Source organism: Tachysurus vachellii, chromosome 22, assembly GCF_030014155.1.
Source record: "Tachysurus vachellii isolate PV-2020 chromosome 22, HZAU_Pvac_v1, whole genome shotgun sequence".
Lineage (NCBI taxonomy): Eukaryota > Metazoa > Chordata > Actinopteri > Siluriformes > Bagridae > Tachysurus > Tachysurus vachellii.
Window position 1 is genome coordinate 4,849,534 of NC_083481.1, and position 142,328 is coordinate 4,991,861.

The window sequence follows — 142,328 nt, forward strand, 5'->3', positions numbered from 1 at the left end:
GCGACAAAATTTTCTGCTTTTATTTTAAAGGTTATGGATTACAAGATTAAGCTAAACATATATATAGCACGACTATTTATTAAATATATACGCGTTGTGTTTATTAAAAATGTGTATATTTAAAGAATCAAAAACACATCTCCTTATTGTTTAGGCGTTTCCCCCCGTAAACAATAATAGTATAGCTTGTATTTGACGAATGCCGCTAGTCTTGGCTTAGCATTCAGGCTATCCTTTAACTTGTGTGTCAGAAGTTGTGCATTGAAATTGTTGAATTCATTTTTTGTTAAGTCGTTTAAGTGCCTCCTCTTTTTAACGTAAAAAGACGCCTTTTTTTTTTTGCTGAAGTTGGTTTTTTATCTGTTTCTTATTGAGAAATGCTGCGCGTGCGCTCGCTGTTCTGTATGTCCTCGAGAGGGTAAGTCATTTGACAGGGATAACGTTTACTCCTTATATCCAAATAAATGTTAAATATTCGTATCTAAACTAAAGTGACGTTATGCATTTCTTCTGTTATCTATAGTAGAATTTTGCGAAGCGATATGTAACCTGTCACGAGCCTCTGACGTGTTGCATAATGTCATGAACGTAAAAGGCTCCTGATTTATGCGCGTGCAGCACAAACAGCACGCGCATAAAACGAGAAATGGGTCAGAAAATGGGAAGAGCTTTCAAATCCCAGCAGAATAGTGCACGTGCACGTGGAAACCCCATTCCCTAAGTCTTTATATTCTTTATCTATGTTTTTTAAATTTGTTCCTAATTCCCTAAACGCAACAAGTGCATTTGTTTCTACTGATAGTATAAAGTACATGCAGCTGTGGTTGTATGATGTGACTTTACTGTACTGACAATCAGGTGATTAGACAATTTATGCATGTTTTCTAAAATGCATGTTGTGGTTAGTTAGTGGTTAATCTTAATTAGCTAGTTAGCCAGTTAATAGTATCAGGAAGTAGGACAAGTATGTAGTACTTTGCTCCCAGTTTGATGGGTGGTGATCTGAAGATGGTTTGGTTTTGTGCAGGTTATCAGACCAGACATTTTTGCCACAATTCAGCATAACATTGAGCAAAACCTTTAAGACTTGACTGCTGTGCTTTAATTAACATTAATTATTTTTGGCTTAAACAACTGGACAATGAATAAAATGATAATCAGAAAGGTGACAGTAAGCGTTTAGGTTCTTTAGGAGAAACCCACTGGTAAAGACAACTGTTCACTCTTATATAGCTAGCTCTTCCATGACATATGATGCCAGCCAACATGTCTGCTTGAACAGCTGCTCGTACTTTATCACGGGCACCCAGAGGAAAACACTACCTGCCCTCGTCCTTATACATGAGCTCACAGAAGGCCAAAGTTGGTTATCGTCCCTGCGATTGACCCTCTGGACCAGAGAGTTGTTCAGTATTTCTCTTTAGACATGCGACCGTCCGACATTTCCAGTGGTGTGAAAAAGTGTTTATCCTTTTCCTGATTAAATTTTTTGCATGTTTGTCACACTTTAATGTTTCAGATCATCTAACAAATTTAATATTAGTCAAAGATCTAATCCTGAAGGATGTGCGGCCATCTTTTCGTGACCTCAAGCTGAAGCGATTAAGACTTTGGTGTGGCCTAGTCATAGCCCTGACCTGAATCCTATTGAGATGCTGTGGCATGACCTTAAAGGCGGTTCACGCTCGAAAACCCTCCAATGTGGCTGAATTACAACAATTCTGCAAAGATGAGTGTACCAAATTTCCTCCACAGCGCTGTAACAGACTCATTGCAAAGTTATCGCAAACACTTGATTGCAGTTCTTGCTGCTAAGGGTGGCACAACCAGTTATTAGGTTTAGGGGCCCTTTTTCACACAGGGACATGTAGGTTTGCATTTTGTTTTCCCTTAATAATAAAAACCTTCATTTAAAAACTGCATGTTGTGTTTACTTGTGTTATCTTTGACTAATTTAAATTTGTTTGATGATCTGAAACATTAAAGTGTGACGTGCAAAAAATAAAAAATCAGGAAGGAGGCAAACACTTTTTTACACCACTGTATGTTGTGCCATTTTTTCTAACTGTAAGTTCATGTTAAAAAAAAAAGTCTGGAAACGTGACACAAAATCAACAATATTCCCTGCAGGTTTAAGACCTTCCCTTGTGCAGCTGTGGAGGTTAAGAATGAACCGATCTTGTCGTTCAAAGAGGGAAGCAAAGAAAGAGCACAGCTAGAGAAGGTGAATATTGCACACACAAGCCCTAATTACTCTGCAAAATCAAGGCACTTTCATGCATTTTAAAGAACAACTTGCACTATTTTTCCAGGCACTAAAAGACCTTAAAGGAAAGACGGAAGAGATTCCTTGTGTGATTGGAGACGAACAGATATGGACCAAAGATATCAGATACCAGCTATCTGTGAGTACATACAAGTTTATATAGAACACAATATAACAATTTCTCCTCAAGCCTCTAGTGTTAATGCCTACACTGTTCAGTAGAGTTGGATGTACGGTCATTTAGTTCAGGCATTTTTCTGTGCATAATTAAGCTATAACATTAGTGTTATCACAGTAATGATCATACATTATTATACCTTTCTTGTTTACAGCCATTTAATCATGCACACAAAGTGGCCAAGTTCTGTTATGCTGATAAGGTAAGGATGTTTTTTGAGTCACTTAAAATATTTGAAGTGCTGCAATTTGAGAATTCACAAAGATAATGTTTTCCTCTAATCAAAAAATTGACTGACAATTGTTAAAATTGTAGAAAAAGGGACGGAGATGCATGGATGTATTTTTTACTGTAAGGATGGGTTGAAAAGAATGGTCAAAAGAATAAATATAAAAAATATGCATTTTGATAGCTGGATGAACCAATTTGGATGGTGAAATATCCATTTATTCATCTGTCTATCTAAATACATATACATAATAAGCCCTGGGTTGGATTTGCATGTTTGAATGTCAGAGTGATTTGGACAGAAGGATTAATTAAATGGATGGACAGATTCAGGATGGATGGATTCTGCATTTTAACTCAGCAATGATGGCTAGTTTTAATAAATTTGCAATCTTAAGCAGTTAAGGACTTTTTTGGCCCATTTACTATTTACTTCCCTTTTCACCACAGGAGCTCCTGAACAAAGCTATCATGGCCTCTGTTGCAGCAAGGAGAGAATGGGACCTCAAACCAGTAGCAGACAGAGCCCAAATCTTCTTCAAGGCTGCTGATGAACTCAGTGGACCGAAGAGAGCAGAGGTTCTGGCCAAGACAATGATTGGCCAGGTAGAGTGAATAAGCAGAATGGAGTTATCCACACTGGCACTTTTACAGCCTGACTTGTGTTCTAAAAATGTGACGTTATTGCTGTTTTAGGGTAAGACCGTCGTGCAAGCTGAGATCGATGCTGCGGCTGAGCTCATTGACTTCTTCCGGTTTAACGCCAAGCACGCAGTAGAGCTGGAGCAGCAGCAGCCTCTGAACAGTGATGGCAGCACCAACACCATGCTGTACCGTGGGCTTGAGGTGGGCTAGTCTTTCAGAAACACCTCAAGTGCTATTCAGTTTGTACACAAACCAAAAAGTGCAGAAAATGCCGTGTTTATAGAATATCATGACTTTAATATTTAAAAATTGTTTCTTTTTTTCCAATTATAGAAAATATAAGATGCAATAAATAGGACTGTAAATATACCGTCCAGTCGCGTTGCAATTTAATTCACATCACTGGCTTTACGGTATTCAGTTTGAAAATTTTGAACAAAGTTTTTATGGGAAAACGTTTTTCTTAAAAAGTCTCATTTCTGAATCATAAAGTTTTGATCCATTTTGAACTAATGGATTGTGCAGATTGGGAACTTTTGGTTTTGTTTAGGTTTAAACATTGCAATTGTATTTGATGCATAATGAAGTTCACTGGACTTTTGTGAGCAAGTATGTACTTGTTATAGATGAATAGTGTACATCTGCAGTATCTCAGCATTAGAGCCCTTTGAGTTGATGCACAAGGGAGGTGCAATATTGACACAGTACTGTACTGATCTTTCCATTTTACTCATTTTGTAGGGGTTTGTAGCTGCTGTGGCTCCTTTTAATTTCACTGCCATTGGTGGAAACTTGGCTGGCACGCCAGCTATAATGGTGAGTTCATTGCATTTTAAGATTAAGCAAGAAATTGGTTTTCCTCTAGTCAAATCTTAAACCCATGAATCAAAGCTCATTTTTATTGTCTACTTAATTGTTGCTTAATTTATTGGAAGTTGTTGTGTGTTTGGTCAGGGTAACGTGGTGCTGTGGAAACCCAGTGATGCAGCTATGTCTGCCAGCTATGCGGTCTATAAGATTCTGCGTGAGTCTGGCTTGCCACCTAACATCATCCAGTTTGTTCCAGCTGACGGTCCAGTTTTTGGAGACACTGTCGCTTCTTCTGAGCATCTGGCTGGAATCAACTTCACCGGCAGTGTCCCGTATGCCCCGCGTTTTTTCTTCCCTCCGCAAAGTGATTTAGCCTACCACTTCACCAAGAGTTAACATTCTTTTAAAGGCAGTGACAGAACTGTGAAGTTGTGAAGTTTGTTGGATGGGTTGGGGTAATATTTTAAGTTAACAGGAATGAACATACAAATATATAGTGAGTTTAACATACACTGGCTTTTTATTTTCTCCAGAACATTTAAGCACTTGTGGAAACAAGTGGCACAGAATCTGGACATCTACAGAAACTTCCCTCGTGTTGCTGGAGGTCAGCGGCTTTAATCCTTTTTTTTTTTTGCGAAGTCTTTTTATTGCAAACAAAAATTTTCTTGGTTTTACAAGAAAAAGGAGTAACGTAAAAGAATTACAACAATAACAATAATAGAAACGAAGTAAAAAGAAAAAACAAACCCCCACCACCTGCCCACCCCGGGTCATGCCCTTTTTAATTATCGAATACAAGTCATTTGAAATTTACAAAAGAAAAGAAAACCTAATCCATCAAAACCTGAAGGCTTATGAAATATGAAACAAACGGTTGCCATTTATGAAGGCTTTAATCCATTTACTAACAAACTTATCCTGGAATTTTTGAAAATGTTTTTCACATGAAACGTTCCAAGTTTGTTTGTGTTATCACTTACATTATATCAACAACAAACCTTTCTTTACTCACTGTCTAAAACTCTAGCCCTAAAACTAAAGCTTATCGTGTTGCAGATAAACCAAAAAGTCCTCAGTCCTGAACAAGTTTTCGTGGAGTAAAACGTATTGACTATTACAAAATGCTGATACTGGAGAATAAATAAATGACTGTATTATTAGAACCTTGATTTGACTTAAAGTAAGCACTTCCGACAACCCGTCAGGACCGTGCATATGGAAAAGAATTTCAGCTTGTCCCTGTAGTGAGTTAACACACACTATATATATGCAGTTACATTTTGTTCTGAACCTACTGTTTTTGCTTTGTTCGATCCAGAATGTGGCGGGAAGAACTTTCATTTTGTGCACAAGTCAGCAGATATCGGCAGCGTGGTGACTGGAACCATTCGCTCAGCGTTCGAATACGGAGGGCAGAAATGCTCAGCTTGTTCCAGGATGTATGTCCCAGACTCACTCTGGCCTCAGATTAAAAAAGAGCTCCTGAATGTGCACAAACAGATCAAAGTCGGAGATGTGAGTAGAATCTTTTCAGTTTTCAGTTATAAATATCATCTCACACCTATACAGGATATTGTGTCAATTACACATAAACACAGATTACAGATTATAAATCTTACGTTTCACAGCCCGTTCAGGATTTTGGCACATTTTTCTCAGCAGTGATTGATGACAAGGTAAGAATGAACTTATTAATAATAATGCTATTATATCTTCTGTTCCTACAATTTACTTTTCCATTGTTGTTCTCTGCAAGTCCTTTGGCAGGATCAAAGGCTGGCTCCAATATGCCGAATCATCTCCCAATCTCACTGTGATTGCTGGCGGAAAATGTGACGACAAAAAAGGATACTTTGTGGAGCCGACGATTATTGAAACCAAAGACCCGCAGGATAAAATAATGAATGAGGTATTTATCTCATAATGCACCAGAGGAATAACACTGACTATAAGCAAGCAGCACACACACACAAACAGGATCAGACTGGTGCATGCATGGACTTTGGGTTGTTTGTATAAGCCAGTCTCTTCTACTGAGCTGTATCATGTGCTTAATTTCACAGGATGAAAATCTCACTTTACAAATCTGCAGAGCTACAACTAAGGAATCTATAAAGAATATATATCACTGAGCCTCATTTATCAAAAGCTTTTTTCAAAAAAGAACATTTACAAAAGCCTGAAAATCAAGGATTGCATCCTACTGAACTTTATTTGCATAAGCATACATGTAAAGTAAGCCTTTAATAATGTGCTCCACATCGTACAGCGAGTTCCTGTCATTTAGTGTACCATTTAAATTGGTAAATATATGAAAACTCAGTTCTTTTACATTCATGACTTGAAAGAAAGCAATCTATAGCAAATCTGTAAAATAAGACAAATCAGACAAATCCTTTCCTTCAGTAGGAGTCGGAGTATTCGCTCTGTGGCCTTTGTATTTGGTAATTTGTAGGTGTCTGGTAGCTGCTGTGCTGTGAAAACAGACCCTTCATGTAAACTAAATTCAGTGAGGTCATGAACATGTAACCAAGTCAAGATACAAATAAATCACTGATGCAGTGAAAATCACATAAAGAATAGATCGATTATACAAGGTGATGTATTTACACTAGCGATGGGCGATTGAAGAGATTTTGTTTTCAAGAACTTGAAGATACACTCATGAATAACACATTGTTGAATATTCAAAACATAACTATTAGGACACATCTAACAAACAAAGTGGTGTAATAGAGAAGGTAATGGAGTGGTACGTGTGCCTCACTTTTTGGGTTGCCAGAAAACTCATATTTGTATACCAGAACAAACTGAACCTTATACATAAGAGAGAATCATATGTACAGTGGCATAATTCAGACATGACTAAATAAGATTAAATAAATAATAAAGTATATAGTATATTATCTCACTTTCCATCTACATATACTGTACTATAAGAACAGCTGTTCATTACTGCACTTCGTCCTAGGGCTGGGCGATAAAACGATAATTATATGTATCGCGATAGACACGTGATCAATATCAATAAAAAATGTGTTCTATAAAATGTTAGATACTTTTTTATACTTTATTGGAAGAAAACTGAGGTTGCGAAGCAAGTTTGGTTGCATTAACAAAGGAAATCACTCTCTGGTAACCTAGCAACATAGGGAGTGACACGCTAACAGCCAATCATGTAACAGTATCATGTTTGGTTGCGCTATATCGTTGTCTCGTGCTGGTCAACTGGATTTCTCTTCAGTAACCGGCAACTGATGAGCAGAAAATGAGCCGCAGTGAGCTATGAAATTGTAAATAAAATAGGAAAAGTCAGCTCATCATAGCAGTATCTCTATATTTATATTTAACACTTTGCACTATTTTATTACACTTTATTAAGCATTTCTTACATTTTCTTTCATTTTGCACCTTAAATGTTTGAGATAATTGTTAAGTGCTCATTGTGACTTTAGACTTATGTTTACATTTTAATTATTTGAGTTTTCCTGGGGGCACGGTGGCTTAGTGGTTAGCACGTTCGCCTCACACCTCCAGGGTTGGGGGTTCGAATCCCGCCTCTGCCTTGTGTGTGTGGAGTTTGCATGTTCTCCCCGTGCCTCGGGGGTTTCCTCCGGGCACGGGGTTGATTGGCATCTCTGGAAAATTGTCCGTAGTGTGTGAGTACGTGAGTGAATGAGTGTGTGTGTGTGTGCCCTGCGATGGGTTGGCACTCCGTCCAGGGTGTATCCTGCCTTGATTGGCGATGACGCCTAAGATAGGCACAGGCTCAATATACTCTGTATATTGTGGTCATTATGTAATAGCAAACTTATGTCTGAAATCAAAATGAGAATCTGATTACTGTCTAATTTGATACATAGACAATTCTTTATTCCCTCTTAGGAGATTTTTGGACCAGTTTTGACTGTCTATGTCTATCCTGAGAACGACTACCGGAAAGTGCTGGAGTTGATTGATAACACGTCTCCATATGCACTAACAGGAGCCGTGTTCGCTCAAGATCAGTAAGTATTACCTAATTTTCAGATTTTTTTTTTTCTTAAATTAGCTTACATAAGTTATTTTCTGTCTAACAGGGTGTTACCATGTTGTTGCTAATTTTCATGTTTCTGAGAAATAGTAAATTAACTGCCAAGGTCTGGAAATACTTGTTTCAGGACTGTTTTGGATGAGGCAGCAAAAGCACTCAGAAACGCAGCAGGAAATTTCTACGTCAATGACAAATCGACAGGTTCCGTTGTGGCCCAACAGCCATTTGGGGGCTCCAGAGCATCAGGTGAATATATATATATATATAAACCCACATACCCAATGAATTAAGACTGGGTGAGCAAAATAGCCAACAGTATAATATCATAGTTTTCATATAAATTTACATGTTCATTGTATGTATTACACTAGGAAAAACATCCTCCATCCTTTAGCTAATTATTTTCTTTTCACTCAGGTACCAACGACAAGCCCGGCGGCCCGCACTACGTTCTCAGATGGACCTCACCGCAGGTTGTAAAGGAGACCCACGTTCCGCTTAGAGACTGGAAATACTCCTACATGGGCTGAGAACTTTCATGTTTCATCCACAAAATCGCACTTGTCTACAAACTACGTTAATAATGAAATAATGACTCTCCGTCTTGATTTAACATTTCTAATTACCGAAGTGGCCTTTTAAAGTGTCTCTGTTTCCACAACAGAGGCTTTATGGAACAGTGTCTCCTTGTGATGATCCTCTGGGCTGAACAGAAAAAAACTACTGTCACAACCCTTAAATATGTGAAAAGAGTTAGGAAAACTACATAAAAGCTGCCTCTGGTAGTTTCCCAGCCAACAGGCACATCATCAGCCGATACTGCAAGTTTTAATAGTGTTGATGAAAGCGAGAGGATCCGAATTGCACTGATAATTTCTGTTACTGTCATTTGGTTTCATTTTTGTGTTTCAGTATGGAATCAGATCTGAATTGTACTTTTTTGCTTACCTATATCTTCAAAAATTCTCACATGGGAGTTTACCAAACTTCAATGTATAAAATTGTTACAGTAGTGTAAATACAGAGCTAGTTAATTTACCCTGACATTGTCTACCTTTTTTTTCTGAATCTAAAATGAGTTATATGGTGTAAGTGATTAAGTAAATAATACAAGCTTCTAAAAACCTAATTAAAAACAGAACAATATAATGCTGCTTATTAGTGAGTGCTCACTGGAAGTAAGGGAATTAACAGCAGTTATGGATTGTAATTGAACGTCCTGTAGTAAAAATGTTGTAATTAAGTCAACTCAGTATCCTACAGATCATGTGATGTTATTAGTGAAACAAGGGAATCCTGAGCTGTGACTCAATAAAGAAATAATTGTCTCCTCAAACTGCTATTAAGCGCTTTATAATTGCTCCAGTGTAAGATAAGTGCTGCCATCTAGTGTACTGTGCCAGTTATTTCTTCATCATTAGAAATAGTAAACATTTTTTTTCATTTAGCATTTGCCAAAGTATACAATTGAATTTAAAAAAAAATCGTAGAATAAAAATATCTAATACATGATGGAAAAATCAAATCAGCTGCATGTTAATAATCAGTTTTATTTGAACACGACTGGTTCTCTTTCTGAGATCTAACAACTCATTTTTTATGTGTAACATGGTGATAATCAGTCGCATAGTGTCAGAGAATTTTCCATATAGGATGTTGTTTCAAGATGCCATGAGACCCCACGAGAACCTATTTATTGGAAGTCTAACTCATTGTCATTCAGTAGCTGCTTTATCCCAGGAACATCAAGTTTGAAACGGAAATGCATTGTAGATGGGATGCCAGTCCATCACAGGACATCATACACACATTTTCACACTCTAATTCACATCTGGGGCAGTTTAGAGTAGCCAATCCATAGAGTTCTTTGTTCAGCCCTGAACCATTGTTTGCATCTCTGTGGGTTTTGCCTCCAGAAATCACATGTGTGTGTATGTGTGGTGACCTAAGATGGACTGGTATGCCAACTATGGTGCACTTCTAGAGAAAGCAGTTCCTTTAGTTAATGAAGAATGAATGAATCAATTTGCTAGTAATGCACCTCCTGTTGTTCTTGTCTGTCTGCCACACTTCACAGTGTAAAGCGACGGTACGGTCACAGGTTCTTAGCGCCTTAAGGGGTTTATGAGCAGAAACACTTCATGTCACTCTGTTAGCCTTTAAGGCTGCAAGGGATTTATTGAAAAAGAGCTCAACAGATCATAGTATGTCCCTTCCTTTTTTATCATGGGTATTAAATCCTAAACAATTGTTGGATTTTTTTGTTCATCAATTATCAGAAGCAACCTGATAATGATGGATAATGAAACCTACATTGATATTTACTTTACTTTCCTCTATTTCCTTTTTCTCTACTTAAAATAAGGTAGGTGGTCATATACAAGACCCTAAATGACTCACTAACTTCAAAGCATCCCCACTTCAGACCCGTAACACACACCTCGGACACTTTACCGTGGCTCTAAGACACACTTATTAACACACTGTAAAATGAGGGATGTGCTGGCCTGGGAACGAGTGCTGTCAGAGAATCCCTCACACATACTTAAGGTTTCAGGGTCTGTAATTAGATCAGCTGTTCAGTCAGTGGGAAAAAATAATAGGGTCTCAGTTTGGCCAAAATGTTTAAAAAAGCTCTGAAGGACCGACAACTGAGACAATCCACAGTGTCATGTTTAGAAGGTATGACAAACCTGATCTTATGCTTGGATCCAGATGAACAATGTTGACGTACAGAGTTCATACTACTACGCAGTTCCTTATGAGAAATGTGCTTATACATCAGGTTGAACATTGTTATTGTGATTATAGAAGTTGTGTTATTCCAGTGTTAGTATTATTTGATGAGATTCAATAAATTACTGACAGATTAAAAGGAAAAAGGTATGTAGAAGAAAAGTATATGACTGTTTACCCACCACCGTTAGAAGTCTTATTATGTGACTTAAATGTAGAGGTAATAATTTGCTATAACAGTGGTGTGTGTGGCCTGTGAGTTAGACCGGAAAGGTATAAATGAATCCAGAAGCTGAAACAAACATTAATATCCAGGTTAATTTTTTATTGTCTTGTTGTTGACATACTTTGGCACTTCTATCAATATGATAGATCAAATCCATGTAATGATAATAAGCATCATCAGTAACGTATTTACAGGCAATAATCGCAGGAATACAAACACATATCCGATGCAATATTGGAATTACAATACCAGACAGTTTATATTTTCCAGGTCCATTTTATGGGCCTAGTGTCTACTCATATAGACCTTAGACTCATCCACACCTTTGCTCTTTTATACATGACTTCTTCTTCTTTCATTCATTCATCTTCTACCGCTTATCCGAACTACCTCGGGTCACGGGGAGCCTGTGCCTATCTCAGGCGTCATTGGGCATCAAGGCAGGATACACCCTGGACGGAGTGCCAACCCATCGCAGGGCACACACACACTCTCATTCACTCACGCAATCACACACTAGGGACAATTTTCCAGAGATGCCAATCAACCTACCATGCATGTCTTTGGACCGGGGGAGGAAACCGGAGTACCCGGAGGAAACCCCCGAGGCACGGGGAGAACATGCAAACTCCACACACACAAGGTGGAGGCGGGAATCGAACCCCGACCCTGGAGGTGTGAGGCAAACGTGCTAACCACTAAGCCACCGTGCCCCCTACTTCTTCTTCTTCTACTTATTATTATTATTTTATTTTACAATTTGTAAAGAATAATGATCTTCACACAGATGAAGGTATATGCACTAAAACAGCTGCTGTTTACATAAACACAGAAGTACTCTATGCACCTTGAACACGCCTCAATAAATGTCTTTTTTTTTTGTTATTGTTAGGAATTACCAAGGTCTCCAAACTGCCCCAGTGCATTCAGGGATTCCTTTAAGAGCATGCAAATTCACACTGATACTTTCAGATGCTTTGGGATGCATTGCATGAGCCTGACCGCTCATCATGTGCATGTTGAGGAAGCACGCGCTCTCCTCCAAGCAGCGCGTGAAGCCGTCAGTGAAGAACCGGTCTGGAGATGCGCGTGCCAACGACTTGCTGTTATTCAAGTAAACAACCGCCTTTTCTAAAACGTCCGCTTTTTCCAGCCTGCATCTGGGATCCAGGTCGTCCTTAAGCAGCACTTTCAAACGCTCGATCCCAGTGTTGATGCGATCTCTGCGCAGTTTCTCCACCGCTGGCTTTCTAAACTGTTTAAAATAACACGAGACGCGACACGTTAACGGACAAGCTCGTGCAAAAATCTGTCGAGGAGTTATTATTTATATTATACTAATGCATTTGGTAATACTCACTCTGGGTTTGTCGTTTTTCTCCTGAGAAGTTGTGCGCGTGCCAGGAGCCATTGCTGTTCAGGGCTGCCTGTCGGTCGCGTGCGCTTGGTTCACGTGCCAAAAAACATCCCTACTTTTATACAGACTGTTTTCGCGCGCCTTCTCTGTTTATGCTCGTGCTGTCATGCTGCCACGAGAGCCAATCGGAGACGCCGTGGTGACGTTCAGCTCTTTTTTTACTGGTCAGATCTGCGGCGCTCGTGCCGAGTTAGACAAAACGTCAAAACAGTGACTTTGTTAAATCTACCTCAGAAAACGCGGGAAAAAACATTACAACATGTATGTAATAAACACACACACACACACACACACATATATATATGTGTGTGTGTTTGTGTTACATACATGTTAATCAATAGGTTTATTTCCCAAACTGAATTTTTACAAAATACACAAACACACACACAACACACACACACACGTTTATGTATATATATTTATACATACATACACGTTTATATATATATATATACATACATACATACATATATATATATATATATATATATATATATATATATATATATATATATATATATATATATATATATATATATAGTGTGTGTGTGTCTGTGTATTTTGTGTGTGTCAATTTTGTCAACAAACACACAAAATACAAAATTGTGTGTGTATGACGGATCATGACATAAGTATCAGATAATGCAATGGTCACAAGTGGACAAAAAAGAGTTTTTATTGCACTTAAAGAGAAGGCATGGAAATGCAGTTCATTAAAAAATTATAACACGAGAAATTTGACTTGATAAACATGGTCATTTCACATTTCCAATACAATGGCCATACACTCTTAACGTGCTATTTATTATGACTATATTTTTACAGATAGTGTCTTTGAAAATAATATCCATAAGTTCACATTCATTCTCCTACTTCTTAAGCAGGTGCTGTCTATTTTAGAGGTGGGTAATTTTTTAATAAGGTATAGTCACAAAATTCATAGATTTTTCAAGATCTATCTATGCAATGCTTGGAATAGATATGGCAGTTAAGATGGCTAAGATGCATAAATAAATCAACCTTACTTTTAAGCATGGAGATAATTAATAAAAATTAAACCTAATTTAATTATGGAATTATGCATAATGGCATACTTGGACTGCATCATGGATATAACATTAGCCTGCATTAACCCCAAACCTTATTGTATTTAACTGGTGTTTCCGTATTACGTACAATGTTTCCTCAAATTAAGCTCAAGTTTCACAATTGAACTATTAGTTTTTAAAACTCTATTTGAAAATCCATAATATACTGTTAACCTTTAAGTCAGCCTGCAGTATAGTGCTCATCTTTGGAATCTTTTGGGAAAGTAGAAAACATCATAAACCAACGTGTAAAAGTGCAGAGTGCAGATGTTTGAGCACACTTCATATTAGTGAAAGAGCAAAGAGCATGTGTTGACTAATACTTTAATTTACCATGCGATAACAAATTTATTTAGGCCTTTTCATTCAATTTTATGCCTTACTGTATTAATAAAATAGATATGGATTCAACCTATAATATAGCTTACAGCAAATAAAATAAAAATAATTTTGTGCTATGAATATGAATATAAAGAATTATAATAGGATTACATTTTTATAGCTTTACTTGCATGCAGTTGTACAAAATCCATCCATATAAGACTTGTTTATTCAAAGTCATAGAAATATTTCAAGGTTGTAACCTATGACAAGTCTTATGATTACAATATGTTTCAACACTGAAAAACTAATATAACAGGAGCACCTGCTGAAGTGCATAACTGTGTTATTGCATCACTCCATTTAACAGCACTCATGCTTTGAATCATCTGTGTGTGCGGGTGGTGTGGGCTGTTATGGAGGGCTTAACCCCAAATCCTTTCCCACACTCACTTCCAGCTCCCGCCAAAAGTAACTTGCAAAGGCCCAATACATGGGTGCCTCCTTCCAAAACCAGGCTTTGACGGTGTGTCCCCTGCCTGACACACTCTCACCCCCACACAGGGAGCGAGAGAGGCAGATGCTGAGCGTGCTCCTCAGTATGTTAGATGGGAAAGCCCTGACCTCCCCTCAGCATGGTGGAATTTCAGCCTTGATGTGAGGAAACACTCAATGGCATTCCAGTGTCACATGACCTGGCATTCAGGCGAACCATGAAAAGCCACTTGGAGCGCAAAACTGTGGCATTGTCACATACCTTCTGCCCCATTAGGAAAGTGGCAGCAGTTGATGGTGTGTTTGTGGTCATTAAACAAAAAGAGAGGGAAACGGGAAGCACTGTGAAAGAAAATCCTGAATCCTGATGGAAAAAAAAAACTGAATCTGTGCTTTTCCAAAATAGAAAGTCTCATGCTTATTCTTATTTATAGACCTAACTATTACAGCTCATGCCATGTAATGTTCAACAGGTGAATCTGCATTTTTTGTGATAACAGAAGTAAGATAAATAGGAGCTATTTGCATAGACAGGTGCATGGTTCTTGGCTGTATACATTGCTTCAGGGATGTGTGTATGTGTTGTGGTTATGGGTTCCTGCACTTTGATGAGATCTGTCAACAGGAGGTCTACCTGTAGCCCTCCCTTTCTAAGGTGTGCGTGGGAGAGTGGGAGGCTTTGTATGTGTTAGCAGAAGTCCAGATGGTCTATTGAGACTGTGGAATAATGGAGCACACTGGATCAGTGGAGGCAGGGTGGAGCCGTTGCTGAATGGAGCCAAAGTGTGGGAAACACACACAGGTCGAAGCTCTCACACATTCCTTGCTGGAGAGTGCTGCATTGGCCAAACTTTAGATACTTGGGCAGCTGGGTGCACAGCCATAGAGACACTATATGCCTGGATATGTGGTGTATTATGGGGCTTTTCTTTAATGGAAAAAAGGTCCACATTCTTTTAGTGGCATCATCTGTCATTGTGAGTCATTGTTAAGAAATGTGTAGCTTGAGGGGTGAAAATGAGCCACTAAATGAAGTACATACAAATTTCCCTCCAAAACCACCAAAGAGCATATGGTGTTTATAGACATTTGCATGGTTGTTTGAACACTAACAATGTTAATTATCTAATTTTAAGCTACCTGTCCAGTTAGGGTTTTTACTTTTTGATGTCAAATAACTAAAAAAAATAAGAAAATCAAACTAATTGTGAATAAATTTTGCTTAATATCAAATTGACATGGTTAAGACTTTGATGATGACGAGTTCAAGAAAATTGTACATTTTCTCATCTTGGTACTTTAATGCACTGAAACTGTTCAAGATGAAGAGAAGTTTATGTTTAAATCCTCAGTTTGAATTAGCTGTAATGCAGATGTTTATGCACATGTCTATGTAGTGATAGAGAAGGGGGAAGGAAGAGTGCGGGAATGGAGGGAGCAGATGAAGTCCACTGAGAACATGCACGCGTCCGACAAACCCGTGCTACCTCCTAGCTAAGCAGCAGGTTCAAAGGGTGTGTGCGCGTGGGCGGGTGGTGGCGGTTCGAGGAGGGGTGACTCTATTGACTGGAGGACGTGTGAGCAAGATCCTGCCTGACTTTCCCACACTGTCTGTCCATTTATAACCCGAAATTCACGGGTGGAGGGAGGGTGCCCAGAACAATAGAAGTGTGCCGTCTTCCAGGGCATGGGATAATTGTGCTTAATTGACATTTGCTGTGAATGCATTCCTCTTAGTTTTTTTTATGTGTGGCTATGAGAACCCAGCAAAAATGTTCTACAAAAGAACTCTTAACATTACCTATTTCTGATACAATACATACATTTAAAAAAAAAAAAAAAAAAAAAAGCTCATTAGCACCGAGGCATTTCAAATAACCAGGTTGTGATTATTTTCCTTCCTATCTTGAATATCAGTTCAATTTAAAATGTGTGTGAGCCAGATAAGCAGTGTAAAGTTTTATCTTTATGCCAGTGGCCCTTGGGAAATTATCAGACTTTCATGCCCAGATGTAGACAGCTTATCATTCAAAGGGAAGGTTCCCAGGTAATAAAAGTCTAACAACCTGTCTTGTGTCTGTGCTACTGATCTAGAAGGCCGTCCCCACTGTGGGAGCCATGAGGCCGGTTAACCATGGAATAATTGATGCCTCTTCTATTGTTGAAGACGCCTCTCCCACTGGCCTCTGAGTGTGGGAAACCTAATCCTGCCGGGGACTCATGCCTTTGTAATGCTAATGCACTCCTATAAATAGGCAGAGAGGGATCCTCACTCCAGACCACATCTGACTCGCTCTCCTCAGAGAAGCATAAGCTCTCCTTCTAAAACGATGGCTCCTACCTGCATGCCTTCTGCTGACTACTCAAAGCTTTCCAACAAGGAAAAACACAAAGTAAGTATCCCTAATGATGTATATTTAACACCTTAACTTTATCGCTTTTGAAATGTCTTCTTTTTTTTTTACAAAGTGAAGAAGTTGCTAACAAAATTTCTCTTTCCTTTTTTTCAGCTGAGAAAACCAGTGGTGGAAAAAATGCGCCGTGATCGCATCAACAGCTGCATCGAGCAGCTTAAGGTGATTCTGGAGAAAGAATTCCACCAGCAAGACCCAAACACCAAGCTGGAGAAAGCTGACATTCTGGAGATGACAGTCGTCTTTCTGAAGCAGCAGCTGCAAAGCCAGATCTCAGCACCTCAGAAAGCACACTGTGACGGTTACTCTCAGTGCTGGAGGGAGACCGTGAACTTCTTGTCTGCAAACTCCAAACTTGACATCACACTTCAACATCTCAACCGCTGTCAAGAAGCTCAGAGAGCACCGAATGATTTCCCAGTGTCTCCACGTTCCTCCCAGATCCACCAGGCTCCAGTCAAGCAGGAGATCAGCGTGAACAGGCCTGTGTGGAGGCCGTGGTAGAGACACTGAATACTGAGACTCTCATGTTAACCAGATGGTAGTTTCACCATCTCTTAAAATGTAGGAGATTTATATTTCCACATATTTCCAATCTGGATTTTGAAACTTTCTTCTTACTGAGAAGCACTTAATGCGTATATTCTTCATATTGAAGACTGTTAGAAATTGAACTTTATAAGTTTGCTGTGTCAATTTTTTTTTTAATACGTAAAGTCTTGATGTCTTTACTATTGCATCTTAGAATAAGCATTTAATGACTTGTTGGATTATGTTGTTGTAATCCTTGATTCGATTTTGTCCTTTTATAAAGGCAGCAGAGAAATTGTACATTTTCTCATCTTGGTACTTTAATGCACCAAAATGTATAGTTGACACTGTGTGTCTGGTGTTGTTTGTTTAATAAAGACAATTTACAAAAATTAACTTATGACTTTCTTCTCAGTTCTTTTATATTCCACACTGTCACAGAATGTACACTTCAAATCTTAATTTAATGAACATTTCAGACACTTTCGATCCATAAAATTTAAAACCGAGACTTCAAATAATGTGCTTGAATATTTTGTAATAATGTGCATAAAATATATACAGATTTCGTAGTAATTTGTTTACTTTCCATCTGTTGCTGCTTCTTATGCAAATAAGCTAATGACGCCTGTTGTGTGCACAAAAGTGATGAAAGTTGGGTACACATCTCAGACATGAACCTTAAAAGCACAGAGTTTCACATTTAAGTTTAAGTATGTTTTACTGTACTTTAGTACTGTAGGCATCCCAATGCAATACACTTTTATCTTATATACAATTCAGTTTACATAACATCTTTATTCATATATTTGGCAAAACCTGATGATCACATACCTGACACAATAGATTTTCTATATACAACAGCAAAAATAATATTTCATACATAATATTATTTAATAATTTAACAATTATTATTAATAATGATTTCTTTTTTGAGTTTTCAGCATAATTCTGCTTAATAATAATTCTTAATAAAACTTCCTATTTTCATGCTTCAATTTCATTGTCGGTTTAAACTCCCAAACCAAGTCACTGAATCTGATTTGGATCTGATTCTGACTTTTAAGTTTCACTTGGTATCTTCATGTGTTGATTAACTCTTAATCTATGAAATCTAATGAAATCTCCCATGGGTGGTCGTATCATCCCTTTCCCATGATAACAATAATACAGGCCATAACTGATAGTTAGAATGAAGCTATTCTGTTTCATAAACAGGTTTGACAATGAAGACTGATTGCACACAAAGGCGATGCTCCATTTACAATACGTTTCTCGGCGTCTAACAGCATGGGTCTGAGACACTCTGAGCTTTCCCACACTCAATCGTCCAATCAGAGGCTTGTGCACAACACTTGATAACATCAATGGCTTAAGCCTGAGGGCAAACCTGAGCTGGAAAAGAGAGGGAGGGGGGATGCCAGGAAGCGGAGTGTGTCTCTCATTGGGGGTTAGGACATAGAAAAGTGTGTGTGTGTGTGTGTGTGTTTTGGAAAGGGGTTGTTACTGTCTCTTAATTCAACTGACAACTTGACAGAGACCAAAGGCTTCCCACAACAGTAAAGGCACATGCCACATACTTTAGTCGCACTTGTGTAAAACAATTCCCATGTGAAGGTGTAAGAGCGAGAATTTAAGAATATAATGTATGCACACCAGGCCAATGTATAGAATCATACTGTTTTTTTGTAGCTATTACAGGATTGTAAGAAACCTAATAACATTGTGAGCATTTTGTGTATATTCTAAATGTAAATACTCACACACATGATTCGACTTAAACTTGATTTAATTGACATTATTTCTGATTGTTATTAAGCTACAGAGTTAGCTTTAGATTAAACCCACACTAGTGAGCACTCAATTAGATATATATAATAATTAAGATATATATCATAATCTTCACCACTGTAGTATCATACAATATTGATAATATTAAGATCACAGACTGCTTGGTTACATCACTTATTTCTGAAAGTACCCAGAGACCATGTTGAAAACCACAGGTCTACCCTGTAGTAGTGAATGTATACTGCATGTATTGGCTTTTCTGCCTTCTAATCCCCCTAATTCACACCTTGTTAGACTGAAGACTTGTGTGTTCACACCTGTAACAGTGTGAAAAGTGTGCCAGTGTTCTTAGTTACTATCTATCTATCTATCTATCTATCTATCTATCTATCTATCTATCTATCTATCTATCTATCTATCTATCTATCTATCTATCAAATCCTTATCTTAATCTTAATCTTACACAGATGCTGACACTGATTGTGATTCCTTTTCTCCTTTTCTCCATGACTATACAACACTAAGCAGATTTTAATGTGTATATATAATCATTATCAATATTCAATTCAATTCCATTTTATTTTATTTGTATAGCAATTTTAACAATGTGCATTGTATCAAAGCAGCTTTACAGAAAATATGCAATATGGAAATTCTGCATTAAAGAATCAAAGCATGCATATACTGTACAGTATATACAATAAATCTATATGGCAGCCAATTGTGAAACACAGATCATACACTACTATATATACTAACTTATATATTCAATCACTATGAAATAATCTCTTCAACAAGTTAACATGCCTACATTTTAACATGCCTACAGGTCTCTCCCAGGAGGTGGATGTGCATCAGAGGTGGTGGAGTGACAGAATTCACACCACCATGCCTAATGGATAATTTAGCGCGGCACACTTCCTTTGTGTCTGCGCTGAAAAGCGAGACTGTGTCAGGAGTGTGGGAAATCCTGCGAGAAACTGGCCCCACACATGTGCCGAAAAACTCAGCCCATATCCATTGAGCTCACCAGCTGTCTGATGAAACCATAGCTGACAGCACACACTGACTATCAGGGCTCTAGTGTATAAACAGGGACATTAAGTCTGTCTTTCTCACAGTCTTGTGAGCTCATGTTTTCTGTATGTGTATATACATGTGTGTACATGCTCTAATCCTAGGTAACAACAGATGGGAAACCATTTATGAATTAATCGGAGTAGGAGACAAATACTTATATTAATATTTTTTGTAAAATATACTCATATATACTTTAAATCAAAACATATGAAAGAAATGGACAAACAACAGCATTCTTTAAAAGTGTTTGGTGAGTAGCAGCTCTTCAGCTCTTCATTAGGCCTGTAATTGGTACTCCACTTTCAAAGGCTAATTGAATAGGCTTTGATTTTTTAATATCTTTAAGTCATGATGCAAAATATCTTTACTACAGGAGTAATCAGAAGCAATTTAATACTATGTATAGAGCTTTTCCAAGAATACTAGGCTATACAATATAATAATAATACAATAATAACTGCCACTTCGATGTCAAATGCAATGCTGAAAATCTAACCAAAGAAAATCTTAATACATTTATTTCAGTGGTAATTCTTTGCAATGAGACCTTTCAATGCAAGCCAAGTTTTACTGCTTTCCGTGAGACAGAAATGTAAATGATCTTGGCCATTGAAGTAAAACCAAGTGTAAATGGCTGTGCATTAATTACATTACTTTACAAATGGACCAGTTGAACTGCTTCTAATGTAACCATGTGCAACAGCCAACAACCAACTGTTTGGTTACTAATGATATGTAAAGCCTAGTAAATTAATGAACAAACCAAGACAAGGAATACATTTACGAATTTATTCAAAGTCACATTTAAGGCAATGAGTAAAAAATGCTCATGCTCAAGACTTATATTACAAAAAGTTAACAAATAGAGTTAGAATAATTTAATAAATAAAACTTCACTGGAGTTAAGACAAATCAGAAGATATGTAACTCTTCAATATGAAGATAATGACATGGTTAATTGATAATCTTGTCTAATCCATAGGACGGACATTACAATAAACATACACTGATCAAAACCCAACATGAGATAATGACCTGAATCTCTGGAATGGAAAATACACTCCGACTTTGCGATGGTAAAACTACCATCTGGTTAACATGAGAGTCTCAGTGATCAGTGTCTCTACCACGGCCTCCACACAGGCCTGTTCACGCTGATCTCCTGCTTGACTGGAGCCTGGTGGATCTGGGAGGAACGTGGAGACACTGGGAAATCTTTCGGTGCTCTCTGAGCTTCTTGACAGCGGTTGAGATGTTGAAGTGTGACATCAAGTTTGGAGTTGGCAGACAGGAAGTTCACGGTCTCCCTCCAGCACTGAGAGTAACCGTCACAGTGTGCTTTCTGAGGTGCTGAGATCTGGCTTTGCAGCTGCTGCTTCAGAAAGACGACTGTCATCTCCAGAATGTCAGCTTTCTCCAGCTTGGTGTTTGGGTCTTGCTGGTGGAATTCTTTCTCCAGAATCACCTTAAGCTGCTCGATGCAGCTGTTTATGCGATCACGGCGCATTTTTTCCACCACTGGTTTTCTCAGCTGAAAAAAGGAAAGAGAAATTTTGTTAGCAACTTCTTCACTTTGTAAAAAAAAAGAAGACATTTCAAAAGCGATAAAGTTAAGGTGTTAAATATAGAGCATTAGAGATACTTACTTTGTGTTTTTCCTTGTTGGAAAGCTTTGAGTAGTCAGCAGAAGGCATGCAGGTAGGAGCCATCGTTTTAGAAGGAGAGCTTATGCTTCTCTGAGGAGAGCAAGTCAGATGTGGTCTGGAGTGAGGATCCCTCTCTGCCTATTTATAGGAGTGCATTAGCATTACAAAGGCATGAGTCCCCGGCAGGATTAGGTTTCCCACACTCAGAGGCCAGTGGGAGAGGCGTTGGTGACAAATCAAATCAAGACATTCAGGCTTCCATTAGTCAATCAATATTTAGTGAATATATATTATGCTATATATCACCATCTAAAACTGTAGGAAGTAAGTTATATATTTAAGATTGAAAATTATACTCACATTCTTAAAGCGATGTAAACAAATGTTTTATTAGATATTCTCAGTAGAAATAATAGATGTACGTTATGTTCATGAAAATGTGTTTCGTAAAATACGTTCAATAAACGAAATATTTTATGTTTTATGAAATTTAGTAATACTTTAGACAAATTTTGGTTATTAGGATACACAGAACACTGTAACTGTGTGTGTGTGTGTGTGTGTGTGTGTGTGTGTGTGTGTGTGTGTGTGTGTTTAAATAAATATATTGTGCTATTAATAGTAAAGAAACATTAATAAAATCTCTGTAAATAATAAATAATTCCTTTTCCAGAGCAATTTTCAGATTAATTTTCAGGTGAGTCAGGTGTAATTTAATCATGCCTTTAGCAGCACGTGAGGCTGATTCAGTACGGCACGTGCATGAATCCTGTGTTATTAACTCCGTTTAAAACTTGACAAGGTTGCAGAAAATGCCCTATGCATGAAAGAATGAGAACGAGAGACACGAGTCGGGTTTCAAAGCAAAGACAAGGCCATTACAAGTCGCAGGATCAAAGAAGACATGACGTGAAGTGAAGCGTGGCAAAGAGACTTTACTGCCTCGCGCCTACATGGCGAACTTGTGACGGCGTCTAAGCAGGTGTTACAGGCACACGTTTAACACCTTATAGCGGCCCGTGTCGGTTTCCCATCGTGGGAGAGGAAGTAGCTCCAACACAAGACAAACCGGGGCAGCACTGCTGTGTTTTTGTTCTTCTTTAATTATCCGTCGGCGTGGGAAGAAACCGAGTCTCGTTTTTTTTTCTGGGGTCGTTGTTTTGGCTATAAATACAGACTCACGTGCGCGCAGTGTCTGATTTTTGTCTGTACACTTTTGTGAAAGAAATGCAAAACGTGGATCTAGCACGCGCGAGGACAGACAATAAAGTAAGTAGAGAAGAAAAATCTGCAATGATATTTCTGGAAAAAAAGATACATACATTTTTTTATTTTATTTATTTTATTTTTTTTGCTAAATAAATAAATCAGGGGTAAGAACATGTGCATGCAATTAATTTTGCGCCGTAAATCTGCAAAAGATAAGCAGCATGCTGTTCTTCCTCGTGCAACAATTTTAAATTTTAATGCTGGAAACAAAACTTTAATATACAATGTACAAAATACACTCCTTTTTTATATTCTACTTATTTTATTGTGGGTCCTGTTTTGGAATTTGTAATATTGCAGTGCAATTTAAAAATAAATACAGCTAATGCACCAAGTTTTCATGTAACACATTTTTTTTTTACATAAAATTATGTGCTGAGAAACCTTTAGAAATTTAACACGTGCATAAATACAGATATGTTATTTGCACATTTTTCATGTTTTTTTTATTTTTCAATGATTACACATTGTTTACTTGAGTTCAATGTGAGCAAATGTAGAAAACAATAAGATTTTCCATGTTTTTCCCCCACATGTTTGTTTCTTACATAATCACATGTGTTTAAGTAAAAGGTGCTCTAATTTTTTACCCCCACTTTTCCGTCATAGCTTCATAAAGTCCTGGCAGAGAAAATGCAGCGAGATCGAATCACCAGCAGCATCGAGCATCTAAGGATGATTTTCTATCCGATCATGCAGATAACTGAAGAGCACGCTGTCAAACTGGAAAAAGCAGACATTTTAGAGATGGCCATCACGTTGCTTAGACAGAAAGCATGTTCGCGTGCAAATTCAAGTTTTGTATGTGGCTTTTCTCAGTGTTTGCACGAAATGCTGCGCCATGTGTCTTTGCATGCTCATCTGCCACCCAAAGACAGAGAAGAAATCAAGCGTTTCTATGTGCTGCAGAGGACAAGCTTAAGACTGTTTTCAAATCATGGCCATTTTGCTCAAAGATCACCGAAACGAACAGCATCCAGGAACCGAGTGGCACTGTGGAGACCATGGAAGAAAAACTGACTCCGTGCACAGTCTAGCCTCCTATTTATCACTTAATTTCTCATAGCAATTTAGTGCTTTTGTTGTAGTTGTTTTGCTATTTTGTGCAACATTTGCATGTACTAGTACCACTTTAGTTGTATTTGTTACCTAATTTGTCTACAGTGTATGCAACAAGTTCTCAACCCCAGTCCTTGTGTACCTCCTGCACATATTAATGATCTCTCTGCTCCCAAAACACCCACTTCAACTTCATCATTCAATTTCCAGCCCTTTCTGAGGTGAATCTGTTTATGTTTAAGCATGAAAATATGCAGAATTTTTGGTAATCCAAGACCAGATTAAGGAACCTGTGCTGCAAGCAAAGTGTCCGTTTTTTATTTCTCGGATGTTATTATTGTCTTTTGTGAAGGCGTGTGCAATAATTCAGACCTCAACTATTGAATTCAGCATGGATCTCTTTTCTTTGGTGTCATGTTGTAATTGAAATCACTTAATAAACATCCCCTGTATTTAAGTTTTAAGTAATTTTTTTTCTTGAACTTACTTTTTTAAATTAAAACAGATAAGGTTGTATTATATGGTTATAAGTTACATTAAATTAAATATTAAACGAAAATTCGTGAAACTATTTCCTCCGAATTACATAAAAAGAATAAATTATAAGAGTTGAGAGTTCTTGGCCTTGACTTAATGGGAATTAAGTAAATTAAAATATACATTTCCTTCTAAGTACATTTAGTGTTATTTATGCTAAAGCATGTTACTTAGAAATTACTGAATTTCTAATAGTATAGTTATGTAATCTGGACCCATTGGCAGTTCCTGATACCACTGGACTGATTGGTGAATATTGATCAATTAGTTTGGTTTATGTTCCCGGCAAAAGTTTAGAATATTGCTGTTATTTCGAAGCACATTCAAAATCCTTTACAAAGTTCTATTCACATTCAATTATTTATTCTCTTTCCTCAGTAACAAGCAGTACAAACAATGTTGTACACACAAATACATTGATGCAATGCCATCTACTTCAAATGTTGAGATCAGTTACACCACATCATTACAAAAATACAAACCTTTATAAAAGGTTTACATTTCTTTTCACTGGGCAAAAGTAGAACCACACTGGTTATCTTAAAAAAGTGAAAGAAAAGAAAAATTACTCATAGAGTAAAAAAATTACTATAAATCACCATTTGTGTGCAAAGTAGATTCCCAGGTGGGGAGAAAGATGCCATAATTTCTTAAAACAGAATTGGATATTAATATAAAGCAAATAATCTTGCAATTAATAGATTAAGTAGATTAACCACACTGTGGTTTTATATATATATATATATATATATATATATATATATATATATATATATATATATATATATATATATATATATATATATAAACTAGTGAATAAGGCACTAAGAGTATATATCAACATAAATCGAATGTTTAACAGATTCCCAGATGAATGCCACCATTTCTTATAACAGAAATGTATATTATGTACAGAAAACAGTTTTAACTACTCAGTTATACTCTTACTAAACAAAAGTCCACATAGACTTGTGTTTTCAGCTTTGAGTCTTGATCTTGTCTTTACCAGGGCCTCCAGAGGGAGCTCTTAACTGATGTCTTCTCTTTGCTGATGATCTGCTGCTCTGTAGAGCTCAACTGAGGCAGAACACTTTCCCTCCTGTTCTCATCTGAAGATGGCTGCAGGTTCTGGAAGTGGTTCAGCAGTTTTCTCTGGCTCTGTGTCTTCACCTCATCTTTGGACAGGAAGTGGACAATGTCATGGACACATCTGGAGAAGCCTTGATTGACAGCTGCTGAGCTCGAGGAGAATGCAGGCTGCTGCTTTTGTTGTCGCCTCAGGAAGCTGACTGTCATCTCCAGGATATCTCCTTTATCCAGTTTGGAGTCGGGCTGCTGGTTGAGGAACTCTGCAGCCAGGAGAGACTTCAGCTGCTCAATGCTGCTGTTGATACGATCTCTGCGCATCTTCTCCACCATTGGCTTCCTCAGCTTGACATAACAAAGAGAGAACATTTAGTCGTCTTGAACTATAAAGAGTTAGTGAGTAGAAAACAGGTCATTATAAACATTGAAATGAAGCAGGTTCTCAATTTACCTTGTTGTTCAGAGGTAGCTGCTCGTTTGAGATGTTCAGTGCTGAAGTGACGGTTGGTGCCATGGCTGTGTCTCTGTGCTGTAGATCTCTCTGTGTAGAGCGAGTCTGATTTGTACTGGCTGCATCTCCTCTATTTATACTCCCAAATCTCCATATGAATGTGTGGGTCTTGGGCTTGTTGGAGTTTCTCACAGTTTGGAGCCAATGGGAGAGCTTGGACACACAATGAGGAATGTAGAGCTGCCACATGCTCAGTGTTCTTCTAGCAGAGGACAATATCCATGTCTCAGGGGAGCAGGTGAAGGGGTGGGGTGATGGAGATGGACTCATAGAGAACACTGTGTGAATCTGGGAAAGTGGTGACCCTGTAAAGAGAGCAGATCTGTTGCCTGATGTTGGGATCAACGTCACTGGCAGAGCACACGCTCATCATTACTGCTCACACGTGCCACCTTGTATTATCTAATCACTTTATTTGCTATGACACTGTATGTAAATATTAAGATAGCTTGTATGGTGGACATTTTACAAACCTATAAATACACAAAATAAAAAGGTGCAATTGTATAAAGGTAGAATTGTTTATAGGGTGAAGATATTTAACATTTATGGAATGAGTCTCCAGTGTCAGCACTTTGTAAAAGTTGGACAAAAAAAATAACAAAGTTTACAACATATGCTTTTCAGATTCTCAGTGTTAATAAAGTAATACAATTTCTCTGTTTTTTTATCGCATATTCGTATTGAATTCAGCTGTGAAGTGAAAAAGAGGCTGATAAGAGAAAAATTGTGTATAGATGCTACAACGTAAGTGACATCAACCCACTTGTCATACAGATGTTCTACAATATTATCTCTTGATGATAAGTATAACTTGAGAAAAAGTATGATCTGACATTTATTAATGAATAAAAAGTTTGTCATTGTTGACAAATTGATGTAGAAGTGGAACAGAACACATTAGAGAGTGCTGTTTTAGGAAAATAATAACCACACAACCACCAACACATCATTAGTTATGCCCCTCTTACATCACACTCTGTAGTATTGTATTTCTTATGTATATAATAAATTAATTTTAAATGTATACTACATTCTCTAGCACCGATAAAGATGCAATTGTGATCTTTGTGATCAAGTTTTGCTTTTGAAATGATTTTTAAAGATGTCATTTGTAGTAAAGGTTTTCCAAAAAAAAAAATAATAATAATAAAAAAGTCTCAAGTCGAGAGGTCTCTGTATGGTACACATTCCACATACTCTGGAACAGACACACACACACTCACACACACACACAGCTGTTCATCAGTAGTAAGCTGAGTACACTACAGTAACACACCCCTCATCTGCTCTGAGCTGGTGGGAGTAGCAGAGGCACACGGCTTCCCACACTTCAGCATTCAACACATTAAATCCCTCGCACAATAGAAGTGTGTCCGCTCTCACAGGAACGATCAGCCACCAGAGTGAGGGACTGGAACCATATGCACTGTAACTAAACTCCCAAATCCTTGCATATTCCTTCAAACTTAAAAATTCTGTAAGACAGCCTTTTTTAATATGTAAGAAAAACCTCTATTAATGCATGTGGCATCCAATACTTGTGTAATTCATTCTTCTGCTGTAACCTGATATACAAAATACTAATACATGATTCATTTATTGATTACAAAAAATATGCACACCTACCTTCAGACCTTATCACTAATCATAGTGTGGGAACTTGGGAAAATCTGAATGCTCATGCCCCTAGTCATTTTCCCACAGTGGAATAAGTGTGACCCCGGTGCCAGATGGCATAGAAGAGAACGTCCCACCTGTCCACTGAAGTGTCCCATCAGAGTCCTACTAGCCAATGACCTATCAGCAGACTATTGTTTAATTTCAGATGCTCTCATTGGCTGAACCCAGACAAACTTCAGTATAAATACAAGCACTTTCGGGCGTCTAAATTACTATCCAGATTTGACCTGAACCCCAACAGGGCCTGTTCTCTTAGAAGAACTGAAGCTAGCATCAAACATGCCTGCCTACATGGACATCACGCATCAGGACAACATTCATTATGCCAGGTATTTTTAAACAGATTCTGTTTTTACACTAAAAGAGGAATAAATAAATAAATAAATAAATAAATAAATAAGCATCAGGATGGCATTTCAGAAAAATCATGATGTCTGCTTAAATTTAAACGTAAACACCATCAGCAATATGTATTGAATTATTTCAGAAGTTGATTGAAAATAAAAAATACATCAATGTCTACAGTTTTTATCAGTTTCTAGTTACATTTAATGTAATATTGTCCTGTAATATAAGTTCCTAAAAGTTTTGAGCTGGAAATACCACACTGTTTAAACAAATCTGAATATGAATTCAGCATTCATCAGAGATATTATATATAATCAATATTTTTTATAACACTTACCAGAATGCCTCACCTGAGCAGTACAACTATTTTTTATAACATTATTATTATAGTACACAATCCTACCAGTATATCATCACACCACATTTTGTAGATTTAAGACAGTTTGTTGATGGTTACACCATTTTTTGCAGGTGTAAACTCCACAGCTTGGAAAGGAAGTATTTCAGCAAGGTGGAGAAACTGAAGTCATCACTGGAAGAACACCTTCACAACGGCATCCCCACTTCTGATCTTCTGGAAAAGACAGTGTCGTTCTTCACAATGAAGAAAGCCTTGGTTTTCCATAACGGCTACTCCAGGTGTACTAGGGACATTCTCCGGCTTTGCCCGTCCCCAACTGAAGATGTAACGCCACTGTTTTTTGAACAGTAGAGCAATGAGGATGTCAGCACTTAAGTCTTCTTCAGAGACACTTTGAGCTACCTCAACTCCAGATGAAATGGCACTTTCACTCTGGATGACCCTGAGCCTATAATTTTGAATAATACCTTGCCTGTGGAGATTACAAACATAAAATATTCCACAAATACAGTATATGTAATATAGTTAAATGAGTACAGGATGCAGTTTGTGCATTCGGCTACATTATAAAATTATATTCTTTTGCTCTCATTGAGAGATGGTACTCAGTTATATTTACGATGAAATAATGAGCATGTTTTCTACTAGAGGACATGATTCACTCGAAAAAATGTTGACTTAATTTGTAAAGATACAATGTATCATTTCATTGACAATATTTTGTTGAATTATTTTTATCACTTGATTGTTGTCTGCATATTTGTCCTTATGAAATAAATATGTTTTCATTGTTATTCATTTTCCTTGTGTGAATATAATGGAGAAAATTTCACAATAATTATTCTTATTTTATATTGTGGAGTGAAACAAAATGTTCTCACATATATATATGAGAACATTATATAAATAATTATGGACCGTTATAATAATTTAGCAGAAGCTGTTGACAGCAATTCTCAATGGGACAAAATCAGGATAACAGCTCAATGACTGCTCTTTCTACGTTCTTTCTATTTCTTTATTTTTAGAATATTATACCGTTTTTGGTTCTAAATTTTTTAGTAGTAATTTAGATTAAAAAACATAGTTCAGAAAGGAAAAAGACGAGAGCACACAAATTTCAAAAGACAAGAGCATGCCAAAAATGATGAAGTTTAAAAGATAATTCCACTGTAACAGAATAACAGCAGAATTATGGTACAGAATTAAATGAAAAAAAGAACAATTGCACCATCCAATAATAATAATAATAATAATAATAATAATAATACATACATACATACATATATACTTGCAAATTATAATAATTATAATGTTTATTTAAAATATGTACAAAATATGAAACTCTTAACTAAAATGTTCATAAGATGAAGTGTATGTTAATATACATTAATAAAGCTCTCTAAGTAACCATGTTTTTTTGTTAGCTATATTAATCCATGAACTGTGTGGACTGTTTGTATGAAAGTAATAACTGAATACAACACAGCAAATCTACATCTAACTGTAGTTTGATAGATATGTTGTTTCTGTAAATCCATGTCAGATGGGGAATTTTCTGTGTTTAAGGAAGGTCAAGATGGTTATCTAAAAGCTTCAGTCCTGGGGGTGTGGGGACCAGCTGTGTGTAGGGCTGATTAACATTTAAGTAGGCACACGTCTATTGTTCACTGGAGCCTTTTTACTGAGGAGAGTGTGGGAAAGCTCAGGAAAGCCGAGTCCCAGTTTTACTAGTCATTAACATTAATTCCAGGGGCCACAGGCATGCTGTTGTATTGATGTGAACACTTTGTAATAAATGTCCAAAATTTGTCACTTTAAAATATCAATTTTACTTAAGTCTGCTATATAACTACAAATTATTAACACAAGATATTTTTCCTATCACATTTATTTATACATTTACTACGGTTAGTATTAGAATGAAAAATAAATAAATAAATAAAAAGAAAGAAAGAAAGAAAGAAAGATAATAATTAGAGAATGTCAGAAAGTTCTAACCAATAGGAATCTTTCCCTCCAGATGGTGATTGACGTTAAGCTTCAGCTACAATACAACAGTGTTTAGTCATCAGTACTGATCCTTTTCAGGTCTCTAAAGCTTTTGTCCTGCATTGATCTCAGCACAGAGGACTGAGTGTGAGAAAGTCGACGAGCTCTAAACTCACAAAAACCAACCTGGACAGGTGTTTTGAGAAAACATGTTGAGTATGCTGTGGAAAGTGTATTAAAATGAATGGGACATAATGAATAGTACAGTATGGACATACACACACACACACACACACACACACCAAAAGTACCAAATTATGAATGTTTACTATTATAAAATTACACACATTTTAGACTATGATAAAATAAGTACTTAACTGTCTGCAATTGATATGAAGAATATAAAATTATATTATATAAAATTATTTATATTATATATAATTATATAGGCTAAGCGTTAAACTGTTAAACACTTTTAATATTTTTAAATAAAGGGTCAGTGATAGTGAAATGTAATTCAATATCAATCAACACGTGTGATCAGTAATGTGAGCGTGTGCTCTGTAAGTGACATTGATCAGGCAGCAGATCTGCTCACTTTACAGGGTCACCACTTTCCCAGATTCACACAGTGTTCTCAATGAGTCCATCTCCATCACCCCACCCCTTCACCTGCTCCCCTGAGACATGGATATTGTCCTCTGCTAGAAGAACACAGAGCATGTGGCAGCCCTACAGTCCTCATTGTGTGTCCAAGCTCTCCCATTGGCTCCAAACTGTGAGAAACTCCAACAAGCCCAAGACCCACACATTCATATGGAGATTTGGGAGTATAAATAGAGGAGATGCAGCCAGTACAAATCAGACTCACTCTACACAGAGAGATCTACAGCACAGAGACACAGCCATGGCACCAACCATCACTTCAGCAATGAACATCTCAAACGAGCAGCTACCTCTAAACAACAAGGTAAATTAAGAACCTGCTTCATTTCAATGTTTATAATGACCTGCTTTCTACTCAATTACTTTTTATAGTTCAAGACGACTAAATGTTCTCTCTTTGTTATTTCCAGCTGAGGAAGCCGATGGTGGAGAAGATGCGCAGAGATCGTATCAACAGCAGCATTGAGCAGCTGAAGTCTCTCCTGGCTGCAGAGTTCCTCAACCAGCAGCCTGACTCCAAAATGGATAAAGGAGATATCCTGGAGATGACAGTCAGCTTCCTGAGACGACAGCAGCAGCAGCCTGCATTCTCCTCTACCTCAGCAGCTGTCAATCAAGGCTTCTCCAGATGTGTCCATGACATTGTCCACTTCCTGTCCAAAGATGAGGTGAAGACACAGAGCCAGAGAAAACTGCTGAACCACTTCCAGAACCTGCAGCCATCTTCAGATGAGAACAGGAGGGAAAGTGTTCTGGCTCAGTTGAGCTCTACAGAGCAGCAGATCATCAGCAAAGAGAAGACATCAGTTAAGAGCTTCCTCTGGAGGCCCTGGTAAAGACAAGATCAAGACTCAAAGCTTAAAACACAAGTCTATGTGGACTTTTTATGTTTTTATTTCAAGTTCTGTGTGAACATGATTATATTGTTAAAATGTAACATCTTATTGTTGTCTTATGGCAATAGATTTATACCTATGTCTAGAAGTCTAAGACTTGTACTTACCTTTCTACTTTGAGAAAGAGTCTTTGTGAAGATGCTGGTAGAATCCAGTTAGGAGCAACATCAAGATCTACAGTCTTGACAATGCATGTTTATGTTAGACATAAATGATATTGATAAACTGTTTTCAGTTTTTAGAAAAAATCTGACTGTATTGTTCTCTATAAGAATTTTTATCATCGTTTTTATTATTTTTTTAATTATATTTGATCATGTTTGATCACATTTTACAGAATTGGTCACCAATTATTGTGTGAAATTCACATGCTATGTACATTGTGGTTAAATACACTACATTTATATAGTGAACTATAAAGTATATAAGCATTAAATGCCTTCTGTGAAGGTGATCACATTCTGATTAATACAGAATTATTACGCTTTAAATTTCAGTTGATTTGAAATGTGTTTAAGTTCATCAATATGTTACATGTTGATTATTCATCTTTTTTTCTCATTTGCCTTGAGAAGTTTTATGTTTTTACCTTAACCAAGGTTTATTTTGTACCTTTTGTGTGGTACCGTTAATGATGAAACATACATTTTACCCTTGACAGTATCTGTCGAGACACTTTATGTTTAATTCCTATTTATTATTTCTTTTGAGAAATATTATTTTTATTATTTAACAGATTTTAGCTGTTGGAAAGGTTTTGTGTGTCTTTTGTAAAGACAAGCTGTTTAAACTCTGCTCTATTATGAGCACCGTGTGTTGAAGAATTCTTCAAGTAACTGTTGTGATATATTATCACACATTATCTTGCCTTACCTCGAACACAAAAGTGCCCCAGAAAGAAAAAATAAATAAAAACATGTCTAAAGTACTTTCTTCTGTGTGATGAGTTTTGTCGTGTCATATCTAATACTTTACATCGGATGTTTGGATGTCTTTGATGGTCAGAGCTTAAAACAACAAATAGATAAGAATCTAAGAGTCTGTGATCATTAATGTCCTGAACTCCACCAGCTGCTGAGTATTTTGATGCACACTGTGAAAGCAGAGACACTAATAGAAAAGAGGGTGAACTTCATCACACAATTTTAATGATACACTATAATTAGCATAATCATGGACCTGTAAACACAAATAGTGTTTCTTACACACTCACAAAGAGAATGTGTATTTTAGATAATGATACAGATGGAAAAAACAGTTATAATAATGTTACTGATGATTATGATAAGAATAATTATGTTCAACACAAAGATAGATCAGAGATGTTTGCTGTAGTTAAATATATTGACCTCATATATAAACATAAATGACAACATTAATCCATTTTAAGCCTCAATTATAAAGATCTTTACTGAAGACATTTTGAGCGCTTCTCACATATTCTTGAGATTATTATTATTATTATATATATTTTTCTGTAGTGTGATTTTGGTGGCAGAGGTTTAATGCATGATTATTAAAAATAACATCTACATTTTAAATTAATATCCTAATTAAAAATTGAGTGTAAACAACAGAGCATCTCTTGTGCTCACTGTGTTCAGTTTTCAGAATAATCTTTATGTATTGATATTTTTAATTTATTAATCTTCTGCTTCCCAATTATTTTATTAAAATGAGCACATCTACCGTTTGATTGTTCATTAAATGTAACTTGTAGGAACGTTTTAGTAAAATAAATTACATTACAAGGCACAAACCTATTATACACATTTTTTTTTATCATTTGTTTTGTGTACAGTGTTGCAAAATTTCACTCTGTTGGTGTAATACATAGAATTAAAATGTGTGGCACTAGATTCATTTGACACAAGAGACAATTGTAAATTATAGGAAAATTCCAATAAAAATGTGAAAATTAACGTTGGATAATAAGAAAATGTCTATCAAGAAAGGAAATATGAAACTAACAAAATATCACGTAAAAATGAGTAATAAAATGTGAATATTAACATGAAATCTCAGCCAATAAGGATCTTTCCCTCCAGATTGTGAGTGACGTCAGACTCGGTGTGTTTAGTCATCAGTAAAAGTTCATTCAGGACTCTGAAGCTTTTGTACTCCATTGATCTCAGCACAGAGGACTCAGTGTGGGAAACTCAGACAAGCTCTAAACTCACAGTGACCGACAAAGACACGACACAAGACACATCTGTTACATCTGGAGTCCTGATAGTGATAGACAAAAAGACTCAGAATGCAAGTTTATGCATAAAATATATCAGTTTCAGTATTTTTATAAACAAATACCATCCAGTAAAATAATTTTCAGTGTAAATTTAAAATAAATAAAGTCAACAAGATGAACTACAACAACAGTGAAATTAATTTCCCTAAAACACTTATTAATGGATAAAAATGTACAGTCATTGTTCTATTATGAGTGGATTCCTTACATAATATAATTTTAAAAAACAATGCAGATTATCAATTACTCAATTTCTGATATTAAAAAAAAATCAAAATTTAAAATGTTATTGGTGGAAGACTCATCTTTGAAAAAAAATCAAACCAAAATATTTTCGTTGTTAAAAAATGAATGAAAAAAAATGTATCTATAAATAAAATTATCCACAAATGTGAAGATGATAAAACTTGCAAACATCTGTTTCCTGATGATTTTTAGGATATCATCAAAAGATGTTCAGCTTTATGTACCAAATGAAATAAATTAGTCTAGTTTTGAAATATGAAATTTGAGATAAATTTAGAAATAAAGATTTCTAAAGTGTCCTGTTCCTAAAACCTGTTGATACGGAATGACAGGAAAAATGTAACACCTTGTAATGAAAGTAATATATTATGTCTGTGCAAGAAGAAAGGTAGAGCCCTCAGGGGCAATAGAGGAGAAAATGCCCCTTCTATTCCAAAGATTAGCCTGAAAGGTAAATTAGCATGTGAACAGGCACACTTCTATTGTTTCTGACTCAGTCTTTCAATAGGCAGAGTGTGGGAAAGCTCAGGAGAGAAGAGTCACAGTCTACCGTCATTAACATCCTAAACTCCACCACCCACTGGATATTTGGGTTCACACAAGGGAGTAGACACACTTATGGATATGAAGGTGAATTTTACCACACAGCTTTCCTGGTGACATCATAAACACTGTATAAAGATATGGAGTGCATTAGAAAGTATGAAGAAGAGGTAAAGATAATGTAGACAGTGATGCAGCATCAAGTAAAAATAATATTACTGTAAAGCTCATCATTGTAGTTAGCATCACGGTTTAACACAAAACTTGTAGTAACTTGTATCAACAACCAGTATTTTTAGATGCATGTAAATCAAACATCTAAAATAATCTAAATAAAAAAATAACACAGCATATATCTGATTATATCCTTTTGAAATGTGTCGTCTCCACACGTGTCAGCTGTAATGATGAGCGTGTGCTCTGTCAGTGATGCTGATTCCAACATCAGGCAGCAGATCTGCTCACTTTACAGGGTCACCACTTTTCAAGATTCACACAGTGTTCTCTATGAGTCCATCTCCATCACCCCACCCCTCCACCTGCTCCCCTGAGACATAGATATTGTCCTCTGCTAGAAGAACACTGAGCATGTGGCAGCTCTACATTCCTCATTGTGTGTCCAAGCTCTCCCATTGGCTCTAAACTGTGAGAAACTCCAACAAGCCCAAGACCCACACATTCATATGGAGATTTGGGAGTATAAATAGAGGAGATGCAGCCAGTACAAATCAGACTCACTCTACACAGAGAGATCTACAGCACAGAGACACAGCCATGGCACCAACCATCACTTCAGCAATGAACATCTCAAACGAGCAGCTACCTCTGAACAACAAGGTAAATTAAGAACCTTCTTCATTTCAATGTTTATAATGACCTGCTTTCTACTCAATAACTCTTTATAGTTCAAGACGACTAAATGTTATCTCTTTGTTATTTCCAGCTGAGGAAGCCGATGGTGGAGAAGATGCGCAGAGATCGTATCAACAGCAGCATTGAGCAGCTGAAGTCTCTCCTGGCTCCAGAGTTCCTCAACCAGCAGCCTGACTCCAAACTGGATAAAGGAGATATCCTGGAGATGACAGTCAGCTTCCTGAGACGACATAAGCATCAGCCTGCATTCTCCTCCAGCTCAGCAGCTGTCAATCAAGGCTTCTCCAGATGTGTCCATGACATTGTCCACTTCCTGTCCAAAGATGAGGTGAGATCACAGAGCCAGAGAAAACTGCTGAACCACTTCCAGAACCTGCAGCCATCTTCAGATGAGAACAGGAGGGAAAGTGTTCTGGCTCAGCTGAGCTCTACAGAGCAGCAGATCATCAGCAAAGAGAAGACATCAGTTAAGAGCTCCCTCTGGAGGCCCTGGTAAAGACAAGATCAAGACTCAAAGCTTAAAACACAAGTCTATTGGACCTTTTATGTTTTTATTTTGAACTTTTTGTGAACAGATTTGTATTGATAAAATTTAACATCTTATTGTTGTCTTATGGCAATAGACTTATAGCTTTCTACTTCAAGAAAGTTTCTTGATAAAGATGCTGGTAGAATAAAGTTAGGAGCAACATCAAGATCTATAATCTTGACAATGCACGTTCATGTTAAACATGAATAATACGCATGAATCAATGTCTGTTACAGTGCTTTTTTCATTTTAGTAAAAAACATATCTATATCGAACTAACAATTTTTTTTTAAATATAATTTTTATGCTTTTTTTAGCCTTTCCTTGTAGAGGTTTCCAATTTGTAAAAATGTACACTTATTTGTTGCCTTATGCCAATATTCTTATAACTTTCATTTTTGAGAAAGATTCATATGTTGTAATGTTTTCTAAACATAAAATTCCAGTAATTTTGACATTTTGTGTCTATGTTAGACACAAACAGATTAACTGAATTTGGTTCAAATTCATTTACTTTTATCTGAGGTTTCCATTTTAGGAAAGATTTAATTATTACATCGGTTTGTTCTCATCTCAGTTCTATGTTAGACTTGAATTTTGGGTTATTTTATGGTTATGTATGGCAAAGTTCTAAGTGTATGCGCATATGATCACTTCGTTGAGAATCTTTCCATTAATTGGATGGACAGCACATTTACTTGGTACATTCTGACTGATTACGCAGTGTACTGTATAATGCAATCAGGAGGTATATGTATCTTATATGCTTTCAAAGAAAGTAATGCCATTTTGATTTCATATAAACTTTACAGTGTTTCAGTATGTTAATGGCATGATAAGTGTACCTTTTTTATGTCATTAATTCTTAGACAACATGCATTTTGTCATTCACAGTATTTGTGTTCAGATTTTTTAAATTTCACCTGTTGGAAGTTTCTTTATTGTCTTTTGTAAAGACTGATTTAAACTCTACTCTATTATGAGGGCTATGTATCTTGAAGATTGCTTCAAGTAAATGTTGTGTTATGTTATCACAAATGTTCTTGTCTGTGAGAATATTAATAAGATGTTATATTATTTAAGTGCAAAGAAAAAATAAAAATGTGGAAATTACCTATGTTTTTGAAGTTTATTAAGCCATGAAATTATGGTAAAGAAACAAAAATAAGGCAAAACGCTTCCAAGCAACATATTCAGAACGATTTTAATTGATCAAATAGAAATTTTGGAGAAAAAAGTCACGAGGAATGTGATATTTTAATTTCAAAGTGCATGATATAGTAAATCACCTGTGATTATAGAACAATATAGACAATTTAAAACATATTTTTTTCTATCTTTGAGCACTCTGTAAACGTTGGTCTTATAGATAATTCACATATTGTGAAATCATTTGATCCTCATTCACATTGAGCATATAATGTATGTATTTGGTGCGTTTATGAAGAAATGTGGAATTAAGACACATAATGTGAGGTGGCAGACAGTCAGACAATTTGATTATTGCCTAATAGAAAATGTTTGAAAAGTGTGCGGGGAAAACAGACACACACACACACACACACACACACACACACACACACACAAACACAGGGGATGATAAAGCTCAGTTTTCACTAACTCAATAGTGAATCAAATCATTTGATTCACTCATTTCACAAATAAGGGTCAAATAATTCAAATTGTCTTTAGTACACTGGAAAAACTTCAGAAATTGTGACTATTATTTGTTACATAACTAGATATAGTTTAATAAAATCTTAGTGCACTCTACTTTACTAATGAACAGAAACGTTATTTTATAGTTCTTTTGTGTCCATGATGTTACCAAGCCTGCATGTTTGATATGGGCTTTCTAGTTTTAAATTTTGTATTTTACAGCTTTTCTGATGCTATTTTTTTTCCTGGAAATTCCACTGTAGTTGTACCCTAAAAACTGACCTGTATTTGAATTTGCTTACCAGAATCTGTTCTTCTTGCCATATAGAAACAACTTAAATAACTGATAAATTACCAAACACCAATGCACTTCAAATGTGTGTTTATAAATGATATAGTAGTATTATTCATTAATAAACAAGCTACTGTATGTGTTTGTAAATTAGTGTGATATAAGCAGAGTATTAGATGAGTAAGTTTTATTTCTTACAAAGTTTTCCAATGTGACTTGACCACACTTGTGAAGAAATCTGTCAGGATCTGTTTACCCACAGACTTATTAGCATCTGAATGGACACACTTCTATTGTCCAGTGTTTCATCTCAATGGGAAAAGTGTGGGAAAGCTCGGGAGAGCAGAATCACACTCCTTAATGATGTCAGCATGCCAAACCCACCATGGCTTTATATTTCTGATTGAGATAAAGGGAAAATGACTAAAATATACTTTGGATTAATATATATTTTTATGTCACATCATTATGAAAAAGAATAGATAACACAGCATTACTGATTATTTAATTAAAATTTTTTTTTCCCATTTGGATTTTATATATAGCCAGCATATTAAGGAATTATAGCTGAAACATTTATAGCAACATGTTTAGACTTTTCCCTCCAGATGGTGAGTGATGCCACTTTGCAATCCACCACGTCATGTTTAGTCATCAGTAAAAGTTCATTCAGGTCTCTAAAGCTTTTGTACTCAGCATTGATCTCAGCACAGAGGACTGAGTGTGGGAAACTCTGATAAACTCACTCTGACTGACAAAGACACGACACGAGACACATCTATTACATCTGGACTGCTGAGCTACAGTTAACTGTAAGTTAATTCATAAAGATTGAATATTTTCAAAAATACTTTTTAGCTGCACTATACTGTACGTTAAAGCTAATCAGGTCTATTAGAAAACATGGGGAAAAGTCATGAAACTCTGGATGAAAGTATTTAGTAGTATGAAGACCATTTGATCAATATATAATAAAATACATTTCTAATAACAGTGTACTAAATATATGTACTAATTCTTGGTGTTATATGTCAGTTTTTAACCATTTCTATCATTCCAGGCTTAAAACTGTTCTCTAATAAAAGATGATGAGAAAATTAGAGGTGTGATCTGTGACCACACATGTGTGATCAGTAATGATGAGCGTGTGCTCTGTCAGTGACGTTGATCCCAACATCAGGCAGCAGATCTGCTCTCTTTACAGGGTCACCACTTTCCCAGATTCACACAGTGTTCTCTTTGAGTCCATCTCCATCACCCCACCCCTCCACCTGCTCCCCTGAGACATGGATATTGTCCTCTGCTAGAAGAACACAGAGCATGTGGCAGCTCTACATTCCTCATTGTGTGTCCAAGCTCTCCCATTGGCTCTAAACTGTGAGAAACTCCAACAAGCCCAAGATCCAACCATTCATATGGAGATTTGGGAGTATAAATAGAGGAGATGCAGCCAGTACAAATCAGACTCACTCTACACAGAGAGATCTACAGCACAGAGATACAGCCATGGCACCAACCATCACTTCAGCAATGAACATCTCAAACGAGCAGCTACCTCTGAACAACAAGGTAAATTAAGAACCTTCTTCATTTCAATGTTTATAATGACCTGCTTTCTACTCAATAACTCTTTATAGTTCAAGATGACTAAATGTTCTCTCTTTGTTATTTTCAGCTGAGGAAGCTGATGGTGGAGAAGATGCGCAGAGATCGTATCAACAGCAGCATTGAGCAGCTGAAGTCTCTCCTGGCTCCAGAGTTCCTCAACCAGCAGCCTGACTCCAAATTGGATAAAGGAGATATCCTGGAGATGACAGTCAGCTTCCTGAGACGACAGCAGCAGCCTGCATTCTCCTCCAGCTCAGCAGCTGTCAATCAAGGCTTCTCCAGATGTATCCATGAGGTTGTCCACTTCCTGTCTAAAGAAGAGGTGAGGACACAGAGCCAGAGAAAACTGCTGAACCACTTCCAGAACCTGCAGCCATCTTTAGATGAGAACAGGAGGGAAAGTGTTCTGGCTCAGCTGAGCTCTACAGAACAGCAGATCATCAGCAAAGAGAAGACATCAGTTAAGAGCTCCCTCTGGAGGCCCTGGTAAAGACAAGATCAAGACTCAAAGCTGAAAACACAAGTCTATGTGGACTTTTTATGTTTTTATTTCAAGTTCTGTGTGAACAGAATTATATTGTTAAAATTTAACATCTTATTGTTGTCTTATGACAATAGACTTATACCTTTCTACTTCAAGAAAGATTCACAAGATTCTCAATGAAGATGCTGGTAGAATCCAGTAACAAGTAACTTAAAGAGTTACAGTCATGACAATGCATATTTATGTTAAACATGAATAATACAGATAAACTGTTTTTAATTCATGAAATCTCCTTTATAGTGCTATTTCCATTTTAGGGAAAAGCATTGTTCTATATTGAACTAAATTTTATATTATCCTAGTATAATTGATCAGATTTGATCACATTTTTGGGAATTGGTCACCAATTCTAGTGGAAAATACAGTACTATGTACCTTGTATGTTTACATGGTAAACAAAAAAGATATAAGCATTTAATGCCTTCTATGAAGGTAATCATATTCTGATTTCAACAGGTTCTTAGCTTTAAAAAATGATTTTCTATGAAATAAAATTTTAGTATCAGTTTATATTATGATTATTTAACTTTAATTAAGGTTTATATTGTATCTATTGTATGGTACTGTATGAAAATTAAACTTTGTCGTTGACAGTATCTGTTGGGACACTTAAGTTCTTTTTTTTTTTTAAATATAATCTTTATAATTAACAGATTTTAGCTGTTGGAAATGTTTTGTTAGCCTTTTGTAAAGACAAGCTGATTAAACTCTGCTCTATTATGAGTGCCATGTGTCTTGAAGAACTCTTTAAGTGAACGTTGTGATATATTATCACTTGTTTTTTTGTTTAACTATGAGAAAATCATTTGCACATTATGAACTAATAAAAAATTCTGAAAAGTGAACAATTATGCCTAAGTCATTCCCTCATTTTCTCAATCGTGTCACACTTTGGAACCAAAATATTGAATCTGATAATATGAAATATGAATGAATTGATATTAAATGATATTAAAAACATTAATAGTATATTCATTAATGAAGCATTACATTGACCATCAAATAGCAAATTCGTATAACTTTACATTATTAGACTTTTGTTAAAGGTTCATTGAACATTCAGCCACTAATATGGAATAAGATCAGGACAAAAAAAACATGCTGTTGAACACTGTTAAAAACATTTTCTTGAACAAAGATTTTAACATTTGTAAAAATCAACAGCTTTCCTACTCTATATAAATTTCTAATCCTACGCTTTAGTATTACTGTTATGCATAATACAGACTTTTCAGTGGAGTTGTAAAGAAACCTGTCAGGATCTGTTTACCCACAGATTCATTAGCATCCGTATAGACACACTTCTATTGTCTAGCGCTTCATCTCAGTGGGAAAAGTGTGTGTGTGGGTGGGTGGGTGGGTGGGGGGTGTTTTTCACATTTTACTCACATGATCATGTACAATGTATGTGATTTTTCTATAAGGGTTTCTAAATGAAGTGCTATCAAGTTATGATATCAAGTATAGTCTGTAAACCTGGAAAGATTTTATTGCGACACGTTCAGACTTGCCTCCAGATGGTGAGTGACGTCAGACTCTGTGTGTTTTGTCATCAGTAAAAGTTCATTCAGGACCCTGAAGCTTTTGTACTCCATTGATCTCAGCACAGAGGACTCAGTGTGGGAAACTCAGACAAGCTCTAAACTCACACTGACTGACAAAGACACGACACGAGACACATCTGTTATGTCCAAACTGCTGGTTTAAGACCTGCTACCCTTAACTTAGTAATAACTCAAATACTTTACATAATAATTACTAATTAATAATAATGTATTGTGTCTTGTATTGTGTATATAATAATGTATTATGACACATCAGATTTCAGCAATGTCTATTTTTAGATGTCTATTTTATACAAAAGGCTACAATTTTACCTCTTATTAAGTCTAATTTTTAAATTTCACATATTTGATATCATTTTATCAAACCTTCAATACTAATAGATAATTCAATAGATTCAATACTAATAGATAATGACAAAATAGTTTGAGGTGTAGCATCTAACTCCATTTCAACAATGAAATGCTTTGACATCACAATTTAACCAATAGCAGTGTTTCCCTCCGAATATTGAATGACGATGTGCTTCATTATAAACACACAAGCAACGTTTAAATATCACTAATTATGCATTCTGGATTCATTAAAACGTATTTATAATGCATCTGCATTTTAAGTTTTTAAAATGTTAAATGGTTATGGTGTTGAATTCTTGATTCTGATTGGTCAGGAGGGGTTGATCTTTTTTTATAATACTGTAGCATCAACTATAATTCAAATCACAGGTTTATAGTATATTAAAGGTGCGATAGTCAATTTTTAATTTCTTTTTTGCACAAATTTTCTTGAAGATATGTAAAACATGGTAAACTAAAAAGGTTTAACCCAGGTTTGTATTAAAACAGCGCTCTGAAGTGCTTGTTTGTTTTTGAATGAGCCTCCATGTTTGTTACATAACTACGCAAACAATTTTCCACCACTTTTCATTAAGCTCCTTTGTAAATTGTTTGCGTAGTTATGTAACAAAAATGGAGGCTCAATCAAAAACAAACAAGCACTTCAGAGCAAAGGTCAATTTTCCAAACAGCTAAGAATACCTGTTTGGAAAATTGACCTTGGCTCTGAAGTGCTTGTTTGTTTTTGAATGAGCCTCCAATTTACCAATGTCACCTAATAAACCTTTAATTTCCCATACAATGACTTGGATTGTTCTTAGACATGGTCATATCTATATTAACACCTACTTCACAGAGTATTTATTTAATTTAAAATGACCTATTTAAAAACGTGTTGAAAAACCCGTAATTGTCGACATGTTGAAGTTTTCTTTTTGGATTTTCAGGTTGATAGTGTCTCAGTAACACGAGAAGGTGTATTTTGTTTTTGTCTTATTAACTTCAAGATAGACAAAAACGAGAGGGAAGCTGGTGACAGAAAAATTAATTCTAGCTGAAACAAAAATGATACCAGGAAGAACCTGTTTCACAGATGTTCTACAAGATTAACTCTAACAGAAAATTGATAAAAATATACTATAAGAAAACGATTCTAACCTGAATTCACAACAGTAACTCAACATTAACAGTATATACTACATCTTTGATTATTTTCCTAAATGAGCACAACCTGACAAGTGTTTTATTTTTATTTAATTATTATTTAAAAAGATAAATATAATATAAAAATAAAGATAATTTCCTTGTGCATGATGGAAAATCATGAAGGAAATTTAAAATAATAGAATTTTGCATAATTGTAAAAATTCATCTATGAACATTAATCTTGCAGTTCAACAATTTCTGAAGTTAGACTGTTCTTTTATTACATTATTTAAGTGTCTTTCACCACAAGTCAGTGAGAGCCACTCCTCTAAATGACAAACAGCCCCTGAGGGTCTTTTCCACAATACCCATTAGCATGTGAATAGGCACACTTCTATTGTTTCTGAGCTTGTCTTTCAATAGTCAGAGTGTGGGAAAGCTCAGGAAGGAAGAGTCACAGTCTATCCGAAGCTCCACCAGCCACTGGGATATTTTGGGTGTACACAGGGGAGTAGACACGCTTATGGATATGAAGGTGAACTTTAACACACAGTTTGTTGATATCATTAGCATAATCTGGTATTGGTATCTAAATCAGCACGTCATAAAGTGCCTCACTTGGAAATAGGCACACTTCTAGCTATTTTAAATAATGATCCAGTCACAAGGGAAATAGTACTTAAGGAATTTTTAATAATTATGATGGTTGATTATTTACTAATAAATCATCCATAGATGATGTGTCAGGAGGTAATGAAGAAAATCATTAGTACAGTTGATGACTGTATTGTTTCCACATAATACGGTGATATTATTTATTGATTATTATTGTATATTGGATCATCTTGACCCAGGCTTAAACAAGAACTTGTGAAAGGTTTATGCATAGCTTTTTTCTACATCTTTGAATTCATAATTTTATATTAATAAATACCACAAGACATTTGTTGAATCTGTTGAAGTAGGTGTGTTGTCACACGTGTGATCAGTAATGATGAGCGTGTGCTTTGTCAGTGACGTTGATCCCAAAATCAGGCAGCAGATCTGCTCTCTAAACAAGGTCACCACTTTCCCAGATTCACACAGTGATCTCTATGAGTCCATCTCCATCACCCCACCCCTCCACCTGCTCCTCTGAGACATGGATATTGTCCTCTGCTAGAAGAAAACTGAGCATGTGGCCGCCCTACATTCCTCACTGTGTGTTCAGTGGCATTATATGATTGCAATGCTTTTCACATATTGCTTGACAATACTACAGAATACAAACATGGCAAATGAGATGTGTTTAATATTACAAATACTTTTTTAAATCTCCTGGAAAGTGTAAGAATATTGTGACTGTATAGTATAATAGTGGTAACTAATAGTTGAACCATCTATGTTCATGGTTTCTTCTCATTTTTTTTGTTCTTAAAGTATAGCTCAGGAGCTGTCCAGGCTTAAGCTCCATCTTTCACCTTTTTTGCCTCGTAAGGTATAGCTTAGAAACCATCCATGGCCTTTTTATGCGTCAAGGTAAGAGCAGGGACACCTGCACAAGAATCATTAAACACTCATCTCTATGCAGGGCCGGCCCTGCGCATAGGCAGAATAGGCAAATGCTAAAAAAAAACAAAAACACTAGGGGCGCCCGTGCGCCCAAATTATTATTTTTATTAATATATATATATTTTTTTTATATTAATATATGTATATATATTTTATTACCTGAGAAGTATTTTATTTATATATTTATTATATATATTTTATTGCTGTAAGAAAGGCAAGGAAAGCAAGGTCTCCGTAATATAGTTTTTTATATAGTTATAGTTATAGATATAGTTATAGTTATTTTTGTGTTTCCAAAATATTTTCAAAATAAAGAAAAACAGGACAAAGTTGTGCAGTTTGTTTCTGTGTAAGTTTATGAACAAAATGATCGGAACACAATTGTCTGTGATTCCAGGGGCACCACGTGAAATATTGCCTAGGGCAGCAAATTGGCCAGGGCCGGCCCTGTCTCTATGGTCTATACCAACAAAGTCATTTTTCTTCACCTGCAGTAGCAACATGATTATGTATAGCCTTAGTACTATCTAAAACACATCTGTTTAACTCGGCATTTACTGAATGAGCACTGTGCTGCTTCACACTGACTGCACTTTTTATCCAAATCACTTTTACTCCTGTTTTATTCTTTTTAACATATTTTAAACTGTTTTTATCAAAATCACATTTATTTATTTATTTTTTTAATTGTTCTTTGTTTTTATTATGATTTTATCGTGTGTCTCTTTTTACACTCACTCACTCTCACTCATTTTCTACCGCTTATCCGACTCTTTTTACATAATTTTTTTTTCTCCCTTATAAACTGTTTTCTAATTTCTATGTAAAGTACTTTGAATGACCTCTGTGTATGAAATGTGCTATACAAATAAACTTGCCTTGCCTTGCCTTGCCTATCACTGTTGAGCCATGTTGACCAATCTTGCTTTAAAAGATCAGTCACAGTATTAATGTAGATAGGTCTGTTTCTTCTCCTTAAAGTGAGTTTAAAGTTTTATTTTGTGTCATTAGGTGACACAAAATAAAACTTTAAACTCACTTTAAGGAGAAGAAACAGACCTATCTACATTAATACTGTGACTGATCTTTTAAAGCAAGATTGGTCAACATGGGTCACATTTTGGTGTGACAAACTCTTCTGCAGTTCATCAAACTCAGCAAAAGGCATTTGGGTCGTCTATTAAACCCATTAATAGACGACCCAAATGCCTTTTGCTGAGTTTTTATGTATAGGGAGATCTCCATGGACTGGCTTTGGAATTTTCAGAAAAAAAGTGAGTATATATTTAAAGGTATTATGTAATTATATATAGCGTAAAGCTAACGGCCCTCTTTTGGAATGGATTCACTGTCCAAAATACAACAGACAATCTCCTGTGATTACTTGTTCATTTTTTGTTTATTTTTTTCTAATATTCTATAAAATATATTTTTAAAGATACAGTTCACTTGAGTATCATCTAATCTAATTCCAACATAAAGCTCAGAATACTAAAACAAACACTTTTATGGAGGTAACCATGTGAAATAGACACAATACAATAAACACTGCCATATGAGCTTTTTATACAAATCAAAAGGTTAATTTATTTAACTGAAAACTTTACACATTAAAAAGAAGCTGAAGAATAATTTCCGTATCAGTAAATTAACAACAAAATGATCAGAAAAATCAATGTGATATAATGTGATATAATGTGATAAAAAATCAGTGAGATATGTAAAAACATGAAATATTCAATTGTTCTATTCGTTTCTCATGATGTTTCTTAAAAAATCATTTGCCAATCAAAAAAATGTGCATCTGCACCAAGCCAATTTCTGAAGCTGGAGCATTTACTGGCTTTTTCCAGATTCATTCACAACTATTTTTGCATCAGTGTAAGTGACACCTTTGTAGGTTCCACTGGTTTTAAACTCCAGCACACTGCCATTGTAGCAAGTAATCTGGACTGTTCCAGTGTAGGGGAGATCAACAGTAGCCCGACCAATAGTGATGTCCACATCCATTGTTTTCCTTGAAGGAACTTTAACAGGAAATGAGAACAGCTCAGTTTTCTCCTCAGTGTTCTCTAAACCATATGAGCTCTCGGTTCCCACTGTGAGACTAAATCCAGCTGTAACTTCCACAACCTTTGGAACTCCTGCCCTCACTTCCATACTAAACGAGGCTTCCATCTTGTTGGTAAGAGACCAGGATGACTTTCTGGTGACTGTTTTGGTGGTTTCTATTTTATATTCTTGAGTTTCAGTAGTATTATTGTGGTATGCTGTGGATTTGATTTCCTCAACAGCCACATTAGGTATCACACTGTGAAGTGTGGGATACTGAACATTTGTTAGCTTTGTAGACTTGATGGTGTTGATGAATTTAAAGCATAAGCTATCAATATCTGCACCATCACGTCCTCCGATTCCCATGCAGATCCCAGAACCCACATCGATTGGATATTCTTTTTTCAGACCCCAGTCTGTCATGTGTGCAAAGAACTCTCGGGACTTATTTGTCTTGAATTTGATGCCACCCAGACGTGTTCCAGCTCCATTTCCCCAAAGTGAGAGGGACTTGAATTGCTCGCCATCTTCAAAGGTAAATTCTGAATACCTCCCATCAGAGGTACCAAATTGCCTGGACTGGCCATCAGTTAGCCAAACCTTGATGCCTCTTATCTGCCAGCCACCAGCCCACACCCAGATCTGTTTTAGTGTGGCTCCATTTCCAATACCATTAAAATCAAATCCACCTCCTCCTTGCCCTCCAATCATAAGGACTGGTGCCAAGTATGACATGATTATGCACTTAGTGTGTACCTTCAAATGACAAAAACATATTAGGTTTAATATGTTAAAATAAACATTAGACATTTCAGTGTCAGTAAAACACATACCATACACTATTACTACAGCCAATGGTTCATTAATATTTATAGGGTAACATTTTACATCAAGGTCCTTTAAACAATATTATTTAACACGTTAAAGTTGTATTAATATGATATCTATTATTGATGATTGATGATCAATGATTGTAACATCAGTGAGTAAATTGAAGCCCATAATGAATAGTTTTTAACTGGCAAAATACAAAACAGAGGCTGAAGCAAGATCCAGCATTTAGACCTTCGACCAGTCTAAGAAATCTAACAACCTCCTACCCAAGAAAAACCTCCCAAAAAAAAAAAACAAGCAAACAAAAAAAAGCAATAAAAATAACTCATGAGGTGAATAAGATTATTTAAAAGAATCATAATGCAATACATTCATTCACATAATAACATTTATAATCTCTATTCCTTCTGTAAAGATTAAAAATAATTCCAACATAAATGATTTCAACATAAAGAATAAATTCAATAAAATATGATCAAGAATAGCAGCCATACGTACAAAAAATGTTGTCTGTGGCAGGTAGAAAGAGTTGACTTCCTTATAAGAGTTTTGACAAGAATGCAAGTTTAATGGGTGCATCAGAAGGGCTGCATCAGAAGTGTTATTTATACTAGATAAAAAGGGTGGGGTTGAATTTTGGAAAGTTTGTTCACTGGAACATGTCAAACATTTACTTGAATAAATTATTAACAGCTCCGACTGGTGTCTGTAATATAAATGCTGCAACAATAGAAACATGCTTCTACTCCTGCTTTTGCTTTAGCTGCTTCAACCACTGGGAGAAGAAAATAATAATTGTCGGTTTAGGAATAGGAACCAAAAAAAAAACGATTAATAATATCAGAATGCTAAACCCTACTGGCTCTTAATGATTCAATTTAATGAAACAGAACACATTTTTGCTTGACATGCTGGACCGTGTCACATTAAACAACCATGTATTTTGGTTATTATTTGTATTAAGGGATGTATCCATCCATTAAAAATGACTAATTGTTGAAGATTATTTTTGCAAGTGGTTTTCTTTTCTTTATAAAAACACAACACAACAGAACAACACTAAGTATTATGTGTGTGATTTTCAGATACTTATAGAGATAGAAATAGTATAATATACTATAATGACAAGGATAATGCTAGCAACATGTTAAGACTTTTCCCTCCAGATGGTCAGTGACATCACGTTTCAATTCACCAGTCAATTCACCAGTGTTGAGTCACCAGTTAAGGTCCTGTCAGGTCTCCCCATTGATCTCAGTACAGAGGACTCAGTGTGTGAACCTCACACTGATTGACAAAGCCATGACACGAGACACAACTGTTGCATTTGGACTGTTTCCTTACAAAAAATATTATATAAAATTATATTACTCAAATATGGACTTACCTGTATTATATATTGCAACACATCAATTCATATCAATAATATTGGTAAAACCTCTAAACGTTTATTCAAATTTCCACTATGATAAACTGTGGAGATACTTGGCTTGATGTCCTCTACTTAAATTTGTGTATTATATTTGTTTTAGGTAATAATCCAGGCTAAATGGATCAGCTTATTCAAGCTTTGACTACACACGTGTGATACGTAATGATGAGCGTGTGCTCTGTCAGTGACGTTGATACCAATATCAGGCAGAAGATCTGCTCTCTTTACAGGGTCACCACTTTCCCAGATTCACACAGTGATCTATACGAGTCCCGCTCTATCACCCCACCCCTCCACCTGCTCCCCTGAGACATGGATATTGTCCTCTGCTAGAAGAACACTGAGCATGTGGCAGCCCTACAGTCCTCATTGTGTGTCCAAGCTCTCCCATTGGCTCCAAACTGTGAGAAACTCCAACAAGCCCAAGACCCACACATTCATATGGAGATTTGGGAGTATAAATAGAGGAGATGCAGCCAGTACAAATCAGACTCACTCTACACAGAGAGATCTACAGCACAGAGACACAGCCATGGCACCAACCATCACTTCAGCAATGAACATCTCATATGAGCAGCTACCTCTGAACAACAAGGTAAATTGAGAACCTGCTTCATTTCAATGTTTATAATGACCTGCTTTCTACTCAATAACTCTTTATAATTGAAGATGACTAAATGTTATCTCTTTGTTATTTCCAGCTGAGGAAGCCGATGGTGGAGAAGATGCACAGAGATCGTATCAACAGCAGCATTGAGCAGCTGAAGTCTCTCCTGGCTCCAGAGTTCCTCAACCAGCAGCCTGACTCCAAACTGGATAAAGGAGATATCCTGGAGATGACAGTCAGCTTCCTGAAATGACATAAGCATCGGCCTGCATTCTCCTCCAGCTCAGCAGCTGTCAATCAAGGCTTCTCCAGATGTGTCCATGACATTGTCCACTTGCTGTCCAAAGATGAGGTGAAGACACAGAGCCAGAGAAAACTGCTGAACCACTTCCAGAACCTGCAGCCATCTTCAGATGAGATCAGGAGGGAAAGTGTTCTGGCTCAGCTGAGCTCTACAGAGCAGCAGATCATCAGCAAAGAGAAGACATCAGTTAAGAGCTCCCTCTGGAGGCCCTGGTAAAGACAAGATCAAGACTCAAAGCTGAAAGCACAAGTCTATGTGGACTTGAGGATTAAATAACTGAATCTAATTATCATCTTTTGGTGATAGACCTATATCTTTCTACTTTGTGAAAGATTATTAATAGAGATGCTGATAGAATCCTGTCAGGATCTATAGTATTGACAATGCATGTTTATGCTAAACTTAAATAATACTGATAAATTGTTTTTAATTATGAAACGTCCTTTAGTATTTGTGATTTCCATTTTAGGAAAAAATACTGTATGTATTAATATATATTAGCACTAACAATTTTATCTTTGTGATTTCACAAAACTATGATTTTTATTTTTAATCATGTTTGATTACATTTTACAGAATTGGTGCCCAATTATTGTGTGAAATTCACATGCTATGTACATTGTGGTTAAATACACTACATTTATATAGTGAACTATAAAGTATATAAGCATTAAATACCTTCTGTGAAGGTGATCACATTCTGATTAATACAGAATTATTACACTTTAAATTTCAGTTTATTTGAAATGTGTTTAAGTTCATCAATATGTCACATGTTTATTATTCATCTTTTTTCTCATTTGCCTTGAGAAGTTTTATGTTTTTACCTTAACCAAGGTTTATTTTGTACCTTTTGTGTGGTGCTGTTAATGATGAAACATACATTTTACCCTTGACAGTATCTGTTGAGACACTTTATGTTTAATTCCTATTTATTATTTCTTTTGAGAAATATTATTTTTATTATTTAACAGATTTTAGCTGTTGGAAAAGTTTTGTGTGTCTTTTGTAAAGACAAGCTGTTTAAACTCTCTCTATTATGAGCACAGTGTGTTGAAGAATTCTTCAAGTAACTGTTGTGATATATTATCACATATTATCTTGCCTTACCTCAAGTGCCCCAGAAAAAAAAAATAATAAAAACATGTCTATAGTACTTTCTTCTGTGTGATGAGTTTTGTCGTGTCATATCTAATACTTTACATCGGATGTTTGGATGTCTTTGATGGTCAGAGAGTAAAACAACAAATAGATAAGAATCAGAGTCTGTGATCATTAATGTCCTGAACTCCACCAGCTGCTGAATATTTTGATGCACACTGTGAAAGCAGAGACACTAATAGAAATGAGGGTTAAATTCATCCCACAATTTTAATGATACACTATAATTAGCATAATCATGGACCTGTAAACACAAACAGTGTTTCCTACACACTCACAAAGAGAATGTGTATTTTAGATAATGATATAGATAGAAGCAAACAGTTATAATAATGTTACTGGTGATTATGATAAGAATAATGATGTTCAACACAAAGATAGATCAGAGATGTTTGTTGCAGTTAAATATATTGACCTCATATATAAACATAAATGATAACATTAATCCATTTTAGGCCTCAATTATAAAGATCTTTACTGAAGACATTTTGAGCGCTTCTTACATTTTCTTGAGTTTATTATTATTATTAATTTGTTTTTGTATTGGGGGCACGGTGTCTTAGTGGTTAGCACGTTCGCCTCACACCTCCAGGGTTGTGGGTTTGATTCCCGCCTCCACCTTGTGTGTGTGGAGTTTGCATGTTCTCCCCGTGCCTCGGGGGTTTCCTCCGGGTACTCCGGTTTCCTCCCCCGGTCCAAAGACATGCATGGTAGGTTGATTGGCATCTCTGGAAAATTGTCCGTAGTGTGTGATTGCGTGAGTGAATGAGAGTGTGTGTGTGTGCCCTGCGATGGGTTGGCACTCCTTCCAGGGTGTATCCTGCCTTGATGCCCGATGACGCCTGAGATAGGCACAGGCTCCCCGTGACCCAAGGTAGTTCGGATAAGTGGTAGAAAGTGAGAGAGAGTGAGAGTGAGAGTGTTTTTGTATTGTGATTTTGGTGGCAGAGATTTAATGCATAATTATTAAAATTAATATCTACATTTTTAATTTATATTCTAATTAAATTTGCATATGTAAACAGAACAGAGCATCTCTTTTGCTCACTGTGTTCAGTTTTCTGCTGTCTGTTTTTTTGTTAAGATAAACACTTCCACTGTAGGATTTTCTCATTAAGTGTAACGTGTAGGAAAATTTATTAAAAGAAATTAGATTATATTCGACAGACAAATTCATACGACAATTGTTTAATCTTTAAGCTTAAAGTTTTTAAGAATTATTTTGTATACAGTCTTAGACACTCACTCAGATGTTTCAATAATTATAAAAATAATGCATAGGTTAATTTGACAAAATTAACATATTTATAAATATTAATAAAATTTAATTCAAAATGTAGAGATTAATGAGGGATAATGAAAATCCCTCATTATATTAATTATTATATTAATTATTATATTAAATATTAATTAATTATTATATTAAAACATTACATTAAAGAAAAATAACGTGAATATTAACATGAAATCTCAGCGAATACGGATCTTTCCCTCCAGACGGTGAGTGACGTCAGACTCGTGTGTTTAGTCATCAGTAAAAGTTCATTCAGGACTCTGAAGCTTTTGTACTCCATTGATCTCAGCACAGAGGACTCAGTGTGGGAAACTCAGACAAGCTCTAAACTCACAGTGACCGACAAAGACACGACACAAGACACATCTGTTACATCTGGAGTCCTGATAGTGATAGACAAAAAGACTCAAGTTTATGCATAAAATATATCAGTTTCAGTATTTTTATAAACAAATACCATCCAGTAAAATTACTTTCAGTGAAAATTTAAAATAAATCAAGCCAACAAAATGAACTACAACAACAGTGAAATTCATTTCCCTAAAACACTTATTAATGGATAAAAATGTACAGTCATTGTTCTATTATGAGTGAATTCCTTACATAATGTAATGAAAAAAACAATGTTGGGAAAAAAAAAATCAAACCAAATGATTTTTATTAAAAGATGAATGAAAAAAATTATCTGTAAAAAATACACAAATGTGAAGATGATAAAACTGACAAACATCTGTTTCCTGAGGATTTTTAGGAAGTCATCAAAAGATGTTCATCTTTATGTACCAAATGAAATTAATTAGTCTAGTTTTGAAATATGAAATCTGAGATAAAGATACAAATAAAGATTTCTAAAGTGTCATGTTCCTAAAACCTGTTGATACGGAATGACAGCAAAAATGTAACACCTTGTAATGAAAGTAATATATTATGTCTGTGCAAGAAGAAGGGTAGAGCCCTCAGGGGCAATAGAGGAGAAAATGCCCCTTCTATTCTAAAGATTAGCCTGAAAGGTAAATTAGCATGTGAACAGGCACACTTCTATTGTTTCTGACTCAGTCTTTCAATAGTCAGAGTGTGGGAAAGCTCAGGAGAGAAGAGTCACAGTCTACCGTCATTAACATCCTAAACTCCACCACCCACTGGATATTTGGGTTCACACAAGGGAGTAGACACACTTATGGATATGAAGGTGAATTTTACCACACAGCTTTGCTGGTGACATCATAAACACTGTATAAAGATATGGAGTGCATTAGAAAGTATGAAGAAGAGGTAAAGATAATGTAGACAGTGATGCAGCATCAAGTAAAGATAATATTACTGTAAAGCTCATCATTGTTGTTAGCATCACAGTTTAACACAAAACTTGTAGTAACTTGTATCAACAACCAGTATTTTTAGATATATGTAAATTGAACATCAAAAAGAATCTAAATAAAAAAATAACAGTATATATCTGATAATATGCTTTTAAAATGTGTCATCTCCATAGGTGTGATGATGAGCGTGTGCTCTGTCAGTGACGTTGATCCCAACATCAGGCAGCAGACCTGCTCTCTTTACAGGGTCACCACTTTCCAAGATTCACACAGTGATCTCTACGAGTCCATCTCCATCACCCCACCCCTCCACCTGCTCCCCTGAGACATGAATATTGTCCTCTGCTAGAAGAACACAGAGCATGTGGCAGCCCTACATTCCTCATTGTGTGTCCAAGCTCTCCCATTGGCTCCAAACTGTGAGAAACTCCAACAAGCCCAAGACCCACACATTCATATGGAGATTTGGGAGTATAAATAGAGGAGATGCAGCCAGTACAAATCAGACTCACTCTACACAGAGAGATCTACAGCACAGAGACACAGCCATGGCACCAACCATCACTTCAACAATGAACATCTCAAACGAGCAGCTACCTCTAAACAACAAGGTAAATTAAGAACCTGCTTCATTTCAATGTTTATAATGACCTGCTTTCTACTCAATAACTCTTTATAGTTCAAGAGGACTAAATGTTCTCTCTTTGTTATTTCCAGCTGAGGAAGCCGATGGTGGAGAAGATGCACAGAGATCGTATCAACAGCAGCATTGAGCAGTTGAAGTCTCTCCTGGCTCCAGAGTTCCTCAACCAGCAGCCTGACTCCAAACTGGAGATATCCTGGAGATGACAGTCAGCTTCCTGAGACAACAGCAGCAGCAGCCTGCATTCTCCTCCAGCTCAGCAGCTGTCAATCAAGGCTTCTCCAGATGTGTCCATGACATTGTCCACTTCCTGTCCAAAGATGAGGTGAAGACACAGAGCCAGAGAAAACTGCTGAACCACTTCCAGAACCTGCAGCCATCTTCAGACGAGAACAGGAGGGAAAGTGTTCTGGCTCAGCTGAGCTCTACAGAGCAGCAGATCATCAGCAAAGAGAAGACATCAGTTAAGAGCTTCCTCTGGAGGCCCTGGTAAAGACAAGATCAAGACTCAAAGCTTAAAACACAAGTCTATGTGGACTTTTTATTTTTTTATTTCAAGTTCTGTGTGAACATGATTATATTGTTAAAATATAACATCTTATTGTTGTCTTATGGCAATAGACTTATACCTATGTCTATAAGTCTAGGACTTATACTTACCTTTCTACTTTGAGAAAGAGTCTTTGTGAAGATGCTGTTAGAATCCAGTTAGGAGCAACATCAAGATCCACAGTCTTGACAATGCATGTTTATGTTAGACATAAATGATATTGATAAACTGTTTTCAGTTTTTAGAAAAAAATGAATTGTTCTCTATATAAGAACTAAGAATTTCTATCATCTTTTTTTTTTGTATTTGATCATGTTGGATCATATTTTACAGAATTGGTGCCCAATTATTTTGTGAAATGTACATTGTGGTTAAATACACTACATTTATATAGTGAACTATAAAGTATATAACCATTAAACACCTTCTGTGAAGGTGATCACATTCTGATTAATACAGAATTATTATGCTTTAAATTTCAGTTTATTTGAAATGTGTTTAAGTTCATCAATATGTTACATGTTGATTATTCATCTTTTTTCTCATTTGCTTTGAGACGTTTTAGATGTTTTTACCTTAACGAAGGTTTATTTTGTACCTTTTGTGTGGTACCGTTAATGATGAAACATACATTTTACCCTTGACAGTATCTGTTGAGACACTTTATGTTTAATTCCTATTTATTATTTCTTTTGAGAAATATTATTTTTATTATTTAACAGATTTTAGCTGTTGGAAAGGTTTTGTGTGTCTTTTGTAAAGACAAGCTGTTTAAACTCTGCTCTATTATGAGCACCGTGTGTTGAAGAATTCTTCAAGTAACTGTTGTGATATATTATCACACATTATCTTGCCTTACCTCGAACACAAAAGTGCCCCAGAAAGAAAAAATAATAAAAACATGTCTAAAGTACTTTCTTCTTTGTGATGAGTTTTGTCATTAAACCATAATGTTCAAGTTCAACTTTATTTGTATAGCACATTTACAAACAGCCACACAGCTGACCAAAGTGCTTCACAGTGCGTTTGACATTGCACATACACTTAAAAATATACACATACACAATAAAATAGTTCAAGAAACTAAAATAAGAATTATTTTAAAAAATAAATAAATAGATAGATAAACAAACAAACAAATAAAGAAATAAAGAAATAAAGAAATAAAGAAATAAAGAAATAAAATAAAATAAATAAAATAAAATAACCAGTTTAAAATAAAGTGATATAAATATAAACCATAAGATATAAACAGACATAAACCCCTAGGCAATCATGAACAGGCTAGAGAAAATAAGTGGGTCTTTAGCATGGACTTAAAACTAGAAATGGTGTGAGCCATCCTAATCTCTAGTGGCAGGGAGTTCCATATTCTAGGACCGGCCACAGAAAAGGCACGCTCTCCTCTACGCTTGAGCCGTACACGAGGGACCACCAACATGGCCTGGTCAGATGAACGAAGACTTCTAATAGGAAAGTAGGGATGAAGAAGTTCAGATAAGTAGAGAAGAGCGATATTATGGAGAGACTTATAGACAAAGAGTAAAATCTTAAAATCTATTCTCTGAGAATAGATAATACAGAATAAATGTGGAGAGTACGTGAAATACATAAGGGAAATATGTAGTAATGATGATTAAAATCTGCATGTTAGCTGATGACAGTTAACAGATTTTAGCTGTTGAAAATAGTTTCCGTGTTTTTTTGTAAGGACAAGCTGTTTAAACTCTGCTCTATTATGAGCACCGTGTGTGTTGAAGGACTTTTAAAGGGAAAGTTGTGATATAACATTTTTTTAACTATAAGTATGTTGTTCACATATACTTAACTAATAAAGCAATTAAGTCTAAATGACACTTTAGTTTTTCTCAGTGCAATGCTCATGCAAAAACACTGTATCTCATTACATAATTCTTTTGAACAATCATTTTAACATTTGTTCAAACCCACAGCTTTCCTGCTCATTATAGAGAAAGTTCTGTATTTTGTCTAAGTATCAAGTCCACATTGCCTAAGCTTTAATGTTCCTTTTATGCATAATACAGACTTTTCAGCACACTTGTAAAGAAACCTGTCAGGATCTGTTTACCCACAGATTCATTAGCATCTGAATGGACACACTTCTATTGTCCAGCTCTTCATCTCAATGGGAAAAGTGTGGGAAAGCTCGAGAGAGCAGAATCACACTGTGTACATGCATTACGCAAATTTTGATAAGTCACCTGACATTTTATTGATGTTTTTTGAAGGTTTCCTCGCTTTTTTGTCCAAAATTAACTAAGGTTAACGTTCTTAAAAACATTTTAAGAGATTATATAAAATTTTTTATGATGGAATGGACTTTTACACATTTCTTTTCACAAGCGATCACATTTTACTCACATGATCATGTACAATGTGTGATTTTTTTATAAGGGTTTCTAAATTAAGTGCTATCAATTTAGTATAGTCTGTAAACCAGGAAAGATTTTATAGCGACACGTTCAGACTTGCCTCCAGATGGTGAGTGACGTCAGACTCTGTGTGTTTTGTCATCAGTAAAGGTTCATGCAGAACCCTGAAGCTTTTGTACTCCATTGATCTCAGCACAGAGGACTCAGTGTGGGAAACTCAGACAAGCTCTAAACTCACACTGACTGACAAAGACACGACACGAGACACATCTGTTATGTCCAAACTGCTGGTTTAAAACCTGCTACCCTTAACTTAGTAATAACTCAAATACTTTATGTAATAATTACATGTATTGTATCTTGAAACACATCAGATTTCAGCAAAGAATTTAGTAGTACTATATAGTGCTTTGGTATAATATATGGAGCTTTATCATATTGCATTAGAGATGGTAAGATTGGACAAACATTGGTCAGCAGAAAAATGCAATTCAAGCATTGTGGATGGAGCTGGACATAATTCATCCATTTTATTGTAAAGTGTGACGTTCACTCTGTTTTTTCAATCCTCAAATAATATTTGCTGTAAATTACCTAGCATGTTTCAGATTTTTTTACTTTTAGTAATTTTATTAATTAATCTGAAGGAGTCTTTAAAAGCTCATTCCTGACTGAAAAATAGAACTTTTGAGAGTATTGTTCTTAAGCCTTGGTGGCCAGTACAGGATATTACAAGTAAATTTACACGTTATGAAATAATTCAGAGATAATGTTAGACACCAGCTAGGACTGATACAAAATAAAGAATGCTAGAAATGTAATATATGTACTGGTACATTCTTTTGCATATAATATGAGATTGTCTCTTGGTCTAATCTTTCTGGCTAAAAATTTTGTAACAGTGGAGCAATACTTAAAGCCGCCTGTGCTGAAATGTCCACAATTTTGTCTATCAGGGGACAAGAGAAAATAACTAAAGTTAAAGTTTTGCTCCAGCAGGCTTTACTACTGTGGCTGAATAATACTGATTCTTTAATATTAAAGAATCAGTATCAATATTTTTTATTTATAATACTGATCATGAATTCCTGATTGAAAACTGACCCCTAATCAATAATATCAATAATAATTGAAGGTGTAACATCTTTCCCTCCAGACAGTAAGTGATGTTGAGGTCCTTTAATAAAACCACAAGCAGTGTTTAATCGAACTAATGATCTATTCAGGACTAAAGCTTTTGCACTACATTGATCTCAGCACATAGGATTCAGTGTGGGAAACTCAGACACACTTGTTCTTCATGTCAGCAAACATACAAGCCATGAAGTACTTCTGTTACACAAAGATCCCAATCAGATACAGAATAAAGGACACATTGTTTTATTTTCACATCAGAATATAGTGCTATATAAAGTACATATTACTTTACATTTTTAAAACTCGCAAAATCGCACAATAGGCCTGATGAATTCTGATTTCTGATTGATTAGAAAATATTGAGCATTTTCATTATCAGACATTCTCGCAGTAGTGTCATACATTATACAGAAATATTAACACACACCCTTTTATAGAGGATTAATAAAGATCATTGATGGACCCAAAATGTGAGCAAACATTAAAACTCAGAATCTGTTTCAAAAATTGGTTCAACTTATTCCTCAATTTAGACTGTTCCCTTATTTAGGGTATTTAAGTGTCTTTCACCCTGTCACTCCACTAAATGATAAACAGCCCCTGAGGGTCTTATCCACAATACCCATTAGCATGTGAATAGGCACACTTCTATTGTTTCTGAGCTTGTCTTTCAATAGTCAGAGTGTGGGAAAGCTCAGGAAGGAAGAGTCACAGTCTATCCGAAGCTCCACCAGCCACAGGGAAATTTTGGGTGTACACAGGGGAGTAGACACGCTTATGGATATGAGGGTGAACTTTAACACACAGTTTGTTGACATCATTAGCATAATTTGGTATTGGTATCTAAATCAGCACGTCATAAAGAGCCTCACTTGGGAATAGGCACACTTCTAGCTATTTTAAATAATGATCCAGTCACAGGGGAAATAGTACTTAAGGAATTTTAATAATGATGGTTGATTATTTACTAATAAATCATCCATAGATGATGTGTCAGCAGGTAATGAAGAAAATCATTAGTACAGTTGATGACTGTATTGTTTCCATATAATATAGTGATATTATTAGTGATTTATTGATTATTATTGTATATTGAATCATCTTGACCCAGGCTTAAACAATGACTTGTGAATGTTGATACATAGCTGATGAGCTGTATTTTCCTTTTTCTACATCGTTATATATATGTTAAGAATTGTATACTAATAAACACCAAAAGACATTTGTTGAAGCTGTTGAAGTACAGTAGGTGTGGTGTCACACATGTGAGCACTAATGATGATGTCAGAATGTCAGTGACATTGATCCCAACATCAGGCAGCATATCTGCTCTCTTTACAGGGTCACAACTTTCCCAGATTCACACAGTGATCTCTATGAGTCTATCTCCATGACCCCACCCCTCCACCTGCTGCCTGAGACATGGATATTGTCCTCTGCTAGAAGAACACAGAGCATGTGGCAGCTCTACATTCCGCATTGTGTGTCCAAGCTCTCCCATTTGCTCCAAACTGTGAGAAACTCCAACAAGCCCAAGACCCACACATTCATATGGAGATTTGGGAGTATAAATAGAGGAGATGCAGCCAGTACAAATCAGACTCACTCTACACAGAGAGATCTACAGCACAGAGACACAGCCATGGCACCAACCATCACTTCAGCACTGAACATCTCAAATGAGAAGCTACCTCTGAACAACAAGGTAAATTAAGAACCTACTTCATTTCAATGTTTATAATGACCTGCTTTCTACTCAATAACTCTTTATGGTTCAAGATGACTAATTGTTCTATCTTTGTTATTTCCAGCTGAGGAAGCCGATGGTGGAGAAGATGCGCAGAGATCGTATCAACCAACAGCCTGACTCTAAACTGGAGAAAGGAGATATTGTGGAGATGACAGTCAGCTTCCTGAGATGTGAACAGCAACAGCAGCAGCCTGCATTCTTCTCCAGCTCAGCAGTTGCCAATCAAGGCTTCTCCAGATGTGTCCGTAACGTTGTCCACTTGTTGTCCAAAGAAGAGGTGAGGACACAGAGCCAGAGAAAACTGCTGAACCACTTCCAGAACCTGCAGCCATCTTCAGATGAGATCAGGAGGGAAAGTGTTCTGGCTCAGCTGAGCTCTACAGAGCAGCAGATCATCAGCAAAGAGAAGACATCAGTTAAGAGCTCCCTCTGGAGGCCCTGGTAAAGACAAGATCAAGACTCAAAGCTGAAGTCTATCTGGACTTTTTAGTTTTCTTTCAGGTTCTGTGTGGACTTGCATTATAACTGAGTTGTTAAAACTTAACATCTTATTATTGTCTCATTGCTATAGACCTATTCCTTTCTACTTTGAGAAAGATATTTTAATTGAAGATGTTGGAAGAATCCAGTTGGGGCAACATCAAGATCTACACTCTTGCATATGAGAAAAGGAGGGAAAGTGTTCTGGCTCAGCTGAACTCTATAGAAGAGCAGAACATTAGCAAAATGAAGAGTTCAGTGAAGAGCTCCCTTTTGAGGCCCTGGTAGAGTCTAGACTCTAGAGGACTTTAATAGATTCTTTATAGAATTAAGTGTAGCAATTAAGCATCATCTTCTTATAAGTAGATTTTCTTAGAAAATCATATTTTCCTTCTGGGAAGGAATGTAAGGACACTGGTTGAGAAACCAGACCTTTATACTGGATACATGAATATCAGGCTTTAGTCAGATATCAAACATGTTTAAATTGACTGTATTGACTTAATTTACCTGTAAACAAGAAATTTTTACATAATGACTTTGTCTATATTAGACATTTTATATATCATCTGTGTGGATGTATTTATTCATCATTGGTCACAATTCATACATAACGAGCATTTCCTTTGATTCATAAAGAAGTTTTCATACTGAGAAATATTTTAATTTATTTAAAGAAATAAATTGTTGATTTTAGCTTATTATATGGTCTCTGTCTGTTTGTTCAACAAGCCATTAATATAAAAAAATTTCACTTATTTATTTAATATTTTGGTATGGGATTTTGGTACCTTTTATCTTGATACTTTCCATTCCTAATTTTGTTATTACACATAGGATTCCTTACTTTCCTAAATTCATTGTTTATTTATTTATTTATTTATTTATTTTGAGAGCTACATCTCACATTGACTAACAAATACAAGAAATAAGACAAATGAACTTCCTATTTAACATAAGAGTGTAAAATACACTCTACATACTCAATAAGTCAAGAAATAAAGAAAGACAATTTGTGCTGTTTATAGGAGGTTAAACATTGAGCATCCCAAAGTGAATTATTTTTCTTTAACAACAAATCTTGAAGTGTTTTACTCCTCTTATACCACACTTTATCAACAATTACTATTGACACTCCAAATTTAATCTGTTTATAATTACATAAACATACCTAATCTTTGACCGGTATCTTACAATTATGTATCTTAAAGTAAATGTTTCCATAAAGTGTATATTTCTTTGTGTCAGGAGAAACTTGGACAGTTCCCTGCCATACCACTAGGGGTTGGGGGTGGCAGGTGTTTCATCCTAGCCTGTTTTTGTTTTGTGTTGTTTCATGTGTTGCACAATGCCCTTCCTTTTGTTCTACTTTCCTGCCAGGTTCTGCCCTATATGTATCTCCCTTGTTGTACCTGTCTTTGTCAGTCATTGTTTTCTGTTAGTGTTGTAAAGTGTGACGTCGGTGTGAATCCAGGTATCCATGTGGTAATGTTTTCATTGCTTATGCTTTTTTTGTGTTGTATCTTGTTCAAGTCTTGTTGTAGAGTTAGTTTTGATTGAAATTAATAAAGCGGTGCTTCAGTTTTATCCTGCATGTGAGTCTGATTCTCTGTAAGGCAAGTTAATTGAGACCATAGAGATCGGGGTTTCGATCCCCACTTTAACTTTCTCCAGACTGTTACAGTCAGCTAAAGAGAACTGAATCAGGTACAGTTTCTGTGTTTTTTTATTCATCAGATGTCAAGACTTAAATACTACACAGTGTATGAATAGACACGCACTTATTGCTCATTCATAATCTCTTAATGCAATTAATCCAACTGGAAGTTAAACAAGACAGAAATTTTCAGTGATTGTTTTATTTCGCCATATCATGAGTAAAGTACATTCAATTATTATTTTTAAAACTTTTACCTTCACAGAAGGAAATAGTCAGAACAGAAAATATACCATCCAGAAAGAATAATTATTCACTATGAAGTACAACAGGCTTCAGAACATCAAAAATGACATTTATAGCTTAATTTTTTGACAAGCTTATATTTAGGAAATTAAAGCCTTTATAAAAGGCAAAACTAAATATCTGTACCAGATATAGAAAATGGATGTCAGACATTATTGACTGATATTGTCATTCCAAACATTAGAAATGAATTAATTCTTGAGTATACAAAGCATTAAAAATAAATGCATACAAAAAAATGAGTCTTTGTCAGGTCTTGTTGATGCATAGGAAATCATGTGACATAAAAAATATTATTCAAGAAACATGGAGGATTTACATGGAGTAAATTTTACCCAACAGAAAAATACATATTATTCTCACGTTAGCAGACCAATGTGGTCAACGGTTGTTAACAGAGACAAGTTCTATCCATAAGGATTACCAGGGCCTCCAGAGGGAGCTCTTAACTGAAGTCGTCTCTTTGCTGATGATCTGCTGTTCTGTAGAGCTCAGCTGAGCCAGAACACTTTCCCTCCTGTTATCGTCTGAAGATGGCTGCAGGTTCTGGAAGTGGTTCAGCAGTTTTCTCTGGCTCTGTGTCTTCACCTCATCTTTGGACAGGAAGTGGACAATGTCATGGATACATCTGGAGAAGCCTTGATTGACAGCTGCTGAGCTGGAGGAGAATGCAGGCTGATGCTTATGTCGTTTCAGGAAGCTGACTGTCATCTCCAGGATATCTCCTTTCTCCATTTTGGAGTCAGGCTGCTGGTTGAGGAACTCTGGAGCCAGGAGAGACTTCAGCTGCTCAATGCTGCTGTTGATACGATCTCTGCGCATCTTCTCCACCATCAGCTTTCTCAGCTGGGAATAACAAAGAGAGAACATTTAGTCGTCTTGAACTATAAAGAGTTATTGAGTAAAGCAGGTCATTATAAACATTGAAATGAAGCAGGTTCTTAATTTACCTTGTTGTTCAGAGGTAGCTGCTCATTTGAGATGTTCATTGCTGAAGTGATGGTTTGTGCCATGGCTGTGTCTCTGTGCTGTAGATCTCTCTGTATAGAGTGAGTCTGATTTGTACTGGCTGCATCTCCTCTATTTATACTCCCAAATCTCCATTTGAATGTGTGGGTCTTGGGCTTGTTGGAGTTTCTCACAGTTTGGAGCCAATGGGAGAGCTTGGACACACAATGAGGAATGTAGGGCTGCCACATGCTCAGTGTTCTTCTAGCAGAGGACAATATCCATGTCTCAGGGGAGCAGGTGAAGGGGTGGGGTGATGGAGATGGACTCATAGAGAACACTGTGTGAATCTGGGAAAGTGGTGACCCTGTAAAGAGAGCAGATCTGCTGCCTGATTTTGGGATCATCATCGCCGCTCACACGTGCACAACTTTAATTATCACTTTGTCACCTGTTTTTGATGCACTTTCAGCAGAGAATATTTCCATTAATTTTGGTAATATTGTTTGTAAATATGAAAATACACCTACCAAACGCCTTCTGCACACTTTTATGTTATTTATAATTGTTTTGCTCCTGAATATGAATTACTTTACTTAGAGTATAGAGCTTGTCAGAGTTTCCCACACTCAGTCCTCTGTGCCGAAATCAATGGAGTAGAAAAGCTTTAGAGACCTGAATAAGTCTTTACTGATGACTAAACATGGAGTGGTGGATTGTAAAGTGACATCACTCACCATCTGGAAGGAAAAGTCTTAACATTACCTTTTTCCTGCCATATTAATGTACTTCTATTAGGTATACATTGCATGCTTATAATTTTTAAAGTTCTTTTATAATAAACTTGATTTAAAGAAAAAATAAATTAATTAAATATACGTACATTTTTTATTATCAGATAGACATTGTTTGAATTTGAAGCTGCTGAACCAGGGGTCCGATTTATTCATTTGTCAGACAGTTAGGGGCCAGCCAGGTTTAGCATTCTGACACCATTAAGGAGTGTGATTCTGCTCTCCTGAGCTCTCCCACACTTTTTCCATTGAGATAAAGCGCTAGACAATAGAAGTGTGTCCATTCAGATACTAATGACACTCTGGGGAACAAGATCCTGACAGGTTTCCTCACAAGTGTGCTGAAAGGCCATAAACACTGCATCTTATTCGTGGAGTCACTATTTTTCCAACATTCTGAATAAATTGAGTAAACAATTGTCGTATGGACTAAAATAATTCCACCATTATAGCAATCCACACAATCAGTTCTCTTTATTAATATAAACTAGAAAATCATATTACAGCTCCCACCATCATGTCACCCAATTTCTGTTTGCTTTAGAATTTAATATCTTTTCTTTTAACAAGTTTTTAAACCTCTTAATGGTGCAGTACCTGAGCACATCTCTGAATAGAGATTTTTCCTTCATTTTGTTTGCCACATTGCTGTTATGCTATTTTGATCTCATTGTATATTTTAATACGCTATATTTGCATATTCATGTTTTTCTAATGTTATTACTTATTTCACTATTATTATTTGCCCAGTTTGTGTGCAGATTCCAGCAATCTTCTTGTTGGGAGTTAATAGTACCTTTTAGGAGCTGATCCTGGACACATTAATTCCAAATATAATTTTTCAACAATATGATATGCAGCTTTACACTCTGCCCATTAAAAGACATTAACATGCAGATTTTAATTGTCATTACTACATATTTCCCTTATGTATTTCATGTACTGTCCACATTCATTCTGTATTATGGTTTAATGACAAACTCATCACAAAGAAGAAAGTACTTTAGACATATTTTTATTTATTTTTTCTTTCTGGGGCACTTTTGTGTTCGAGGTAAGGCAAGATAATATGTGATAATATATCACAACAGTTACTTGAAGAATTCTTCATCACACGGTGCTCACAATAGAGCAGAGTTTAAACAGCTTGTCTTTACAAAAGACACACAAAACTTTTCCAACAGCTAAAATCTGTTAAATAATAAAAATAATATTTCTCAAAAGAAATAATAAATGGGAATTAAACATAAAGAGTCTCAACAGATACTGTCAAGGGTAAAATGTATGTTTCATCATTAACAGCACCACACAAAAGGTACAAAATAAACCTTGGTTAAGGTAAAAACATAAAACTTCTCAAGGCAAATGAGAAAAAAGATGAATAATCAACATGTAACATATTGATGAACTTAAACACATTTCAAATCAACTGAAATTTAAAGTGTAATAATTCTGTATTAATCAGAATGTGATCACCTTCACAGAAGGCATTTAATGCTTATATACTTTATAGTTCACTATATAAATGTAGTGTATTTAACCACAATGTACATAGCATGTGTATTTCACACAATAATTGGGCACCAATTCTGTAAAATGTAATCAAACATGATCAAAAATAAAAATCATAGTTTTGTGAAATCACAAAGATAAAATTGTTAGTGCTAATATATAATAATACATACAGTATTTTTTCCTAAAATGGAAATCACAAATAGTAAAGGACGTTTCATAATTAAAAACAATTTATCAGTATTATTTAAGTTTAGCATAAACATGCATTGTCAATACTTCAGATCCTGACAGGATTCTATCAGCATCTCCATTAATAATCTTTCACAAAGTAGAAAGATATAGGTCTATCACCAAAGGATGATAATTAGATTCAGTTATTTAATCCTCAAGTCCACATAGACTTGTGCTTTCAGCTTTGAGTCTTGATCTTGTCTTTACCAGGGCCTCCAGAGGGAGCTCTTAACTGATGTCTTCTCTTTGCTGATGATCTGCTGCTCTGTAGAGCTCAGCTGAGCCAGAACACTTTCCCTCCTGTTCTCATCTGAAGATGGCTGCAGGTTCTGGAAGTGGTTCAGCAGTTTTCTCTGGCTCTGTGTCTTCACCTCATCTTTGGACAGCAAGTGGACAATGTCATGGACACATCTAGAGAAGCCTTGATTGACAGCTGCTGAGCTGGTGGAGAATACAGGCCGATGCTTATGTCCTTTCAGTAAGCTGACTGTCATCTCCAGGATATCTCCTTTATCCAGTTTGGAGTCAGGCTGCTGGTTGAGGAACTCTGGAGCCAGGAGAGACTTCAGCTGCTCAATGCTGCTGTTGATACGATCTCTGCGCATCTTCTCCACCATCGGCTTCCTCAGCTGGAAATAACAAAGAGAGAACAATTAGTCATCTTGAACCATAAAGAGTTATTGAGTAGAAAGCAGGTCATTATAAACATTGAAATGAAGCAGGTTCTTAATTTACCTTGTTGTTCAGAGGTAGCTGCTCGTTTGAGATGTTCAGTGCTGAAGTGATGGTTGGTGCCATGGCTGTGTCTCTGTGCTGTAGATCTCTCTGTGTAGAGTGAGTCTGATTTGTACTGGCAGCATCTCCTCTATTTATACTCCCAAATCTCCATATGAATGTGTGGGTCTTGGGCTTGTTGGAGTTTCTCACAGTTTGGAGCCAATGGGAGAGCTTGGACACACAATGAGGAATGTAGGGCTGCCACATGCTCAGTGTTCTTCTAGCAGAGGACAATATTCATGTCTCAGGGGAGCAGCTGAAGGGGTGGGGTGATGGAGATGGACTCATAGAGATGACTGTGTGAATCTTGGAAAGTGGTGACCCTGTAAAGAGAGCAGGTCTGCTGCCTGATGTTGGGATTAACGTCACTGACAGAGCACACGCTCATCATCACACCTATGGAGATGACACGTTTTAAAAGCATATTATCAGATATATGCTGTTATTTTTTTATTTAGATTCTTTTTGATGTTCAATTTACATACATCTAAAAATACTGGTTGTTGATACAAGTTACTACAAGTTTTGTGTTAAACTGTGATGCTAACAACAATGATGAGCTTTACAGTAATATTATTTTTACTTGATGCTGCATCACTGTCTACATTATCTTTACCTCTTCTTCATACTTTCTAATGCAGTCCATATCTTTATACAGTGTTTATGATGTCACCAGGAAAGCTGTGTGGTAAAATTCACCTTCATAAGTGTGTCTACTCCCTTGTGTGAACCCAAATATCCAGTGGGTGGTGGAGTTTAGGATGTTAATGACGGTAGACTGTGACTCTTCTCTCCTGAGCTTTCCCACACTCTGACTATTGAAAGACTGAGTCAGAAACAATAGAAGTGTGCCTGTTCACATGCTAATTTACCTTTCAGGCTAATCTTTAGAATAGAAGGTGCATTTTCTCCTCTATTGCCCCTGAGGGCTCTACCCTTCTTCTTGCACAGACATAATATATTACTTTCATTACAAGGTGTTACATTTTTGCTGTCATTCCGTATCAACAGGTTTTAGGAACATGACACTTTAGAAATCTTTATTTGTATCTTTATCTCAGATTTCATATTTCAAAACTAGACTAATTAATTTCATTTGGTACATAAAGATGAACATCTTTTGATGACTTCCTAAAAATCCTCAGGAAACAGATGTTTGTCAGTTTTATCATCTGCACATTTGTGTATTTTTTATAGATATTTTTTAAGTCATTTTTTAATAAAAAATCTTTTGGTTTGATTTTTTCCGACATTGTTCTTTTTTTTCATTACATTATGTAAGGAATCTACTCTTAATAGAACAATGACTGTACATTTTTATCCATTAATAAGTGTTTTAGGGAAATGAATTTCACTGTTGTTGTAGTTCATTTTGTTGACTTGATTTATTTTAAATTTACACTGAAAATAATTTTACTGGATGGTATTTGTTTATAAAAATACTGAAACTGAAATATTTTATGCATAAACTTGCATTCTGAGTCTTTTTGTCTATCACTATCAGGACTCCAGATGTAACAGATGTGTCTTGTGTCATGTCTTTGTCGGTCACTGTGAGTTTAGAGCTTGTCTGAGTTTCCCACACTGAGTCCTCTGTGCTGAGATCAATGGAGTACAAAAGCTTCAGAGTCCTGAATGAACTTTTACTGATGACTAAACACAATGAGTCTGACGTCACTCACCATCTGGAGGGAAAGATCCTTATTGGCTGAGATTTCGTGTTAATATTCACATTTTATTTCTATTTTAATGTAATGTTTTAATATAATTTATTTTCATTATCCCTCATTAATCTCTACATTTTGAATTGAATTTTATTAATATTTATAAATATGTTCATTTTGTCAAATTAACCTATGCATTATTTTTATAATTATTGAAACATCTGAGTGAGGTTTGAAGACTGCATACAAAATAATTCTTGAAAAATATCTGCAAACTTTAACCTTAATGATTCAGCAATTGTCGTATGAATTTGTTTGTAGAATCTAATCTAATTTATTTTACTAAATGTTCCTACACTTTACACTTAATGACAAATCCTACAGTAGAAGTGTTTATTTTAACCTGAGCTTAAAAGAAGCTGACATCGAGCAAAATTTACAGTCAGCAAAAAAGCTACTCTGTTCTGTTTACACTTGCAATTTTAATTTGAATATTAATTAAAATTGTAGATGTTATTTTTAATAATCATGCATTAAACCTCTGCCAACAAAATCACAATACAAAAACAAATTAATAATAACAATAATCTCAAGAATATGTAAGAAGCGCTCAAAATGTCTTCAGTAAAGATCTTTATAATTGAGGCCTAAAATGGATTAATGTTATCATTTATGTTTATATATGAGGTCAATATATTTAACTACAGCAAACATCTCTGATCTATCTTTGTGTTGAACATCATTATTCTTATCATAATCATCAATAACATTATTATAACTGTTTGCTTCTATCTATATCATTATCTAAAATACACATTCTCTTTGTGAGTGTGTAAGAAACACTGTTTGTGTTTACAGGTCCATGATTATGCTAATTATAGTGTATCAATAAAATTGTGGGATGAATTTAACCCTCATTTCTATTAGTGTCTCTGCTTTCACTGTGTGCATCAAAATATTCAGCAGCTGGTGGAGTTCAGGACATTAATGATCACAGACTCTGATTCTTATCTATTTGTTGTTTTACTCTCTGACCATCAAAAACATCCAAACATCCGATGTAAAGTATTAGATATGACACGACAAAACTCATCACACAGAAGAAAGTACTATAGACATGTTTTTATTTATTTTTTTCTTTCTGGGGCACTTTTGTGTTCGAGGTAAGGCAAGATAATGTGTGATAATATATCACAACAGTTACTTGAAGAATTCTTCATCACACGGTGCTCACAATAGAGCAGAGTTTAAACAGCTTGTCTTTACAAAAGACACACAAAACCTTTCCAACAGCTAAAATCTGTTAAATAATAAAAATAATATTTCTCAAAAGAAATAATAAATGGGAATTAAACATAAAGAGTCTCAACAGATACTGTCAAGGGTAAAATGTATGTTTCATCATTAACGGCACCACACAAAAGGTACAAAATAAACCTTGGTTAAGGTAAAAACATAAAACTTCTCAAGGCAAATGAGAAAAAAGATGAATAATCAACATGTGACATATTGATGAATTTAAACACATTTCAAATCAACTGAAATTTAAAGCGTAATAATTCTGTATTAATCAGAATGTGATCACCTTCACAGAAGGCATTTAATGCTTATATACGTTATAGTTCACTATATAAATGTAGTGTATTTAACCACAATGTACATAGCATGTGAATTTCACACAATAATTGGGCACCAATTCTGTAAAATGTAATCAAACATGATCAAATATAATCAAAGTTTTGTGAAATCACAAAGATAATAAAATTGTTAGTGCTAATATATAATAATACATACAGTATTTTTTCCTAAAATGGAAATCACAAATAGTAAAGGACGTTTCATAATTAAAAACAATTTATCAGTATTATTTAAGTTTAGCATAAACATGCATTGTCAATACTTCAGATCCTGACAGGATTCTATCAGCATCTCTATTAATAATCTTTCACAAAATAGAAAGTTATAGGTCTATCACCAAAAGATGATAATTAGATTCAGTTATATAATCCTCAAATCCACATAGACTTGTGTTTTCAGCTTTGAGTCTTGATCTTGTCTTTACCAGGGCCTCCAGAGGGAGCTCTTAACTGATGTCTTCTCTTTGCTGATGATCTGCTGCTCTGTAGAGCTCAGCTGAGCCAGAACACTTTCCCTCCTGTTCTCATCTGAAGATGGCTGCAGGTTCTGGAAGTGGTTCAGCAGTTTTCTCTGGCTCTGTGTCTTCACCTCATCTTTGGACAGGAAGTGGACAATGTCATGGACACATCTGGAGAAGCCTTGATTGACAGCTGCTGAGCTGGAGGAAAATGCAGGCTGCTGCTGCTGCTGTCGTCTCAGGAAGCTGACTGTCATCTCCAGGATATCTCCTTTATCCAGTTTGGAGTCAGGCTGCTGGTTGAGGAACTCTGGAGCCAGGAGAGACTTTAACTGCTCAATGCTGCTGTTGATACGATCTCTACGCATCTTCTCCACCATCGGCTTCCTCAGCTGGAAATAACAAAGAGAGAACATTTAGTCGTCTTGAACTATAAAGAGTTATTTAGTAGAAAGCAGGTCATTATAAACATGAAGCAGGTTCTTAATTTACCTTGTTGTTCAGAGGTAGCTGCTCATTTGAGATGTTCAGTGCTGAAGTGATGGCTGGTGCCATGGCTGTGTCTCTGTGCTGTAGATCTCTCTGTGTAGAGTGAGTCTGATTTGTACTGGCTGCATCTCCTCTATTTATACTCCCAAATCTCCATATGAATGTGTGGGTCTTGGGCTTGTTGGAGTTTCTCACAGTTTGGAGCCAATGGGAGAGCTTGGACACACAATGAGGACTGTAGGGCTGCCACATGCTCAGTGTTCTTCTAGCAGATGACAATATCCATGTCTCAGGGGAGCAGGTGGAGGGGTGGAGTGATGGAGATTGACTTGTAGAGATCACTGTGTGAATCTGGGAAAGTGGTGACCCTTTAAAAAGAGCAGATCTGCTGCCTGATGTTGGGATCAACTTCACTGACATTCTGACATCATCATTACTGATCACAGGTGACACCACACCTACTTCAACGGCTTCAAGAAATGTCTTCTGGTGTTTATTAGTATACAATTCTTAATATATATAACGATGTAGAAAAAAGAAGAATACAGCTCATCAGCTATGTTTAAACATTCACAACTCGTTGTTTAAGCCTGGGTCAAGATGATTCAATACACAATAATAATCAATAAATAATATCACCGTATTAAGTGGAAACAATACAGTCATCAACTGTACTAATGATTTTCTTCATTACCTCCTGACACATCATCTATGGATGATTTATTAGTAAATGATCAACCATCATAATTATTAAAAATTCCTTAAGTACTATTTCCCTTGTGACTGGATCATTATTTAAAATAGCTAGAAGTGTGCCTATTCCCAAGTGAGGCACTTTATGACGTGCTGATTTCGATACCAATACCAAATTATGCTAATGATGTCAACAAACTGTGTGTTAAAGTTCACCCTCATATCCATAAGCGTGTCTACTCCCCTGTGTACACCCAAAATTTCCCTGTGGCTGGTGGAGCTTCGGATAGACTGTGACTCTTCCTTCCTGAGCTTTCCCACACTCTGACTATTGAAAGACAAGCTCAGAAACAATAGAAGTGTGCCTATTCACATGCTAATGGGTATTGTGGAAAAGACCCTCAGGGGCTGTTTATCATTTAGTGGAGTGACAGGGTGAAAGACACTTAAATACCCTAAATAAGGGAACAGTCTAAATTGAGGAATAAGTTGAACCAATTTTTGAAACAGATTCTGAGTTTTAATGTTTGCTCACATTTTGGGTCCATCAATGATCTTTATTAATCCTTTATAAAAGGGTGTTTGTTAATATTTCTGTATAATGTATGACACTACTATGAGAACGTCTGATAATGAAAATGCTCAATATTTTCTAGTCAATCAGAAATCAGAATTCATCAGGCCTATGGTCCGATTTTGCGAGTTTTAAAAGTTCATGTAAAGTAATATGCACTTTATATAGCACTATATTCTGATGTGAAAATAAAACAATGTCTCTTTTATTCTGTATCTGATTGAGATCTTTGTGTAAAAGAAGTACTTCATGGCTTGTATGTTTGCTAACACGAAGAACAAGTGTGTCTGAGTTTCCCACACTGAATCCTATGTGCTGAGATGAATGTAGTGCAAAAGCTTTAGTCCTGAATAGATCATTAGTTCGATTAAACACTGCTTGTGGTTTTATTAAAGGAGTTTAGGGGTCAGTTTTCAATCAGGAATTCATGATCAGTATTATAAATAAAAAAATATTGATACTGATTCTTTAATATTAATATTAATAATTCTAATAATTCTAATTCTAATTCTAATTAATAATTCTTTAATTAATTAATATTATTCAGCCACAGTAGTAAAGCCTGCTGGAGCAAAACTTAAACTTTAGTTATTTTCTCTTGTCCCCTGATAGACAAAATTGTGGACATTTCAGCACAGGCGGCTTTAAGTATTGCTCCACTGTTACAAAATTTTTAGCAAGAAAGATTAGACCAAGAGACAATCTCATATTATATGCAAAAGAATGTACCAGTACATATATTACAATTCTAGCATTCTTTATTTTGTATCAGTCCTAGCTGGTGTCTAACATTATCTCTGAATTATTTCATAACGTGTAAATTTACTTGTAATATCCTGTACTGGCTAACAAGGCTTAAGAACAATACTCTCAAAAGTTCTATTTTTCAGTCAGGAATGAGCTATTAAAGACTCCTTCTTCTAACAAATCATGAATTATGTTTAAAAACTTCCATTTGCATCATTTCCAATACACTGTTTCCTATTTTAATTGAAGGAGTTTATCAAATTAATTAATAAAATTACTAACAGTAAAAAAAAAAGCTGAAACATTCTAGATAATTTACAGCAATTGTTATTTGACCAATGTTTGTCCAATCCAGTGTTGTATAAAGTACTAGAAAGCAATACTTGAGTAAAAGTACAAGTATCGTACTAGAAAAAGACTTTTGTAGAAGTGAAAGTTACCTTTTAGAATATTACTCAAGTAAAAGTCTTAAAGTACCTATATACTGTACTTAAGTATCAAAAGTCATTTTCTGATATTTAATGTACTTAAGTATTTGAAGTAAAAAGAAAAATTTCAGTGATTTTCAGTAGGCATAAGAGCAGGGGCGGTTCTAGGATTTTATCTTTAGGGGGTTTAGCCCTCAGTGAGAATTAAAACAAGAAGAGTTTTATATTATATATTATATGACTACATAGTAAGCCAAAAGTTATGGATTATTAAATGGCAAAAGTGGACACCACAATTTTATGCATGATGTAATGATGCCAGTCTTGAATCAAATCAGTTCATGTATGTGTGCATTCTCTACAAACAGTGTGTCCAATGAATGCAGTCATTAATAAAAAAATATACACAAAACAAAGACCAAATCAATAAATGTTATTTTTATTTAATATTGATTGGATTGTTTGCATTAATATTTTGTTTGTGCTATCAACTCTGGTAATAAGAATAGTGAAATTTCACTGCTTTTGGTTGCCGTCTTTGCGGTTTTCCGTTGATTAACGTTATATATAAATGCCTCCAGCTCTGACTGCGCGTGCACGCTGCGCGTTCCTGTGCTTCTGCGTAGAGCATGCGGGTGTTCGTAATGCAATCTAGGAGCAGTGATTCGCCAAACCTCCCTTATTGCAGTCGCACACATTTCTTCTGATTTTATTTTGTAGGAACGAGTAACAAGGATGCTTAGTGGAAATATAGTGGAGTAAAAGTATACATTTTATCTAGGAAATGTAGTGGAGTAAAAGTGAAAGTTGACATAAATTTAAATAGCGAAGTAAAGTACAGATACGTGAAATTTCTACTTAAGTACAGTAACGAAGTATTTGTACTCCGTTACATTACAACACTGGTCCAATCTGACCATCTCTAATGCAATATGATAAAGCTCCATATATTATACCAAAGCACTATATAGTACTACCAAATTCTTTGCTGAAATTTGATGTGTTTGATGACACAATACATGTAATTATTATATAAAGTATTTGAGTTATTACTAAGTTAAGGATATCAGGTATTAAACCAACAGTTTGGACATAACAGATGTGTCTCGTGTCGTGTCTTTGTCAGTCAGTGTGAGTTTAGAGCTTGTCTGAGTTTTCCACACTGAGTCCTCTGTTTTAAGATCAATGGAGTACAAAAGCTTCAGGGTTCTGCATGAAAATTTACTGATGACAAAACACACAGTCTGACGTCACTCACCATCTGGAGGCAAGTCTGAACGTGTCGCTATAAAATCTTTCCAGGTTTTCAGAGTATGCTAACTTGATTGCACTTCATTTAGAAAACCTTAAAGAAAAATCACACATTGTACATGATCATGTGAGTAAAATGTGATCGCTTGTAAAAAAAAAAAAAAATGTATTCCATCTTAAAAAATTTAATTTCATCACTTAAATTGTTTTTAAGAACTTTAGTCCATTTTGGGTAAAAAAAAAAAAAAAAAGCGAGGAAACCTAAAAAAACATCAATAAAATGTCAGGTGACCGATTAAACATGCGTAATGAATGTACACAGTGTGATTCTGCTCTCTCGAGCTTTCCCACACTTTTCCCATTGAGATGAAGAGCTGGACAATAGAAGTGTGTCCATTCAGATGCTAATGAATCTGTGAGTAAACAGATCCTGACAGGTTTCTTTAAAAGTGTGCTGAAAAGTCTGTATTATGCATAAAAGGAACATTAAAGCTTAGGCAATGTGGACTTGATACTTAGACAAAATCCAGAACTTTCTCTATAATGAGTAGGAAAGCTGTGGGTTTGAACAAATGTTAAAATGATTGTTCAAAAGAATTATGTAATGAGATACAGTGTTTTTGCATGAGCATTGCACTGAGAAAAACAAAAGAGCCATTTAGCCTTAATTGCTTTATTAGTTAAGTATATGTGAACAACATACTTATAGTTAAAAAAATGTTATATCACAACTTTCACGTTAAAAGTCCTTCAACACACACGGTGCTCATAATAGAGCAGAGTTTAAACAGCTTGTCCTTACAAAAAACACGGAAACTATTTTAAACAGCTAAAATCTGTTAACTGTCATCAGCTAACATGCAGATTTAAAGTATTATTACTACATATTTCCCTTATAATAATAACAATAATAATACATTTTATTTATAGGCACCTTTCAGGGCACTCAAGGACACCGTATAATTGAGTGGTGAAAATAAAATCAATACACCAATACAATAAACAACAATTATTTACATTTAAATAGTTTAAAATTGATCAGAGAAAGCTCATTTAAACAAGTGAGATTTATGAGATGATTTAAAAGTCAGACAGTCACTTTCTCGTATGGACTGTGGAAGAGAATTCCAGCGATTAGGAGCAGCACAACTAAATGCCCTAGACCCCATAGTGGCTAAAAGAACAGAAGGTACAAGTGAAACAGACGAAGAAGATCTGAGAGTACGATTCGGGATGTAAATATGCAGAAGATCAGAGAGATATTGTGGTGCACAATTAGAGCTTTAAAAGTAAGAAGTAAAGTCTTATAGTCTACTCGAAATTTAACAGGAAGCCAGTGAAGGTGGTAAAGAACTGGAGTGATATGCTCAATGGAGGAGGTTCTAGTAATTATACGGGCAGCTGAATTCTGGACTAATTGAAGTTTGTGAAGGAGTTTGTTAGGTAGCCCAAAGAGAAGAGAGTTACAGTAATCAACACGCAAGGTAAGTAGAGCATGTACAAGAACAGCTGCAGAGTTTGGGGAGAGAAATGGACGAAGGCGGCTGATGTTCCATAGATGGAGATACGCAGACCGAGTAATATTGTTCACATGCTTTTTGAAAGATAAAGTACTATCAAGGACCACTCCCAGACTTTTAACCTGGGTAGATGGGGAGATTACAGAGTTGTCAACAGTAAGTGAGAAACTGTTGGATTTAGACAAGTTAGATTTGGTACCAACAAGGAGAACTTCTGGTTTGTCAATATTCAACTTGAGAAAGTTATGTGAAATCCAGGATTTAATCTCTTCTAAGCAGCCCAAAAGAGAGGAGGAAAGAAGGGTAGAATTTGGCTTAGAGGACAAACAAAGCTGGGTGTCGTCACCATAGCAATGAAAACTAATGCCATATTTCCTAAAAATGTTGCCAAGGGGTAGTAAATAAATAATAAATAAAACAGGGCCCAAAACAGAGCCTTGAGGGACTCCAGCTGTAACAGGTGAAACATATGATCTAAAATTTTTAAGTGTGCCCAGAGAGTTAAGATCTGAACCAACTAAGAGGGATACCGGTAATTCCTACAGAGAGTAATCTATCTAAGAGAACTTGACGAGCAATTCTATCAAAGCCCGCTGTTAAATGGAGTAGAATAAGTGTAGTTAAAAGTCCAGAATTGGCTGACATCAGCAGATCATTAACAACCTTTACCATGGCAGTCTCTGTACTATGCAAAGTCCACATTCAAAATCCAGATTGAAATTTTTCAAACAGGCTATTTTATAAGAGATGGAAATGAACCTGAGATGCAACTACTTTTTCCAAAATGTTTGAGAGAAAGGGCAAGTTGGAAATTGGGCAAAAATTAGCAAAATTATATGTACTTCATGTACTGTCCACATTTATTCTGTATTATGGTTTAATGACGAAACTCATCACAAACAAGAAAGTACTTTAGACATGTTTTTATATTTTTCCTTTCTGGGGCACTTTTGTGTTCGAGTTAAGGCAAGATAATATGTGATAATATATCACAACAGTTACTTGAAGAATTCTTCAACACACACTGTGCTCATAATAGAGCAGAGTTTAAATAGCTTGTCTTTACAAAAAACACACACAAAAATCTGTTAAATAATAAAAATAATATTTCTCAAAAGAAATAACAAATGGGAATTAAACATAAAGAGTCTCAACAGATACTGTCAAGGGTAAAATGTATGTTTCATCATTAACGGCACCACACAAAAGGTACAAAATAAACCTTGGTTAAGATAAAAACATAAAACGTCTCAAAGCAAATGAGAAAAAAGATGAATAATCAACATGTAACATATTGATGAACTTAAACACATTTCAAATCAACTGAAATTTAAAGTGTAATAATTCTGTATTAATCAGAATGTGATCACCTTCACAGAAGGCATATAATGCTTATATACTTTATAGTTCACTATATAAATGTAGTGTATTTAACCACAATGTACATAGCATGTGTATTTCACACTATAAGTGATGACCAATTTTGTAAAATATGATCCAACACGATCAAATATAATTAAAAAAAAATTTTTAAATGATGATAGAAATTCTTAGTTCTTATAAAGAACCATACATTTGTTTTTCCTAAAAACTGAAAACAGTTTATCAATATTATTCATATTTAACATAAACATGCATCTTGCATCATGCAGACTGTAGATCTTGATGTTTCTCCTAACTGGATTCTAACAGCATTACAAAGACTCTTTCTCAAAGTAGAAAGGTAAGTATAAAATCTTAGACTTCTAGACGTAGTTAAAAGTCTATTGACATAAGACAACAATAAGATGTTAAATTTTAACAATATAATTCTGTTCACACAGAACTTGAAATAAAAACATAAAAAGTCCACATAGATTTGTGTTTTCAGCTTTGAGTCTTGATCTTGTCTTTACCAGGGCCTCCAGAGGGAGCTCTTAACTGAAGTCGTCTCTTTGCTGATGATCTGCTGTTCTGTAGAGCTCAGCTGAGCCAGAACACTTTCCCTCCTGTTCTCGTCTGAAGATGGCTGCAGGTTCTGGAAGTGGTTCAGCAGTTTTCTCTCGCTCTGTGTCTTCACCTCATCTTTGGACAGGAAGTGGACAATGTCATGGACACATCTGGAGAAGCCTTGATTGACAGCTGCTGAGCTGGAGGAGAATGCAGTCTGCTGCTGCTGTTGTCTCAGGAAGCTGACTGTCATCTCCAGGATATCTCCTTTATCTGGTTTGGAGTCAGGCTGCTGGTTGAGGAACTCTGGAGCCAGGAGAGACTTCAGCTGCTCAATGCTGCTGTTGATACGATCTCTACGCATCTTCTCCACCATCGGCTTCCTCAGCTGGAAATAACAAAGAGAGAACATTTAGTCGTCTTGAACTATAAAGAGTTATTGAGTAAAAAGCAGGTCATTATTAACATTGAAATGAAGCAGGTTCTTAATTTACCTTGTTGTTCAGAGGTAGCTGCTCATTTGAGATGTTCATTGCTGAAGTGATGGTTGGTGCCATGGCTGTGTCTCTGTGCTGTAGATCTCTCTGTGTAGAGTGAGTCTGATTTGTACTGGCTGCATCTCCTCTATTTATACTCCCAAATCTCCATATGAATGTGTGGGTTTCAGGCTTGTTGGATTTTCTCACAGTTTGGAGCCAATGGGAGAGCTTGGACACACAATGAGGACTGTAGGGCTGCCACATGCTCAGTGTTCTTCTAGCAGAGGACAATATTCATGTCTCAGGGGAGCAGGTGGAGGGGTGGGGTGATGGAGATAGACTCCTAGAGATCACTGTGTGAATCTGGGAAAGTGGTGACCCTGTAAAGAGAACAGATCTGCTGCCTGATGTTGGGATTGACGTCACTGACAGAGCACACGCTCATCATCACTGATCACACGTGTGTAGTCACAGCTTGAATAAGCTGATCCATTTAGCCTGTATTATAAAAATAACCTGAAACAAATATAATGCATGGATTTCAATACAGGACTAGCCAAGTATCTCCACCCTTTATCATAGTGGAAATTTTGATAAAATAGAGGTTTAGAGGTTTTACCAATATTATTGATATGAATTGAAGTGTTGCAATATATAATACAGCTAAGAATTCCATATATGAGTGATATTATTTTATATAATATTATTTGTAAGCAAGCAGTCCAGATGCAACAGTTGTGTCTCGTGTCATGGCTTTGTCAATCAGTGTGAGTGTAGAGCTTGTCTGAGTTTCCCACACTGAGTCCTCTGTACTGAGATCAATGGAGGCTAAAGCTTTAGAGAACTGACTGGACCTTAACTGGTGACTCAACACCGACTGGTGAATTGAAACGTGATGTCACTGACCATCTGGAGGGAAAAGTCTTAACATGTTGCTAGCATTATCCTTGTCATTATAGTATATTATGCTATCTCTATCTCTATAAGTATCTGAAAATCACACACTCATAATACTGAATGTCGTTGTGTTGTGTTGTGTTTTTTTTTTTTTTTTTTTATGAAGAGAAGAAAACCAGTTTTACAAATAGTCTTAAACAAATAGTCCTGTTTAATGGATGGATACATGTCTAAATACACTTAATAACCAAAATACATGGTTGTGACACGGTCCAGCATGACAAGCAAAAATGTGTTCTGTTTCATTTATTGAATCATTAAGGGCCAGTGAGGTTTATCATTCTGGTGTCATTAATGATTCTGCTCTCCTGAATAATGGACGATAGAAGTGTGTGTGTCCAATCAGATGCTAATGATTCTGTGGGTAACCAGATCCTAACACACTTCACGTGTGTCCTAAATAGTCACAGTTACACAAGAGTTAAACACTGAAGTACATAACAGATTTACAACTAATGTCAAAATGCAATACTGGAAAAGGTTGCATAGTATTTCTCATTTGTGTCAACAGCATATCTATAACAGTAATGCAACCATGTATTTAGGTTATATTCTAATTAGAAACCTTTGAGGCATCATTTAAATTATGAGCAATGATTCAAGGGACATTTGCTTTAGCACAAATTCTTTGTTTTATACATTTTTTAGTGTTTTTAGAATGTTTGATTTGTGTTTAATACCAACAGAAGCAGAATACCATCAGAAAATATGAATCTTTCACATGCTATTGCTTTCGTGTTTATCACACTCACCTGGTCACTCAATGTATATTGCATATTCTGGAAATAAGTGAAAAATCTAAGTGAGTGTGTCTAAAGTCTTTGCATTGTTTCATTTTCAGTCTCACCTCATAAGTGGAAGCTTCAGAAGACTTTTCAAAAATAAACACCCATAACAGTAAAAGTCCATACCCCAACACTAAGTAACTAATTTTTTTTATTCTGCTCTTAATTGCTACATAAAAACAGGCTTAATTAATTGCTAAAAAATCAGGCTTCAGAAAAATACAAATAAAAAAAACATTTTTGTATGATATAACATTTTATATGTATGTTTTATATTTTTAGGTTCTAAGAAAGCCTTGTGTCCTTTGTTAGGTAGGTCCACATGAAATGATGCATGAAACATAATAAATGTTTTGGGCCGTATCAACAATTATTTTATTATAGTGCTATTATAGAGAAGTTGTCAAATTCATCCTAGACTTGTCTTGTCTAGTGTTGTCTTGTTTTGTTGTAAATTTAGTGGGTTGGCCTAAAACCACCTTTCGGCTGATAAGAGGCAATATAACTACACCAGGTTACGTATGTAACCCGGTTCCCTGAGAAGGGAACGAGATGCTGCATCAGTGCTGACGCTATGGGAACGCTTCAGTGTGCTGGAGATCAGTAAATCAAGTCATTAAATGCTCCAGCTTCGGAAACTGGCTTGGTGATTGGTTGAATTTTTTAAAGAAATATTGTAAGACATTTAAAATCTCAGGTGATATTTGTGCATGTTTATTATGATTATAGCTAGCTTTAAGTTTTTTTCTTACTGTTTCATCTATTTCACCTGCTTTAGAGATGAATCTAGTGCTTTTGATTTTATCTGTAAAGAGTTCAATGAATAAAATTGACCTCTCCTTCTGAGTTTGAATAAAAATCTGCATGTGCCAAATTGTGGTATTTGTGTGTGACCTCATTAGTTACATCATTAATTACCAAATGTGTTGAATTAAATGTTCCACTGATCAAGTTGATGGTACACTAGCGAACTGTATCAATGTGTCTAACATACAGGGGATATCCTAAAAACAAAATGTTATAAAATATGGGGGAAAATATTATATAAAAATATTAATTAAGTAAGTAATTAATTGATTAATTTATAATTTAACAAATAATTGCTTTTATTATTATAATAATTATTAATAGTAGTAGTAGTAGTTGTAGTAGTAGTAGTAGTAGTAGTAGTAGTAGTATCATTAGTATTATTTCTTTATTTATTTGTTTATTTATTTACTATTACTATAACTATTACTTTCACTGTTATTATTTATTTATTTATTTATTTATTTATTTATTTATTTATTTATTTATTTTTATTGGTGGGACCCAACATATCTAAACAGTAGTCCTCATAGCACATTCAAGCTACATGCAACAAACTCACAAAAGGCATTTAGGCTGCTTTTGGGTCAGTGGTCTCTCAAACCCATTAATCAGACAAACCACAGTATATCGAACACAGGTGTAGCTTCTGCTTCACTGGAATTAAAGCCTGTACCCAGACTGGCCCATTCTGGATAAGACTGGTTTCCTGCAGTGGATTTAAACAGGAATACATGAATAAATGTGGACAGTAAAATAAGTATTTAAAGGAAATAAGTATAATGATCATTAAAATCTGCGGGTATCAGATTTTATCCTTATATCCTTATCATTATTTCCCAGGGGAGAAGAATCACAGTCAAACTGCATGTCTTATTAAGAAATGTGAAATTTAAATGGCTAGACATAAAAAATATATATATAAGCTAGACATACAAAATTAAATAATAATGATAATAATAATAATAATAATAATAATAATTATTATAATAATAATAATAACAACAACAATAATTATTGTTGTTGTTGTTATTATTATTATTATTATTATATAATAAGTAATTAAATAAGTGATAAAAATAAAATATATAATGAAATGTTAAAAAAATATATTTATTGTAATTATTAAAATAGTATAAAAGCAATGTGCCAATACAAGTTCAAAATATTTCATATTAAGAAATATGAAGAAGATTAAAACCAGATTATCTTAATTCATGATTTGAAATTGAGATATTAGAAGCATCTATTATATATTAGAAGCACTGTTTGTGATGCCAGAAATGTTGTGGCAAACTTGGCTTCTGAATTTGAATAAAAGTTAAATTCACAGAGACAAGGTTGACTTTAAAGTAATAGGTTTATTCTCATCATGGCTGTGGCGAAGAACTCCAATGACCAAAGTGTTACATTCATTTATATAATTCACCCCACAGGGCTAGTGTTATTGGTTACAGGTAAACTGCATATTGGTTCATGCATATTGGTTAAACAAAGAAAAATAAACATGAATTATTATATATGATTACATAATTATCAGGAAAGGTAATACATATATTGTGAAAGTCAACTTTACATCAGGTGTCTTAAATCAGTCCTGAGTCTACCTTTTTGCCTTAGTTCTGGCCCTCAAAGTCATCTCCCTGCTTTCTATCACAACATCACTAAATCACACACAGAAGCAGATATACACTTCTGGTAACACAATTAAATGTGGAGGATTACAAAAAGATACTAAATCAATAACTCATAGATAAATGATTAGCATATTGATATGGGTATGGAATTAATCAATTTCCATAATAAAAAATGAATACAGAATGTTGATATAGTTCTTGTGGAACCTGTTGCCACCATTAAAAGTCATATGATTAATCAATTAGTCAGTAATTACATTTTATACTAACACTTCTGAAAAGTACAAGGGAAGAATACTGTAAGTTTTCTTGCTGCAGATCACACCTACTTTCTTTAGAGGTGTCAGGTAACTGGTGGTTCAGTGTCATGTTAGCATTCACAATTGATTAGAATAATAGTTAGTTAGTTAGTTAGTTAGTTAGTTAGTTAGTTAGCTAGAGTGATAGATAGCTGCTATCAGCTTGTTGGTTTGATTGATCAAAATAATGTTTATTTTATTGATAACACATCTTGCGGTTTATCCTTATTTTACCATATGTACCTTGGAATTAAGTACCTTGGTAAGGTACTTTGGTACATGGCTTCTTTAAAAATAAATGTATTACATGTCTTATACATAATGGTTGTGTATTATTATGAATTATCTGTTGTTATACTTATGAACAAAATCTCCATGGACTAGCTTTGGGCTTATCTAAATAAAGGAGGTTGGTACAATCCCACCATATCTTTACAAAAAATTAACTGAGATTTGTTCTATTTTTTCAATATATATTGATTATACAAATCAATAGATTTGTGTCTGTGCCAAGCTCTTTCAGATGATACAGAATTTACATGTTTTTTCCTGATTCTATCACCGTAATTTTTGCATCAGTGTAAGTGACACCTTTGTAGGTTCCACTGGTTTTAAACTCCAGCACACTGCCATTGTAGCAGGTAACCTGGACTGTTCCAGTGTAGGGGAGATCAAATGCAGCTCGGCCAATAGTGATGTCCACATCTATGGTTTTCCCTGGAGGAACTTTAACAGGAAATGAGAACAGCTCAGTTTTCTCCACAGTGTTCTCTAAACCATATGAGCTCTCAGTTCCCACTGTGAGACTGAATCCACTTGAAATTTCCACAAGCCCTGGAACTCCTGCCTGAACTTCCAGGTGAAACGAGGCTTCCAGCTTGTTGCTAACAGACCAGGATGACGTTTTGGTGATTTTTTTGGAGGTTTCTATTGTATATTCTTGAGATTCAGTAGAATTATTATGGTACGTCATGGATTTGATTTCCTCAACAGCAACATTAGGTAACAAACTGTGAAGTGTGGGATAATGAACATTTGTTAGCTTGGTAGACTTGATGGTGTTGATGAATTTAAAGCATAGGCAATCAATATCTGCACCAGCGCGACCTCCGATTCCCATGCAGATCCCAGAACCCACATCAATTGGATATTCTGTTTTCAGCCCCCAGTCTGACATTTTTGGAAAGAACTCTCGGGACTTATTTGTCTTGATTTTGATGGCACCCAGACGTGTTCCAGCTCCATTTCCCCAAAGTGAAAGGGAGGAGAAATGTTCTCCATCTTCAAATTCAAACTGTGAAAGCCTCCCTCCAGGTTCACCAAATTGCATGGACCGGCCATCAGTCAGCCAAACCTTGACGGCTTTTATCTGCCAGCCACCAGCCCACACCCAGATCTGTTTTAGTGTGGCTCCATTTGCAATACCATCAAAATCAAATTCACTTCCTCCTTGCCCTCCAATTGTATAGGTTGGTGCCAAGTATGACATGATTATGCACTTAGTATGTACCTTAAAAAGAGAAACACATATTTAGGTTTATACTTATATACATATAGTATGTCATAGTATACTTTATATAAGTCACTGCTTTATGTCAAGCAAGTCAAGTCAAGTCGTAGCTTGAGTCAAGCAAGTCACTGGCAAGTCATACAGATGTTTGATAATTTAACTAAATGTATATATTAAACAAAGTTAAATTTACAGTATTTATGGACTATGAGAGTTTTATTTGCAACAAAAATTATTATATGCATTTATTTTTAAAAGGTGTCCACCTACAGGTGAGTTGTAAATACAATAAAAATCTAAAAATGAATAAAAATCAAAACTACAAAGAATAAGATGTAAACGTAACTGAAATAATGCCAACATAAAAGCATGAAAAGTTTCAATATGCCTCAAACATGGCAGAAGACCATGGAAAAGTATATATAAAAAAGTACAATGGTTACTTTGCAACCAAATGGCATTTTTTAGCCTTTTAATGGGACATGAACACATTCTTAAATTAGATCCTTCCTTTTTAACAACAGAATAGAAGCGCTGGAAACCTATTGTTTTTGTTAGGATTTTTATTATTATTATTAGGGTTCAAGCGCGAAGCGCTGGAAACCTATTGTTTTTGTTAGGATTTTTATTATTATTATTATTATTATTATTATTATTATTATTATTATTCCGCCATAGGAACGGTCGTGCAGCCCAAACCGTAAGGCCTAGAGAGCTCAAACTTGGTCAGATGGTAGTACTGGTCACAGTTACTCAGGGCCAAAATCTCAGCGGAATCGGACAATCTGGGGCGCTTCAGCGCCCCAAAACGCGTTTGTGCCCATAGGTCCAAAAACCCAATTTTGTGCTGACTCGTAAGGCAAAGTCTCAGAATCAGAATCTGAATCAGAATGGTCTTTATTGCCAAGTATGTTTTCATACTTCGTTTTGCTTCGCACGAGGATTGTAGACTCACCGATATGACTTTGTTTATTTGTCACTTTGTGTATGTGAAAATCCTTTAAGGCCTTAAACTCCCTAAAGGCCTTAAACGCTTGAACCCGGGAAATGCTGCTTGCAGCTTTAATTATTATTAGGGTTCAAGCGCGAAGCGCTGGAAACCTATTGTTTTTGTTAGGATTTTTATTATTATTATTATTATTATTATTATTATTATTATTATTATTATTATTATTATTATTATTATTCCGCCCTAGAAACGGTCGTGCAGCCCAAACCGTAAGGCCTAGAGAGCTCAAACTTGGTCAGATGGTAGTACTGGTCACAGTTACTCAGGGCCAAAATCTCAGCGGAATCGGACAATTTGGGGCGCTTCAGCGCCCCAAAACGTGTTTGTCCCCATAACCCCTAAACCCCTAAAACCCCTATGTCCAAATCTCAAGTGCTTTATATCATTGGAATCCTTGGCTCATGACTTAAAAAACGTATATCTCCGATTTCATCTATGCCATTCAATTTTTTTGCTATAGCGCATTTTGTCCGAAACCTACTTTTGCTAACTAGTCCTAGGTTTTTCGCCTGATTGAGACCAATCCAGTGCAGTAATATTCTCTGGAGTCTCAAAGACAATAATTCTCGAAAAAAAGTCAAAATTTTGATTCAGGGTTTTTAAGGGGCCCCAAAAAGTTTGGACTGTGAGGAGCCAGTTTTACTAAAATGTCAATAACTCAAGAATTAAATGAGCTATCAACACCAAACTTGGGACACATGTGAAAGAGGTCAAACTGAGGTCACAGTTCAAAAACCGTGGCGATTGGCCACTTCCTGGCGCTATAACGGAAAAATCACTAAAAACAGCCATTTTTTAAAAAATAGCTCTCTAGCGCCCCCAACAGTCCAAAAACCCAATTTTGTGCTGACTTGTAAGGCAAAGATTCTGATTCTGGTTCTGACTCGGAGTGGGTGGGGCCTAACCCGGAAGTAGGCGGGGCTTGTCTTGAACTGGGCGGGGCTTTAACCAGTAATAATTAATTTGTAATAATTATAACACTAGCTTACATATATTGTCATGTCAATCCAAAGGCCTTAAATGCTTGAACCCGGGAAATGCTGCTTGCAGCTTTAATTATTATTATTATTATTATTATTATTATTATTATTATTATTATTATTATTCCACCCTAGAAACGGTCGTGCAGCCCAAACCGTAAGGCCTAGAGAGCTCAAACTTGGTCAGATGGTAGTACTGGTCACAGTTACTCAGGGCCAAGGTCTCAGCGGAATCGGACAATTTCGGACAAAAATCGGACGCTTCAGCGCCCCTCAACGCGTTTGTACCCATAACTCCTAAACCATATGTCCAAATCTCAAGTGCTTTATATCATTGGAATCCTTGGCTCATGACTTAAAAAACGTATATCTCCGATTTCATTCCCCCCTTGAAAAGTTTTTCGCTATAGCGCATTTTGTCCGAAACCTACTTTTGCTAACTAGTCCTAGGTTTTTCGCCTGATCGAGACCAATCCAGTGCAGTAATATTCTCTGGAGTCTCATTGTCAATAATGTTTGAAAAAAAGTCGAAATTTTGATTCAGGGTCCTTAAGGGGCCCCAAAACGTTTGGACTGTGAGGAGCCAGTTTTACTAAAATGTCAATAACTCAAGAACTAAATGAGCTATCAACACCAACTTGGGACACATGTGAAAGAGGTCAAACTGAGGTCACAGTTCAAAAACCGTGGCCATTGGCCACTTGGTGGTGCTATAATGGAAAAATCACTAAAAACAGCCATTTTTTAAAAAAACAGTCCAAAAACCCAATTTTGTGCTGACTTGTAAGGCAAAGATTCTGATTCTGATTCTCGGAGTGGGTGTGGCTTGTCTTGAAATGGGCGGGGCTTTAACCAGTAATAATTAATTTGTAATATTTATAACACTAGCTTACTACCTTTATGTTTTTATGAAATACAGCAAAAACGTGTCAGACACACAGTGTCTGGTTACTGGTTAGAGACAGCTGAAGGTTTAAAAAAAGAAAAAAAAATCTCCGACAGGCAGAGACGCAATGCGAGTCGCATTCTACCAAGCAAGCACCACGTCTGAACGAACCCATGTTTACCAGAACTCTACTGGTTAGTAAGTACGTATTATTAACGTTACAACCCGAAGTAAAAAGCTGAAGAAACCCTAAACGTTAACGGAAAAGACCCCGAGTGACTGAGTGAGAGACAGAGAGCTGTTCTGTGTGTGACTGTGAGTGAGCAGAGCGAGACACAGCAACACAATACATCTGTATGTGTGTAGGGGAGGGGCGCTGTGACTAGCCTATCACTGTAGGGGAGGGGCGCTGTGACTAGCCTATCACTGTAGGGGAGGGGCGCTGTGACTAGCCTATCACAGAACGCTGACACAATCAGCTACCCAATGATGATTTTCATACAATCCGAGCACAGATATGGACTCGTATTACTCGTATAATACTCGTACTCGGCAGAAGTGCTTTATCCGTACCGGATACTCGTTTCAGCCGAGTATCCTGCTCATCTCTAATGGATATGACTTTGTTTATTTTAGGGGAAACTGGACAGGTGAGTACTTCACATGACATATGTTGTGGCACCCTCTGTAGCATGACATATGTAGCATGACATGACATATATTGTCATGTCAATCCAAAGGCCTTAAATGCTTGAACCCGGGAAATGCTGCTTGCAGCTTTAATTATTATTATTATTATTATTATTCCGCCCTAGAAACATTCGTGCAGCCCAAACCGTAAGGCCTAGAGAGCTCAAACTTGGTCAGATGGTAGTACTGGTCACAGTTACTCAGGGCCAAGGTCTCAGCGAAATCGGCCGATCTGGGGCGCTTCAGCGCCCCTCAACGCGTTTGTGCCCATAACTCCTAAACCGTATGTCCAAATCTCAAGTGCTTTATATCATTGGAATCCTTGGTTCATGACTTAAAAAATGTATATCTCCGATTTCATTCCTCCCCGAAAATTTTTTCGCTATAGCGCATTTTGTCCAAAACCTACTTTTGTGAACTAGTCCTAGGTTTTTCGCCTGATCGAGACCAATCCAGTGCAGTAATATTCTCTGGAGTCTCATTGTCAATCATTATCGAAAAAAAGTCAAAATTCTGATTCAGGGTCCTTAAGGGGCCCCAAAACGTTTGGACTGTGAGGAGCCAGTTTTACTAAAATGTCAATAACTCAAGAACTAAATGAGCTAACAACACCAAACTTGGGAGACAACCAACGCCACCAACAGTCCAAAAACCCTCTTAAGGCAAAAATTCTTAAGATTCTGATTCTCTCCCCCAAGCACATTCAGCTTCAATTAAAGGGCTCTATTGTTGTTCATTCGCTTTTAGTATGTCAGACTGTTCATGTATCCCAATTTCTTAGTTATTTTGTGTATGTGACTTGCGGGTCAAATACACTTGCGGGTCAAATACACATTTTGTGTATGTGACTTGGGAAAACGTCAAAGCTTCTTTAGTTGATTTAACACAAGGTAAATCAACTAAAGAAGCTTTGACGTTTTCTCTGTGATAAATACCAACACCACCATAGTTTTCTTCTTTTAGTTTACCAAAAACATCCTCTGTTGTATCATAAGCAAAACTTCGTGGTTTATCATGAAAATAGTATCCAGTAAGACTGATATCATTCTCAAAATAGTTTGGCTTTAGCCATGTCTCTGTTACATAAATTATATCTGCTGCTTGTTTGGACATGTGAAAGAGGTCAAACTGAGGTTACAGTTCAAAAACCGCGGCGATTGTTTGTTCTTGTTCTCTCTCTCTCTCTCTTTGCTCCACTATGCATCTTTTCAGATCCCTACCATTGGACATCAAGATAATTGACAGGAGATGTCAATCTTCATTATCCTGTGTGACATCACAGTCCGCACACAGTTGCAACATGTTGCCATAGCAACATGGAAAACTCTGATTCTAGAGTTTACCATGTTGCTATGACAACATGGTAAACTCTGATTTCCGAACACAGTTTGAATGCTTGAACCCGGGAAATGCTGCTTGCAGCTTTAATTATATTTATGTTTATATATATATATATATATATATATATATATATATATATATATATATATATATGTGTGTGTGTGTGTGTGTGTGTGTGTGTGCATCCCCATAAACGATCCATACGCTTTTCACTCAAAGCCTAACACTGAAGACCAATTATAAGTGCTATTGCAAAACAGCTGACATTTCCACATAAACAGTGACCAACCATTTACACTACATTGCGCTTGCAAAAAATTTAATTTGGTAGAACTTTGTCATTCAATTGTGAGCGATGTGGTCGCATTCTGCTGTTCTTCTCTTCTCATCTTGCACAAAATCCCGGTACCCGAACTTAATTATTTTTGGTGTAGCGCCTTACATGTTTCGTCACGACTGTTAAGGTTTATTAGTTAGTGCGCGCGCTCCCTCTGCTTGCCGGCTGCGTCACGTGGTTAGATTACAGAAAAAACAGATTTAAAACTAAATAGACAAAAAAGATAAAACAAAAACGAAAAACAAGTTATGTCGAGTCATTTAACTCAAGTCCGAGTCAAGTCTCAAGTCATGAATGTCAAGTCAAAGTCAAGTCAAGTCTTTTTTAATATTTGTCAAGCAAGTCTCAAGTCTCAAATTTGCACTTAAGTCTGACTCGAGTCAAGTCATATGACTCGAGTCCCCCATCTCTGGTTTATAACATTATTGAGTAAAATAATAATCATAGATGCTTTCTTAACTGTCCAAATTCAGAACTGAGGCTGAAGCAAGATCCTGTGTTTAGATTTTAGATCAGTGAATAGGGAAAAAATAGGATCATGTTATAATTTTTTTACTAATTCATGTAAACATACTTTTAGTCATGAATTATACAAATTAAAGCAGAAGTATTTTATTATTAAAAACAAACAAACATAAACAATGCAAATATCTGTTTTTGCTTATGGTAATATTTTATATTCCTATTTCCTAATGCTATAGTTCATGGTTTAGTACTGGTTATTATTAAAATAAATGATGTTATTTTAATGCATTAATGCATACTGTCAGAATTAATACATGCAATAATACAACATCGAAATTCTCAAATCTTGCTCTATATATATATATATATATATATATATATATATATATATATATATATATATATATATATATATGTGTGTGTGTGTGTGTGTGTGTATATATATATATATATATATATATATATATATATATATATATATATATATGCATAAAATACAAAATGATTTCAATGCTGTCATCGTCAATAAGATATAATATGATTTAGAACAGCAGTCACACTTACAAGAAAGTTGTCAGAGGCAGGTAGCAAGGAAGGATGAAGATTATTTGATGTAACAGGATGTGCATGCTTCCTTATTTATACTAGTTAAAGAAGGAGGGGTTGAATTCCTCACTCATCACTTAATATGACCCCACATAAGAAAGGCTTTTCCCCAGAGCCAGAAAATATTGAACTTAGAACTTAGGGAAAACTCGAACAATGGCTTTTATTCGGTTTATCGTCTGTGGATCTTTTTAATGCTTTTTTGAGGGTTATATGAAGTGCGCACAAACATAGCTCTAAAGTATTCTGCTCTCTCTTCTCTCCCCTCTTTATCCTTTACGTCTCACACAGAGGTGGTGGAATAAACATCCCCTAGGGGTCCAGACATTTATTTGTGTGTTTAAAAAATAAATAAATAAAATTTGGGTAACCATGGACACTCAACCTTTTCCTCACATGTTGCTTATGTGACTCGCTCATGTCAGATCATTTACATTTACAGCATTTAGCAGATGCCCTTATCCAGAGCGACTTACATTTTTATACAACTGAGCAATTGAGGGTTAAGGGCCTTGCTCAGGGGCCCAGCAGTGGCAGCTTGGTGGACGTAGGAATCAAACTCACAACCTTCTGATTGGTACAGTAGCCCAATACCTTAACCACTAGGCTACCACATCCCCCATACCAGATCCTTCTCTACAACATTAGAAGGATTCAGGCATTTTGGTCCACACAGGCTGCTCAGATACTTGTTCAGTCTCTTGCCATCTAAAGACTGGTCTAATGCAACTCACTGCTGGCAGGTCTACCTATGACCCCTCCACTGACTTCAGATTCAAACAGATTTTTAGGCTCATGGTATCTTAAGTCTGTAACCTAGTGAACCAGAGTTAATGTATTCAATGATAGAAACTTAAAAGGACTTTGCATGTCGCGCTGGATAAGGACATCTGCCATATGCTGTAAATGTAAATGCAATGATTGGCATTGTCACATTCTGTACCTGAGAGCTGTCCTGAGAAAAATGGGACTCACAACAATCCAATTACTTTATATATGTAATTGGATGAATGAGAGTGTGGGTGTGCTCTGCGATGGGTTGGCACTCCGTCCAGGGTGTATCCTGCCCTAATGCCCGATGACGCCTGAGATAGGCACAGGCTCCCCGTGACCCGAGAAGTCAGATAAGCGGTAGAAAATGAGAAAATGAATGATTGAATGAATGAATGTAATTGGATGGGTTAAAGATAAAAACCACAGGGAAAGATAAAGCAAGAGAGAGAGAGAGAGAGAGAGAGAGAGAGAGAGGTGTAAATGTGGCCTTTTTCACTGTGCTGTTTACTTAAGATACCAAAAAATATGCTGTAAACATTAATAAATTAATAAAATGTAAAGTACAAAATTTAAAACCAAACCTAAATTAGTTAAGTGTTTGTTTCTTGTACTTGCTCTTGATATTCATCAGGAGTCAAAAAGAAAGAAAAAGTAATACCTATAAATAATGCTGTCCCTCGTGCTATAAGCTCTCGGTGCAAGAGGTGAAGTACAGAACAATAGAAAAGGAGTTTATGGCCATCGCACCTGCTATTGGGACGAGCCTTCACCTTCGGTTCATATCACACCCCACTTTTAAGCCTTTGTTTTGAGTTTTCTCAAGCCGATCTCCAGATTCTTCATTTCCCATAGAATCAGGGAGTGTGTTTCACACCCATCTGTACATACAGAAAAATATTATGAAAAGATACAGTTATGACTGAATTCATATTCACATTTATTTGTATAGAGCTTTAACAATGGACATTGTCTCAAAGCTGATTAAATTCATTTTTTAATCTAATTTAAATCTATATTCAATACTTCCAGGCTCTTAGTAAAAGCCTTCATTTAGTTGTGTCTCATGCAATGATCTAAGTAAATGTATTTAATGCAACATTCATGAACACACACACACTCACACACACACACACACATACACAAACATACACACACGCACACACACACACACACAAACATACACACACAGATACACACAAACACACACAAACATACACACATACACACAAACACACACAAACATACACACACATGCACACACATGTACACACACAAACATACACACACAAACATACATATGCACAAACGCACATACACATACACACACACAAACATACACACATACACACAAAAACACACACACAAACATACACACTTACAAACACACACATACACGCACAATTATACACACACAAACATACACAAACTTACACACACAAACGCACACACACAGACACTCACAGACACACACACAGACACACACACACAAACATACACACATACACAAACATAAACACACACACGCACAAACATACACACACAAACATACACACATGCACACACATACACACACATTTACACAAACATGCACACATACAAACACATACACATAAAAATACACACACACGCAAACATACACACGTACACAAAAACACACACAAACATACACAAACATTCACACACACAAACATACACACTTACAAACAAATACATGCATACACACACAATTATACACACACACAAACATACACACATACATACACAAACATACACACAAACATACACACAAACACACACACAAACACACACAAACATTCAAACACACAATCATACACTTTTACAAACAAACACATGCATACACACACAATTAAACACACACAAGCATACACAAACATATATACACACAAACATGCACACACAAACACCCAAACATACACACACAAACATACACACACGCACACACACACACACAGACACACAAACACACAAACATACACATACACACACACAAATATACACACACAAAAATACACACACAAACATACACATACACACACATACACACAAACAAACATACACACAAACACAAACATTCACAAACATACACACACACTCAAACATACACACACAAACACGCACACATACACACAAACATACACACAAACACACATAAACATTCAAACACACAATCATACACTCTTACAAACAAACACATGCATACACACACAATTAAACACACACAAACATACACAAACATATACACACACAAACATGCACACACACAAACATGCACACACAAACACCCAAACATACACACACAAACATACACACAAACACAAACGTACACACACACTCAAACATACACACACAAACGCACACATATACACACATGCACACACAAAAACATACACACACATACACACAAACACATACACACACACATATATGCGCTCAGCACTGTATAACTGTTTGTAAAAGTCACTCCCTAGTTTCCTTATTTCTGCAGGGTCTGATTTGATGGTTCCATCTGGATGATGAAGATGGCACATTGTCTTCCGTTAAACACTTTTTTTTTCTCAAGATTAAAAGAAGGTACTGGCAGCATCCTTATCTTGAATGGAGCTGTATCTTGTTCTTATCAATGCCCCTTTAGCTTGTTCCTGTAACAAGAAGCTGAATTCTTGTCTCTTTTAAGTTCATCTCCCTGATGAACACCCATCTCAACATCCAGAAAAATATTATAAAATAATACAGTTATGACTGAATTCATGTTCAAATTTATTTGTATAGAGCTTTAAACAATGGACATTGTCTCAAGGCAGCTTTACAGAACATAAAAATAAAACAAAAAGTTAATATAAAGATAAATATAATACAAAAATGTATCTTTAATCATATTAGAATATTTAATAAAAGATTAATATTAGACTTATATTTAAATGGGTTTGTATTTATCCCTAATAAACAAGACTGAGGTGACTGAGGTGACTGTGGTGAGGAAAAAATCTCTTAGATGGAAGAGGAAGAAACCTTGAGAGGAACCAGACTCAAAAGTGATCCTCATCCTCATTTGTGTGAATGTCTAAAGTATCAAACTCGCCTAAATAATTTATTAAGGTATACATCAAAATGTGATGCCTTAAAAATATTACAAAGAGTAAAACAAGCACACAATCACCTTTCATGACGACAACTTTGTGTCTTTTTTTTCATGTCTGTACACCACATTTACATGATGTCCTTTCTAAAGCTCTATACAGTCAGGTGGAGTTTTGCAACCTAGAGCTCCTAAGCAACTTAAAGTTCAGTGTAACATTTGAGTTGTTTCTAAAGTCAACTGACTTTTCTGAGTTTGAGGCCTTAGTCATAACTGATTATTTTTTATTTACATTTTTTAGATTAAATTCTAATTTAGAAATAAAATTTAATTTGAATCTATGTTCAATATTATCTTCATTATTTTGTGTCACATGCAAGGATCTATAATACAAAATGTAAATGTAATTAATGCTACATTTATGCACACACACACATACACACACATTCACACAAACACACACACACCACACACACACACACACACACACACACACACAAACACACACACACACTCACAAACCCAGGCATTCTTTCAAAGTGGCAAATTTAAGCCCATCATCTTTATGTAGTATAAATAAGGGATTGTGCAAATTTATATATAATAATTGCAATATATTTATTAATCTGATCCAACCAATCTGCTCTTCTTGATCAATATGTATTATTTAATTTAGGATTTACTGTAGAATAGTGATATATATATATATATATATATATATATATATATATATATATATATATATATATATATATATATATATATATATATATAATAGTATTATAGATGTTACTGTATGCATTAAAGGTTCACTTGAATAACAAAATTTACTCATTTATAAAACACAAAAAAGTGAACAGAAACATAAGCAAATACTAATATAAGTTTTTTGTTGTTTTTGATTTTAATTAATTATTGGATCTTTTGTTTGTTTGCTTGTTTGTTTGTTACTCACTGATTTTAGTACCAATGTTTGCTGAACATTCATTGATCATAAATCATCAAATAGTAAACCAGAAATATTGTGGACAAAATTAGCTTCTAAATATGAATAAAATTTACAGAGACAATGTTGATTTTAAAGTAATTGGTTTATTCTCATCATGGCTGTGGAGAAGAACTCCAATGACCAAAGTGTTACATTCATTTATATAATTCACCCCACAGGGCTAGTGTTATTGGTTACAGGTAAACAAACAACTTCATGCATATTGGTTAAACAAAGAAAAATAAACATGAATGATTATATATGATTACATAATTATCAGGAAAGGTAATACATATATGGTGAAAGTCAACTTTACATCAGGTGTCTTAAATCAGTCCTGATAGAGAGAGTCTACCTTTTTGCCTTATTTCTGGCCCTCAAAGTCATCTCCCTGCTTTCTATCACAACATCACTAAATCACACACAGAAGCAGATATACACTTCTGGTAATACAATTAAATGTGGAGGATTACAAAAAGATACTAAATCAATAACTCATAGATAAATGATTAGCATATTGATATGGGTATGGAATGAAATTAATTTCCATAATACAAAACGCTTATACTAACACTATTGAAAAGTACAAAGGTAGAGAATACTGTAAGTTAAAGGTATGAGTTAAGACAGTGCCGAAGCAGAGTGAAGTAATTATACTGACATACGTGTCCTTTAGTGACATGTTTTCGGATTGTGTAGGAAACCCTTTCATAATCCCACTAAAGGATGTGTCCTAGTTTGCACGGGTTAGTATTGAAAACACAAGATCAACAATTAGAGTTGCTCTTACCTTGAACGCAGATATCCTTCGAAGTCCCTCGGTCTTCTAACAAAGGTTCTGCTCCAAGTTCTTCTACCTATTCTATTGTTTGAACCTTTAGATGAAGGAGTCAGACTTAGACCTTTTTGTGTTTTCAGGATCCTCACAATGGGAGGCCTTGTTTTTATTAAAAGTAGTGTAATACAAATAGATGTGTGTAATATATGTAAAGGAAAAGAAAAGAAAATTACAAACAAAATCTCCTTCAAATAGTCAAACAATTCTAGCGTAAGTAGAAAGAAATAAAATTCAAACTCTCCTAGTGTAAGCCTGCGTTTGTTCTCCTGATGCACCCTCTATAACAGAGTATAACACAATGAGCTTGCCTCAAGGTGAATGCACACCGATAACTGGTTCTAAAACCCTATTTATAACAGTTCTTAATATGATCTCATAATGGTCATTCTGCATCTGTCAGCATTCTATCAGGTCTCTGATGATGTCGTGCTTCTGAAAAACATCCTGATAGGTCTCCTAAGCTGCACGGCTGACTGTGTATTCTTACAAAGCTGCTGACACAGAACTCGTGATTTCTTTTTTAAGCTTCCATTGTTACTTTCTGTCTTAGTATCTAAAAACATTATATAATTTCTTAATCACACAATGGTTACATAAATTCATATAAAAAAGTAAATGAAACTTATCATTCTATAAAATGGAAAAGAAAGTTCATATAAAGATAAATGAAACTTATAACAATTCTATAGTCTTCTTTCTGCAAGATGATGGGTCTTGATCCAACTGTCTAGGTACAGTGTCTGTTCCTCTTTGGGTTGGCTTAGATTCCTTCTATTGTAGGTCCTTTTCTTCACAGTTTTAATCAGATATATTCAATTTCTTTATGTCATATAACAATTTACCCATTTCTTTTAGTTTATTTTCCACAGCTTCCTTTTTCCTTGCTCTCTGTCTTTGTTGTCTTTTGTTTTGTTTCTGTCTTTTTGCTGCATTAATTTCACTGTTTCTTTATAGTATTTGATGAGATTGTCACATAAGGATAACCAGGTGCACGTTGCATGGCAGTTACATGTGATATGGCAGTTACTCCACTCCTAAAATTTCTATTCACAAGAGGCGTAGCAGACTCTTTTTCAGTCGATTCCTTTGTATCCTTGTTATACATGTGTAGTCAGCTCTGGGTCACAGGTCCATTCAGGTAGTCTTCATAAAAACCATAAATCATCCAAACTGCACTCTTCACAGCTCAGATTTAATGTTAACTGGTTTTTCAGTGTCATTTTAGCATTCACAATTGATTAGAATAATAGTTAGTTAGTTAGTTAGTTAGTTAGAGTGATAGATAGCTGCTATCAGTTTGTTTGTTTGATTGATCAAAATAATGTTTATTTTATTCATAGTAGATCACATCTTGCGGTTTATCCTTATTTTACCATATTGTCACTGTTGGGCGGAAACCGCGTATGTCCAAATTTGGTCAATTTCATATTTTTTCACATATCAATGCTATTGGTCAGTCCCCACGTGGGTCTGTTATTTTTACAAGTTATTAACCATTCTAAAGTCTTGAAAATAGCTTGAGCACAAATCTCATAACTCCATTGGACACTTCAACTGTCCACCTCTTCCTCACTCCGCGGGAGAGCTTCGCGGCATATTTCTCCTCAAGAAGAGTCACAACGAATCAACGCGTCTTCTGAGGTAAATGTCTTCAAAACACTGGGCTCAAAGAAAAAAAAATCTTGACCCCCGCTAGTTCTGGTGCTCGTCTGAGGACCGGAATTTAGCGCAAGAAAATCCTCTAAAGGACTAAACCCTGTGCACTGCAGATAAGGTACGGCGTTTTTTTAATTTCCTGAAAAATAATGGTTTTGGAGATACGAGGATTCCGCCCGACAGCGACGATATGTACCTTGGAATTAAGTACCTTGGTAAGGTACTTTGGTACTTGGCTTCTTTAAAAATAAATGTATTACATGTCTTATACATAATGGTTGTGTATTATTATGAATTATCTGTTGTTATACTTATGAACAAGAGCTCCATGGACTAGCTTTGGACTTTTCTAAATGAAGTAGGTTGTAGCTACAATCCTACCATATGTTTACAAAATACTGAGATTTGTTCTATTCATTTGCTAGTCTAAAGATTTGTGTCTGTGCCAAGCTCTTTCAGATGATACAGAATTTACATGTTTTTTTCTGATTCTATCACCGTTATTTTTGCATCAGTGTAAGTGACACCTTTGTAGGTTCCACTGGTTTTAAACTCCAGCACACTGCCATTGTAGCAGGTAACCTGGACTGTTCCAGTGTAGGGGAGATCAAATGAAGCTCGGCCAATAGTGATGTCCACATCTATGGTTTTCCCTGGAGGAACTTTAACAGGAAATGAGAACAGCTCAGTTTTCTCCTCAGTGTTCTCTAAACCATATGAGCTCTCACTTCCAACTGTGAGACTAAATCCAGCTGAAATTTCCACAAGCCCTGGAACTGCTGCCTTCACTTCCATATTAAACGAGGCTTCCAGCTTGTTGGTAACAGACCAGGATGACTTTTTGGTGATTGTTTTGGAGGTTTCTATTGTATATTCTTGAGCTTCAGTAGTATTATTATGGTACGTCATGGATTTAATTTCCTCAACAGCCACATTAGGTAACAAACTGTGAAGTGTGGGATAATGGACATTTGTTAGCTTGGTAGACTTGATGGTGTTGATGAATTTAAAGCATAGGCAATCAATATCTGCACCAGCACTACCGCTGATTCCCATGCAGATCCCAGAACCCACATCAATTGGATATTCTGTTTTCAGCCCCCAGTCTGTCATTTTTGGAAAGAACTCTCGGGACTTATTTGTCTTGATTTTGATGGCACCCAGACGTGTTCCAGCTCCATTTCCCCAAAGTGAAAGGGAGGAGAAATGTTCTCCATCTTCAAATTCAAACTGTGAAAACATCCCTCCAGGTTCACCAAATTGCATGGACCGACCATCAGTTAGCCAAACCTTGATGGCTTTTATCTGCCAGCCACCAGCCCACACCCAGATCTGTTTTAGTGTGGCTCCATTTGTAATACCATTAAAATTAAATTCACTTCCTCCTTTCCCTCCAATTGTATAGGTTGGTGCCAAGTATGACATGATTATGCACTTAGTATGTACCTTAAAAAGAGAAACACATATTTAGGTTTATACTTATATACATATAATATGTCATAGTATACTTTATACTATGAATTTATACATGGCCAATACATACTCTTTTACCGCAGTCAGCCATTCATTAATATTTATAGGTAACATTATTCATTTAGATTCTTTTATCAGATATTATTTAACACATTAAAGTAAACACAATATCTAACACTTGTACTACTTGATGACTAGTGACCAATGTTTATAACATTATTGAGTAAAATAAAACCCATCATGGATGCTTTCTTAACTGTCCAAATTCAGAACTGAGGCTTTTATATATAAAATACAAAATTATTTCAATGCTGATATCTTCCATAAGATATAATATGATATAATTTAATAAAATATAATATGATTAAGAATAGCAGTCACACTTACAAGAAAGTTGTCAGAGGCAGGTAGCAAGGAAGGATGAAGATTATTTGATGCAACAGGATGTGCATGCTTCCTTATTTATACTAGTTAAAGAAGGTGGGGTTGAATTCCTCACTCATCACTTAATATGACCCCACATAAGAAAGGCTTTTCCCCAGAGCCTGAAAATATTGAACTTAGAACTTAGGGAAAACTCGAACAATGGCTTTTATTCGGTTTATCGTCTGTGGATCTTTGTAATGCTTTTTTGAGGGTTATATGTAGTGCGCACACACATAGCTCTAAAGTATTCTGCTCTCTCTTCTCTCCCCTCTTTATCCTTTACGTCTCACACAGAGGTGGTGGAATAAACATCCCCTAGGGGTCCAGACATTTATTTGTGTGTTTAAAAAATAAATAAATAAAATTTGGTTAACCATGGACACTCAACCTTTTCCTCACATGTTGCTTATGTGACTCGCTCATGTCAGATCATTTACATTTACAGCATTTAGCAGACACCCTTATCCAGAGCGACTTACATTTTTATACAACTGAGCAATTGAGGGTTAAGGGCCTTGCTCAGGAGCCCAGCAGTGGCAGCTTGGTGGACGTAGGAATCGAACTCACAACCTTCTGATTGGTAGCCCAATACCTTAACCACTAGGCTACCACATGCCCCATACCAGACCCTTCTCTACAACATTAGAAGGATTCAGGCATTTTGGTCCACACAGGCTGCTCAGATACTTGTTCAGTCTCTTGCCATCTAAAGACTGGTCTAATGCAACTCACTGCTGGCAGGTCTACCTATGACCCCTCCACTGACTTCAGATTCAAAACACTGATGCTTGCCTACAAAGCTAAAAATGGACCAGGTCCCTCTTACCTCAAAGTCCTCATCACTCCTCTCACTGCACAAAAAACTGTCAACAGATTTTTAGGCTCATGGTATCTTAAGTCTGTAACCTAGTGAACCAGAGTTAATGTATTCAATGATAGAAACTTAAAAGGACTTTGTATGTCGCTCTGGATAAGGATGTCTGCCATATGCTGTAAATGTAAATGTAATGATTGGCATTGTCACATTCTGTACCTGAGAGCTGTCCTGAGAAAAATGGGACTCACAACAATCCAATTACTTTATATATGTAATCGGATGAATGAGAGTGTGTGTGCCCTGCGATGGGTTGGCACTCCATCCAGGGTGTATCCTGCCCGATAACGCCTGAGATAGGCACAGGCTCCCCGTGACCCGAGAAGTCGGATAAGCGGTAGAATATGAATGAACGAATGAATGAATGTAATTGGATGGGTTAAAGATAAATACCACAGGGAAAGAGAAAGCAAGAGATAGAGAGAGAGAGAGAGAGAGAGAGAGAGTGACAGAGAAAGAGAGTGAGAAAGAGAGAGAGACAGACAGAGAGAGAAAGAGAGAGAGATGTAAACGTGGCCTTGTTCACTGTGCTGTTTACTGAAGATACCAAAAATATGCTATAAACATTAATAAATTAATAAAATGTAAAGTACAATTTTAAAACCAAACCTAAATTAGTTAAGTGTGTGTTTCTTGTACTTGCTCTTGATATTCATCAGGAGTCAAAAAGAAAGAAAAATTAATACCTATAAATAATGCTGTCCCTCGTGCTATAAGCTCTCGGTGCAAGAGGTGAAGTACAGAACAATAGAAAAGGAGATTATGACCATCACACCTGCTATTGGGACGAGCCTTCACCTTCGGTTCATATCACACCCCGCTTTAAGCCTTTGTTTTGAGTTTTCTCAAGCCGATCTCCAGATTCTTCATTTCCCATAGAATCAGGGAGTGTGTTTCACACCCATCTGTGCATACAGAAAAATATTATGAAAAGATACAGTTATGACTGACTTCATATTCACATTTATTTGTATAGAGCTTTTAAAAGCGGATTTACATACGACTGTACAAATCCATGGGTAATAAATCTATTCTAGGGGCTCGTCCAGTGGATAGCTGGGACATTGCCTCTGTGAGTTCCTGAAAGGTGATGGTCCGGAGTAATTATTCTTTTTGTGTTTGCTGTGTTTGTGGAAGCTCTTTGAGTACAGCTATGACTGAATTCATATTTAAATTTATTTGTATAGACCTTTTAACAATGGACATTGTCTCAAAGCAGATTTACAGAACATAAACATAAAACAAAAATGGACTTATATTAAAATGTGTTTGTATTTATCCCTAATGCACAAGACTGAGGTGACTGAGGTAACATGGAAGAGGAAGAAACCTTCAGAGGAACCAGACTCAAAAGTGATCCTCATCCTCATTTGCATGAATGACTAAAGTCTCAAACTCAGAAAAGTCACTCGACTAAATAATTTATTAAAGTATACATCAAAAAGTGATGCCTTACAAATATTACAAACAGTAAAACAAGCACACAATCACCTTTCATGACGACAACTTTGTGGTCCTTTTTTTCATTTCTATACACCACATTTACAGGATGTCCTTTCTAAAGCTCTATACAGTCTACACACACTCTATACACATACACACACAAACATACACACAAAAACACACACACACAAACATTCACACACACAATCATACACACACATACACAAACATATACACACACATGAGCACACGCACACATACACACACTCACTCACACGCACACACACACACACAAACATACACACCCACACACACAGAAACACACACCAACATACACAGACACATACACACAAACAAACATGCATACACACATACATACACAAACACACACACACAAACATACACATACACACACAAATATACACACGCACACAAACACACACACAAGCATTCACACATACACACAAACATACACACACACAAACACTCACACACGCACACACACAAAAGTACACAAACAAGGCAAGGCAAGGCAAGTTTCATACACAGAGGTCATTCAAAGTGCTTTACATAGAAATTAGAAAACAATTTAAAAGAGAGAAAATTATGTAAAAATATATATGTAAAAATAAGAGACATACGAGAAAATCATAATAAAAACAAAGAACAATTAAAAAAAATAAATGTGATTTTAATAAAAACAGTTTAAAATATGTTAAAAAGAATAAAACAGGAGTAAAAGTGATTTGGATAAAAAGTGGTCATTGTGAAGCAGCACAGTGCTCATTTAGTAAATGCAGAGTTAAACAGATGTGTTTTTAATCTTGATTTAAAAGTGTCTACTGTTGAAGCACATCTGATCTCTTCTGGAAGCTGATTCCAGCTATACTGTAGGTGGCATAATAACTAAATGCTGATGCACCTTGTTTTGAGTGAACCCTTGGTATCTCTAACTGACCTGATCCTAATGATCTGAGTAGTCTGCTTGGTTTATATTCAGTTAGCATATCTGTAATGTATTTCGGTCCTAAGCCATGAAGTGATTTATAAACGAGTAACAATACTTTAAAATCTGTTCTAAATGTAACTGGAAGCCAGTGTAAGGACCTGAGGACTGGAGTGATTTACACACACACACACAGAAACACACAGAAACATACACATACACACACACATACACACAAACAAACATGTACACACATAATCATACACACACATACACAAACATACACGCACATATATACACACACACAAAAACATACACACAAGCATACACACACAAACAAACATACACACATTCAAACACATACACACACATAAAAATACACACACACGCAAACATACACATGTACACACAAACACACACACAAACATACACACTTACAAACACACACATACACACACAATTATACACACACAAACATGCACAAACATACACACACACAAACATACACACACACACACATACACACACAAACATACACACATGCACACACACATTTACACAAACATACACACATACAAACACATACACACATAAAAATACACACACACGCAAACATACACACGTACACAAAAACACACACACACACATACTCACTTACAAACAAATACACGCATACACACACAATTATACACACACAAACATACACACAAACACACACACACAAACATTCAAACACACAAACATACACTCTTACAAACAAACACATGCATACACACACAATTAAACACACACACAAACATACACAAACATACACACACAAACATGCACACACAAACACCCAAACATACACACACAAACATACACACATGCACACACACATTTACACAAACGTACACACATACAAACACATACACACATAAAAATACACACACACGCAAACATACACACGTACACAAAAACACACACACAAACATACTCACTTACAAACAAATACACGCATACACACACAATTATACACACACAAACATACACACACAAACATACACACAAACACACACACACAAACATTCAAACACACAAACATACACTCTTACAAACAAACACATGCATACACACACAATTAAACACACACACAAACATACACAAACATACACACACAAACATGCACACACAAACACCCAAACATACACACACAAACATACACACACACACAAACATACACACACAAACATGCACACACAAACATATAAACACACATAGACACACAAATATACACACACAAAAATACACACATGCACACACACTCATACACACACACATTTACACAAACTTACACACATACACACAAACATACACACACACAAATACACAAACATATGCACACACACACAGAAACACACACAAACATACACATACACACACATACACACAAACAAACATACACACACACAAAAACACACACATACACACAAACATACACAAACATACACACATACGCAAACACAAACATACACAAACATACACACACACTCAAATGTACGCACACAAACACGCAAACATACACACACATATATGCGCTCAGCACTGTATAACTGTTTGTAAAAGTCACTCCCTAGTTTCCTTATTTCTGCAGGGTCTGATTTGATGGTTCCATCTGGATGATGAAGATGGCACATTGTCTTCTGTTAAACAATTTTTTTTTCTCAAGATTAAAAGAAGGTACTGGCAGCATCCTTATCTTGAATGGAGCTGTATCTTGTTCTTATCAGTGCCCCTTTAGCTTGTTCCTGTAACAAGAAGCTGAATTCTTGTCTCTTTTAAGTTCATCTCCCTGATGAACACCCATCTCAACATCCAGAAAAATATTATAAAATAATACAGTTATGACTGAATTCATGTTCAAATTTATTTGTATAGAGCTTTAAACAATGGACATTGTCTCAAGGCACCTTTACAGAACATAAAAATAAAACAAAAAGTTAATATAAAGATAAATATAATACAAAAATGTATCTTTAATCATATTAGAATATTTAATAAAAGATTAATATTAGACTTATATTTAAATGGGTTTGTATTTATCCCTAATAAACAAGACTGAGGTGACTGAGGTGACTGTGGTGAGGAAAAAATCTCTTAGATGGAAGAGGAAGAAACCTTGAGAGGAACCAGACTCAAAAGTGATCCTCATCCTCATTTGTGTGAATGTCTAAAGTCTCAAACTCGCCTAAATAATTTATTAAGGTATACATCAAAATGTGATGCCTTAAAAATATGACAAGCAGTAAAACAAGCACACAATCACCTTTCATGACGACAACTTTGTAACCCTTTTTTCATGTCTATACACCACATTTACATGATGTCCTTTCTAAAGCTCTATACAGTCAGGTGGAGTTTTGCAACCTAGAGCTCCTAAGCAACTTAAAGTTCAGTGTAACATTTGTTTCTAAAGTCAGCTGACTTTTCTGAGTTTGAGGCCTTAGTCATACAGTAACTGATTTTTTTTTTTTTTTTTTTTAGATTAAATTCTAATTTAGAAATAAAATTTAATTTTGTATCTATGTTCAATATTTTCATGCTCTGAGAAAAAGCCTTCATTATTTTGTGTCACATGCAATGATCTATGATACAAAATGTAATTAATGCTACATTTATGCACACACATACACACACACACCAACAAACAAACATACACAACCCCCACACACACACAAACAAACAAACAAACATACATACACAAACTCACACACACACACACATACTCACAAACCCAGGCAAGTGGCAAATTTAAGCCCATCATCTTTATGTAGTATAAATAAGGGATTGTGCAAATTCTGTTATATTTATTAATCTGATCCAGCCAATCTGCTCTTCTTGATCAATATGTATTATTTAATTTAGGATTTAGAATAATGATATATATATATATAAAATAGGATTATAGATGTTACTGTATGTATTAAAGGTTCAATTGAATAACAAAATTTACTCATTTATAAAACACAAAAATGTGAACAGAAACATAAGCAAATACTAATATAGGTTTTTTTGTTGTTTTTGATTTTAATTAATTATTGGATCTTTTGTTTGTTTGCTTGTTTGTTTGTTACTCACTGATTTTAGTACCAATGTTTGCTGAACATTGACCATAAATCATCAAATAGTAAACCAGAAATATTGTGGACAAAATTAGCTTCTGAATATGAATAAAATTTACAGAGACAATGTTGATTTTAAAGTAATAGGTTTATTCTCATCATGGCTGTGGAGAAGAACTCCAATGACCAAAGTGTTACATTCATTTATATAATTCACCCCACAGGGCTAGTGTTATTGGTTACAGGTAAACAAACAACTTCATGCATATTGGTTAAACAAAGAAAAATAAACATGAATTATTATATATGATTACATAATTATCAGGAAAGGTAATACATATATGGTGAAAGTCAACATTACATCAGGTGTCTTAAATCAGTCCTGATAGAGAGAGTCTACCTTTTTGCCTTAGTTCTGGCCCTCAAAGTCATCTCCCTGCTTTCTATCACAACATCACTAAATCACACAATTAAATGTGGAGGATTACATAAAGATACTAAAGTAATAACTCATAGATAAATGATTAGCATATGGATATGTGTATGGAATGTAATCAATTTCCATAATACAAAACGCTTATACTAACACGAATGAAAAGTACAAAGGTAGAGAATACTGTAAGTTGAAGGTATGAGTTAAGCAGAGGCGTAGCAGACTTCTTTCAGTCGATTCCTTCATATCCTTGTTATACATGTGTAGTCAGCTCTGGGTCACAGGTCCATCCAGGTAGTCTTGATAAAAACCATAAATCATCCAAACTGCACTCTTCACAGCCTAGATTTAATGTTAACTGGTTTTTCAGTGTCATTTTAGCGTTCACATTTGATTAGAATAATAGTTAGTTAGTTAGTTAGAGTGATAGCTGCTATCAGCTTGTTGGCTTGATTGATCAAAATAATGTTTATTTTATTTATAATAAATCACATCTTGCGGTTTATCTTTATTTTACCATATGCACCTTGGAATTAAGTACCTTGGTAAGGTACTTTGGTACATGGCTTCTTTAAAAAATTAATTTATTACATGTCTTATACATAATGGTTGTGTATTATTATGAATTATCTGTTGTTATACTTATGAACAAAATCTCCATGGACTAGCTTTGGACTTATCTAAATAAAGGAGGTTGCAGCTACAATCCTACCATATCTTTACAAAAAATTAACTGAGATTTGTTCTATTCATTTGCTGATCAAAATATTGGTGTCTGTGCCAAGCTCTTTCAGATGATACAGAATTTACATGTTTTTTCCTGATTCTATCACCGTAATTTTTGCATCAGTGTAAGTGACACCTTTGTAGGTTCCACTGGTTTTAAACTCCAGCACACTGCCATTGTAGCAGGTAACCTGGACTGTTCCAGTGTAGGGGAGATCAAATGAAGCTCGGCCAATAGTGATGTCTACATCTATGGTTTTCCCTGGAGGAACTTTAACAGGAAATGAGAACAGCTCAGTTTTCTCCTCAGTGTTCTCTAAACCATATGATCTCTCGTTTCCCACTGTGAGACTGAATCCACTTGAAATTTCCACAAGCCCTGGAACTCCTGCCTTCACTTCCAGGTGAAACGAGGCTTCCAGCTTGTTGGTAACAGACCAGGATGACTTTTTGGTGATTGTTTTGGAGGTTTCTATTTTATATTCTTGAGCTTCAGTAGTATTATTATGATACGTCATGGATTTGATTTCCTCAACAGCCACATTAGGTAACAAACTGTGAAGTGTGGGATAATGAACATTTGTTAGCTTGCTAGACATGATGGTGTTGATGAAATAAAAACATAGGCAATCAACATCTGCACCAGCACGACCTCCGATTCCCATGCAGATCCCAGAACCCACATCAATTGGATATTCTGTTTTCAGCCCCCAGTCTGACATTTTTGGGAAGAACTCTCGGGACTTATTTGTCTTGATTTTGATGGCACCCAGACGTGTTCCAGCTCCATTTCCCCAAAGTGAAAGGGAGGAGAAATGTTCTCCATCTTCAAATTCAAACTGTGAAAGCCTCCCTCCAGGTTGACCAAATTGCATGGACCGGCCATCAGTTAGCCAAACCTTGACGGCTTTTATCTGCCAGCCACCAGCCCACACCCAGATCTGTTTTAGTGTGGCTCCATTTGTAATACCATCAAAATCAAATTCACTTCCTCCTTGGCCTCCAATTGTATAGGTTGGTGCCAAGTATGACATGATTATGCACTTAGTATGTACCTTAAAAAGAGAAACACATATTTAGGTTTATACTTATATACATATAATATGTCATTGTATACTTTATACTATGAATTTATACATGGCCAGTACATACTCTTTTACCGCAGTCAGCCATTCATTAATATTTATGGGGTAACATTATTCATTTAGATTCTTTCAGATATTATTTAACACATTAAAGTAAACACAATATCTAACACTTGTACTACTTGATGACTAGTGACCAATGTTTATAACATTGTTGAGTAAAATAATAATCATAGATGCTTTCTTAACTGTCCAAATTCAGAACTGAGGCTGAAGCAAGATCCGGTGTTTAGATTTTAGATCAGTGAATAGGGAAAAAAATAGGATCATGTTATAATTTTTTTGCTAATTCATGTAAACATACATTTAGTCATGAATTACACAAATTAAAGCAGCAGTATTTTATTATTAAAAACAAACAAACAAACACAAACAATGCAAATAACTGTTTTTGCTTATGGTAATATTTTAATTTCCTATGTGTTATTAATGCTATAGTTCATGGTTTAGTAGTGGTTATTATTAAAGTAAATGATGTTATTTTAATGCATTAATGCATACTGTCAGAATTAATGCATGCAATAATACATCGCTATTCTCAATTCTTTCTATAAATATATATATATATATATATATATATATATATATATATATATATATATATATATACATATATATATATATATATATATATATATATATATATATATATAAAAATTTTATTATATATGTATATATATATACATATATAATACAAAATTATTTCAATGCTGATATCTTTAATATGATATAATTTAATAAGATATAATATGATTTAGAATAGCAGTCACACTTACAAGAAAGTTGTCAGAGGCAGGTAGCAAGGAAGGATGAAGATTATTTGATGTAACAGGATGTGCATGCTTCCTTATTTATACTAGTTAAAGAAGGTGGGGTTGAATTCCTCACTCATCACTTAATATGACCCCACATAAGAAAGGCTTTTCCCCAGAGCCTGAAAAAATTGAACTTATAATTTAGGGAAAACTCAAACAATGGCTTTTATTCGGTTTATTGTCTGTGGATCTTTGTAATGTTTTTTTGAGGGTTATATGAAGCGCGCACACACATAGCTCTAAAATATTCTGCTCTCTCTTCTCTCCCCTCTTTATCCTTTACGTCTCACACAGAGGTGGTGGAATGAACTTCCCCTAGGGGTCTGGACATGCATTTGTGTATTTAAAAAAATAAATAAATAAAAACTTTGAATAACCATAGACACTCAACCTTTTCCTCACGTGTTGCTAATGTGACTCTCTACATTTGACATCTGTTCCTTCTCTACAACATTAGAAGGATTCAGACATTTTGGTCCACACAGGCTGCTCAGGTACTTGTTCAGTCTCCTGCCATCTCAAGACTGGACTACTGTATTATATCAGACTTGCAAATATTATGAACAGCAGATATGTTAATCCCTCTCCACTGCTTCTCTCTTTCTACACATCCCGAGGCATCCAGAAACTGTACCAGCTCCGATCGTCTTCCGTGCGATGAAGATTTTGGACTTCCACTGAGATGAGGCCGACTCAGCAAATCCTGAGGCATCTAGAGATCTATCAGCTACAGTTATACTCTGCTATACTAAAAAGATGTGAACGCCATGTGATCTTTTGTGTCTATACAACATTTGTTTGACTGTATTTTTATAATCACATCTTCCAGTGTCACCCATATGAGGATGAGGTTCCCCTTTGAGTCTGGTTCCTCTCAAGGTTTCTTCCTTACCATCTAAGGGAGTTTTTCCTTGCCACTGCTGCCTGAGTCACCTCAGACTTGCTCAATGGGGATATATACATACAAATTGTGAACTAAATATATCTAATATAATCTTGAATTTTGCATTCTATTAATCTTTATATTATTCTTTATATTATATTAACCTTTTGTTCTATGTTTATGTTCTGTAAAGCTGCTTTGAGACAATGTCAATTGTAAAAAGCGCTATACAAATAAACTTGAACTGAATTGAATTAACATGAATTATTATGTATGATTACATAATTATCAATGACCCCTCCACTGACTTCAGATTCAAAACACTGATGCTTGCCTACAAAGCCAAAAATGGACCAGGTCCCTCTTACCTCAAAGTCCTCATCACTCCTCTCACTGCACAAAAAATTGTCAACAGATTTTTAGGCTCATGGTATCTTAAGTCTGTAACCTAGTGAACCAGAGTTAATGTATTCAGTGATAGAAACTTAAAAGGACTTTGTACGTCGCTCTGGATAAGGATGTCTGCCAAATGCTGTAAATGTAAATGCAATGATTGGCATTGTCACATTCAGTACCTGATGGCTGTCCTGAGATGGATGGGACTCACAACAAACCCAAAGAAGTGTATAATTGGATGGGTTGAAGATAAAAACCACAGAGAGAGAGAGAGAGAGAGAGAGAGAGAGAAAGATAGTCATATGCATGATTTTCATTTATAAATATTTGTAAATGTCACCAAAACAATTCATTCATTAATTTTCTACCGCTTATCCGAACTACCTCGGGTCACGGGGAGCCTGTGCCTATCTCAGGCGTCATCGGGCATCAAGGCAGGATACACCCTGGACGAAGTACCAACCCATCGCAGGTCACACACACACACACTCTCCTTCACTCACACAATCACACACTACGGACAATTTTTCCAGAGATGCCAATCAACCTACCATGCATGTCTTTGGACCGGGGGAGAAAAAAACGGAGTACCCCGGAGGAAACCCCCGAGGCACGGGAAGAACATGCAAACTCCACACACACAAGGTGGAGGCGGGAATCGAACCCCCAACCCTGGAGGTGTGAGGCGAACGTGCTAACCACTAAGCCACCGTGTCCCACCATCCAAATATTTAATAAATGAAAATCATGGAAATTGTCAGGGTTTCCTAAACTTTTGCATATGACTGTAAGGCCTGTCAAGAGGTAAACGTGGCCTCGTTCACTGTGCTGGTTACTTAAGATACCAAAATATGCTGTAAACATTAATAAATTAATAAAATGTAAAGTACAATTTTAAAACCAAACCTAAATTAGTTAAGTGTGTGTTTCTTGTACTTGCTCTTGATATTCATCAGGAGTCAAAAAGAAAGAAAAAGTAATACCTATAAATAATGCTGTCCCTCGTGCTATAAGCTCTCGGTGCAAGAGGTGAAGTACAGAACAATAGAAAAGGAGTTTATGACCATCGCACCTGCTATTGGGACGAGCCTTCACCTTCGGTTCATATCACACCCCACTTTAAGCCTTTGTTTTGAGTTTTCTCAAGCCGATCTCCAGATTCTTCAATTCCCATAGAATCAGGGAGTGTGTTTCACACCCATCTGTACATACAGAAAAATATTATAAAAAGATACAGTTATGACTGAATTCATATTTAAATGAATTTGTATAGAGCTTTTAACAATGGACTTTGTCTCAAAGCGGATTTACATACGACTGTACAAATCCATGGGTAATAAATCTATTCTAGGGGCTCGTCCATTGGATAGCTGGGACATTGCCTCTGTGAGTTCCTGAAAGGTGATGGTCCGGAGTAATTATTCTTTTTGTGTTTGCTGTATTTGTGGAAGCTCTTTGAGTAAGTCCTCAGCAGATTCAGCGTCACAGCTCCTTGTCTTGATTGGAGCTGTATCTTGCTCTTATCAGTGCCCCTTTAGCTTGTTCCTGTAACAAGGAGCTGAATTCTTGTCTCTTTTTAGTTATTTCATCATTAGTTAATGGTGTCATTACACTTTGTAGAGACTGCACTGTTTCTTTTAGCATGGTCATTAAGAAGGATGTATAATTATTTTTTTTACTGACCTTCCCCACATCCTACCACTGGCTAAGACTTTTAAAAGAAACCTTCAATTTCCAGCTATCCCAGCAACACATTTTGTAATAACTTAGCATTTAAAAGCCAATAATAGTTTGCTTTTTAAAATTTTCTTTATATTTATATCTAATAGAAACATGTGATGATATGAAAAACCATTGGGTGCAATAAAAACATTCATCACTCCGTTATTCCAAGTCTTTTTTAATTAAAACCTTTCTGATCTTGCTCCACTAACCCTGTTAACTTTTACTTTTACCCATGTAGACTGTCTTACCCCTTTATGTCCGTTTCTCCAAGTATCAGTCATTTGAGATTCTCTGATTATATTAGATAAAAAGATAACTGACTGACTGACTGTGAAGTTCTTCCCCGTTTCTGTCAAGAGTAAAATCAGTGGTACAGTTCCAGGCACCCCCCAATATAACACACACTATTATCATATTCTATCATCTTCTATTGCCTGTGACCCAACATCAGAAATCTCAGACAGTGTGTCTTCATCCCTCATTTCTACATCAGTCATGTTGTCACCATTTGACCTGTCTTCTCTAGCACCAGTAATACCACCGACATAATTTTCTTCTGATTCCACCATTTCAGTATTCAGTATTCAGGTATATCAACTGATTTGTTTGTATTCTTAGCAACTTGAGCTCAACTATTAACTGCGTCTGCAGTCTGCACACCTTCAGAAAGAAAAAGTAATACCTATAAAGAATGCTGTCCCTCATGCTATAAGCTCTCGGTGCAAGAGCTGAAGTACAGAACAATAGAAAAGGAGTTTATGGCCATCACACCTGCTATTGGGATGAGCCTTCACCTTCGGTTCATATCACACCCCGCTTTTAAGCCTTTGTTTTGAGTTTTCTCAAGCCGATCTCCAGATTCTTCATTTCCCATAGAATCAGGGAGTGCGTTTCACACCCATCTGTACCTACAGAAAAATATTATAAAAAGATACAGTTATGACTGAATTCATATTTAAATTTATTTGTATAGAGCTTTTAACAATGGACATTGTCTCAAAGCTGATTTACAGAACATAAACATAAAACAAAAAGTTAAATATAAAGATAAATATAATACAAAAAATTATTTTTAATCAAATTAGAATTTTTAATCAAAGATTAATATTAAACTTATATTTAAATGTGTTTGTATTTATACCTAATCAATCCCTAATGGCGACTGTGGTGAGGAAAAAGTCTCTTAGATGGAAGAGGAAGAAACCTTGAGAGGAACCAGACTCAAAAGTGATCCTCATCCTCATTTGCATGAATGACTAAAGTCTCAAACTCAGAAAAGTCACTCGACTAAATAATTTATTAAAGTATACATCAAAATGTGATGCCTTACAAATATTACAAACAGTAAAACAAGCACACACTGACTTTTCATGATGACAACTTTTTTAATGTCTATACACCACATTTACATGATGTCCTTTCTAAAGCTCTATACAGTCAGGTGGAGTTTTGCAACCTAGAGCTCCAAAGCAACTTAAAGTTCAGTGTAACATTTGAGTTGATTCTAGAGTCAAGTGACTTTTCTGAGTTTAAGACTCTAGTCATAACTGAATGTTATACATTTTTTAGATTAAATTAATTTTTTAATCTAATTTAAATCTATATTCAATATTTTCAGGCTCTGAATAAAAGCCTTCATTAAGTTGTGTCTCCTGCAATGATCTAAGTAAATGTATTTAATGCTACATTCATGCACACTCACGCGCCTCGCGCACACGCACAAACACACACACACAAACATACACACACAAACATACAAGCACACATACACACACACACGCGCCGCGCACGCGCGCACACACACACACGTACATAAACATACACACATACACACACAAACATACACACAAACACATACACACACAAACATACACAAACACATACACACACACAAACATACACACACACACACACAAACAAACAAACAAACACACACACAAACATACACACACATACACACACAAACACACACACGTTATAATGCCGGTATACAGTACATGTCATTATAACATGTTGTTATAATGACATGTACCGTTAGGTGGCGATAGTGAGCCGACTCCGGCATTCACTTTCCTATGAACAAGTCAGACGACCAGCTGCTGAAACGTGTTTGTTTATGAGTCAGGAGATGTGTCATGTAGGTTTCCTACTTGTTTTTCTGGGCCTTTTTCTGAATTTAGTAAAACCTGAAACTGTCAGTAAAATGTTATTGCCTGTTATTGGTCCACACTGCAGTAAATTCAGCAATGTTCCAGCAATTCTAGTTCTGTTCAATCTTAAATACTACAAGAGTAAATTTAACCCTGGTGGTCTGTCCCTGAGGGCTCACTAGAAAAATACATTTAAGATAAATTACAAATTTCGTAAAAATAATAAAATCTCGCTGTGAAGTTTCATAGTTTCAAGAAAGCTTTTTGCTGCTAGCGCTTCCTGAATTCTGCTGACGCGTGATGAAGTCCACGATGAGATGAGCAGCTTTCCGAGGACGCTCCATCACCACAGTATGGCCACAGTTGTCTAACAGATCGACTTGGGATCCGGGCAAAGTATCAGCCAAAACAGACGCACCGGATACATCGAGCACCTGCACATAGTATAACCACACTGTCAAATAATAAGATACGATAACAAAACACAAGTGTACAAGAATGATGTGGCATGGGTACAAAAGTTTACATACCCCACATATTTTCAATAGGAAAATGTACCAATATATTTGTGTTTTTTTTTACAATTTATCTACAAACCAAAAAGTTTAACTATTATAGTGTGAAGAAACAATAAATACTGTCTTTTCTTAGGAAAAACGTTCTTGTCTGGCTTCGAGACTGCTCACAAGGTAAGATATACAGTATAGTCCATACAGACAAGTTAATAAATATTTTACCATAATACGCTGATATAGTAGATATAATAATAGATATAGTACGTAAAATGAAATAATGGGTTTAAAGAGAGGACCTTCAGATTTGATTTAAGGGTATTAACACTAGGTTAGCAGAGAAAAGTCTAGAGTTGGTTGCAGATTTTGCTTTTGCATTGCGTTAAAAATAACACTTTAATTTATAATAATGTTTGTCGGCCCAGTTACTTTTGGTCCTTTCGAAATATTCAACTCAATTCGATTGCGTTAAGGTGTTTTTCTGATGTACGTGACGTGACCTTGTGATCTAATCTGACCTGATCTTGCTTCCCCCAAATGACTTGAAGTGGTGTTGAAATGAGGTGCATGTTGTCATGCAGGCAGTGTCTCGATTTTTCGTCTACTAGCTCCATGAACACTGAAACCAAATGAGATGAATTTTGTAGGCATGTCAGCTTAAAGCAGGCACACAGCAAAATGTTAGTGAATGGAACTGACCTTCACGGTATAAGTTGTTGTGTGGAGTACGGACTTTCACCAACCCCTGAAGGATCTGTTTAAAAATAATAATAATAATAATAATAATTAAATACAAATAAAGACACAAGGATGCAATTCAAATGGATTCATATTTATTATTTACAAAAATGACGATATAAAAAATGGCTGTACCAAATAGGACACCGTTGGGCCGGTGCTATAATCTTTTAAAATATTAAATGTTTTGCAAATTTTCCAACTTAGACTACATATGTCACAATCCTTATTTTAATAATTTACAATGGAATAATAATAATAATAATAATAATAATAATAATAATAATAATAATAATAATAATAATTCAGGGCTCTCAAGTTTTGAAGACAGGCAAGAGTGACATATTTTAAATATGTCTAGCCCCCACACATAAATCTGTGTTTTACATAGTCAGAATATAAGTACGAGGTCTGCGTCAGTGTCAGGTGATACTAACCTGCAGGACAGATCAGCGTGAGACCGGACAGATCAGAGGGATAGCGAGCAGCATAAACTCCTTCTACACAACCACCCATGGATGTTCCTACCAGGTGAAAGGGCTTCTTATTCAGCTGAACACTTTCTACAAACTGCAGAGAAAGCATAGTGTAAAAACTGCAAGCAAACCGTATTAAAGCTGATGGTGCAAGCAGATGTTGCAGCTAGAAATAGAGGTCAGGCTTAAAAGCTCTGCAATGAAACATTTGCTGTCTTAATATTCAAAGCACGTAAGAATCTACCATAGATTTTAATCTCTTCCTCATAAGCATTCTTACTCAGTGTGGAAAGAGAAAAAACAAGTTACACATAACTGATCAAGCTTGCTTTTTTACACTTGAAATTACCCTGTTTACAGATTCCTAAGAAAATTATGTTAAAAGCACACACACACACACACACGCTGATTTGTTGTGAAAGCACTGATTGTTTGTTGGAGCATGCACAGAAATACAGGTTTCTGCACTCTATGTCATTGCTCAAGTTTTATTTGAGCTTTATTCAATTCTGTTTGTAGGTTATCTAAAGTCTAAGCTAAGACGATTTTAACAGATCTAACAAACATTTTTCATAAGGGGCCAGATTAGACCACAACAAAATACCCAAGGGCTGGTCACTAAAAAAACATGTATAAATTAAACAAAATACTAAAAACTAAAAACATATTTACAAAATGTAGGAAACAAAATCATTTGTGCTAAAGCAAATGTCTCTTGAAACATTGAACAAATTTAAATGATGTCACAAGGGTGTGCAAAGCTGGTAGACTCAGATTATCATTTTGTGTCAAATTATTGATTTATTTGGTAGGTAGCAATATAATAAGCGGGATCCGCTTCGCGGACCTGTAACTTGGGCAACAGCACGAAGCTGCGAACTCGTTCTGAATATTTTAAAGGCGTAACAGCTGATGAAAAAGCAGAGACAATTGTAGACGACAACGAAGAGAGATTTTATCTTAGTTTTTATTTTATACAAAACATTTTCGTCTCGTCTTTTTTCGTCAACAATAATGCATGTTAATTTAGTCTTAGTCAGCGTTTTTTGAAGTGCAGTCTTGTCATCGTCTCGTCTTAGTCATGATAAAAAAGGTTGTTGACGAACATATCTCGTCTCGTCTGACGAAATTAACACTATTCTTATTTGATGAGGTTGAGGCTAATGTTTGGGCTATCAAATGCACTGGTAAATTCAGAAGTGGGACCAATGGATGAGCTGCTTCGCTTATAAAAAAAAAAATAATTAAATTAATAAACAAACAAAATAAACCCTTTTTGTATGATACTACACTTTAAATTAATGTTTTATCTTTATTAAGTAGGGCCACATGAAAAGCATGAAACATAAATATTTTGGGCCAAATTTCTGGTCACAACACTTCTTTTGGAACACAAAACACAAATGAACATTTCAAGTACTTTTTAAACTTGCGTAACAAATGCTGTGCAGTCAAAGAGAGTCTTGTTAAACTAGTCTAAACTAGCACATTCAGCAATTTCTTAGGAAATCTGATAATGAAGGTTTAGAAAGAAGATATTTTAACTGACAAAGATTTTGAATAGCATCAGATATCCCTTGTTTTAACACCTGTGTCTGAGTTTGCTCTAGTAGAAGTCCAATCTCTCTTTGTGTCTTACCATTTTGAGAGTCAATGGCTAGATTGCAGCGAAAGATGGTTCTATAAAGTATTGACTCAGTGGGGCTGAATACAAATGCATGCCACACTTTTCAAATATTTATTTGTAAAAAAAAGATTGGACGCCATTTATCATTTTCCTTCCACTTCACAATTATGTGCCACTTTGTGTTGGTCTATCACATAAAATCCTAATAAAATACATTTTTGTTTGAGGTTGTAACATGTCAAAATGTGAAAAAGTTCAGTGGGTATAAACCACCTTTCGCTGCAATCTAGCCATTGACTCTCAAACTTGTAAGACACAAAGAGAGATTGGACTGCTACTAGAGCAAACTCAGACACAGGTGTTAAAACAAGGGATATCTGATGCTATTCAAAATCTTTGTCAGTTAAAATATCTTCTTTCTAAACCTTCATTATCAGATTTCCTAAGAAATTGCTGAATGTGCTAGTTTAGACTAGTTTAGCAAGACTCTCTTTGACTGCACAGCATTTGTTACGCAAGTTTAAAAAGTACTTGAAATGTTCATTTGTGTTTTGTGTTCCAAAAGAAGTGTTGTGACCAAAGATTTGGCCCAAAACATTTATTATGTTTCATGCTTTTCATGTGGCCCTACTTAATAAAGATAAAACATTAATTTAAAGTGTAGTATCATACAAAAATGGTTTATTTCTTTTGTTTATTAATTTTTATTTATAATCAAAGCAGCTCATCCATTGGTCCCACTTCTGAATTTACCAGTGCATTTGATAGCCCAAACATTAGCCTCAACCTCCATGTAGAGCCCAGACCCCAGTGTTCAGCCCTGTATCATGCTAACACATCAAATAAGAGCAGAATTAAAAAATAATTTTGTTGTGTGTTTTTTACAGCTCTGGGTTTTCATTTTGGAAGTCTTTTCCATTCGCCTCTTAAATATGTGTTTCGAGATGAGCTCAAGCTTTGTTCAACATGCAGGTAAGGAGTCCTAAAGAGATTGGAACAGCCCTATGATCTTGGTGTCCAAGGCAGATGGGTCAGCCCGTTTTTGTATGGTCTTGTAACATGGTGTCTAAATTTGATGCATACAGTGCCTTGCAAAAGTATTCATACTTTGCAGACGCACTTATGCAGAGCGATGTACAGAAGTGCTTAAGTCTCTATCACTGGATACATTAACTCTGGTTCACTAGGTTACATACTTAAGATACCATGAGTCTAAAACTTTGTTCAAGTTTTTTTTGTTTTTTTTGGTTTTTATAAACATATATGCAACAAACAGGGAAGGAAGTGCTAGTTGAAGAGTTTTATGAATAAGTAGGTCTTCAACCATCATTAGAAAATAGCCAGTGACTCAGCTGTCCTGAACCCTAAGGGAAGTTCATTCCACCACCTTGGTGACAGAACAGAAAAGAGTCTTACTTGCCTCTTACCCTGAGAGATGGAGGAACCAGTCGAGCAGTGCTGGTAGATCGGAGGGTGCGGGGTGCAGTGCGAGGAGTGATAAGGGCTTTGAGGTAGGAGGGAGATGGTCCATTTTTGGCTTTGTAGGCCAGCATCAGTGTTTTGAATCTGATGCGTGCAGTTACCAGAAGCCAGTGGAGGGATCGCAGCAGCGGGGTGGTGTGCAAGAACTTAGACAGGTTGAAAACAAGCCGGGCAGCTGCATTTTGGATAATTTTCAGATGACGAATTGCATTCACAGGTAGACCTGCCAGCAGTGTGTTGCAGTAGTCTAGTCTTGAAATGACAAGAGATTTTAACAAGTACCTGAGCAGCCTGTGTGGGCAAAAGTGGCCGAATCCTTATAATGTTGTAGAGAAGGAACTGACATGAGAGAGTCACATTAGCAACATGAGAGGAAAAGTACAGTTGATTGTCCATAGTTACCCCAAGGTTGCGAGCTGTGGCTGAAGGGGAGATCAGATCGTTATGCAGGGATATTGCAAGATCATGACCTGGGGATGAATCACCTGGGATGATCAGCAGTTCAGTTTTGCTAGGATTGAGCTTTAGCAGTCATCCATGATGATATTTCTGCCCGAAATGCTGAGATCCAATCAGAAGCTGTGGTATCTGAGGTTGGGAAAGAGAAGATACAGTAAGTTGTGTATCATCGGCATAGCAGTGGTAATAGAACCAATGTGAGGAAATAACTTCACCAAGAGAGTGAGTATACAGGGAGAAAAGAAGAGGACCATGTACTGAGCCCTGTGGGACACCAGTGGAGAGTCTGCTTGGAGCAGATGTGACTACCCTTCATGTTACCTGATATGAGCGTCCTTCCAGGTAGGAAGCAAACCATTCCCAAGCTTATCCACAAATCCCAAGACTAATGAGGGTGGACAAGAGAGTCTTGTAGTTGACCATATCAAACGCTGCTGAAAGGTCAATGAGGATAAGGACGGATGACAGTTTGGCTGATCTAGCAACATGTAGTTTCTCAGAGACATCCAAAAGGGCTGTCTCTGTGGAATGAGCTGCTTTAAAGCCAGACTGGTTGGGATCTTGGAGGTTGTTCTGTGAGGGATAATCTAGATTGCCTTCTTGATATATTCCTAAAATTGCTTGTTGTTTTGCCACAGATAAGTAGTAGACACACCAATGGGAAGGTATGGCCCCTGGCAGCAGCTTCATGGCAAAATAATAGGCTCTATGAAGGGGGACAACTGCTGGTCTTGGTGATACTGAACACCTCCTGCAGGTCTCTGTACTTATGCAGGGTACAGGGCTGAACACTGGGCTCTGGGCACTCCACAGAGGTAGAAACTTATGTGAGATTGGGCTGTCAAATGCATTGGTAAGGCAGGAATGGGATGAGGGGATGAGCTGCTTATCTGGCCAGGAAAGCAGTGAGTTGTGGTGCTCTTGCCACGGGAGGCCCAGGATTATTGGGTGCTTGTCAGATTTGGTGACCATTAGCTGACTGCACTCCTGCTGAAGAAACCCAGTGCCAGTTTTGGCAATGATATGGTCACCTTGGAACAGAATACCACCAGAGAATATGAATCTTCCACATGCTATTGCTCTCCTGTTTATCACTCTCACCTGGTCACTCAATCTATGTTGCATATTCTGGAAATAAGCTAAAAATCTTAGTGAGTGGGTCTAAAGTCTTTGCATTGTTTCATTTTCAATCTCACCTCATAAGTGGAAGCTTCAGAAGACTTTTCAAAATAAAAACCCAAAACAGTAAAAGTCCATAACCGTAACTCAGTTTTTTTTTTTTTAATTCTGCTCTCAATTACTCTGTAGCACGGTTTTACATAATATATGCTACATGTGAAAAAACAGGCTTTGGAAAAATACGAATAAAAAATAAACCATTTATGCATGGCATTACACTTTAACCGTATGTTTTTTATTTTCTGGTTCTGAAGAAAATCCTTGTCTCTTTTGTTAGGTAGGGCCACATGAAATGATACATGAAGCATAATAAATGTTTTGGCCCATATCAAACTTTTTTTTATTGTTATTATTATTGTGCTATTACAGGGAAGTTGTCAAACTCATCCTAGACTTGTCTTGTCTAGTGTTGTCTTGTTGAAGCTTATGAGTCTTGTTGTCTAGTATAGTCTTGTTGTAACTTAGGAATTTAGTGGGTTGGCCTAAAACCACCTTTCTGCTAATAAGAGGCAATATAATCCTTCTGTCATATCCACTATACTTGCATTCTTAACAAAACTCTCATTTCTTGTGACCTGCTTCTGACCTACTTCTGTAAGTGTAGCTGCTATTTTGAATTTTATTATATTGTATTCAGCTTAAGTTTTGGAATTATTATGTTTCCAATACTTTCAACAGGAAGATAAATTATAGATATTATAGGCTTTAATGCTTTGCATTATGGTTCCTTTTAATAACATTATTTACCATGTAAGTAAAGATTAGAGTTTTTATAAGTATATTTCAATTATAAAAAAAAACCTGCTTTGCATTTACTTAAAACTTGTTCCTAATTTAACAGTTCTATAGACTGGATCTTGCTTTAGCCTCAGTTCTGAATTTTGATTCAAAAGAACCTTAATGTAAAAGGTTATCATATAAATATTAACAAATAGCTTACTGCAGTAAGAGATCATGGCACTAGCAATGGAATTTCTTGGTAATGTTTTATGATCTCAGCAAGTAATATAAGCTGGAGCTTGACACATGTTTCAGATATTTCAGTATCTTAAAGGTAAACAACGAGGAAAAATAATTCTTGCCTGTTCCTTAGAATATTAAAATAAACCTAAATATGTTTTTCTTTTTAAGGTACATACTAAGTGCATAATCATGTCATACTTGGCACCAATCCTTGAAATTGGAGGGCAAGGAGGACAAGGTTTTAATTTTGATGGTATTGGAAATGGAGCCACACTAAAACAGATCTGGGTGTGGGCTGGTGGCTGGCAGATAAAAGCCATCAAGGTTTGGCTAACTGATGGCCAGTCTAAGCAATTTGGTAACTCTGATGGGAGGTATTCAGAATTTACATTTGAAGATGGAGAGCATTTCGCCTCCCTTTCACTTTGGGGAAACGGAGCTGGAACACGTCTGGGTGCCATCAAATTCAAGACAAATAAGTCCCGAGAGTTCTTTGCACACATGACAGACTGGGGGCTGAAAACAGAATATCCAATTGATGTGGGTTCTGGGATCTGCATGGGAATCGAAGGACGTGCTGGTTCAGATATTGACAGCTTATGTTTTAAATTCATCAACACCATCAAGTCTACAAAGCTAACAAATGTTCAGTATCCCACACTTCACAGTGTGATACCTAATGTGGCTGTTGAGGAAATCAAATCCATGACATACCGTAATAATACTACTGAAACTCAAGAATATAAAATAGAAACCTCCAAAAAAGTCACCAGAAAGTCATCCTGGTCTGTTACCAACAAGCTGGAAGCCTCGTTTAGTATGGAAGTAAAGGCAGCAGTTCCAAAGGTTGTGGAAGTAACAGCTGGATTTAGTCTCACAGTGGGAACCGAGAGCTCATATGGTTTAGAGAACACTGAGGAGAAAACTGAGCTGTTCTCATTTCCTGTTAAAGTTCCTCCAGGGAAAACCATGGATGTGGACATCACTATTGGTCGGGCTACAGTTGATCTCCCCTACACTGGAAAAGTCCAGATTACCTGCTACAATGGCAGTGTGCTGGAGTTTAAAACCAGTGGAACCTACAAAGGGCTCAACTACACTGACGCAAAAGTAGTTGTGAATGAATCTGGAAAAAGCCTGTAAATGATACAGCTTCAAAAATAGCTTGGTGCAGATACACATTTTTTGATCGAGTGATTTTTTTTAGAAAAGATTTTTCTTTCATACTGTTTCACCTACTTCACCTGCTATAAAGATGATTCTTGTGGTTTTTTTAATCTGTAAAGAGTTCAATGAATAAAACTGACCTCTACTTCTGAGTTTGAATAAAAATCTGCATGTGCTAAATTGTGGTATTTGTGTGTGACCTCATTAGTTATCTCATTAATTACCAAATTCCGCCCTTAGAATAAATTCAGATACTTCTCACAGATTTATGTTGAATTAAATGTTCCACTGATCAAGTTGATGGTGCACTAGTGAACTGTATCAATGTGTCTCTTAATTCTCTAACATAAAGGGGATATCCTAAAAACCAAATGCTATAAAATATGGGGGGGAAATATTATATAAACAATAAATAAATAAATAAATAGCTTATGCTTCACTGTGTTACAACTAGGGTTGCAAAGGGGCAGAAAGTTTCCGGGAAATCTCCGGTAAATTTCCAGAAACTTTTACGGTGGCCGGGAAGTGCAAAACAAATTAACAAAACCCAAACCAAATTAACAAAACCCAAACCAAATTAACAAAACCCAAAACACATTAACAAGTCAGACAACCCGGAAGCGGTTGGTATAATTTGTTAATGGAAACTTACCATCATCGGACGAGACACCTTTCATTCACCTTTATATCTTTAATGACAGTCGTCTTGTCCAATGATCGGTAAGTTTCCATTCACAAACTATACCTACCGCTTCCGGGTTGTCTGAATCGGTGCATGAAACACATTAACAAATCAGAAAACAAATTAACAAATCAGAAAACACAACGACATTTCAGACAACCCGGAAGCGGTTGGTATAGTTTGTGATTGGACAAGACACCTGTCACTCAAAGTATACATGAAGTTCAACAGTCTGCCGAAGGGAAAAGTTGGAATGGATTACTGTGGATTAATTCTGTTATTTTCTTGAACGGAGAACTTTATTTAAACGGAGAACTTTACACATTACACATAAGATTCCATACCTGTATATCTTAACTTTCCACGGGAACTTAATCTGGGGAATTTTGGAAAATTACTATTTTTAATGTTTTTGAAAGAAGGCTTTTTTAAAATAAATAAATAAATAAATAATATTGTGAAATATTATTACAGTTCAAAATAATGGTTTTCTATTTTCAAAATAATGTTTTTTCTAATTTATTCCTGTGAACAAAGCTGAATATTCAGCATCATTACTCCAGTCTTCAGTGTCACATGATCCTTCAGAAATCATTCTAATATGCTCATTTATTATCAATGTTGAAAACTGTTTTGCTGCTTAATATTTTTTTAGGAACATGTGATACTTTTTTCACAATTCTTTGATAAAAATTTAACAAAAAAGTTAAAAAGAACAGTTCAATTCCAAATTGAAATCTTTTCTAACTATATAAATCTTTATTATCACTTTTTATCAGTTTAAGACATCTTGCTGAATAATTACACACATATGCATACACACACATATACACACACACACACAAAGAAACATGCACACACAAACACACATACACACAAAAACACTCACACACTCATACACACACACAAACATACACGCACACACACAAAGAAACATGCACACACACACAAGCATACACACACATACACACACACAAACATACACACACACAAACATACACGAACATGCACACACACACAAACATACATACACGCACACACAAAAACACACACAAACATCCATACAAAAACATCCACACAATAAACATACACACACACAAACATACACACACACAAACATACACACATACACACAAAGAAACATGCACACACACACAAGCACACACAAACATACACACATATACATTCACACAAACATACATACAGGCACACACAAAAATTTACACACAAACATACACACACACACACACACACAAATACCCACACACACATACATTACACACACACATTCAGTACATACACATACACACAAAAACACACCCACTCACACAAACACACATACACACACAAACATACACACACACTCACTCACACACACACAAACATACACAAACACTCGCACACACACAAACGCACACGCACATACACAAACATACACACTCACTCACTCACACACACACGTTATAATGTTTATAATGTTGGTATACATGTCATTATAACATGTTGTTATAATGACATGTACCGTTAGGTGGCGATAGTGAGCCGACTCCGGCATTCACTTTTCTATGAACAAGTCAGACGACCAGCTGCTGAAACGTGTTTGTTTATGAGTCAGGAGATGTGTCATGTAGTGATGGAGCTCTTCAGGTGTTTATGTGTGTTTGCTGTGTTTGTTAAGTGTTTTAGTTCACGGGCAGGACGTGATGTGATGTGATGTTGCCAGAGACTCGAAATTTCAGTGACTTTATTTTTATTCTGATTTCTGAGTGTTTTAAAAAAGCCTTTTTATACCTCAATGTTCTTTAACATGAGTCTCATCTTAAACACTACTCATCTGATGTATTTACAATATTTATATTTCACTTTTAAAATGCTTTACAAATAAATTCACAGCCAATTTACAGAGATTTTTGGGTGATGTCTTCACAACCACTGGTTTTAAACTGCAGCACCATATATATGTTATATGTTATTATATATAGCAGGTAATCTGGACTGTCCAGTGTAGGAGAGTCCACAGTTTTCCCTGAAGGGACTTTGATATCCAGTTGATACTTCCACAAGCTCCTTCCTTAACGTCGTCTCACAGCTCCAGTGTCCCCAGTTTATCTGTCCCTCTTTGCGTCCAGCATAGATGTATCCTTTTTTAATGAATAAAATGTAGTGTAATAATGGCCAAACTGCTATGGTATAAATATAGTGCTGCTTTGGTCAGGTAGTCAGCCCACATTCCTCCACACAATTCATTGATTATTTTCCCATAACAGCATATCCCCATATGTATTATTCCTTGTGCTGCTAAATAGCATTCCAGCCCATACAACACTTCTAACTTCAACTAAAGTAAATGTGTGTAATGCCAAAATATACCAGGTATTAATTTACTAGGTAAACATATGTATTAGCTACACATTAAATGTATAATTTTTCATCATATTATATGGTGGGTGTTTAAATTGTATCTAAACATCCAGTAAACTGACAGTCAGTATTGATTAGTCAGGTTATTTTTGTATTAGAAATGTGTCTAGACACAGGGTTATGGCTTCAGTGTTTTTACTAAGTATTCAGAACAATGTAGTGTAGGAGTGCAGTGCATTTTACATGAAAATGAACAATACACCGTTACATTTCAGGACTTAGCTCTTAAATGTGGATTTTAACACAGAAGAAATACCAAACAAATTAAAACTTTATGCTAATGCATACAGTGAAGGCTTCAAAAAGTGCTTCACAGCACAAGGTACACACAATACATGCAGTGTTTCACTGTTACCTAAAAGATCGAAGGACATTTCTTACAAAAAGTAATAATAGTGCTTGTTTTTCTGGGCCTTTTTCTGAATTTAGTAAAACCTGAAACTGTCAGTAAAATGTTATTGCCTGTTATTGGTCCACACTGCAGTAAATTCAGCAATGTTCCAGCAATTCTAGTTCTGTTCAATCTTAAATACTACAAGAGTAAATTTAACCCTGGTGGTCTGTCCCTGAGGGCTCACTAGAAAAATACATTTAAGATAAATTACAAATTTCGTAAAAATAATAAAATCTCGCTGTGAAGTTTCATAGTTTCAAGAAAGCTTTTTGCTGCTAGCGCTTCCTGAATTCTGCTGACGCGTGATGAAGTCCACGATGAGATGAGCAGCTTTCCGAGGACGCTCCATCACCACAGTATGGCCACAGTTGTCTAACAGATCGACTTGGGATCCGGGCAAAGTATCAGCCAAAACAGACGCACCGGATACATCGAGCACCTGCACATAGTATAACCACACTGTCAAATAATAAGATACGATAACAAAACAAGAATGATGTGGCATGGGTACAAAAGTTTACATACCCCACATATTTTCAATGGGAAAATGTACCAATATATTTTTTTTTACAATTTATCTACAAACCAAAAAGTTTAACTATTATAGTGTGAAGAAACAATAAATACTGTCTTTTCTTAGGAAAAACGTTCTTGTCTGGCTTCGAGACTGCTCACAAGGTAAGATATACAGTATAGTCCATACAGACAAGTTCATAAATATTTTACCATAATACGCTGATATAGTAGATATAGTAATAGATATAGTACGTAAAATGAAATAATGGGTTTAAAGAGAGGACCTTCAGATTTGATTTAAGGGTATTAACACTAGGTTAGCAGAGAAAAGTCTAGAGTTGGTTGCAGATTTTGCTTTTGCATTGCGTTAAAAATAACACTTTAATTTACAATAATGTTTGTCGGCCAGTTACTTTTGGTCCTTTCGAAATATTCAACTCAATTCGATTGCGTTAAGGTGTTTTTCTGATGTACGTGACGTGACCTTGTGATCTAATCTGACCTGATCTTGCTTCCCCCAAATGACTTGAAGTGGTGTTGAAATGAGGTGCATGTTGTCATGCAGGCAGTGTCTCGATTTTTCGTCTACTAGCTCCATGAACACTGAAACCAAATGAGATGAATTTTGTAGGCATGTCAGCTTAAAGCAGGCACACAGCAAAATGTTAGTGAATGGAACTGACCTTCACGGTAGAAGTTGTTGTGTGGAATACGGACCTTCACCAACCCCTGAAGGATCTGTTAAAAAAAAAATAATAATAATAATAATAATTAAATACAAATAAAGTCACAAGTACACAATTCTTCAAACTGATTCATATTTATTATTTACAAAAATGACGAAATAAAATCATGGCTGCACCAAATAGGACACCGTTGGGCCGGTGTTATAATCTTTTAAATATTAAATGTTTTGCAAATTTTCCATCTTAGACTACATGTATCACAATCCTTATTTTAATAATTTACAATATAATAATAATAATAATAATTTACAAAAATATTTAAATATTTATCTAACACTTGCAAAAATATTTACATATTTATTAACATTTACAAAATAATAAATAATAAGTAAATTAACATTTACAAAAAGAATGAATTAGCAGGAAAAAATAGAAAGCAATTATATTTTATTAGATTATATTTTAACATGTTGACGTTTAAAATACTAATTATTAATATTCTTAATGATGATATCCACAATCTTTGAAATGTGAGTTGTAAAAAAAAGTCTGATTAAGTTCTAGGGAAAGTTAAAGGAAGCAGATGTTTAGTTCTACATTATATTAAAGCCTATGAAACGTAAGAGCTGAATTAAACGACCTTGACCAAAAGAAATTTAAACATGAGGTCTTCAGTGCATTTATTCATGTTTAGACACTTTTATCTAAAAAGGCTTTACAGAGGAAGCAGAAAACAATCCTAGCAAAAAGTAAAAAAAATAATAATAATAATAATTAAACTCTAAATAAAATCTTTCTGGGCAATGATACAATATGCATGGTAAAGGTTGTAATCTGCATCGTCAAAGTTATTTCTAACAAGTGTTTTAGATTAAAATGATCTTCTGGACTGTAAAAGAATTAAAGCTTTTTAAAATGGCAAAGTCTCTTTTATTCCACTAGGGGGCAAAATAGAGCAATACAACTTAAATTCATTAGCAAGCTGGAAAAATATGATGCTGTGAACACGTCTGTATCCAAAACTACTCTGTAGCTGTTTAACCGTGTACACAAATGTTTTGTCTTATTTGTTAAACATTTTGCAAACTCGTCAGTATGACTAATTTCTTGTAAAAAAAAAAATAATAATAATAATAATAACTCTTGAGGTATATTGCCATTTCAAGGGGAATTAATACTTCTGTGAGTCAGTGTTTATATAGCAAAAACCTTATTTTAAACCTTAATTTAAAATAAAAAATGTAAAAATTTGTAGTCTGTTCGTGTGTTAAATGGTGTTTTAGATATTATGCAGATAAATGAAAAGAGGAATTTGTCTCCACTAAATCAGTGGACTAAACTGCATAAAGCTTTAAAGGGGACTTCCTAAAGCAAGCTGTAGAACTGAGAGGTGTATACCTGATGAGGGATCTTAAAGCGCACAAAGGAGCACAGTTTCAGCATGTCCTCCATCTCCTCTGGAGTTGAGGGGATGAGAGGGATGCTTTGGACATCCGTGCTGTTCTCCAGGTCTCTCAGATGTCTCAAGAATTCACTCTCCTTGGGGTATTTCAGACCTACATGACAAAAAGAGGCAGATGTCTGTGGTCTAACGGGTTCTTGTAATAATTCAGTCACATTATTCTAATGCTTCCTCTCTGTATCTCCCTAAAAAACCTAAACAGGTATCAGCTCAAATCTGACATCTCAGTAAATTCAACACATTATATACTAATTTTGGGTTCTCTTCTACACCTGAATAACGTACTGTTAATCCCAGAGTATGTTCCCTTTTGAGTCTGGTTCCTCTTCAGGCTTCTTCCTCATGTCATTGAGGAACAGACATAAGACGTTCCTCGTTAATTTTTTTCCTCTTTCCTCTGACTTGTTCATTAGGGATCCAAGTCTACATCCAGATTGCTGCAAAGCTGCTTTGTGATAATGCATATTGTTCAAAATAAAACTGAGCCGAATGTTGACCGACACGACATAGATGTTCTTACAACACGCTGCCATCATAAATCTGTGTTTAACATAGTCAGAATATAAGTATGAGGTCTGCGTCAGTGTCAGGTGATACTAACCTGCAGGACAGATCAGTGTGAGACCGGACAGATCAGAGGGATAGCGAGCAGCATAAACTCCTGCTACACAACCACCCATGGATGTTCCCACCAGGTGAAAGGGCTTCTTATTCAGCTGAACACTTTCTACAAACTGCAGAGAAAGCAAAGAGTAAAAACTGCAAGCAAACCGTAATAAAGATGTTGCAAACAGATGTTGCAGCTAGAAATAAAGGTCAGGCTTAAAAGCTCTGCGATTGTGAAACATTTGCTGTCTTAATATTCAAAGCATGTAAGAATCTACCATAGATTTTAATCCGCTAGTTGAAGTTCCTCTTCCTCATAAGCATGCTTACTCAGTGTGGAAAGAGAGAGACATCAGAGTTGGTGTGTAACACAAGGACACAGACACAGTGATGAAAAAAAAAAGCCCCAGACCTCAACAAGGGCATCTATTTTAGGCACATGAATTTGGAAAGACGTGTTAGTGTGACCATGCAGTGGGAGCTAAAACCAAGACAATAATATTACACAGTGGTGTCTGATTGATACTAACTTGGACAATATGGAACATTCTAGTAAAAATGATTACACACTTATCTGATCCAATTGAGTACAGTAGTACAGCTAAGAGCGTCTTATAATGGACTGATGCGGTCCCGTCCCTGATCTGCTGCTGGCATAAAAAAAACTGAAGACCAATGAATAAATAAATGAGAGTGGATTTTAACAAGGATAAATCTAGCTGCCAATCCAATGTAATTAAATAGAGATTAAATGTAGTACTGAAAAATGAAAGCTTTTTTTCTGTAGTCTATTGTCTGAAACCACAAACTAGGAGTGTATAAGGATATTCACAGAGCCGATCCTGACCTCCCTGGGGCCCTAAGCAAAATTCTGCTAAGGGGCCCTCCTACCTGACACGTGAGCCATGTAAACCATTTGCCACACATTCACACTTGACACCCAACTGCTCCCACTACAAACCTCCCTCCTTTTAAAAAAAGTTTGTTCCATCTCTGTCAAAGAGTAAAACAATACAGAATTGAATGAGGTATAAACAAATCTTTATTGAATGGAATATTTTATAATATATACTCGGTATTCAACCATTTTGGAATCTGTAATCTTGCTGTAAGTGGCCTTGCGTAATTTGAGGGGCCCTACGCAACTTGCGTAGTGAGCGTATAGGGCCGATCGGCTCTGGGTATTCAGAAAAAATACTAAACAATACCTGATGTACTCTTTTGACCTGTCCCTCAATGGAGTAGTCCACAGCGCTAGTGCGTGTTGTGCCCTCATGGCCAGGCATGTCAACGCACACCAGATGCACGTTGGTTGGGAAGAACTGGAAGTTTGAAAAATGTGACTTATCGACTTTTTTTTTGCTTTATAATTATTTGGAAATTGAAAGTAATCATTATGTACATACTATACAATACTGTAAATGACAGACAGCTTTGGACGATTTAATGATATAGACAGGATGAGATGAAGCCCATACCTTCACCACACCCAACCACATGTCTTTATGAGCAGAAAAGCCATGAAGCATGAGTATAGATGGCCGACTCCCAGGCTTCCCCCGGTGTGTGTAACAGAAGCGATATCCATCATGCTCTGCATAATCCACCTGTAGCCCCAGTCTCCTCCTCCAATACCTGACAAATAGGAACAAAACACAATTTTTGTTAAGCCAAATGTGGGCGTTTCCTCATAAAATACAGAAAAGTTAAAAAAAAAAAAAAAAAAAAAAGCATTTTAACCCTTAAAAGAGCTCCTAAGGTCAAAAAGTCTTAGGAGTAGTTAAGAGGCTTAAGAGTTTCTTTATCAGAGGAGAAAAAGGCTGATAGGTGAAGAGGGCGAAGAAACGTATTGTGTACAATATTTATTAATAAGAATGAGTTAATAAGATGATACAGATTAGATCGTGTAGGAATTATTTTTGTGACCAATCATATTAGAAATAACATCTCAGACACAACGCATAAATGCCATAGTGACAGATATTATATAAGTTGGCTCAATGACATTTCTTCTTACATTTACTACATTTGTAACATACAGATGTTAGCGCATCTCTAATATGTTCACATGTCGACATACTTTTGACTATGTAACGTATATACTGGACATCACAGCAGCAGAGATCGGTGACTCCCGGCTCTAGAGTCCAGGGTCCAATCATAAAACATGTTGGATATTCCCTGATGTGTATTTGTTTATTTATTTATTTATTTTCATGAACACTTCTGTGTATCCTGCTCAGGGTTGCAGTAGATCTGGAGCCTATCCTGGAAACCTTTATATTAAGATCATTAGACCATAAAAAAAACACTATAATACTCTATGGATGCATTTATAATGATATAAATAATCATATATATGATATTATAATACTAATGAGGATTTTATACAGGATAACTGTTAGAGCAGGATTACACTTTATGTAACAGTATGCATTGATGCTTGTATTTATGCATCCTATAAATAAGCAGGGTTCGGGTTAGGCTGATGCCAAAATTATAACATATACATCTCTTTGCTGCATCTGCTTCTGGGCACGAAACTGCTTTATAGTGTGAAAAAATGCTCATGCGCAAAATTCTGCAGTAAAGGCAGTTAAAATAGTCTCATTATTCTGCTCCTTCTGTAAGTAAACGTGCACCAGGAATAAAAGTCCTACTTTACATTAATAAACAGAAAGGGATTAGTCAGATTAGGTTTAGAGAGGTTTCAGGAACTGAACGTCCTTGTATCAGTGCATCACTCTGACCAGGTTGTGGTGACATGAACTGCTTCTGAGTAATTACACCGTCCACTGTGCAGATTACATAACGCTCAGATGATATATTTCAACAAAAACCACAGAGACCTTTTCATGTCCTTAAAATAGTCTGCAATATGGACGTCCTCTAGTATGAACTGATCTGTGATTATTGTGTTGTGTTATTACTGTTCGATTAGTGTGTCATTTGCACATGTGAGAAGACAAAGTAAAGGCATAGGTAGTTTTCGCAGGCATTATTAGAGACGTGTGTGTTTGTGTATGTGTTTGTGTATGTGTATGTAGGGGTGTAGGTGTGTGTAGGTGTTTGTGGGTGTGTGTGTTTAGGTTTGTGTGGGGGGGGTTGTGTATGTGTGGGTGCATGTGTAGGTGTGTGTCTGTGTAGGTGTGTGTCTGTAGGACTGTCTGTAGGTGTGTGTCTGTAGGTGTGTGTCTGTGTAGGTGTGTCTGTAGGTGTGTGTCTGTAGGTGTGTGTCTGTGAAGGTGTGTCTGTAGGTGTGTGTCTGTGTAGGTGTGTCTGTATATGTGTGTCTGTAGGTGTGTGTCTGTAGGTGTGTGTCTGTGTAGGTGTGTCTGTAGGTGTGTGTCTGTAGGTGTGTGTCTGTGTAGGTGTGTGTCTGTAGGACTGTCTGTAGGTGTGTGTCTGTAGGTGTGTGTCTGTGTAGGTGTGTCTGTAGGTGTGTGTCTGTAGGTGTGTGTCTGTGAAGGTGTGTCTGTAGGTGTGTGTCTGTGTAGGTGTGTCTGTAGGTGTGTGTCTGTGTAGGTGTGTCTGTAGATGTGTGTCTGTAGGTGTGTGTCTGTAGGTGTGTGTCTGTGTAGGTGTGTCTGTAGATGTGTGTCTGTAGGACTGTCTGTAGGTGTGTGTCTGTAGGTGTGTGTCTGTAGGTGTGTGTCTGTGTAGGTGTGTCTGTAGATGTGTGTCTGTAGGTGTGTGTCTGTAGGTGTGTGTCTGTGAAGGTGTGTCTGTAGGTGTGTGTCTGTGTAGGTGTGTCTGTAGGTGTGTCTGTAGGTGTGTGTCTGTGTAGGTGTGTCTGTAGGTGTGTCTGTAGGTGTGTGTCTGTAGGTGTGTCTGTAGTCTTTCATATATATAACTAAACATGTAGTGGAAGAGATGTGGGGTCACTAAGGGGGCTTGTTATAGTGGTGGAAATACAAACTGTTATATTTATTACTGAGTTATTACCCTGCATTATTGGTCACCTGAATTCAGGTATTCTAGTAACACTCCGATAAATAGAGAGAATTTTATTGAACAACAAATGTCATGTAATGAAATATTTCATAAATTTAATCTGTACTGAGGGGATCAGTGACATACATACATACATACATACATACATACATACATACATACATACATACTGTACATACATACATTAAAAATTGCTATCTAATGTATATGCTAACTCTAACTAATCATAAATCAAAAGACTGAATAATTGAAAAAATGTATACATTTAGCAAAAAATATTTAATTATAGTGAATATACTCTAGATCAGGGGTCGGCAATCTTAAACACTCAAAGAGCCATTTGGACCCGTTTCCAACAGAAAAAAAACCTCAGGGAGCCACAAAACCCTTTTTGACATCTGAAATGAAGATAACACTGAATATATTGTTTTTTACCTTTATGGAAAGTATAGAAAAAACTGTAGTGTGTTGCATTTATGAAATCAATGAACTGCTACCGAGTAAACGAAATTTTATTTCTGCAGGCAAACAAAAATATTTTGAACAGTTTGAACTAACCTTAACACATAAAATGTTCAATGTCTAATTGAGTCCTCTTCATATTCATGACATCAACATTTTAACTTGCCGGCTGCAGCAAACCAAAAATGCGTCTGCTTCTGTGTGTCGGATTTCGCAAGTCGGCAGTTATGACGCATATTTTGATCGAGAAAAAAAATTAAACACGGTTTATTTTAATGCAGGGCTGTCAAGTGTCACGCACTGAGAGTGACAGTCGCGCATTTCGGTCTTTTCTCACGCTCTCCCGCCACCCATTGTATTTGTCACGCAGAAAATCTTTTTGACTATTTATCATATATTTAATATGCTGCAGCGCCCAAAATGTATCTGTCTGCACCAATGTCTCTATGGAACCGGGCAGGAATCAAGCGCGTCTCCCCTGGAGTTCTTAGTCGAGCCTGACACTTATCAGCCTATCAAAAAAAAGAGGCTACACGTTAGCCAATCAGAAAATAGCACTATCTGGGTAAGATTTAATGCAACAACCATTGAAAAAATGCATATTCATTAGCGAAGGTATTTTCGCGCTTTGGAGATGTCACGCTTGCCTGTCTTCAAAACTTGAGAGCCCTGTTAATGTTACAAGAGCATCATAATCTTAGAATTACAGTTTTTTAAAAACTAACTAACTAAAATAAAATAAATTTAAATTAAATATTTATTTTCCAAATCTACAGGGAGCCGCAGCAGAGGGATGAAAGAGCCACTTGCGGCTCCGGAGCCGCGGGTTGCCGACCCCTGGTCTAGATGAACTTCACCCTGAAAAATCCATCAGATTCTCATATTTCACACAGGAATCTGTCACCATTCAGTCCATCACCTTTGACCAACTTCTGCTCCATAAAGCCGAAGATAAGCAGCATTCAGAGAACCGTCCCTGATCTTTTTGAGCAGATAAGCAACAAAATGCTCTGTCAGCATTCTACAGTCTGCAGAAGACACTCGATTTTAAGCTGCAGTGGATGTGTGTGTTTGCGAATGCTACAATAACAAGAGGTAACGGTTAGACAGAGATGAAAAGTATGAGTGTACAGGACGGGATGTGGAGTAAAGGGCACGTGACAGCGACCGGGAACAAACAATGATTTCCTTCGTAGTTTACACAGAAGAAAGATTATACTGTGAAAGGCAAAAAAGATTCACAATATTGCTGGTCTACTTGTGCAGTATGTAACACATGAGAGTGTGCTGTTATAGGGAAATAATCAGTGACAGCTATGAAGTTTCCCCAATTACGGCACTTTTTTTAACACCAGCTTTCTAACACAACTTTTTTTATTAAGAAATTTTTAGTTACATTTAATGTTTTAATTTATTTTATTTGTATAGCACTTTTAGCAATGGACATTGTCTCAAAACAGCTTCACAGAACATAAGAAATATACAAAATGTTTAATATTATAACAAAGATTCAAGATTAATATTAGACTTATATTAAAATGTGTTTCTATTTATCCTTAATAAACAAGTCTGAGGCGACTGTGGTGAGGAAAACCTCCCTTAGATGGAAGAAGAAGAAACCTTGAGAGGAACCAGACTCAAAAGGGAACCTTATCCTCATGTGGGTGACACTGGAGGGTGTGATTATAAACTGTTATAATGTTATATTCATATTATTATGAATCATGTCCTTTCTACAGTCAGATACAGTCTGACAATTGTGTACTGATTAGGAGCTTGTTGTCCTCAAAAGTCCTCCTTAATATTCTTGATTATCCACAAATCATTTAGTCATTTTCCTCTTTTTCCTCTAGCGCTGATACTAGAGACTCGTTTCCATAAGTTCTTAAATAAATTAGTTGTTACTATAGAAGCTAGGAGCCGTTATAGAAAATTAAACACCACCTCCTGACCAATCAGAATGTAACTGTGCTGTAGAATAATGTGGTATAATAATCAATCAGAAGAACATTCAGCAGGTCTACAGAAAACTACAGAAAAAAAAAAGTGATAAAAAAGGCGATGGAGGAAATCTAGATCACACTCACCAGTAATAAATCTTGATAAGTGCTGCAGGCCAAAGCAGAAAAGAAGCCACAAAAGCTAAGATGGGGATCGCGAGAGTTCCTCCGGCGATGACAAACATGTTCATCACGTCCAGATCCATCACCACGGTTCACCTTAAATAATAAAAAAAAAGGATATATCATAAAGTGGAAAAGAAGGAAACTTATTTGTGAAGAATTGTACAACACTGCGAGACACTGGAACACTGCGAGAAAAATCCTGCCAACTCAAGCAGCCTCCTGCCAAATGAAACAGATATAGCGATGATTTTCTGTTAGTCTACGATTACAGTACCGTGCGTGTGAAGTATTGAAGAACATCACGCTGTGCGTCATGTAGACAATGAACAATATTCATCAAATACATCAGAACCTCTGCATACAGAAATTAAAGTTTTTTTTTTGAAAAATGAACGCATGTCTTTTCAGACTGTACTTATATATGATATATAAAATGTATAAAATCCATCCAATACCAAAAAATAATGAAATGTGAAAACTGTGATTTTTACAACAACAAAAAAAAATTATAGTACTGTGGAGAAAAACATAAACATTTATACAAACAGAATCATTTTAATTTTAGTGAGAAAAAAATATAAGTAGTCTTAGTCCTCGTTTGTAGTCCTAGTCCTCGTTTTCTAAGAAATTAGCTGAGCAGCTTGCAGAAGCCTCCACAGGTCTTAGTTTTTCTGGAGACTTTCACACTTTTTTTTCCTGCGACTTGGTTCTTTTTTCTTTCTTTTCATTACGTATTTTTGTCTGAAAAATGTAACGTTTTTTATGTAACGTTATGTTCCTTACTAGCAAAGAAATATTTCTGTAACATTTGTAAAGTCATGAACTAATTGACATCTGGGTTCATATACAGGGGATGTAAACTTTTGATCTGGATGATCGGTGTGAATTATTATTTTATTCAACGATCTTTTTTTTTCCACCCAGTTTCAGTACCACTACATGTTTCCCAGAAGACAAAATAATAATCATTTACACAGATCATCCTGTTCAAAAGTTTACACCCCCTGCTCATAATGTATCATGTTGACTTCTTGCGCATCAGTGAATGTTTGCAGCTTTTTCTACTATATGTGTTCGAGTCCCTTAATTGTCCTAAGTTTGAAAAGATGGCCTTAAAATCATACAGCTGCGTTTGTAAAGCAGTCAAACATGCAGAAGATGCTGGAAAACTAAATAATAGTCAGGACCTGAAAGACTTTTTTAGAGCAGTACTTAAAAAATGAAATGCAATTAATATGACTGAGTGATTAATATGAGGTGTGTGTTTATGTCTGTGTGCTTGTGTGTGTGTGTGTGTGCGTGCGTGTGTGTGTGTGGGTGTGTGTGTAAACTTATGACCCCAACTGTACAAAAGGATCCTGTGACACACACTTAACACACAGCATCATCAGATCACATCAGGTTACAGCAGTAAAAAAAGGAGGAAGGGCAGTTATCAGTCTGTTAGGGAACGGTCAGGGGGCAACAGGGGGCATCAGAGGGCAGATTAATATACAGAAGCAGAATGGTATCTTGCTGAGGTTGATGAGTGCAAATGTGCAGATTGAAACATGAATAAAGACCAAAGTCCAAGCAGGTCACGTGACTGCAGCAGCCACTGTACATGTGCACGCGCATTTCTCAACATCTCTATGACCAAAAAAGACGTTAAATAAGAAGAAAAAGAAGTCAAACAGCACCGCGGTTTAGCATCGAAGCTACAACACGTTCAGGTGAATATAAACGACTGGAGGAGTGTTTTAATTATTACCTTACGTGTTACTGCTGTGCAGTTTATCACAAGCAGGAATAAAAATAAAGAAAGAAAGCCGAGGTTTGTTTATTTTAGAGCAAAAAGCGGTTGTTTATCGGTTTTTATCCGTTATAAAGATATAATATTTAAACACAGTTTACCTTTAACAGTCTCCCAGGTGTGACAGGGTTTCTCTCTCCTCAATAGATGAATGTTCCTCCTCCACACACACACACACACACACACACACACACACTTCAGTCTTACAAGATGTTCAGATGATCAGACGATACGAGGTTGCCAGGTTGAATTAAATTCTCCGTTCTCAGGCTAGTTCTATAAACAAATTTCACGTTTTAAGATTCATTTATTGGCGTCAAGCCCCGAAGGGACACCTATTGTTATTGTCGGTTTTATTATTATTATTATTATTATTATTATTATTATTATTATTATTCCTCTTCCGCCATTGAAGTCAATGGCAGCCCATAGAACCGTACGTAGGAAAATTATGAAATTTGGCACACATGTAGAGGCCAGTCTTAGAAGTTACTATAGCAACTGGTGTGTCTAACTCAAACCCTCTAGCGCCACCAACAGTCCAAAAACCCAATTATGTGCTGACTCGTAAGGCCTAGAGACAAAATTGTCTTGCATCATCAGAATCAGAATCAGAAAGGTCTTTATTGCCAAGTATGTTTTCACATACGAGGAACACACACACACTCACTCACACTCGCACACGTACTCACACTCGCACACTCACATACTCACATACACACTCACATACACACACTCACTCACACTCGCACACACTTACACACACACACTTACACACTCACACTTACACGCACACTTACTCACACTCGCACACTTACACTCACATACTCACACACTCACATACTCACAAACACACTCACTGACTCACACACACATACACACACACACACTTACACACACACTCACTCACTCACACACACTCACACTTACACACACATTTACACACAAACTCACTCACACTCGCACACGTACTCACACTCGCACACTCACATACTCACATACACACTCACATACACACACTCACACTTACACACACACACACTTACATACTCACACTTACACACACACTCACACACGCACACTTACTCACACTCGCACACTTACACTCACATACTCACACACTCACATACTCACAAACACACTCACTGACTCACACACACATACACACACTTACACACACACTCACTCACTCACACACACTCACACTTACACACACACACCTACACACACTTACACACACATTTTGAATTTTCAGCGCATCTGATCGGCTTGACCCCGGTATCAGCTATATTTTTCACTTATGATTTTATTCAGTGACATATGACATTACATATTTTGCTTTTTATATATATATATATATATATATATATATATATATATATATATATATATATATATATATATATATTTCATTGTTAATTTCTTTTAAAATTAATATTTATTTATTTTTATGCAATGTGTTAAGTGTTATTGTTTTTATTGTTTTTTTTTCACATATAGTGCATGTTTTTACCCGATTATTTCCTCCGATGATTTAAATTATTTTCATGTGTTTTTTTAGATTTTCTGTTTAACTTGAATGTGATGTTATATTATTCAAATCATTTCATTCTTTTACATAAGTGGGAAAAAATCAGCTCCATGTATACGGGTTTCACAAAAATCTGGCAACACACAGTTGGACGCACGAGCGAGGATTCATTAAAGGGGAAGCATTTTACGCCGACAAAAATGTCCTGGCAGGTGCACAGCGTGGGCTTTGGGTTTAAGTGTAAAGAGGCCATGTTTCCACACCACGTGTTGTCTGACTTGCCCAAAGTTGACACGGGAAAATGTTCAGCACTCAAAGCTTCTACGTTTCTCAGTAACATGACAAGCTGCATTTCTGTCTTTACTTATACAGAGAAAAAAAACAGGGTCTGGATGGGAAAATATACACTGTAGGTGTTTATAGGTGTTATGTAAGTGAGAAGAGGAGCTGACTTGTTTGGTGGAGGTTCTGCAGTATTAAAAATAAAACATGTCATTGAGTAATAAATAAAACACCTCAGGATGGGCTGTTAATTGACTTTTGGGGTGGTAAAAGTAACCCTACTGTGTGTTGGGCCACATCACACCACCTTGTGCTGATGTTTTTGTATTTGACAGACAGACAGACAGACAGACAGATAGACAGATAGATAGATAGTGCATGTTTTCACATGATTATAATGATTTAAATTATTTTGCCATCGAGTAAATTATTTATACTCGATGGCAAGTACATTGGAAGACAGGGTAGAAGTATTCTATGCTTCTTGGTATATTTCATTGGTCCCTGACCTTTCAGACATCCTATTAGACTATTTGTAAATGATTAACAGCATAGTATACCTTTACACCATATGGCCAAAGGTTTGTATACGCATGACCTTCACATCCATATGTGGTTCTTTCACAAACTTATGCCACAAAGTTGGAAGCACACAAGTGTCTGGAATTGTTCCGGCATGACAATGCACCTGTGCACAAAGCACACTCTGTGAAGCTCTATGGTTCGATAATGGTGGAGTGGAACAAACTGAGTTCACATGCACATGACTGAACCCAAGACCCCCTCAAACGACCTAACTAATGCCCTTATGGCTGAATGAGCAAAATCCTCACAGCCTTCCCAGAAGAATGAGAGTTATTATATCTTCTAAGAGGGAATAAATCCAGAAGATCATGTTTTACAAGCACATGGGGATGATTAGTCAGGTGTCCAAATACTTACGGCTATATTGTTTATGATTTGTCACGCAGAAAAATGTTGTAGATGACAAAATGGTGAATTCATATGTGTGTGTTTGTAGATTTATTATTAATCTACTTCTATGCTTATAAGTTGCATAAATTCAACACTAATAATGAATAAATTGTTAACTCCATTTATAAC

The 142,328-nt window shown here is 36.0% G+C and overlaps 19 protein-coding genes and 4 pseudogenes across 24 annotated transcripts in view; 11 read left to right on the forward strand and 12 right to left on the reverse strand.

The window, feature by feature from the left end:
- The first annotated feature begins 211 nt into the window (after positions 1 to 211).
- aldh4a1 (aldehyde dehydrogenase 4 family, member A1) lies at positions 212 to 9,201 on the forward strand. The gene is made up of 15 exons (XM_060858203.1): positions 212 to 418; positions 2,131 to 2,224; positions 2,313 to 2,405; positions 2,599 to 2,646; positions 3,123 to 3,278; positions 3,369 to 3,518; positions 4,059 to 4,133; positions 4,272 to 4,459; positions 4,661 to 4,734; positions 5,449 to 5,645; positions 5,759 to 5,806; positions 5,887 to 6,039; positions 8,016 to 8,137; positions 8,291 to 8,409; positions 8,581 to 9,201. Exons 1-15 carry the CDS (start codon positions 378 to 380, stop codon positions 8,691 to 8,693), a joined length of 1,671 nt encoding a protein of 556 aa, XP_060714186.1. The 5' UTR covers positions 212 to 377; the 3' UTR covers positions 8,694 to 9,201.
- A 2,628-nt stretch (positions 9,202 to 11,829) lies between these two features.
- Positions 11,830 to 12,591, reverse strand: LOC132838170 (transcription factor HES-5-like). Its single transcript, XM_060858367.1, has 2 exons — positions 12,486 to 12,591; positions 11,830 to 12,380 (listed from the first exon to the last, which is right to left on the reverse strand). Exons 1-2 carry the CDS (start codon positions 12,534 to 12,536, stop codon positions 12,021 to 12,023), a joined length of 411 nt encoding a protein of 136 aa, XP_060714350.1. The 5' UTR covers positions 12,537 to 12,591; the 3' UTR covers positions 11,830 to 12,020.
- Positions 12,592 to 16,707: 4,116 nt separating this feature from the next.
- Positions 16,708 to 17,548, forward strand: LOC132838159 (transcription factor HES-5-like). Its single transcript, XM_060858347.1, has 2 exons — positions 16,708 to 16,839; positions 16,957 to 17,548. Exons 1-2 carry the CDS (start codon positions 16,777 to 16,779, stop codon positions 17,362 to 17,364), a joined length of 471 nt encoding a protein of 156 aa, XP_060714330.1. The 5' UTR covers positions 16,708 to 16,776; the 3' UTR covers positions 17,365 to 17,548.
- A 3,617-nt stretch (positions 17,549 to 21,165) lies between these two features.
- Positions 21,166 to 22,000, reverse strand: her15.2 (hairy and enhancer of split-related 15, tandem duplicate 2). The gene is made up of 2 exons (XM_060858204.1): positions 21,909 to 22,000; positions 21,166 to 21,793 (listed from the first exon to the last, which is right to left on the reverse strand). The coding sequence occupies exons 1-2, from the start codon at positions 21,969 to 21,971 to the stop codon at positions 21,386 to 21,388; spliced, it is 471 nt and encodes a 156-aa protein (XP_060714187.1). The 5' UTR covers positions 21,972 to 22,000; the 3' UTR covers positions 21,166 to 21,385.
- Positions 22,001 to 22,731: 731 nt separating this feature from the next.
- LOC132838080 (transcription factor HES-5-like) lies at positions 22,732 to 24,695 on the forward strand. Its single transcript, XM_060858206.1, has 2 exons — positions 22,732 to 23,177; positions 23,787 to 24,695. The coding sequence occupies exons 1-2, from the start codon at positions 23,136 to 23,138 to the stop codon at positions 24,195 to 24,197; spliced, it is 453 nt and encodes a 150-aa protein (XP_060714189.1). The 5' UTR covers positions 22,732 to 23,135; the 3' UTR covers positions 24,198 to 24,695.
- A 1,080-nt stretch (positions 24,696 to 25,775) lies between these two features.
- Positions 25,776 to 26,559, reverse strand: LOC132838137 (transcription factor HES-5-like). The gene is made up of 2 exons (XM_060858307.1): positions 26,311 to 26,559; positions 25,776 to 26,204 (listed from the first exon to the last, which is right to left on the reverse strand). The coding sequence occupies exons 1-2, from the start codon at positions 26,557 to 26,559 to the stop codon at positions 25,776 to 25,778; spliced, it is 678 nt and encodes a 225-aa protein (XP_060714290.1).
- Positions 26,560 to 31,475: 4,916 nt separating this feature from the next.
- LOC132838153 (transcription factor HES-5-like) lies at positions 31,476 to 32,256 on the forward strand. Its single transcript, XM_060858337.1, has 2 exons — positions 31,476 to 31,724; positions 31,831 to 32,256. Exons 1-2 carry the CDS (start codon positions 31,476 to 31,478, stop codon positions 32,254 to 32,256), a joined length of 675 nt encoding a protein of 224 aa, XP_060714320.1.
- Positions 32,257 to 36,065: 3,809 nt separating this feature from the next.
- Positions 36,066 to 36,755, forward strand: LOC132838131 (transcription factor HES-5-like; annotated as a pseudogene).
- Positions 36,756 to 40,150: 3,395 nt separating this feature from the next.
- LOC132838185 (transcription factor HES-5-like) lies at positions 40,151 to 41,002 on the forward strand (annotated as a pseudogene).
- Positions 41,003 to 46,833: 5,831 nt separating this feature from the next.
- Positions 46,834 to 48,922, reverse strand: LOC132838286 (aerolysin-like protein). Its single transcript, XM_060858542.1, has 2 exons — positions 48,841 to 48,922; positions 46,834 to 48,264 (listed from the first exon to the last, which is right to left on the reverse strand). Exons 1-2 carry the CDS (start codon positions 48,919 to 48,921, stop codon positions 47,290 to 47,292), a joined length of 1,056 nt encoding a protein of 351 aa, XP_060714525.1. The 5' UTR covers position 48,922; the 3' UTR covers positions 46,834 to 47,289.
- Positions 48,923 to 50,120: 1,198 nt separating this feature from the next.
- LOC132838287 (transcription factor HES-5-like) lies at positions 50,121 to 50,901 on the forward strand (annotated as a pseudogene).
- A 3,920-nt stretch (positions 50,902 to 54,821) lies between these two features.
- On the forward strand, positions 54,822 to 55,595 carry LOC132838195 (transcription factor HES-5-like; annotated as a pseudogene).
- A 5,043-nt stretch (positions 55,596 to 60,638) lies between these two features.
- On the forward strand, positions 60,639 to 61,377 carry LOC132838196 (transcription factor HES-5-like). Its single transcript, XM_060858399.1, has 2 exons — positions 60,639 to 60,887; positions 60,994 to 61,377. Exons 1-2 carry the CDS (start codon positions 60,639 to 60,641, stop codon positions 61,375 to 61,377), a joined length of 633 nt encoding a protein of 210 aa, XP_060714382.1.
- Positions 61,378 to 63,762: 2,385 nt separating this feature from the next.
- LOC132838184 (transcription factor HES-5-like) lies at positions 63,763 to 64,574 on the reverse strand. Its single transcript, XM_060858384.1, has 2 exons — positions 64,326 to 64,574; positions 63,763 to 64,221 (listed from the first exon to the last, which is right to left on the reverse strand). The coding sequence occupies exons 1-2, from the start codon at positions 64,572 to 64,574 to the stop codon at positions 63,796 to 63,798; spliced, it is 675 nt and encodes a 224-aa protein (XP_060714367.1). The 3' UTR covers positions 63,763 to 63,795.
- A 2,492-nt stretch (positions 64,575 to 67,066) lies between these two features.
- On the reverse strand, positions 67,067 to 67,847 carry LOC132838149 (transcription factor HES-5-like). The gene is made up of 2 exons (XM_060858324.1): positions 67,599 to 67,847; positions 67,067 to 67,492 (listed from the first exon to the last, which is right to left on the reverse strand). The coding sequence occupies exons 1-2, from the start codon at positions 67,845 to 67,847 to the stop codon at positions 67,067 to 67,069; spliced, it is 675 nt and encodes a 224-aa protein (XP_060714307.1).
- Positions 67,848 to 71,320: 3,473 nt separating this feature from the next.
- On the reverse strand, positions 71,321 to 72,140 carry LOC132838150 (transcription factor HES-5-like). The gene is made up of 2 exons (XM_060858325.1): positions 71,892 to 72,140; positions 71,321 to 71,791 (listed from the first exon to the last, which is right to left on the reverse strand). The coding sequence occupies exons 1-2, from the start codon at positions 72,138 to 72,140 to the stop codon at positions 71,363 to 71,365; spliced, it is 678 nt and encodes a 225-aa protein (XP_060714308.1). The 3' UTR covers positions 71,321 to 71,362.
- A 6,672-nt stretch (positions 72,141 to 78,812) lies between these two features.
- On the reverse strand, positions 78,813 to 79,773 carry LOC132838132 (transcription factor HES-5-like). The gene is made up of 2 exons (XM_060858296.1): positions 79,525 to 79,773; positions 78,813 to 79,418 (listed from the first exon to the last, which is right to left on the reverse strand). The coding sequence occupies exons 1-2, from the start codon at positions 79,771 to 79,773 to the stop codon at positions 78,993 to 78,995; spliced, it is 675 nt and encodes a 224-aa protein (XP_060714279.1). The 3' UTR covers positions 78,813 to 78,992.
- Positions 79,774 to 83,686: 3,913 nt separating this feature from the next.
- Positions 83,687 to 98,110, reverse strand: LOC132838362 (aerolysin-like protein). Of its 2 annotated transcripts, XM_060858640.1 has the most exons (3): positions 97,468 to 98,110; positions 93,340 to 93,470; positions 83,687 to 85,504 (listed from the first exon to the last, which is right to left on the reverse strand). In XM_060858640.1, the coding sequence occupies exon 3, from the start codon at positions 85,481 to 85,483 to the stop codon at positions 84,530 to 84,532; it is 954 nt and encodes a 317-aa protein (XP_060714623.1). In that variant the 5' UTR covers positions 85,484 to 85,504; positions 93,340 to 93,470; positions 97,468 to 98,110; the 3' UTR covers positions 83,687 to 84,529. The 2 variants fall into 2 exon arrangements, with proteins under 2 accessions (XP_060714623.1, XP_060714624.1); XM_060858641.1 differs by lacking the exons at positions 93,340 to 93,470; positions 97,468 to 98,110 and adding an exon at positions 91,777 to 92,003.
- Positions 98,111 to 99,302: 1,192 nt separating this feature from the next.
- Positions 99,303 to 103,062, reverse strand: LOC132838361 (aerolysin-like protein). The gene is made up of 4 exons (XM_060858639.1): positions 102,942 to 103,062; positions 102,720 to 102,849; positions 101,032 to 101,189; positions 99,303 to 100,617 (listed from the first exon to the last, which is right to left on the reverse strand). Exon 4 carries the CDS (start codon positions 100,594 to 100,596, stop codon positions 99,643 to 99,645), a length of 954 nt encoding a protein of 317 aa, XP_060714622.1. The 5' UTR covers positions 100,597 to 100,617; positions 101,032 to 101,189; positions 102,720 to 102,849; positions 102,942 to 103,062; the 3' UTR covers positions 99,303 to 99,642.
- A 4,501-nt stretch (positions 103,063 to 107,563) lies between these two features.
- On the reverse strand, positions 107,564 to 117,599 carry LOC132838194 (aerolysin-like protein). Of its 3 annotated transcripts, XM_060858397.1 has the most exons (9): positions 117,395 to 117,599; positions 116,919 to 116,973; positions 116,738 to 116,838; positions 114,699 to 116,141; positions 114,329 to 114,465; positions 113,148 to 113,390; positions 112,905 to 113,034; positions 110,515 to 110,672; positions 107,564 to 109,648 (listed from the first exon to the last, which is right to left on the reverse strand). In XM_060858397.1, exon 9 carries the CDS (start codon positions 109,625 to 109,627, stop codon positions 108,674 to 108,676), a length of 954 nt encoding a protein of 317 aa, XP_060714380.1. In that variant the 5' UTR covers positions 109,628 to 109,648; positions 110,515 to 110,672; positions 112,905 to 113,034; positions 113,148 to 113,390; positions 114,329 to 114,465; positions 114,699 to 116,141; positions 116,738 to 116,838; positions 116,919 to 116,973; positions 117,395 to 117,599; the 3' UTR covers positions 107,564 to 108,673. The 3 variants fall into 3 exon arrangements, 2 of the variants coding, with proteins under 2 accessions (XP_060714380.1, XP_060714381.1); XM_060858398.1 differs by lacking the exon at positions 113,148 to 113,390 and having other exon boundaries at positions 112,905 to 112,927; positions 114,352 to 114,465; positions 117,395 to 117,592; XR_009647604.1 differs by lacking the exons at positions 107,564 to 109,648; positions 110,515 to 110,672; positions 112,905 to 113,034 and having other exon boundaries at positions 113,212 to 113,226; positions 117,395 to 117,559.
- Positions 117,600 to 122,646: 5,047 nt separating this feature from the next.
- On the forward strand, positions 122,647 to 124,490 carry LOC132838290 (aerolysin-like protein). 2 transcript variants are annotated; one of them, XM_060858547.1, is made up of 2 exons: positions 122,647 to 122,774; positions 123,312 to 124,490. In XM_060858547.1, exon 2 carries the CDS (start codon positions 123,333 to 123,335, stop codon positions 124,284 to 124,286), a length of 954 nt encoding a protein of 317 aa, XP_060714530.1. In that variant the 5' UTR covers positions 122,647 to 122,774; positions 123,312 to 123,332; the 3' UTR covers positions 124,287 to 124,490. The 2 variants fall into 2 exon arrangements, with proteins under 2 accessions (XP_060714530.1, XP_060714531.1); XM_060858548.1 differs by having other exon boundaries at positions 122,709 to 122,774; positions 123,324 to 124,490.
- A 3,041-nt stretch (positions 124,491 to 127,531) lies between these two features.
- On the reverse strand, positions 127,532 to 139,630 carry abhd6a (abhydrolase domain containing 6, acylglycerol lipase a). Its single transcript, XM_060857607.1, has 9 exons — positions 139,513 to 139,630; positions 137,581 to 137,712; positions 132,556 to 132,712; positions 132,286 to 132,399; positions 131,073 to 131,205; positions 130,408 to 130,565; positions 129,007 to 129,061; positions 128,826 to 128,926; positions 127,532 to 128,246 (listed from the first exon to the last, which is right to left on the reverse strand). The coding sequence occupies exons 2-9, from the start codon at positions 137,697 to 137,699 to the stop codon at positions 128,064 to 128,066; spliced, it is 1,020 nt and encodes a 339-aa protein (XP_060713590.1). The 5' UTR covers positions 137,700 to 137,712; positions 139,513 to 139,630; the 3' UTR covers positions 127,532 to 128,063.
- Positions 139,192 to 142,328, forward strand: part of LOC132837767 (deoxyribonuclease gamma-like) — a 9,411-nt gene continuing 6,274 nt past the window's right edge. Inside the window, exon 1 of one of the 2 annotated variants that reach the window (XM_060857609.1) lies at positions 139,192 to 139,331. The gene's annotated coding sequence lies outside the window, so the exon portion shown is untranslated. The remainder of the gene's footprint in view (positions 139,332 to 142,328) is intronic. The other variant, XM_060857608.1, reaches the window with a different exon arrangement.

Excerpts from the sequence above, each read along its gene's own strand:
- LOC132838184 (XM_060858384.1), bottom strand. The coding sequence starts at position 64,574 with ATGTGGCAGCCCTACATTCCTCATTGTGTGTCCAAGCTCTCCCATTGG. Across the intron at positions 64,222-64,325 it reads AGCTACCTCTGAACAACAAG|CTGAGAAAGCTGATGGTGGA; the intron begins GTAAATTAAGAA and ends TGTTATTCCCAG.
- her15.2 (XM_060858204.1), bottom strand. The coding sequence starts at position 21,971 with ATGGCTCCTACCTGCATGCCTTCTGCTGACTACTCAAAGCTTTCCAAC. Across the intron at positions 21,794-21,908 it reads CCAACAAGGAAAAACACAAA|CTGAGAAAACCAGTGGTGGA; the intron begins GTAAGTATCTCT and ends TCCTTTTTTCAG.
- LOC132838361 (XM_060858639.1), bottom strand. The coding sequence starts at position 100,596 with ATGTCATACTTGGCACCAACCTATACAATTGGAGGGAAAGGAGGAAGT.
- LOC132838196 (XM_060858399.1), top strand. The coding sequence starts at position 60,639 with ATGTGGCAGCTCTACATTCCGCATTGTGTGTCCAAGCTCTCCCATTTG. Across the intron at positions 60,888-60,993 it reads AGCTACCTCTGAACAACAAG|CTGAGGAAGCCGATGGTGGA; the intron begins GTAAATTAAGAA and ends TGTTATTTCCAG.
- LOC132838149 (XM_060858324.1), bottom strand. The coding sequence starts at position 67,847 with ATGTGGCAGCCCTACATTCCTCATTGTGTGTCCAAGCTCTCCCATTGG. Across the intron at positions 67,493-67,598 it reads AGCTACCTCTGAACAACAAG|CTGAGGAAGCCGATGGTGGA; the intron begins GTAAATTAAGAA and ends TGTTATTTCCAG.
- LOC132838286 (XM_060858542.1), bottom strand. The coding sequence starts at position 48,921 with ATGCACCCATTAAACTTGCATTCTTGTCAAAACTCTTATAAGGAAGTC. Across the intron at positions 48,265-48,840 it reads TGCCACAGACAACATTTTTT|GTACACACTAAGTGCATAAT; the intron begins GTACGTATGGCT and ends TGTCATTTGAAG.
- LOC132838137 (XM_060858307.1), bottom strand. The coding sequence starts at position 26,559 with ATGTGGCAGCTCTACATTCCTCATTGTGTGTCCAAGCTCTCCCATTGG. Across the intron at positions 26,205-26,310 it reads AGCTACCTCTGAACAACAAG|CTGAGGAAGCCAATGGTGGA; the intron begins GTAAATTGAGAA and ends TGTTATGTCAAG.
- LOC132838170 (XM_060858367.1), bottom strand. The coding sequence starts at position 12,536 with ATGGCTCCTGGCACGCGCACAACTTCTCAGGAGAAAAACGACAAACCC. Across the intron at positions 12,381-12,485 it reads AGAAAAACGACAAACCCAGA|TTTAGAAAGCCAGCGGTGGA; the intron begins GTGAGTATTACC and ends TATTTTAAACAG.
- LOC132838159 (XM_060858347.1), top strand. The coding sequence starts at position 16,777 with ATGGCTCCTACCTGCATGCCTTCTGCTGACTACTCAAAGCTTTCCAAC. Across the intron at positions 16,840-16,956 it reads CCAACAAGGAAAAACACAAA|CTGAGAAAACCAGTGGTGGA; the intron begins GTAAGTATCCCT and ends CCTTTTTTTCAG.
- LOC132838362 (XM_060858640.1), bottom strand. The coding sequence starts at position 85,483 with ATGTCATACTTGGCACCAACCTATACAATTGGAGGGCAAGGAGGAAGT.
- LOC132838080 (XM_060858206.1), top strand. The coding sequence starts at position 23,136 with ATGCAAAACGTGGATCTAGCACGCGCGAGGACAGACAATAAA. Across the intron at positions 23,178-23,786 it reads GCGCGAGGACAGACAATAAA|CTTCATAAAGTCCTGGCAGA; the intron begins GTAAGTAGAGAA and ends TTTCCGTCATAG.
- LOC132838194 (XM_060858397.1), bottom strand. The coding sequence starts at position 109,627 with ATGTCATACTTGGCACCAACCTATACAATTGGAGGCCAAGGAGGAAGT.
- LOC132838290 (XM_060858547.1), top strand. The coding sequence starts at position 123,333 with ATGTCATACTTGGCACCAATCCTTGAAATTGGAGGGCAAGGAGGACAA.
- aldh4a1 (XM_060858203.1), top strand. The coding sequence starts at position 378 with ATGCTGCGCGTGCGCTCGCTGTTCTGTATGTCCTCGAGAGG. Across the intron at positions 4,460-4,660 it reads AACTTCACCGGCAGTGTCCC|AACATTTAAGCACTTGTGGA; the intron begins GTATGCCCCGCG and ends TATTTTCTCCAG. Across the intron at positions 5,646-5,758 it reads AACAGATCAAAGTCGGAGAT|CCCGTTCAGGATTTTGGCAC; the intron begins GTGAGTAGAATC and ends TACGTTTCACAG.
- LOC132838150 (XM_060858325.1), bottom strand. The coding sequence starts at position 72,140 with ATGTGGCAGCCCTACAGTCCTCATTGTGTGTCCAAGCTCTCCCATTGG. Across the intron at positions 71,792-71,891 it reads AGCTACCTCTGAACAACAAG|CTGAGGAAGCCGATGGTGGA; the intron begins GTAAATTAAGAA and ends TGTTATTTCCAG.
- LOC132838153 (XM_060858337.1), top strand. The coding sequence starts at position 31,476 with ATGTGGCAGCCCTACAGTCCTCATTGTGTGTCCAAGCTCTCCCATTGG. Across the intron at positions 31,725-31,830 it reads AGCTACCTCTAAACAACAAG|CTGAGGAAGCCGATGGTGGA; the intron begins GTAAATTAAGAA and ends TGTTATTTCCAG.
- abhd6a (XM_060857607.1), bottom strand. The coding sequence starts at position 137,699 with ATGGATCTGGACGTGATGAACATGTTTGTCATCGCCGGAGGAACTCTC. Across the intron at positions 132,713-137,580 it reads CTTATCAAGATTTATTACTG|GTATTGGAGGAGGAGACTGG; the intron begins GTGAGTGTGATC and ends CCTATTTGTCAG. Across the intron at positions 131,206-132,285 it reads AGGTCAAAAGAGTACATCAG|TTTGTAGAAAGTGTTCAGCT; the intron begins GTATTGTTTAGT and ends CTTTCTCTGCAG.
- LOC132838132 (XM_060858296.1), bottom strand. The coding sequence starts at position 79,773 with ATGTGGCAGCCCTACAGTCCTCATTGTGTGTCCAAGCTCTCCCATTGG. Across the intron at positions 79,419-79,524 it reads AGCTACCTCTGAACAACAAG|CTGAGGAAGCCGATGGTGGA; the intron begins GTAAATTAAGAA and ends TGTTATTTCCAG.